A 144179-nucleotide genomic window follows, 5' to 3' on the forward strand; every position below is an offset into this window, starting at 1 on the left:
ACCAGCTGTGTTTTGTCACTATTGAGTAAGAAACAACACAGACTCACCAGAAAGCTGATTTGCACAGCAGCAGCTTTAATACGAAAATTCTCTCTTTTTATAGACTGTTCCGATACATATAGACCAGATTGGTCAATCAATCAATACATTTCACCTGATTGGCTAATTAACAAAAACACCTTTCTTATAAACAATCTTTGAGAAAAATTGGAAAACAGAGTAGGAAAAACACCACCTGCAGGTTGTTTACAATAACAGGCTATCATACTTTCTCTACAACTCCCTAGAGTCTCACAAGTTGACTGTGAGAAAGCTTATCTGGTTTTCTCGGTCTCTGACCAGGCTGTCACATCCACAGTGTTTGATGCACCCCAGAATATGGTTTGGCCCTTTGGCTGCCAGGGCTCACTGCTGACTCATACTGAGCCTCCTGCCAACCAGCAGCCCCAGATCACTTTCTGCAGGGCTGCTCTCCAGCCTTTCCCAATCTATACTTGTGCCCAGCATTACTCTGTCCTAGATGCAGAACCTGCATTTTGACTTGTTACATTTCATCCCATTAATCATTGCCCAATGCTCCAATCTATCTAGATCGCTCTGCAAGGCCTCTTGTCTTCCTCAAGAGAGTCAACAGCAGGTCCCAGTCTGATATCCTCAGGAAATGTACTAAGTGCGAGGATTGACATTATATTTAGAAATTGGCTCTGCACATGCAAATCTTCAAAGCAATATCGTTCTGCTAGGGATCAAATTTGGTTTGATATGATTTGCTTTCAAAAATTTTAGTGTAAATATTAGTGCAAATGCTCTTGAGGAGCCATACTCCCCCTTCTATTGCTTTTTAACATGTGCCTCTCATTATGAACATAAAGGCAACATAAAAGCAAAATAACACATATATCAAAACAATAAATTCACACCAAGCTGAAATAAATCAGATAATATATGCAATTAATAGTACATGAAAGATAAGATGGTGATATAAAACAATACATTATGAATTCCCTAAATACTGTACCATCATCCAGGGTCTGCAATAGCTGGCAAGCCTCATTTTAGAGTGAGGGCTTAGAAAATCATTCCTGGTTAAGATTTCCAAGTTCACTTCAAAAGGGGATCCAGCTATTATAAGTCCAAATACGGCAAGCCAAAATGACCTGAGTACAGTTTTGATGCAGAAAACACCTGGGTTTATTGGCATACTTCCTGACCAGGTAAAGCCAGGGCATGGCCAGGGCCCATGCCTTAACTGGAAGGGTCTCTCTAATATATTCTAAAAACAAGCTTCTCAGTAATAGCAGTTAAGAAAGTTTCTTAAAATTATACACGTCTTGGAGGTAAACTACATAAAGACATGTTAAAGTTTGTACAATTCTCAACCAACTTCCTCCTCTTTCACCCCATGGGGAATCTCCCATATCACTGGCATCCCCCACTCCCCCACAATAAAACACTCTTCTACGTCCAAAAAGAAGAAAAACAACCCAACATCATTAGACACAAGGAAAAAAGCACAAGTCCCTGCAGAAGACCCAGAAATTGGAAAAACCACAGGCCCACCTCATCACTCAGCAGAGGATCCACACTGGGGAACAGCCCTATGAGTGTGGGGAATGTGGGAAGAACTTCAACCACAGCTCTGGTCTGATTGAGCACCAGGTGATTCACACTGCCCCCCCACCCCACCATATGAGGAGGGGGTCATACCTGCATCTCCACAGACACGAGTCCCTGTTATGTTCCAGCCAAAAACACCAGACCCCCCCACTGAAAAGCCAGCCAATCAAAATACAGAAAAGGACCAAAAGATAAATCTTTCGTCCTCGGAGAACCAGGTGATCATACATCCAGAGGTGGTTGCAGGTCTGTTACCTTCTTTTCCCTAATTGGCCTGTCACACAGGGGGTCATCAAGCATGGACTCTATGTGAGTGTCAAAGTTGTGGGTGCCTTTGATATTGTGCATCTCACATAAGAAGAGCTGATTGTCAGCCTTTTGATCCATCAAGGAACAGTCAGAATAACATACAAATTAAACAGCTGGTGTGTGGGCATCGATATGGTTTGCCTGAACATCAAGAATTATCAAACAAGCAGTGGCTTACCATTACCTCAAAGTAATATTTGGCTTATGCTAGCAAAGGCTTTTTTGGTATTAGTGCTTCCTCCTGTTACTTTTACTTGGCCTGTTAATCAGCCAAAAACACATATATGGATAATGTTATAGATACATATTATAATATTGGCTTTTCGCAAATATTAAAATGGATTCTATATGTGTGATGTTAAAGTAACTTTGTTATAAAGATATAGTTTTTATTTCTGTTGTTAATTAAGCTTGGACAGTAGTGAAATAGCTGATGTAAGTATGCTTGTGTTAAAATGCCTGCTTGGATGGGATAACATTATGCCAATAATAATAATACCAGTATTATTATTATTATGCCAACACTGAGAGAACCACGGCCACTCAAATCACTTTAGAACCCATGGTTCCCATAATTACCAAAATTGGACCATATGCTGTTAAGAAGACCTGAATTCAAAAATTTCTAATTAAGCCAAAGTGGTCATTAAAACGGGTAGAGATGGCAATGCAAGTAAATGCCTCTGCCATTTGACCTGAGTGTGCTCCATTTTTAAGGACCTCTTTTATGGATTGGACCACCTGGCTGCAGAAGCGTATGCCTTATATGTCCAGACAGAAGAAAGACCTTACTGGATTATTGAGAATGGGACTAGGGGTTCTGAATACAATGGATTCAGAAGTATTAATGAATAAATGGACAGCACTTGGCAGTGATATGGTTAAATTACAACAACCCTTATAATCCTCCTTGTTGGCATTGGGTACCAGCCAGTGGAAATTCTCCAAAATATTACCAGAATGGAAAAATATAGAAGAGTGAGATCATCAGTTGATAATTGATACTTTAGGCACAGCTAGTGGGAACATTTCTTTGGCTTTTGGGCATACACAGGCACAATTATGGATGCAATCAGTAGTGGCCTTAATCATTAGGGACAAGGAAGAAGGCATATTCCCTGCCAAAATTTGTAAAGTTGTTTGGGATAATGCCTCAGATTTAGAAAAAGAACTTCAGTCCTGGTGGGTTTTAGTTAATTTTACTTATGATCCCATTATGAGTATGGTAACAGCTTTTGTTTTAACCATATACGATGCATCAGCGAGCTTAATACATCCAATTGTTCCTTTAGGGCTAAATCACGAGGGGACCACACTATATCCTTTTGAATACAGAATGTGGGCATGAAAGGTTGAAGGAAGGTGGCAAACTATTAACTTAGAACCTTGCTCAATGAGGGGACATCTGGGGTGTATATGTGAAGGCAATGTAAGTGATGATAAAGATATTTGTTTGGATACAGAGCAAAGCATTTGTCACTTTGAAATGCATCCCATAAACCAAACAACCTTGCTTGTCTATACAGGACAAGGCTGTGTCTGCCTCAGAACAGCATGCCCCACTATAATGGTAGATGTGATCACTGTGAATGAAACTCAATTTAACTTGTGCATTTGTAACTTTGTCAAAATCGAAGGATGTGATTTTTCCTATCAGGCACCTGTCATATCATACCAACATATAAAGGTGAATTTGATTACTGTCCAAGAAATATTGCCTGTGCCTATAGGGATGAACTTAGCTTTGGTTATCCAATTCTTGAAACATAATGAAATAAAGAGAATTCTTAAAGAAATTAAAGATGAAGGAAAGAAAACTTTGATTACAATATACCATGACACAGAGACTATACGGAGAGTATTTAAAAGACTGGAAGAAGGCCCATCTCATCATTGGTGGGATGTGCTTTTTGGGTAGTCTCCAACGGCAACCGGCTTGCTCAATACCTTAGTTCATCCAATTATTGTTTTGCTTATCTTAGTTGGTATAAGTTGGATTTTGTCTATTATAGTATTTGTTTGGAATTGGAGACTGTTGCAGCGAGTAGCAGCTTTAACTTCAATATTGAGAGCATATGGTACAGTTTTAAGAGACACCTACCAAGCAGCTTTACTAGATGAAGAAGAATCTATATATTAGTAAAAGAATTTACTAACCTTGAGGAAGGAGTGAGGAATGAATCATGATTTTAAAGGGTTAAGATTTTAGCTGAGGGTTAGAACCAATTCATATTGAAGTTAGATACACAAATGATAGGTTCAAGATTATTAGATACTTAAGCTAAAGCTAATTGTTATATTATGAGCTCATTTGTAGAAAGGAGTGGAGGAAGTGAACCATTATAGGGACATATTGAAACCAGTAGAACAATGTCCAGCACCTGGACTGTCTGTTAATCCATCACAAAGCAGGGGGCCTTGGATCACGCCAGAGGGTCACAGACACCTCATTTTAACAAAAAGCGGGGATGGGAGGTGCTGGGGTTATGCATATGTATTATTTTGGGAAATAAATAGAAGGCAAAGAACCTTGTGCGGTGTGGTCACGCATTTCGGGGACGGCCCCCCTGTGCCGCCCGCCAGCGTAATAAACATACTACTTTCCAACTTTAACTAGTTAGACAGTCTTTGTCCATGATTTTCAGTTTTAACGGTTCAATACAAGCACAGTTTTCTGATTAGTGACTGGATGAATCTCGAAGTGGCAAATACTTTGTTTAGTGTCAAGACACACATCTTGAGCACCAATAATGTTGCTTTCACAGATGAATCCTAGTTGTTCCCGGGTAACACAAGATTCTAAGTTTACTGTTTGCCATTTCTCATTCATCTTTCATGCCCACACTCTGTGTTCTGAGGGATAAAGCACCGTTTTCTCATGGTTTAATCCTAGTGCAATGATGGGGTGAATAACATAAACAGTGGCATTACATATAGTAAGCATAAAGGCAGTGGCTACATTAGAAGCAGGATCATAGCTAAAATTTGCCATAGTCTACCAAGACTGAAACTTTCTTTCAAAATTATTCACATTATCCCAAACAATCTTTTGGATCTCAACTGGAAAGTCACCTTCACCCCCTTTCCGTATGATCAAGGCTGTTGTTGCTTGCATCCATAACTGTGCTTGTATACAACTGAAAGCTAAGGACATATTATTTTGAACTATACAAAGTGCCTCTACTATCAACTTGTGGTCTTGGTCCCCGGCCTTTTCCCATTTTGGCAGCACTTTTGAAATTTGCCACTGACTAGTTCCTAATGCCAATAAAGATGACTGCAGGGGCTGTTTTAGTTTTGTTAGATCACTTGTTGCAGTGGCCAACTTGTTCATTAATATTTCTAAGTCAATTTCATTTAAAACTCCCAATCCTGTCCCTAATATCCCAGTTAAATCCATTCTTATTCTGCTCCTGAGTTGTATTTGTCTTTGTAACCATGTTGTCCAGCCCTTGAAGGATGTCTGTGGTGGTGGCTCTCTGGTCACAGAGAGAAATAGATAACTTTTCCAGGCATCATCCGGGGGAAGTGTGAGAAAGTTCAGAGAAAGAATCCAAACAATCCTTAATCTCTGCAGCTGTGATCATGTTAACGTGTGCTACGTGATGATTACAGTAAGGTTGTTTACAAAAGGGTGGTTTCTTAATTAGCCAATCATATGAAATATATTGATTAAATAACCAAACAGGTCCATCTGTGTCAGATGAGGATCTAAAAGAAAACATCTCAGTAAACGCAAGGCTTTTTGCTGTTTTGCCTTCTGATACGATTCCGTGTCATCTCTGACTCAACAGTGGCAGATGTCCTCAGAAAAGAGGAGCAGACTGGTTGGATTTCTGATATGTTGATTTGCATCAGCAATTTGACACATTTGAGAGACCACTCTTGATTAAACAACAGTTGCTGTTGACCCATATTCCTTACTATGTATGGGCCTATTTAATAGACCTTAGGTTCAAGTTTGGTTGGGGTTTGAGTTGCTTGAGTACTGGTGTGAGTTGTATGAGGTTCTCTTGTTGTAAGAGATATAGCATCTATTTTAAATTTGAATGAGAGTCTGATAGCATCATGAGCCCAAAGACAGGTCACCTCTATGGGCTGTATTAATGTGAAATTATACCAACAGATGGATTTACTTAGGCCATCATAAACCTCCTGGTGCCTGTATGTAGGAAAAGCTGAAACACTAATTTGATTTGGTCTCTTATGGGGGGTCACATTAACCATCCGGCATCCTACCCTGATTTCTTCTCCTTTGATACCTTGAAGTGTTCACAGTCTCTGTTCTTGCCACTCCTGCTTCCCATATACCTGACTGCCATGCATTACCACAGTTGATAGGTTTAAATCTTTTACATCAGAATGTTTTCCCATGGATCCAGTGTACTGAATAAAAGCTTGGGACCAAGGCCACTCAGCATCGTTTTAGATAGAGGAACCTTCTAATTCTAAGACTTCAATTATAATTACACACAGAACAATTCTGCAAATTAAATTACTAACTACTCCCGGCCGCAATATGCTCATTTTGCCCGAGTAAATTTTAGTTTCAGTTCATTGTCTCCCGGCGTCACTTTCCAAGGGGCTTCTGGGACCTTCTTCACTTGAGAGTGGTGGATCCAGGCACTCTGCTCCTTGATCTTAATCATGGTGAAGGTGGTGAGAAGCACCTGGAATGGCCCTTCCTGCTGTGGTTCCAAAGTCTTTTCTGTAAGAGACTTAACATATACATAATCTCCAGGCTATATGTTATGTACTGGTCCATCTAACTTGCTGCTCCGAGTTCCAGCCACATGTTTTTCAGTTTCTCTGAGCTGTTTACTTAAAGTCACCATGTTTGTGGTCAATGTCACCTCTCTGATGTGGGCGGACATTCCCTTTTGTATTCCATATGGTCTTCTATAAAGCATTTCAAAGGGACTCAACCTTTCTTTGGCTCTAGGTTTAGTTAGAATTTGCAATAATGCCAGTGGAAGAGCTTGGGGCCAATTTGTTGCTTAACCAAATGGTTCATTTTCTCCACCTGGCCACTCGATTGGGAGTGGTAGGGAGTATGAAGTTCCCAATCCATGCCTAGGAGGCTGCTAATTTGTTGCGCTATCCTGGAAATTAAATGTGATCCTCTATGTGAGGACATCGTGGCTGGAACTCCAAAGCGTGGTATTATTTCTTGTAATAATACCCTGGTCACCTCCCTAGCCTTAACGGTTCTGGTGGGGAATGCTTCTGGTCACCCTGAAAATGTATCTGTCAATACTAATAAATACCGATACCCCCCTTTTCTTGGGAGTTCTGAAAAGTCAATTTGCTACTGCTGTCTAGGTCCATGGTCCCTCCCAGTCTGACCAAGTTTTGGTCTGGGGGGTATTCTTGGGGTTAGTCTGGAGGCAAAAATCACAATGTCGGGTCACTTGAGTAATAGTAGCATATAAATTCCTGGCAACGATTCTTTCAATCAGATAGGTGTTCAGGGCATCAACTCCCCAGTGTGTTTTCTGGTGTTCCTCCCTCACTAGTGACCACAACAAATGGGAAGGGATTACTAGCTTCTTGTTAATAGTAGCCCACCCCTCTTTGTCATGCATCCCTTCCTGATCTTGGATTAATTTTCTGTTTTTATTCTGGCTTACCTTCAAGGGTCATCTGGAATTAGGGCTCCCTCAGTGGGAATCTCACCTTTTGCTGCTTCTTTTGCCTCTCTGTCCACCAGACCTTTTCCTTCCTCCAATTCTGAGCTCACTTTCTGGTATGCCTTGATAGGCATTCTCAGGTAGCTGGACAGCTTCTAACAGTTTCATTCTTTCTTGTGCATCCAAATCGCTCTGTGGCCTTGCACAACCCCAAATGCATACCTTGAGTTTGCCAATTCTCAGTCTTTTGTGCAGAGGTGTTTGTTGGTAGCGGTCCAGACTCTATTACCTCTCTGGAAGTGGTGACAGCATACCCCATGTCTCTTTCCACTGATGACATAACTGCTCCCATCAGTGAACCAGGTCTCTGCATTATCGAGGGGGGTATCCTTCAAATCTGGACAGCTGCAGTAGGTGGCCTCATTAGGTTCCAGGCAATCATGGATCACTGGTTCTCCTGTATCCCACTGAGAAAAGAAGCTGGGTTCACAAGGTTAGTGACTACAGTCTCGACATTGTCTTGTTCTACCATTATGGCTTGGTACTTCAGGAACCTTTGCAGGGAAAGCCAGTGTCCGCCTTTTACTTCCAGGACTGCAGACACTGTATGGGACCCTAGCAGAGTCATCTTCTGGCCTAGGGTGAACTTGCTTGCTTCTTTTCAGCCTTGCCTTAGAGTCCTTTTCCCAACATTGATCTCGTAACCCAGGTAGGTGACTGTTGGCTTCACTATCTGAGCCTTTTTCTGAGATACTCTATACCCTTGTAAACCCAGAAGAAAGTTCAGGAGGCTTACCATCTAATCCACACATGCCTCTTGGGTTCAGGTAGTTATCAGGAGGCTGTCTACATATTGCAGCAGCTGTCCTTCCTCTGATGGAGCTTCCCAGGACTCTAGATCTCTTGCAGGCTGTTGTTCTCCGAATATCCTGGGGCTGTTGTTAAACTTTGGGGCAATGCCATATATGTGAGCTGAGTCTTACACCCACTCTTGGGATTCTCCCATTCAAAGGCAAAAATTTTCTGTCTGGCTTCATGGAGAGGGAGGCAAAAGAAGGCATCGTTCAAATCTAAAATGGTAAACCAGGTTAGTTCTGGTGTCAAACATTAGCAAGGTGTATGGGTTTGACATCACTGGGTGCAGATCAGGCTTTTACTGCCTGACCCTAACTGGTTGTTTTCCTTAACTTGCACAGGAGGTGCATTCTTTGCCCTCCCTGGTGTGTTAGAGGCCCATACCCCAGGAAACACCTGATCCTTTAATTTCATCCTTATTTTCAATTTTGGTCTCACTAATTGTCAAAATTAAGGTTAGTATGTCTACATATTGTTGATCCTTTACCTCCAAAATAATCTCCCCATCTTTAAATGTGATCTTTTCTTCCAGCTACTCCAACAAATCCCTACCCCACAGTGCCTTTGGAGAGCTGGGCATATACAAAAACCTATGAATATTTGGATGGTTTGCAAAGTATGCTTTTTCAGATTGGCCAGTTGCCCACTTACCATAACATAATCATCTGTTATAGGCATCAAGGCTTTATTTAACACTGAGTATGTTGCCCCTGTGTCTACTAAAAATTCCATTTTCTTAGTCCTCATTTTTCTACTCCATCCCAACTCTTTGTCTTAATTCAAAAGTCTTGGGGTATAAAAAATAGGCTGAGTACACTCAGCTTTAATTATTTCTGCTGGGTTTCTTAAATTACTTGAAACTCTCTTTTGTAATAATTCAAACACCCTATTACTTCTTTGCTTCTCATGACCAGTTGCTACTAAAATCCTTATAGCTCTCTGAGTAGCCTTTGTTTCCTAAGAATAACACAAATGACAAAGTGCCTGTCTTGGTGTCCTCCACCTAAACTCTGCTTTACAAAATCTCCACAAACACAACCATACAGTCCCAAGAATCAAACAACCACAATGCGGGGGAAGAAGCACACAAATCCCCCTGTTGTGGTTTGACATGGAGGTGATTTTTTCAGGAAGTTGGGTCAAACCAATCAGTGGTCAGGTTTGGATACTGGCACCTGGAGTGACCACTGAAGGTATGGATACGCCTCTGAGAACACAGGGGGTTAAAAGCAGGAACTCCCAAGAGCTCGCACTCTTTGGTTCCGGTCAGAGCGCAGTGCAGATCTCCCCTGCCCAGCCATGGGCTGGGTGGGGGAGGGGGATCCATGAGGCCTGGTTGAGGTGAGTCGAGGGGTAGAAGGACTGGAACCGAGCCAGCTCCTTTGGACGGAAGGGTGGAGAGAAGCAGAGATGCCTTTGTTGTCCCCCCCCTTCCAGAGGGAAGAGACAGAGAGTCCCGACAGCACCTGTAACTTTGCCGGCATGGAGGAGAAGGAGAAGGGGGGGGAAGGTGCCCAGCCTTGGCCTTGGGAATTGGCTGCTGGGCAGAGATTTCAGCCGTCCAGGGAGTCTGAACTTTTAACCCTTTCCTGAGAAATGAAGGCTTTGTAAAATACTACTCCTTGATTTGAAGTAGAAGAGAGACAGTCTGGGATCCGAGATGATGGAAGAGGAAATTTTTGAGTTGGGAGGAGACGATGGAGTGGCTTGTAGCTGGACTTTTCTTGTCAGCCATAGACTGAACCAAATTCTCCAGACAGAAGCTGCACTTAGGGGGATACGTTGGTAGGCCAAGAGACCTGTTTCAGAGATTACCAACAGAAGAATGGAGAGAACAGAAGAAAGCTGAAGAGGGTGTGGAGAGGCCCTCCATCCTCAGAGAAGAAGAAGAGAAGAAGACGTCTGTTCTTGAACCCTCAGCCCCAGGGGGAAATGGGGGGGACTGTAGTCCCAAGATGAGATGTTGAACTGTTGTTTCTTTTGGTCCTTGGCAAAGCATCCTTAAAGGAGCCCTATGAGCACTCTGTCCATGCACGGTGGTGAGAGCACTGTAACATGGAAAGGAGAGTGTCACCATGGCAGATTTTCTCTGGGCGGTTGCCATGTGTGACATGGAGACATAAGGGTGGCAGTTGTGTTTCCTGGGGGGTCTGTGGCACAGGAGAGACTCCTGTCTCCCTTGATGGACTGAGTATTGATTATCTGAAGAGTGGCAACTTGATCAGGATCCTGGGTGGTGTCTCACTGTTAAGTTTGTTTGGAAATTAGGTGGGAGGAGGAGGAGGAGTGTTTTGGAAGGTCTTCATCCTGGATTTAATGTTTGTAGTTTTTTATAGTAGTAGTAGTTTAATAAAGTTTTTTCTTTGTTATTAAGCTTGGGCCTGCTCTGCTCTGTTCCTGATCACATCTCACGGCAATTATTTAAGAAGGTGCATTTTCATGGGGTCGCTGGCATGGTGCCAGTGTCAAACCATGACACCCCCGTACCTCAAATTCATGAGAGTCAACTATAGCAAGCTGTCTCTATTACAGCTGTAACAGAGCAACTTTGAGAACTCCACAAGGAGAAGGATCACAAAGGCACTGTGTTACAGCGTCTGTCCCTTGCCTATCAAGTCTCACAGACAAAGGATCGGTTAATATCCAAACACAAAGCGTTGAGGAGAGACTGATTCTACTCAAACACCAGGTGTCACAGGGAATACAGTTCCCTGCAACTAGAAAGTTCACACACCTGAACTCACCGGGAAAGGGGTATCTCCTAAGTGCCCACTTTTCTCAACACAACACAACATACAAGACTTCAGCATCCACCCACATCAGCTTTCTGTGGTCTTCACACTGTGAAAAATGCATATTATATGATTGGCTCTTTGCAAATATTAAAATGAATACTATATGTGTTATGTTAGAAAGTTATGCTGTATTAATCTCTTTTAAGTTCTGTGGTAAATATAGTTTTTAGGCTATAGCATAATATTAAAATAGAAACTATGTGATGCAAGATACTTTTAGTAACTAGCGCAAGGAATGGAAAAGATAATCAAGAAATTCTTCACATTGCCCTATTTGGATAGAGATTTTTGGGGAAGATGAAATGGGAAAGCCTTATAAATATGATTGCCTGGCAAAGGATTTGGAAAATACAGACTGTAGGCGAGATTGAGATGAGAACGAGCTTGGAGATGTTAGACCTTGGTTGCTAAGCAACTGGAGAACAGCGGTGTAGCCAGTGGAAGGCAACTCCCCTTTTTGACCTACAGACAGATCCAAGGGTCAGATAGAATGTTCTGTCTCATCCCTCAAAAATGTATAGTTTATCCCACATCTGTAACCCTCCCCTGAAGTATCATGTATTGGTAATCCCATTGGCCCAAAGTCTTATTCTGCACCCACTCTGAAACCCCCTTGATAAGGTGTACCCAGGGGACCGGAGGTTCTCTTGGACCCCTTCTCTTGGACCCTCTCTTGGAACCCTCTCTTGGCATCCTCTCCCCCCCTCACTACCTCTCTCTCACTATCTCTCCCTGCCCCCACTCCTTGGCGCCTGCTCCAAGCTGCGGCTGGCAGCTCCAAGCAGGACCCCCAAACCCACGCCCTTTGCAATAAACCGTATATCCTAAGACCTGACTTCAGAGATCTCTCGTCTCCATCCGTCCCGACCATCCAGGACATCAGCACTCTCCAACAGAGGTAACAGCAACAAGACACCAAAATTTCAAGAAAATAATTATTGCCTCCTTATCGGGAAAGCCCAAACTTCGAGGAACCAAAGAAGATTGATTTACAAGATGAGGGGAGGAAGCTGAAATTAAGCAGAAGCACCCTAATTTGAAAGGAATGTTTGAATCATGTATGAGATATATGAATATGCAATAGGCTCTTGCTTTTAAGGGGTAATCCTTTGTTAGCAAGGTGTACTTTGTGGCAGAGTGCAAGGCACCCGGATGTCTGTACTTCTTTGCTTTTTATTGACTCTTATTGTCCTAATTTTTATTACTATTTTCATTACTATTAAATTTCTAAAATTTTAACACAAGTGAATGACGTTTTTCACAATTGGTGCCGTGACTCGGATCTAACACCTCAGAGGATTACGAGTGAGTGAGGTGGGCCCTGTCATATTTGGCAGCCTGGCTCTGATTATTCTGGAGTGATCAGCAGATGCAGGTTCCTACCCGGTGGACAAAAAGACACAATAAAACAAAGAAAAGGGAAAAGGCTCCCTAAAATAGCGGTAATTGGCCCCTTAAGATTAAGTGTAAGTACTTTTCGAGGGGGCAGGTACAGGAGGATGAATGTGGGTGTGAATGAGAGGCTGGCTGGTTATCCCAGACCTGCTAAGTGAGAGAGGAGTCTCTCACGCTGCAGTTCCATCTTTTCAGGAGAAAAACAGCCAGTAAAGCGATGAAGTGAGAGATAAAAGGAGTGAGAGAATCCCCCCGGGTAACTGGGACTGGGTCTCAGGGAAGGAGTGAGACCCCTTTGGAGAGAGGGAGTTGAGGGCTTTCCTGGCACAATCCACTGGGAAAGTGGGATAAAAAGTGGGAGGGGGCCCTAAAAATTCTGCTGGGTTGAGGAATAAATATGCCCAAGAGCATCCAGGATTGAACCTGCTGGGTTGAGGGATAAATATGCCCAAGAGCATCCAGGGTTGAACAAAATTCTGCTGGATTGAGGATATGCCCAAGAGCATCCGGAGTTGAACAACACAGCTGCATTGAGGGATAGAAATGCCCAAGAACATCCAGGGTTGAACAACACAGCTGGAGTGAGGGACACCCAAGAGCATCTGGGGTTGGCCAATAACATTTTGAGTTTTTATAATACCCATGGGTAGATTTTAACAAGTGATTTGAAAGTAAAAGGTACCTTATTGTTGTCTTGTGTGTGAGAGTGAGTCACACACAGACAGCCTCACAGGGGAACTGGCACCAGAGGCGACCAGAATCAGGGCCCTTCCCAGAGGCCTGGAGGTACTGAAGCCCAAGGCAAGGGGGGCTACACTAGTGTAGGACTTCTTAGCACCGCGGCTGCAAGGGGTAGTCATGTGGCCCATTCCTCAGGGTACAGGGGGTGGGAAGTCCAGCTTGGGCAAGGTGCGGAGGTCTGAACCCCTCACTCTGAGGCTATCTCAAGGGAAGAAGGATAGCCAAACCTCGGGGGAGGTGGGGGACTACACCGACCAGTGATTCTCTGGCAACAGGGGTCCACTTTCACTTTGTGTAAGTCTAAGAGGTTTGCCAACATTTCCTTCCTCTGTCCAACAAAAGAAAAGGGAAATTTACGGGGTGCTGAACCTAAGTCAGTGTGGAAACGTAGGGGTGTCAGTACTTAAGGTTCTGGGGTGTCGAAAAAAGGTACCTTATATAGTCCGGGTGGGCGAGGCACCAAGAACCAAAAATCGGCTAAGCAGAAGTCGAGAAGTATGAATGAACAGACCTGATGTGTGAATGCCTTGTTGTGTGTGAGAGTGAGTGAGAAATAAAAGAGAGTAAATGTAGATGAATGAAAGTATATGTAATGTAGATTGTTTATTTTAAGCTTCACTTTATCTCCTTGGAGGAAGGTGTATTGTATTGAATTGTATTGCGAGAGAAAGGGGTTTTTGTGTTGTGGGAAGAAGGTGGTATTTAAGCTGTTAGAGAAAGTGGGAAACAGAGGCAGGGGACAAATAGATAAAATCTTGAAAAATGGGACAGAAAACCAGTAAGTTGGGTGCAGGGGAAAAAAAAGGGAATAGAAAGTACCAGCAGAGATACCCCAAGACAGCCCTTTGGGAGTTAAGTTAGGTAACTGGGATACAAATCCTTGTACAAGGAGAAAGGACAAGGTAAAGATGATCCAATTTTGTATGATAGAATGGCCAAAGAAGGAAATAAGACCTGACCACTTTTATTGGCCTAGATACAGCTCTTTTGAAGTTAGTATTTGTCAGGTTCTGAATTTATTAGTAAATTCAAAAGAACCATTTAATCCAGAAGAAAGAAAATATGCTGCATGCTGGATGGGAGATCGTAGGAGAATGAATATCTTTAAAATATCAGAAACCCCCGAGACAAAGCAAGAAAAGAAAAAGGGGGGAAAAAAAGGGCTGGGAACAAGAGGAAAAAAGAAAGAAAAAGTTTGGGATCCCTTACAAGTATTGCCTCCTCTGTTCCCGCTTGTTTCCCCACCGTTCGCGGCTGCACCACTCGATCCAGCCCCTCTGCCGGCTCCGGCCCCGCCGGTGAATTTGTCTGCCCCAGTCCCAGCCACCTGGCCTGTGGCCGCTCCATCGGCCGTGTGGGGGGTCCCGCCTGCCACGTGATCTGTAGTCGCCGTGCCGGCCGCGCCGTGGGTGCCGTTTGTTCCGGCCGCTCCATCCTCAACTGCTCCTCCCATGGCCGTTTCCACTGCCCCACCCCCGGCTGCTCTGCCCGTGCTGACTGCACTGGACGCCACCACTGCTGCCATCCCCGCCTGCTTTGTCTACGCCGGTTGTTCACGGAGCTGCCGACCCAGGGGCCATGAACTATGTGTGGGCCATCCACGCTCCGGTTTGGTTTCCACCGGAAGACCCCCTCCTTTGGCGGTTCCTGCATCAGACCCCACCTACGCCCTCCCCTTGGAGGACCAAGCCTCGGCGTGGATCCCTCCCCTCACCCCCCTTCCTTCGACACTTCCACCCGTCCCTGCCCTGGGCCCCGTTCCCTTGGTAACGGCAGCTCCTGCTGTTCAAGAAAACTTTCTCCCGGAAGAAGAAGCACCTTATCGAAACACAATGTTATAAACGCCAATCACTTGTTTTAAAAATTTATAAAAGTTTACTAAAAATAAAATGGAAAAAAATAATACAAGTATAGTAATAAAGATTAAACAATTAGAGTTAGGACAATTAAAGAGACAATAACAGCAAAAAGTTACAGCCCGGGCTGGGTACCTCTCTCTGGACAAAAGTGAGCCAGGAGAAGGACCCCGATAAAAGAGAATTCCCTCCTTAAGAGGGGTAACCTGTTGCATACACAAATCACTTCATGAATATGCATATTTTTTATTTAAAACAAGAAGTTCGTCTGGTACTTGTTGAGGAATTCCTGTTAATCCCAGGCGCCTTGAAGTCTAAGTTGAGTTTGGAGAAGTTCGGTTTTTTGTTGATAAGGAAAGCCATAAATTCCTCTCCTCTGGAAGATTTAGGGGTTTTTGTAATTGTTATCTCTGTGTGAAGAATTTCTTGATTATCTTCTCCTTCTCTTGAGCAAAAAGAATACCACACACACATATTTTCTATTTTAACTACTAAAGCTTCATTTCAATTACAAAACTACATTTACTATATTATTAAAATGTTACTACAGCATAACTTTCCAACCTAGCATAATACATATTGTAAATATCTGCGTAGAGCCATACATTCTGCATTTTTCACAACAAGAAGCTCAGCCAAAAGACAGCCTTCCTCTGATCTTTCCTCAAAACAAGGGAGAAAAATTATAAAGGATAAAAAACAAAAAGAGTGGGATGAAGACATTAGTTTATACCCACTACGAGAAGTTGCAATGAGAGGGAGTGGAACGGGGTTTGTAAAAGCCCCTTTGACTTCTTCTGAAGTCAGAATTTTTAAAAAGGAAATTAAAGGATTACTAGAAGATCCCATAGGCAAGGCTGAGCTATTAGACCAATTCTTAGGTCCGAACATTTTTACTTGAGAAGAGATGCAATCTATAATGAAAATAGTTTTTTCTCAGGAAGAAAGGCAATTGATCAGGGCTGCTGGAATAAAAATTTGGGAAAGGGAAAACCAGCAGGCCCCCCCAGGAGATCAGAAAATGCCAATAGCAACTCCTAATGGGGTCAAAATGATGAGGAGGGGAGGAAACACATTAATTATTATTGTAATTTGATAATCAAGGGAATAAAAGAGGCGGCACCCCGAGGACAAAATGCTAAAAAGGCTTTTGAGGAACGGCAGGGGAAAGAAGAAACTCCAACTGAATGGTTAGACAGACTTAAGACAAATATGAAACAATATTCCGGAATAGACCCTAAGACTGTAGTGGGACAAGCTCTGTTAAGAATTAATTTTGTCACTGTGAAAAATGCATGTTTTATGATTGGCTTTTCGCAAATATTAAATTGAATACTATATGTATTATGTTATATTGATTAGAAGTGCTGTATTAACATTTTAATAGTATGGTATATGTAGTTTTGTAGTTAAAATAGAGCCTATGTATGTGAGGTTTTTTTTTACTAGCTCAAGCAAGAGATGAGATAATGAAGAAACTCTTCACACAGAGATGACAATGATGGGGGCCCATAAAGAATTACTGCCTCCTTATCGGAAAAGACAAACATTCTTCCACCTTCTCTCCGTCTTTATGGAACCACCAGGATTAAGGGGAAGAAGTTGACAAAAACCAGAAAAGTTCTTAATTTGCAAGGAATTTATGCATCATGTATGAGATGTATGAATATGCAACAGGCTACTGCTTTTAAAGGTTATTCCTTTGTTCACAAGGCATGCTTATTGGGCTTAAGTGCCCAAGAGCATCCGGACGTCCGTAATTCTTTGCTTTTTATTGTCTTGTAATTGTCCTAACTCTAAATTTTCATTACTCTAATTGTACTGCTATTTTTATAACCATTTTATTATTATTAAACTTTTAAAATTTTAAAAACCAAGTGATTGGCGTTTATAACATGCCACTGGCTAGTTCCTAATGCCAATAAAGATGACTGTAAAGGCTGTTTCAATTATGCTAAACCACTTGTTGCAGTGGCCAGCTTGTTCATCAGTATTTCTGAATTAATTCAATTTAAAATTCTTAATCTTGTCTCAAATATCCTAGCTAGATCTCTTTTTATTTTGCTCTTGAGGTGTACTTGTCTTTGTAACTACATTGTCTGTACCCCAAGTTCCGGCCACATATTTTTCAGTTGCTCTAAGTTGTTTATTTAGAGTGATCATATAGGAGGTTAGTGATACGTCCTGGGCAGACATTCCCTTCTGCACCCATTGTTGTCTCCCATAAAGCAATTCAAAGGGACTCAGCTTTTCTTAAGTCCTGGGTATGGTTCGAATCCACAGTAGTGCTAATGGGAGGGATTGAGGCCATGGCAAATTAGCCTCTTGTCCCAATCGTGCAATTTTTTGTTTGATCAAATGATTCATTTTCTGTACCTGACCACTTGATTGTGGGTTATATGGGGTGTGAAGTTCCCAGTCTATGCCTAAGTATTGGCTAACCTGTTGCACCAATTTTGTGATAAAATGTGGTCCTCTATCTGAGGAGATTGTGGCCGGGACTCCAAAGCATGGTATGATTTCTTGTACCAATATCTTAGTTACCTCCCGAGATTTAGAAGTCCTGGTGGGGATTGCTTCTGACCATTGTGAAAAGGTATCTGTTAGCACCAGTAAAAACTTATACCCCCCTTTTCTTGGCAATTCCGTGAAATCGATCTGCCATTGCTGCCCTGGCCCATGACCCTTCCCAATCTGGCCAAGTTTTGGTTTGGGGATATTCTTGGGGTTGCTCTGGAGGCAAAGGTCACATTGTCGAGTCACTTGGGTGATAGTGGCTCGTAAATGTCTAGCTATGATCCTTTCATTTAGATATTTATATAGAGCATCAATTCCCCAATGTGTTTTCTGGTGTTCCTCCTTTATTAGGGACCATAATAAATAGGAGGGTATAACTAATTTCCCTTCTGTGGTGGCCATCCCTCTTGGTTATAGTCTCCTTCTTGCTCATGGATCAATTTTTTTGTCTAATTTGTTGTATTTTGGCTTACCTTCGAGGGAAATTTGCCTGTCTGGAATCAGGGCCGCCTCAGTTATTACCTCAATTTTTGCCGCTTCTTTTGCTTCCCTATCCTCCAGCTCGTTGCCTTCTTCCAATTCTGAGTTTATCTTCTGATGTGCCTTAATGTGTATGATTGCTACTTTCTCTGGCAACTGGACTGCTTCCAGAAGTCACAGTATTTCTGATGCATGATTAATGTTTTTCCCTTGAGAGTTCAGCAGTCGTCTCTCTTTCCAAATGGCTCCATGAGCATGCATTACTCCAAATGCATACTTTGAGTCTGTGTATATGTTTATTTCTTTCCCTCTTGCCAATTCTAAGGCCCGAGTTAGAGCAACTCTCTTGGCCTTTTGCACAGAGGTATTTGTTGGCAGGGGCCCAGATTCTATTACCTCCTTGCAGGTAGTAATTGTGTACCCGGCATGTCGTTTTCCACTGATGATATAACTGCTTCCATCAGTAAACCAGACGTCTGCATTCTCGAGAGGGGTGTCCTTCAAGTCAGGGCGGCTGGAATAGGTGGCCTTGATGGTCTCCAGGCAGTCATGTTCCACTGGTTCCCCTTGGTTTCTACTGAGGAAGGAGGCTGGATTGACAATGTTAGTCACCACTATCTCTACATCATCTTGCTCTACCATAATAGCTTGGTATCTCAGGAACCGTTGTGGGGAAAGTCAATGCCCACCTTTCACCTCTAGCACTGCAGACACCCTGTGAGACACTAGCACAGTCATTTTCTGGCCCAGGGTGAATTTACGTGTGTCTTGGATGTTCGGTACGACTGCTGCAACAGCTCTGAGGCATCCAGGCCACCCTTTAGCTGCTGCATCCAATTGCTTAGAGAAGTAAGCAACTGCTCTCCGGTACGGGCCGAGGTCCTGTGCTAATATTCCCAAGGTGATTCCTTGCTTCTCATAGGAGAACAAAAGGAAAGGCTTACTCACATCTGGCAATCCTAGAGCTGGAGCTGACATGAGGGCTTTTTTCAGTTGGTTGAAAGCCTGCGTAGCTTCCTTTGTCCATTGAATGTCCCTGCTTTCAGTTCCAATCAGTTCATATAAGGGTTTAACAAACAGTCCATAGTTATAGATCCATAACCTGCACCACCCTGTCATCCCTAGGAAAGTTCGTAGTTCCTTTACAGTCTGAGGTTTTGGGGTCTGGCATATTGCCTCCTTCCGGCTTCGGCCCAGGGTACGTTGTCCAGCACTGACTTCGTAACCCAGATAAGTTACTTTCTGTTTTACTACTTAGGCATTTTTCTTTGATACCCCATACCCTTGGAGCCCCAAAAAGTTCAAGAGGCTTACCGTCCAGGCCACGCATGCTTCCCTTGTCCGTGTGGCTATCAGGATGTCATCTAGGTACTGTAGCAGCTTCCCTTCCTCTGGAGGGGCTTCCCAGGTCTCTAATTCCTTTACAAGTTATTCTCCAAACAAAGTGGGTGAGTTTTTAAATCCTTGTGGGAATCTGGTTCATGTAAGTTGAGTTCTTCGCCCACTTTTAGGACTTTCCCATTCAAATGCAAAAATTTTCTGGCTGGCTTCGTGGATAGGAAGGCAAAAGAAGGCATCTTTTAAATCTACAATGGTAAACCAAGTTAGTTCGGGCGTTAAGCAAGTTAATAACATGTAGGGATTGGCCACCACAGGATACAGATCCTCAGTTACATTGTTCATGGCTCACAGATCTTGTACTAACCGGTATGACCCATCAGGTTTGCAAACTGGTAGGATAGGGGTATTAAAATCAGATTGACATTCTTTTAATAATCCTAGACGCAAAAGGTTCTCAATTACTGGGCTAATTCCTTCCTTATCCTCCCTCCTCAAGGGATAGTGTTTAATCCTGACAGGTTGCTTTACCTCTTTTAGCCTGATCTGTATAGGGGGAGCGTTTTTCCCTCTCCCTGGTACATCAGAAGCCCATACCCCAGGGAATACCTGATTCATTATCTGTTCATCAATTTCAGTTTCCTTCATGACTTCACTAGTGGTTAATATCAAACTCAGTATTTCTACATATTTTTGATCATTTACCTCTAGAGTTATTTCTCCATTTTTAAATGTAATAGTTGCCTGTAACTGTCCCAGCAAATCTCTGCCCAAAAGTGCTCCTTTTTCATTCACTTTGCTTCCTCGCTGGCTGCATTTCTTACGAAATAATAGAACCGCCGTACTCAGAAACTTCACAATCAATTTGCAGGTCCGGAGCAGCCGTCTGACATCTCATTCACATACCTCAAACCCTCCCCCCCCCCCCCCCCCCCCCATCTGCCCTCCCAAAAAGTACTAAAAGTACTTACAATCCTTTTTCCTTTCTGGGTCTTTGTGTACACTAGTCTTAGGGGCTAATTACCGTGGTTTTAGGGAGCCTTTTCCCTTTCCTTTCCTTCATTGTCTCATTTTGTCCACTTGGTAGGAACCTGCATCTGCCACTCATGCCAGAAAAAACAGACCGAAGCTGCCAAACGTGACAGGGCACGCCTCCCTCACTTGGAATCCTCTGAGGTTTTGGAAGCGTGATGTTAGATCCCCGTATGGGCCACCAATTGTGAAAAACACCGTTCACGTTTGTTAAAATTTTAGAAGTTTAATAGTAATGAAAATAGTAATAAAAATTAGGATAATAAGAGACCATAAAAAGCAATGAATTATGGACATCCAGCTGCCTGCCACTCTGCCAAAAAGCACACCTTGGTAACAAAGGATTTCCCCTTAAAAGCAAAAGCCTATTGCATATTCATATATCTCATACATGATTCAAGCATTCCTTTAAAACTAGGGTGTTTCTGCTGAATTTTAGCTTCTCCCCCCACCCATCTTATAAATCAACCTGTCGCTGTAGAGCAGGATGGTAAGGAGATGACTCCAAATCAAAGGCAAAGTGAATGAACTCTGATTTATTTCAAATGCACCACTCTATATATAGAGAACATCATGCGGACTAATTTCATTGGTCCTAGAGTAAAAAGATCTCACACCATTGGTCTGCAGTGAATGACGCACGGTGGCAGAACATATCTGTAAACAATGTGAACAACAAGACAGATTAGAGAATTATTTACATTCTTTCCCAACTGTCTCCCAGGCTCTCGCCTGGTTAGAAAACCTTCTCTTTTTCTCTCTGACTGAACTGAGAATATCCACATCAACCTTATTGGTTCCTTGAAGTCTGAGCTTTCCCGATAAGGAGACAATAATTCTTCTCTTGCAATTTTGGTGTCTGTTGCTGTTATCTCTATCCAAATAGGATAATGCAAAGAATTTCTTGATTATCTTTTCCATTCCTTGAGCTAGTTACAAAAAGTATCTAAAGTATCTTTGTCCTTGGATGACATTATGGTGCTTGTATCCCCAGTCATCTGTCCTGTTTATGCTGGATATTATGTTCTGTGCCTTCAAGACTGGCTCTGAAAAGTGAAGTGTTGTTTTGTTATCAGCCTGCTCACTCCCCCATGGTCTGCTGGACACAGACAGCGGTGCATAGTGCTGCTTTTGCTTTTTGCTTTTGCTTTTGCTTTTGCCTTTGCTCTTGCTCTTTGCTCCTGCTCCTGCTTCTGCTTGCTTTTGCTTTTTGCTTGTTAGTTTAGCTGGGCAGTCCGAATTTTCCCTGGACTGTCTTTCTTTCCCTTTTCTTGGAACCATTCAAACCTGCTCTGGACTGGTCCTGGGAAACACTGAGAGTTTGCACTTTGTGGCTTGCAGCAGCCATTCCCAGTGCCGGAGGGACCGATAACAGAGCGACCACTCCCAGGAGAGACTTTCTGAATTTGTCATCTCTTCAGTACGGTGAAAGAGATTTGTCATCTGGTGTTGTTAATTTTTTTGTGCTGGGGAGTGCTTTGCCTGTTAAATAAACAGGTTTTTTCCACTTCTTTCCAAGGAAATTCTTCCCGAACCAGGTGGGGAGAGGGGCTGTGGGGGGTTTTCTTTCTGGGGGCTCCTTCTGGAGGTTTTCTCCCAAATTTGCCTGAAACCAGGACAATCTTACATCACATAGTTTCTATTTTAGTATTATGCTATAGCCTAATAACTATATTTACCACACTACTTAAAAGAGAAGCGTGATCAATAAATAACCTTGCCCTCTGGCTTGGGAGTGCTTGAAGGCTGTTGGACTGGAATATTACCTAGGAGGTGGGCGAATTCAATAGACTAGGAGAATGCAAAGGTGTACAGGGACATTCATCGTTCACTAGGTTGGTAAGTGTGTATAACAGAGAAGTTACTAGTCTTATGGGTAACGCTTGCGACGTGGGGGTAGGTAGGATCATTTGGGCTGTATGGTACCTGAAACAAGAATGTGCCTGGAGGGTAAACTGTCCAAAAATCATCAGTTTTGGAGATAATGTTTGGGCTTTTAGTGGAGTGCCATAGCGTATGATGTGGGGTGTCCTACATTTCAGTATATGCCTGATGGGGTAAAGAGTGTGATGCATTTTGTACATACCCTAAGAAGCATGAGAAAAACATGCGGGGGGGGGGGAAGGGGGGGTAGGGGGGGGAGGTGAATCTAGGTGTTTCTGTAGTTAATAGTTTATAACAGCAGTTTTTCAGGCTGCGGTTCTCAGATAGAGGCCGAGTAGGAACATATGATAGAATTCGTTTTATTTTTAGGATTGTGTTTCGTTTTAGGGGGGTTAGCAGTAGCATCCAACCCTTCCCCTTATTATGGGGTGATAGGATTGGTTGTGGCTGCTGTTGCTGGGTGTGGTTGGCTGGTAAGTTTGGGGGTGTCCTTTGTGTCTCTGGTATTGGTGATGGTTTATCTAGGTGGGATGTTGGTAGTGTTTGTTTATTCGGTGTTGTTGGCGGCGGATCCATATCCTGAAGCCTGGGTAGATTGGGGGGTTGTTGGTTATGGGTTTGGGATGGGTCTGGTTGTTATGGTAGGGCTTGTCGCTAGTGGTGTGTTTGGGTTATTGGTGAATGAGGGTACGGTGAGTGGTGTGGGGTTGTTATCGGTTCGGTTGGATCTTAGTGGGGTGGCTGTTCTTTATTCGGAAGGGGCTGGGTTACTTATGGTTGGGGGATGGGGGTTATTGTTGACTTTGTGGTGTTGGAACTTCTGCGGGGGTTATCTCGGGGGGCGATTCGGGCTGTTTAGGGGGGTCAGAAGGTAGTTTAATTGAAAGCGCCAGCTTTGGGAGTTGGTGACGGAGGTTTGAATCCTTCCTTTCTGATTTGATGGGGGAACTCTAAGAAGGGGTGTAGTCTTCAATCTTTTGTTTACAAGACCAATGTTTTTATAAACTATTAGAGTTGGTTATAGTTTTAACATTTTGTTTTCTAATGCGGCTGCGAGGGGGAATAGGACTAGAATGATCGTGAAGTAGGAAGCTGAGGCTAGTTGGCCGATGATGATGAATGGGTGTTCTACTGGTTGGCTGCCAACTCAGGTTAGGACTAGAACGTTGGCAACTAAGGTTCAAAATAGGATTTGTGAAATAGGGCGGAAGGTTATTGATCGTAATTTGGATGTGTGTAGTAGTGGTAGGAGAAATAGGACCAAGATTGAGGCGGCCAGGGCTAATACTCCTCCCAGTTTGTTTGGAATGGATCGTAAAATAGCGTAGGCAAATAGGAAGTATCATTCGGGCTTAATGTGGGGAGGTGTGGTTAGTGGGTTGGTGGGCGTGAAGTTTTCTGGATCTCTTAGTGTGTTGGGGGAAAATAGGGCTAGGGAGATTAGTAGGAGCAGTATTAGTGCAAATCCTAGGATGTCTTTTGTAGTATAATATGGGTGGAACGGGATTTTGTCGCAGTCTGGTGGGATGTCTAGTGGGTTGTTTGAGCCTGTTTCATGCAGGAATGTTAGGTGGACTAAGGTGAGGCCTGCGATGACAAAGGGTAGGAGGAAATGAAGGGCGAAGAATCGGGTAAGGGTTGGGTTGTCTACTGAGAATCCCCCTCAGACCCATTCTACTAGTGTTTGGCCGATGTAGGGAATTGCTGAAAAGAGGTTAGTGATGACTGTAGCCCCTCAGAATAATATTTGTCCTCATGGTAGGACGTATCCTACGAAGGCGGTTGCTATGAGGGTGAGTAGGAGGATGACTCCGGTGTTTCAGGTTTCTTTGTTGAGGTATGAGCCGTAGTAGATTCCTCGGCCGATGTAGAGGTAGATGCAGATGAAGAACAGCGAAGCTCCGTTCGCGTGGAGGTTGCAGATGAGTCAGCCAAATTGTACGCCTTGGCATATGTGGGCAACTGAAGCGAAAGCTAGAGAGGTGTCTGCCATGTAGTGTATGGCTAGTAGGAGGCCTGTGATGATTTGAGTAATTAAGCAGACGACTAGTAGTGACCCAAAGTTTCACCATGTTAAGATGTTTGATGGTGTGGGCAGGTCGATTAGGGCGTTGTTGATGATTTTGAGTAGTTCGTGGTTTTTTCGAAGATTTGGGGCCATTAGGTTGCGTCTGTATGTGGAGATGAGGATGATGATGATGGATAGGGCGAATGATCCTAGGTAGGCTTTGATTTGTCCAGAGTGTAGGGTTGTGCCGGATTTGGCTGTTGTTATTTGTAAGTTGGCCAGCCCTTCTGGTCCTAGTGCTTTGAATCAGGATAGGTCGATTAGGTGGGAGGCAATGTTTTGGCTCCATTTTAGGGAGGAGGCTATGCTAAAGCGGTGGATTAGAGGGTTGTAGTATCCTAGGGATGTGGAGAAGTTTGAGAAGGTTGTTTGTTTTGGCATGATATGGGCTTGGGTTATTTTTGAGATTTCTAGGGCTAGGGCGATTCCTAGGATTGTTACTACTAAAGCTGTGATTTTGATGGATAGCGGTATGGTTGTTGGAGGTGTTTTTGTTGGGGTAATGAATGAGGTGATTAGGAATCCTGCTGTGATGCTTCCTAATGCTAGGCGAGTGATAGGAGAAATAACTGCTGGGTTGTTTTCGTTTATTGGGGTGAGAGGGGGGATTCGGACGAAGCCGGCTTGGACTAGTATAGTTATGCGGATTGTGTATACTGCAGTGAATGATGTAGCTAGGAGGGTTAGAACAAGGGCTCAAGCATTTAGGTAGGATATGTTCAGGTTTTCGATGATTTGGTCTTTTGAGTAGAATCCTGCTAGGAATGGCATTCCTATTAAGGTTTCCGATAGTGAGGCAGGAGGTGGTTGTTGGTAGTATTTTTTGCAGACCTCCTATTTTTCGGATGTCCTGTTCACCACTTAGGTTGTGGATGATGGAGACAGAACATAGGAATAGTATGGCTTTGAAGAAGGCGTGGGTTGAGATGTGGAGGAAGGCTAGTTCTGGGAGGTTTAGCCCAATAGTGACTATTATTAGACCTAGTTGACTTGAGGTTGAGAAGGCGATGATTTTTTTAATATCGTTTTGGGTGAGGGCGCATGTGGCTGCGAATAGGGTTGATGTGGCTCCAAGGCATAGGCATAATGTGAGGGCGGTTTGGTTGCTGTGGAACAGGGGGTGGGTTCGGATTAGCAGGACAATTCCGGCTACTACTATTGTGCTGGAGTGGAGGTAGGGGTGATACCGGGGTGGGTCCTTCTATGGCGGCGGGTAGTCATGGGTGTAGGCCGAATTGTGCGGACTTACCGGCTGCAGCTAGAATGAGGCGTAGCAGGGGTAGTGTGGGGGTTTGGGAGGGTGAAGGGAGTTGGCTAATTTCTCATGTATTTATGGTAGAGGCTAGTCATGCTATGGATAGGATAAGTCCGATGTCTCCAACTCGGTTGTATATTACGGCTTAGAGGGCGGCAGTGTTGGCCTCTGCTCAGCCGTGTCATCAGCTGTTTAGTAGGAAGGATATGATTCCCACTCCCTCCCAGTCAATGAACAGGACAAATAGGTAGTTGGCGATGATTAGGATGAGTTTGGCTATTAGGAAGAATAGGAGGTAGGTGAAGAATTTTGTGATGTATGGGTCTGAGGCTATGTATCATGTTGCGAATTGTAGGATAGACCATGATACGAATAGGGCAACTGGGAAGAAGGTGAGGGAGTAGAAGTCTATTTTTAGGCTGATTGGGATTTTGAAGTTTATGATGAATTTTCATTCTCAGAGGGAGGTTAGGCTTTTTGTACCTGAGTGGATGTGAATTATTATAGGGATGGTGCTGATTAGGAAGGAAGCTTTTACTGTGTTTATGATGGTGGTTGGGGTGTTTTTGAGGTTATCTGACAGGAGTGGGAAGAGGATTGGAGTGGATAGCTTGACTAGGGTTAGAAGTGTGAGTGTGTTTAGGACTAGTGGGAGGTCCATTACTTTCACTTGGATTTGCACCAAGGTGGATGGTTCCTAAGACCATTGGATTACTGCTATCCTTTGAAAGTAAGGGGGCTGAGGTTTTATGCTCAGATGCGGGAATTAGCAGTTCCCGTTGGTTGAACCTTCCCTCGGCAGGTAAGAAGAGTTTAACTTCTATTTTAGAATCACAGTCTAATGTTTTGGTTGAAACTATACTTGCATATGGGTATACCTGAGATGAGTTCGGGTTTTAAGATTAGTAGAAGTATGGGGATTGCGTGCAGGGCTATGAGGAGGTGTTCTCGTGTGGAGGAGTTTTGCATTGATGTAATGTGGGATGGCAGCGTTCCTCGTTGGGTTGTTGTGAGTATGTAGAGGGTGTATGAGGCGGTAAGTAGTATTGTGGCTCCTGTTAGGACGATTGTGAAGGAGGATCAGTTGAATAGTGCAATTACAATTGTTAATTCTGCTATAAGGTTGGTTGCTGGTGGGAGGGCTATATTTGTTAGATTGGCTAGTAGTCATCAGATGGATATTAATGGTAGAAGCGGTTGTAGTCCTCGTGTGAGTAGAAGAATTTGGCTGTGAGTTCGCTCATAGTTGGTGTTGGCTAGGCAGAATAGTATTGAGGAGGTTAGGCTGTGTGAGATCATTAGTATTATTGCCCCTGAGAATGCTCATTGAGTTTGGACTATGGTTGCGGCTACAACTAGTCCTATGTGGCTGACTGATGAGTAGGCGATTAGTGCTTTTAGATCAGTTTGTCGTAGGCAGATGGCGCTGGTTATTAGTGCTCCTCATAGTGCCAGGGTAATGAATGGATAGTGGAGGTTGTTTGATGAGGGGTTTACCAGCATGGTAATTCGTATAATTCCGTATCCTCCAAGCTTTAGTAGTAGGGCTGCTAGTAGCATGGAGCCGGCAATTGGGGCTTCTACGTGGGCTTTAGGCAGTCAGAGGTGAAGGCCGTATAGGGGGGCTTTAACTATGAAGGCTAGCATTAGGGCGAGACTTGCTACTAGGCCTGATCAAGAGGTGTTTAGTGTTGGGTGTGAGAGTTTGAGTATTGGGAGGTATAGTGTGCCGATTAGGTTTTGTAGGTGTAGGATGTCGATTAGTAGGGGGAGGGAGCTAGCAAGTGTGTAAAATAGGAGGTAAATACCGGCGTTTAGGCGTTCTGGTTGGTTACCTCATCGTGTGATGAGGATTAGGGTAGGGATTAGGGTTGCTTCAAATGCGATGTAGAACAGTATCAGCTCTGAGGCTGAGAAGGCTGTTAGGATGAAGAGTTGAGCTAGGATGATTGTTGTGGCGAAGATTCGTTTACGAGTGATGGGTTCTCGCTCTAGGAGGTTTTGGCTTGCTATGACTATTAGTGGCAGTAATCAGCATGATAGGACTAGCAGGGGGGAGGAGATTTGGTCTACGGCGGTTCAGGGAGTTAGTCCTTTGTTTGGGTAGTATGTTGGAACTAGTAATTGGAGGCTGATGGTGGCGATTAGTAGGCTGTGTGCGGTGATGTTAGTCCACAGATGTTTGTGTGTGGTTAGGAGGGCTAGTGGTAGGAGTATTGCGGTTGGGATAATGATTTTTAGCATTGTAGGAGGTTGAAGTTGTGTAAGTGGTCAGAACCGTGGGTTTGGGTGGAGGCTACTAGTAGGGCCAGACCAGTGCCTGCTTTGCAGGCGGAAAAAGTTAGCATGATGATAGGCAGGATGGTGGATGATGGTGCTTGCATTTGGATGGGTCATATGGCTAGGGCGATGTATATGGACAGTATTATGCTTTCTAGACATAGTAGGGCAGAGATTAGGTGGGTTCGGTGGAAGGCTAGGCCTAGGCAGCTTAGGGTGAAGGCTGAGTAGAAGCTTAAGTGGAGGTGGGACATGAAGAAAGTTATAGGGTTATAACTATAATTTGTTGAGTCAAAATCAACTGTCTTGGTTAGACTAACTTTCTGCTATTCTGCTCATTCTAGTCCCCCCTGGATTCATTCGTATACTAGCCCTAGCGTTAAGAGTAGGATGAGCGAGGTGGCTCATGTTAGGGTAGTGGCGGGGTGTTGAAGCTGGATTGCTCATGGTAGGGGGAGAAGTAGGGCAATTTCTAGGTCGAATAGGAGGAATATAATGGCCACTAGGAAGAAGCGGATCGAGAATGGTAATCGGGCAGATCCCAGGGGGTCAAATCTGCATTCATATGGGGATAGTTTTTCTGAGTTTGGGTTTGTTTGGGTGATTCAAAAGTTTAATGTGGTTAGGAGGATACTTAGGGCTAGGGATATGATGAATATGAACAGGATTATGTTTATTACTCTTCTCTGGGTTTAAACCAGATTTTAAGGATTGGAAGTCGATTGTAATTAATATACTAGAAGAGTAGGATCCTCATCAGTAAATAGAAATGTAGAGGAGTAGTCATACGACGTCTATGAAGTGTCAGTATCATGCTGCTGCTTCAAAGCCGAAATGGTGGCCTGGTGTAAAGTGGAATTTGATTAAATGTAGAAGGCACACCAGTAGGAAGGTGGTGCCAATAATTACATGGAGGCCGTGGAATCCAAGTAGCAACGAAGAAGGTGGAGCCATAAACTCCGTAGGCAATAGAGAAGGGGGCCTCGTAATATTCTATGGCTTGGAGGGCTGTGAAGTAAAGTCCTAGAAGGACTGTTAGGAGTAGGGCGTGGATTGCTTGCTTTCGGTTGGCTTCTATAATGCTGTGATGACCCCATGTGACAGTGACTCCTGAGGCCAGGAGGATTGCGGTATTTAGGAGTCGAACATCTATGGGGTTTAGGTGTTTAATTCCAACTGGTGGTCACTGTCCTCCTAGTTCTGGGGTGGGAGCTAGGCTTGAGTGGAAGAAAGCTCAGAAGAATCCTAGGAAGAAGAAAGCTTCTGATGTGATGAACAGGGTCATGCCATATCGGAGGCTTTTTTGGACGGTTGGGGTGTGGTGCCCTTGGAATGTGCTTTCTCGTACAATGTCTTGTCATCATTGGAACATGACTAGGGCAGTGGAAAGTAGGCCTAGAATTAGGAGTCAAGGGGAATTGTAGTGAAATCATATTGTTAGTCCTGAAGCAGTTAGGAGGGCGGCGGCTGCTCCTAAAATGGGTCATGGGCTAGGGTCTACTATGTGATAAGAATGTGCTTGGTGGGCCATTAGGATTAGATGTTTTCTTCTAGGTAGAGGCTTAGTAGCAGAACAAAAACATAAGCTTGGATTATTGCCACTGCGATTTCTAGCATGGTTAGTAAGAAAAGGACTAGTAGAGCTAGGAGTGAGGCTGCTGGCATTGTTGAGGCTAGGGTTATTGTGGCTGTGGAGATAAGTTGGATTAGGAGGTGGCCTGCTGTGAGGTTTGCTGTTAGTCGCACGCCTAGGGCTAGGAGTCGAATGAGTAGGCTGGTTGTTTCGATTATGATTAGAGCCGGGATTAATGGTGTCAGAGTTCCTTCTGGTAGGAGGTGGCCTAGGGATGTGGAAGGTTGGTTTCGCAGTCCTGTTAGCAGGATATCGAGTCATAGAGGGAAAGCTAGTGCTAGGCTTATTGATAGTTGAGTGGTTGGGGTGAATGTGTAGGGTAATAGTCCTAGTAGGTTAATTAGTAGGAGGAAGATTATTAGGGAGGTTAGGATTAGGGCTCATTTGTGCCCTTTCTTGTTTAATGGAGTTATTAGTTGTTTTGTTACTATGTTGGTGAATCACAGTTGTAGGGTTGAGAGTCGGCTAGTGACTCATCGGTTATTTATAGAAGGTAGTAGTAGGGCAGGGAATGTTATGAAGATAAGAATTAGGGGGATTCCTAGGAGGGATGGGCTTGAGAATTGGTCGAAAAAGTTTAGGTTCATGGTCAGGTTCAAGGGGTAGTGCTTGGGGGGGTTGGTGCTTTGTTGGAGGGGCGATTTGGTGAGACAAAGGTTAGAATTTTAGGTTGAATAATTATGGAAAATGTAAACCATGAGATGAGCATAATAAAAAGTCAGGGACCTGGGTTTAGTTGGGGCATACCATTAAGGAGGGGGTGGATCCTCTTTCTTTAGCTTAAAAGGCTAATGCTGGTTCATAGCTTCTTAATGGTTGAAGGTGTTTAGGATGAGGCTGAGGAGGATCAGTTCTCGAAATTGGCGAGTGGGGTTGACTCTACTACGATTGGTATGAAGCTGTGGTTAGCCCCGCAGATTTCTGAGCACTGTCCGTAGAACACTCCAGGTCGGGAGGCAAATAGGGAGGTTTGGTTGAGGCGGCCTGGAATTGCATCGGTTTTTACACCCAGACTGGGGACGGCTCATGAATGGAGTACTTTGTCAGCGGTGACGATAACTCGAATGGTAGAGCTTATGGGGATCACAACATGATGGTCAACTTCTAGTAGGCGGAAGTGGCCTCGGGGAAGGTCTATTGTGGGAATTATGTAGGAGTCGAATGTGATATTTTTGAGGTCAGTGTACTCGTATGATCAGTATCATTGGTGACCAATGGCTTTTAGTGTCAGGTCTGGTTCGTTAATTTCATCTATTATGTATAGGATTCGTAGGGATGGTAGTCCTAATGCTACTAGGACTATGGCTGGAAGAATTGTTCAGACAAGCTTGATTGCTTGTGCATTGACTGTGTTGGATGATAGTTTTTCTGTAAGTGTGAAAGCTATTAGGTAGAGAACTAGGCTGCAGATTGCTAGGGCGACCATTAAGGCGTGGTCGTGGAATCCTATTAGTTCTTCTATGATAGGGGAGGAGGCGTCTTGGAAGTTAAGTTGTGAGTGGTTGGCCATGTTTGAGTGTAGAGATGCACTGGGTTTTCACCAGTAATTTAGCCTTGACAAGGCTATGTAATGGTTTTACTAGCATTTCTTTATGAGAAAGAAGCATAAGTCGTTTATGCGGTTGGCTTGAAACCAACATATGGGGGTTCAACTCCTTCCTTTCTTGTACCTGAACAAAGGCTGGTTCTTCAAAGGTGTGGAATGGTGGTGGGCATCCGTGGATTCATTCAACGTTGATACTTGTTAGCTCTGGTTGTGTGGCTTTACGTTTTGATCCAAGGGCTTCTCAGATGATGAACAACAGTATGATTTCGGCTGTAAGTGAGATGAGTGATCCTACTGAGGAAATGGTATTTCATAGTGTGTAGGCATCTGGGTAGTCTGAGTATCGTCGTGGCATGCCGGCTAGGCCTAGGAAGTGTTGGGGGAAGAAGGTTAGGTTTACTCCTACGAACATTACCCCGAAGTGTGTTTTGGCTCATGTCGAATGGAGCGTGTATCTGGTGAATAGGGGGAATCAGTGTGTGAATCCGGCTATGATTGCGAATACTGCTCCCATTGATAGGACATAGTGGAAGTGGGCTACCACGTAGTAGGTATCGTGCAGAGCGATGTCTAGTGAGGAGTTGGCTAGAACAATTCCTGTTAGCCCTCTGACAGTGAATAGGAAGATGAAGCCCAGAGCTCATAACATAGGAGGATCTCATTTGATTGTTCCTCCGTGGAGTGTTGCTAGTCAGCTAAATACTTTGATTCCAGTTGGGTTAGCAATGATTATAGTGGCTGATGTGAAGTATGCTCGGGTGTCTACGTCCATTCCTACTGTGAATATGTGGTGGGCTCAGACGATAAAGCCTAGGAAGCCAATGGATAGCATGGCTCATACTATTCCTATATATCCGAATGGTTCTTTTTTTCCTGAGTAGTAAGTTACGACATGGGAGATAATGCCAAAGCCTGGCAGGATGAGGATATAAACTTCTGGGTGGCCGAAGAATCAGAAGAGGTGTTGGTACAGTACTGGGTCTCCGCCTCTGGCTGTATCGAAGAATGTGGTATTGAAGTTACAGTCTGTGAGAAGTATTGTGATGCCGGCAGCTAGTATGGGGAGAGATAGAAGTAGGAGTACTGCAGTGATTAGGACTGATCAGACGAATAGGGGGGTTTGGTATTGTGAGAGGGCAGGAGGTTTTATGTTGATTGCTGTTGTAATAAAGTTGATTGCTCCTAGGATTGAGGAGATGCCTGTGAGGTGTAGTGAGAAGATAGCTAGGTCGACTGAGGCTCCAGCATGGGATGGATTGCCCGCTAGTGGTGGGTAAACAGTTCAGCCCGTTCCTACTCCGGCTTCGACGGTTGATGATGCTAGGAGCAGGAGGAAGGACCAAGGAAGTAGTCAAAAGCTTATGTTATTCATTTGAGGGAATGCTATGTCTGGGGCTCCGATTATTAATGGGACTAGTTGTCGCCCTGATTTCTTAGGATTTTCTAAAGCCTTCTGAATTTACATTCTTGTAGAGAACTTTCTCACGCAACTTTCTGTAAACAACCTATTGTTTTGCATTCTTTCATAGAGGCGGAGAAATTTGATAGACTGGGAGTTTGTCCAGTGTCGTTGGAGAGGTGGCACGTTCACCTTCCAATCCACTGGCACCTTTTGAGAACTATAAATGATTGGAGTCAGAAAAAATAAATTAGTTTCTTCATGGTGACCAAAGCTGTGGTGCGTTGTTTTTCCTTGTGTCCTCTGGTGACAACTAGTCAGTTTCTAAATCCTCCAATCATAATTGGCATAACTATGAAGAAGATTATTACGAAAGCATGGGCTGTGACTACAACATTGTAGACTTGGTCGTCTCCTAAGAGGGCTCCAGGTTGGCCTAGTTCTGCTCGAATGAGGAGGCTTAGGGCGGTGCCTACTATTCCAGCTCAGGCGCCGAAAATTAGGTAGAGGGTTCCGATATCTTTGTGGTTGGTCGAGAATAATCATCAGTTGATAGATGTCATAGGTAAGATGGCTGAGTGTATAAGCGTTAGGCTGTAGTCCTTTTTACAGAGGTTCAGTTCCTCTTCTTATCAGCTCTGTAGTAAAGTTCATAGTGAGTTGCAAGCTCATTGATGTGCACTAGTTGTGCGTTGGAGTTTTAGGTAGAAGCCTGTTGGTTAGGGCATATAACTGTTAACTATAGTATTGTGGGATCGAGGCCCATCTGCCTAGGTAGTAGGTAAAGTCCTAGCTTAATTAAAGCATCTGAGTTGCATTTAGAAAATGCAGGGTAGTATCCTGCGGACTTTAGGCAGAAACTAAGAGAGTTTCACTCTTGTTTAAGGCTTTGAAGGCCTTTGGTTTAGGTAATCCTAAGTTTCTTAGACGATGGAAAGGATTAGTGGGGAGATTGGTAGAAGGATGATGGATGTGGCAGTTAAAATAGCAATTAGGGGGTTAATTGGCTTGTTAGTGCATCATTGTTTTATGTGGTTAGTGGTGTGAGGTGGGAGTGTGATGGTGGCACAGTATGCAAGTCCTAGGTAGAAGAATAGACTTAGTAATGAAAGTAGGGAGATGATTGTAGCTGTTGGAGTCATGTCTTGTTTGGTTAGTTCTTGGATGATGAATCACTTTGGTAGGAATCCAATTAGGGGTGGGAGACCTGCGAGGGAGAGTAGGGTTAGTAGTAATATTTTATTTAGTGAGGGGGCCTTTGTTCATGCAGTGATTAGGGCAGATAGATTAAATACTTTGGTTGAGTTCAGGGTTAGGAATACTGTTGTAGTTATTAGTGCATACAGATAAAAGTTTAGAAGGGTGAGTTTAGGGTTGTAGGCGATAATGATGATTATTCATCCTAGATGGGAGATGGAGGAGAAGGCTAGGATTTTTCAGATTTGCGTTTGGTTGAGTCCTATCCATCCTCCCAGGGCTACTGAAAGGATAACCATGGAAGTCAGGATTGTAGGGTTTAATGAGGGGGAGGTTATAAAAAGTAGTGCAATTGGTGGTAATTTTATGAACGTTGATAGGAGTAAGCCAGTAGTAAGGGGTGAGCCTTGCAGGACTTCTGGGAATCAGAAGTGAAAAGGCACTAGTCCCAGTTTTATTGCAATTGCTAAGGTTAGGATTAAGCAAGATGTTGGGTGGGTTAGTTGGGTGATGTCTCATTGTCCGGTGAACCATGTGTTGGTTATGCTGGAGAATAGTACCAGGGCTGAGGCAGTTGCTTGGACTAGGAAGTACTTAGTTGCAGCTTCAATGGCTCATGTGTGGTGGGACTTTGAGATTAGGGGCAGGATGGCAAGTGTGTTGATTTCAAGGCCGGTTCAAGCTGTGACTCAATGGTTGCTTGAAATTGTGATGGTGGTGGTTCCTAGTATTAGGCTCAGGGTAAAAACTAGTTTTGCTTGGGGGTTCATTAGCAGGGGAAGGGGTTGGACCATCATTTTCGGGGTATGGGCCCGATAGCTTGTTTAGCTGACCCTACTAGGAAATAATATAAAGGAAGTATAGAGGGTTTTGATCTCTCTAGTGTCGGTTCAATTCCTGCTTTTCTAGCTGTTAGGAAATGAGAGGGTTGGTGCACCTCCATATTCACTTTATCATAGTGACCCTTAACATTCAGGCACATTTCCTGGGATTATAGGTGGGGGGGTAGGCCTGCATAGCAAACTAATATGCTGGTGTGTCATAGGCATAGGGCTAGCGTGAGTGGGAGGAAGTTTTTTCATAGCAGGTATATCAGCTGATCATATCGGAATCGAGGGTATGAAGCATGAATTCATAGAAATCCTGCTGATAGCAGTAGCACTTTTGTGGCCAGTACTACTGGGTATAATTCTTGTGGTAGGTTAAGTAGGCTTGGGTTGAAGAATAGGATGGCAGTCAGTGTGTTTATTAGTATAATGTTGGCGTACTCGGCCAGAAAGAATAGGGCGAATGGTCCTGCTGAGTACTCTACGTTGAACCCAGAGACCAGCTCTGATTCCCCTTCTGTCAGGTCGAAGGGGGCTCGATTTGTCTCGGCTAATGTGGAGATGTATCATATTATAGCTAGTGGCCAACAAGGAAAGATGAGGTAGATGGGTTCTTGGGTGACTGCTAGGGTGCTTAGAGAGAAGTTCCCACTAATAAGGACAATAGATAGTAGGATGATCGCGAGGGTTACCTCATAGGAAATTGTTTGGGCAGCCGCTCGTAGTGCTCCAATTAAGGCGTATTTTGAGTTGGAGGCCCATCCCGATCATAGGATGGAGTATACTGCCAAGCTTGATATGGCTAGCAGGAATAGCACGCCTAGGTTTAGGTCTGCTAGAGAGAATGGTAGGGGAAGTGGTGTTCAGATGGAGATTGCAAGAAGAAGGGCTAAAATAGGGGTCATAACAAATAGAATTGGGGAGGAGGTTGAGGGTCGAATGGGTTCTTTAATAAATAGTTTAATTCCATCTGCTAGAGGTTGTAGGAGCCCAAATGGTCCGACAACATTCAGACCTTTTCGACCTTGTATGTAGCTTAAGATTTTGCGTTCTACTAGTGTTAGGAAGGCTACTGCAATTAGGATGGGTAGGGCGTAGGATAGGGCTATAATTAGGTTAATTAATATTGGGTGGCTGATCATTGGGTGGTTTGTTTAGCTAGGGAGAGGATTTGAACCTCTGAATTAAAGGACTTAAGCCTTTTGCATTTTCCGAGCTCTGCCACACTAGCTGGTCCTTTTCTTGGATGTGGTTGGTTGTGATAGCTTTTCGTAATTAAGTTGGTTTCATTACTTAAGGCGAAGGCTTGCTTGTAGTATTGACCTCACTTTTCCTATCCTTTCGTACTGGGAAGAGTTCGTCATAGATGGAAACCGACCTGGATTACTCCGGTCTGAACTCAGATCACGTAGGACTGTTAATCGTTGAACAAACGAACCCTTAGCAGCTGCTGCACCACTAGGATGTCCTGATCCAACATCGAGGTCGTAAACCTCCCTGTCGATATGGACTCTCGGAGGAGATTGCGCTGTTATCCCTGGGGTAGCTTGGTCCATTGATCAATTGTATTGGGTCTAGTTGCTGTTAGCACATTGAGGGGTCGCTCTTAGTCTAGAGTTGTGGTCTAGTTTTTGGAGGTTTTGTTTTGCTCCAAGGTCGCCCCAACCGAAAAACGCGAACCAATCTCTTATGTGTCAGTGAACCTGGTGGGTGGATATGTGTAATAAGGTGGTTGCTGGTTTTAAAGTTCCACAGGGTCTTCTCGTCTTATGGGTTTATCCCTGCTTTTGTACAGGGAGATCAATTTCACCGATTGCCTGTAAGAGACAGTTAAGACCTCGTTTAGCCATTCATACAAGTCTCGATTTACAGGACAATTGATTGCGCTACCTTTGCACAGGATACCGTGGCCGTTGAACGTGAGTCACCGGGCAGGCATCACCTTCAATACTTGTCTGTTGGTTTGCTGAAGGCTATGCTTTTGGTAAACAGTCGGGCCTTGATGGGTTTGCCTAGTTCCTTTTACAGGTTTTAATCTTTCTTAATGGACGCTCCTCTGTCGGGATAACAAGATGTTTAATACTCTGCTTGTTTGATTAGTCCTATATTGGTGGTTTGTTAATAATGTACAGATGTAAGCTTGCGTCATAGAGGGAGGACCCTGGTTACTCATTCTAGCATTAATTCTCCAATTTATGTATAGGTTAGCCTGTTAATGATGAGGGAGTCATAATGTTCTTATATTTTTTGGGTACTGAGCTTTAACGCACTCTTTGTTGATGGCTGCTTGAGGGCCCACAGTAATAGTCGATTGATAGTACTTATCCGCTCGTTGAGGTTGTATTCTTTTTTAAAGGAGCTGTCCCTCCTTTAAATAGCCCTTAATTCGCTTCATTAGGGTTTGTGGGTTTCCTTGGAGAAGAATTAAGAGTGAACTTAGATTCGTTTCACAGGCAACCAGCTATCACCCAGCTCGATTGGCTTTTCACCACTACTAACAAGTCATCCCACTCTTTTGCCACAGAGACGGGTTCGCTCAATAATAGCTGCTTGTAAGTAGCTTGCTTGGGTTTCGGGATGGCAAACTTAAATTCATTTTGCTTGTTTTTTCTTGCTAGGCCATGATGCAAAAGTACAAGGGCTGATCTTTGCTGTTTTTAGCTTAGGTTTTTCACTAGTATTTCATCTTTCCCTTATGGTACCTGGTTTTTATCGCTCCAATGGTGTCTTTTCTATTGCCTATACTGGGACTAGTAAATGCTTTAGTTGGGTGTGGTAAGTAGCTTTGTTATTCCAGGTCATGTCGATTGGGCTAGAGTTTGGCATCAAGATGATCTGGTGTAACAGATATTTTTCAAGTGTAAGCTGAATGCTTTAGTTTAAGCTACGTCTTGTTAGTCTAAGTACACCTTCTGGTACACTTACCTTGTTACGACTTACCTCCTCTTTGGCTGGATAGCTTATTAATTTATAGGGAAGAGGGTGCCTATGAGGAGGGCGACGGGCGGTATGTACATGCCCCAGAGCCAGCTTAAAGAGGGCTCGATTGTCCCACTTTACTGCTAAATCCGCCTTCCAGGGACTGTTTCATGTCCCTTTGCCATATGTTCTATACTAGAAAATGTAGCCCATTACTACCATTCCATAGGCTATACCTTGACCTGTCTTATTAGCGTGGTGGGGCTATTGCGTCCACTGTTGTGCTGTCAGGGGAGGTGGGCTTGCGAAGGCGGTATGTAGGCTGTTTTGGCAAGGAATGGTTAGGTGTAGTGTGGATCATCGATTACAGAACAGGCTCCTCTAGGTGGGTTTGGAACACCGCCAAGTCCTTAGAGTTTTAAGCGTTGGTGCTCGTAGTTCTCGGGCGGATGCTTGGGTAGGTTTAAGCATCAAGATTTAGGGCCAGGCATAGTGGGGTATCTAATCCCAGTTTGGGCCCTGGCTTTCGTGGAGTTCAATTAATCGTTGTTCTAAGATTTTCTTTGAGAAAGCGGCCTTATCAGCATCATGGGCTTGTGACAGCTTAGTTGCTTTTGAATCTTAGCTACTTGGATAACATGTGACCACTCTTTAAACCGTTATAAAGTTAATTTGGGTCTCCTGTATGACCGCGGTGGCTGGCACAGGATTTACCGACCCTAAATTTGCTATGGCTAAGTCAAGTTTACACTCATTGCTTAATGTTGACTACTGCTGAATACCCATGGGGGCGTGGCAATTGCAAGGCGTCTTGGGCTACGGTGAGGTGAGCCTGATACCCGCTCCTATCTGCCTCTAATGGGGTGTCCAGGGCTTCTACACTGGGACACGGATACTTGCATGTATAAACCTAGCAAAAACTAACAGTAAGGTTAGGACTAAGTCTTTTGTCTTTGGGTGCTTGTGTGGCAACCATCTTGACATCTTCAGTGTCATGCTTTTTATAAGCTACAAAGACAGTGGGTTTTGTGTTGTTTAGTTGTTTGATTGCGTTGTATTTTTGTTTGATTTTTGTGAGTGGTGGAGGTAGGCATAGAGGGGGTAAATCCTTTGTGGCGCGGGCGCTTTTAGTAAGTGGTGGTTGGTTCAAGTGTGATTTTTGTAATTTTTTTGGGTTAGTTTTTTGATGATGATGATAAATTGTTTAGTTTGTAATATAATGAAATTATAGAGGATGATTAATTGAAAAAGAATGAATTGTAAATGGTTTGGACAATGTAGGAAAAGTGCGGGTTTTTTTTAACAAAAGTGATAGAAAAAATGTCAAGATAAAAAAAAAGATGCGTAAAATAGAGTTTGAACGTAAGTTCTTAGAAAGTGGTAAAATAATAAGCATGTCCGGGAAGCATTAAGCTATCGCGATACAGCACTACTTAAAAGAGATGAATACAGCATAACTTTCTGACAACACATATAGTATTCATTTTAATATTTGCGAAGAGCCAATCATATAATATGCATTTTTCACATATACTCATAAAGGTTTTTTTCGTGGGTTGTAGCTCAGCTTACTCAGTGTCTTATCAGTCCCTCCGGTGCTGGAAAAATGCTGTGGCCCAGGCCAGGCCCCAGTGGGCTACAGATGTGAGCTGCCGGTGTTCTTCTGGGTTTTCAGTCCAGAGCAGGTTTGAACAGTTCCAAAAAAAAGAAAAAACACACAGTCCAGGGAACTTCTCTGCCTCAGCTAGCTAAAAACTAATTAAAAAGCAAAGGAGAGCTCTGTCCCGCTGTCTGTCCATGCTGCAGACAACACAGTCCAGAAGGAATGTGGAGGAGTGAGTGCAGTTTCTGATAACAAACTCCGCACTTCTTCTCTCCCCCCTTCTCTCTCGGAACCAGTCATAAAGGTGCAAAACTTATTTCTGGGCTAAAGAGATGAATGGGGATTCAAGCATCATAAAGTCACCCCAAGACAAAATAGTTTAGGAAAACATACCTATTAAGGACTACAACCCTTAATGAGGAACTTTGCTAATGCAGACATGCTAAGGCTAGATTAAGTGGGAAAGTGTGCACCGTACAGGTTTAAAATCCCTATCAATAACTTCCAACCAGGTATCCATGAAAACCAATGAACTTTATCCTGTTAGGAACTTTATACATGCCACATATTGTTAGGGCAGCAGTTCTTAAAATGCAAACTCTAACCTAACAGAACGCAGTTAAATAACTTCAAATTTTCTCAGTACTAGGAATATATATATGTGGACTTGATGATCTAAGAGGCCTTTTTGAACCTTAATGATTCTATGATTTGCACATTTTTATAAATCTAAATGAGAAAATGGAACAAAATTGGACAACACAAATCAACAGGTATTAACAGAATTAAGACTGATTTTTTATTTGGATGTAAATCAAAACCATAGTGATTACACTGTTGATGACACTCCTTAATTTTTTTTTTCCTCCTCAAAAGACTAGGTGTCTGTTTCATTTTTAAAAGGCTGAGAAATGTCACAGTATAGGAAAAGAGAACTCTTGAGAATATTTATAAAAGTATCTCTCAGAAGAAATCTAATTTGCTAGCCTTTTTTGCCTAGGAAAGCTCTTTGGGTTACAGCTTTCAGAGGAAAAAAAAAAACACCCAGAAGGAAAACATATTCTGGTTGAATCTATCACTGTACTTTGTAAACCTATGATGTAAGTAGGAAAAAACAACAGATTGCAAATTATGCCTCCCAATTTCTTTGTTTCCCCCTCTCTATTACTAGTGGTATGCTGATAAAATCTGTTTGGGTAGTGCAAACAAGTCTTGCTTAATAAAGAAATGAATTTGGCATTGTGTGAATTCTTCACAGACCCATCATCACCAGATATTCATCAAGCAACAAGAATGTTAAATACACATGAAAATAGCTGTAGGAATATTTAAAGTTGATTTCAACTCTCAGAAAGTTGCTAGGTACAATTTTAAGTAAATTTTAAATCACTTCTGAGTAGTAAAATAGGTCTAAAAATAGAAGCAGCAAATGAATCCATCACAAGCAATAGCTCCATAAGGTTAACAATTCATACAGAATTCTATAATAGGGTGAGATGTTGATGGAATGTATCCAACAACTTGCATTTCTACCAATGCCTCTACAGGAACCCATGTGAAACTACAATGCTCACAGACAGCACATACTTAAAAACTAGGCAAACAACTCAAAGCTTGAAAATACTTCAAAACAGAACAGCTCTCATTTTACTAAATTGTTCCTCTAAAGTGAGCACTGAGGGGAAAATTCTTGCTGTGTACATTTCTTTTTTGTGTATTATGACTATAGTGTCTGGCACTTTGAGATTTAACACACAGCATTGCTGAATAAGAAAGGCAAACACTGTTTATTAGCAAACCAATAGCATTATCCAAACATAGGGTATTAAAATGGTTACTTGTTTGTAAATTGATTACTTGGTCTTAACTTTATCTTCCTAAGCACACAATGTAATATTTAAAAACAAAGCTCACGCTTTAATTTTTAAAACCTGGTTTTTCCATTATTCTTAGCTTAACAAGAGTCAGGAGTTACATAGTTAAAATAGCCCATTAAAATGGGCAGGTAAAACAGAAATAATCTGCAAATTCACTCTTCACCACACAGCTCAAAAATCCTAGTCTGTCATGGTTTGATGCTGGCACAATGCCAGCGACCCCATGAAAACACACCTTCCCAAATAATTGCTGTGAGATGTGATCAGGAACAGAGCAGAGCAGGCCCAAACTTAATAACAAAAGAAAAAACTTTATTAAACTACTACTACTATAAGGGACACACACACTAAATCCAGGATGAAGACTTTCCAAAACACTCCTCCTCCCCCCACCCAATTTCCAACAAAACCACAGTGAGACACCACCCAGGATTCCTGATCAAGTTGCCACCCTTAAGATAATCAATACTCTATCCCTCAAAGGAGAGAGAAGTCTCTCTTGCACCACAGACTCCCCCAGGAAACACAATTGCCACCCTTGTGTTTCCATGTCACACATGGCAACCGCCCAGAGAAAATCTGCCAGTGTGACACTCTCCTTTCCATGTCACAGTGCTCTCACCACCGTGCATGGACAGACTGCTCATAGGGCTCCTTTAAGGATGCTTTGCCAAGGACCAAAAGAGACAACAGTTCAGCTTCTCATCTTGGGACTACAGTCCCTCCCCATTTTTCCCCTGGGGCCGAGGATCCAAAAACAGAGTTCATCTTCTTCTGGAAGACAGAGGGCATCACCATTCTCTCCTCAGCTTTTCTCTGTTCTTGCCATTCCTGTGCTGGTGGTTGCTGAAGCAGGTCTCTTTGGTTCACCATTGCATCCCCCTAAAATGCAGTCTCTATTGCAGGAGAATTTGGTTCAGTCTATGGCTAGCAAGAAAAGTCCAGCCAAAAGCTACTCCATCATCTCCTCCCACCTAAAAAAAATTCTTCTTCTAACATCTCAGGTCCCAGACTGTCTCTCTTCCACTGTAAATCAAGGAGGAGTAATATTTTACAAAGCTTTCATTTTCCAGGAAAGGGTTAAAAGTTCAGACTCCCCGGCTGAAATCTCTGCCCAGAACTCCAACTCCCCCACTGGGCATCTTCCCCCCCCTTCTCCTTCTTCTCTGCCATAAAATTTCCAGGTGCCATCAGGCTGTCCATCTCCTTCCCTTTGGGGGGGGGGGGAACAAAGGCATCTCTCCACCCTTCCGTCCACAGGAGCTGGCTCAGTTCCAGTCCTTCAGCCCCCTCGGCCTGTAGGCCGCATGGCTTACCCTCCCCCACCCAGCCTGTGGCTGGGCAAGGGAGAGTCTGCACTCATCCAACGACCGGAACCAAAGAGAGAGTTCTCCTGGGAGTTCTTGCTTTTAACCCCCTGTGTTCTCAGTGGCATGACCATGTCTTCAGTGGTCACTCCAGGTGCCAATATCCAAACCTGACCACTGATTGGTTTGACTACCAACTTCCTGAGAAAATTCACTTCCGTGTCAAACCATGACATAGTCACAGCTTCATATTTAATGTGGAATCACTTTAAGTATACAAAAGTTCAAAAGACCCGGAAACTGGTTAAGAGTTAAAAGCCAGTAGAACAAAAACACAGGAAATCCAAGATACATCTCTGACCTTTTTAATCCGAAATGTTAGGGTCAATCACATGCCCAAATAAACATATTTGTTTTATGGAGAAAGAAACTTTGGTATGGGGTTGAACTAGCCACATGAATAGCACCTCTAGCTTTCAAAATGAACAGTAATGGCTTATCAGACACCATGGCAGCAAGATATCCCTTTTAAAAAACCAACCAATCAACCAACCAAAAAAACCCAAACAACCAATACCCACCAACTAAGCCACACATCAAGGCCAGACAAAAGAAACTAGCATAATACTTTTTAAAAGTAATTTTAAAGCATGCATTAATTATTGTATTTCTGATGCTGAAATTGCTAAGAAATCTTTCCTACAATGAGAAAGGCTTCCTTTTATTTGATAACCACTAATAACCACTCCTTTTAAAACTGCACTGTAATGCTTGAAGAATGCTATTAATATATTTCCTTAAGATTCCCTCTATTTTTCTAAAATACAGTATATGTCTATTTTACAGGGCCATGCTGTTAGTAGTAAGCATTGCAAACAAAAACACCCCCCTCATTCTACTCCAAGAGGTATTTATTAAAAAGGTCAAAGATAAATTTGACCTCAAAATGGAACAAGAAGTTTTTGTAATTGTACCAGAAATAACAAATGATCTTTGTAATGTGTGATGCACTCCTACAGCCATCAATAGTTACCAGAATGTTAGTCTATGTTTATCTGCAAGTTTTATGGGTTTGCAACAAAGCATAATACACACTGAATAGAATGAGGGAAATTTCAGTTTCAAGTGCATAATGAATTTTAGTAATTTAATAAATTTTAGCTTTTAGCGTATTCCACAGTAGTGCTGTGACAACAAATCACACCTGTGTACCAGAGCATGCATCAACAGTATGGTGTAATATTACCACACCACTGCTATACTTAGCTTTTTGAAAGACACATAAGCATACATCAAACAATTTTCAGGGTTACTTTTTTCCTTTATTAATGTTCACTTTTTCAGTTATACTTCCCGTTTAAAAATTTGAATTATTGAAAAAAAATCACTGAGAGTTTATACAGAAGTAGCTATAAGGAATACCCTTACAGGCACTGATATGACAAACATTTATTTTAAGGGCTGAGAGGCATTAATATCAACAAAGTGGACTGAAAAGAATTACTAACTTTGTCTAAATGGGAAATGCCTGCTTCTGTTTGTATGTTGAAAAAGGAAATTCAGAAAGTTATATTTTGACCTTGCTACGTTACAGTCAATCATAGAAAGACCTATGCATTTAACCTAAAATGATAGTTTTAAAAGCCCTTATATTAAAAAATCCCAAAACATCATGCAAAACTTTGATCAATTATGCAGCTGCTTTAAAACTGTTGCAAGACCATACTGTATATATTAGCTTTTATACTGCTAATATACAACTAACAGCAAAGTTGATTAGATTAAAAAAAGTTTGTATTAATATCACACAATATCACATTTTATATCACACTAACGAGACAAATGCCAAAAGATTGGCAAAAACATTTAGTTCTGAGCACTCAAATGGCAGGATAATTATGTGTTGCAACCCCTTCACATTTAGGAAAACAAAAGCAAAAACATAATCCTGCAGTCTCACTTTACAAAATGAAGTTCTGTAAAATATTTATTGGGAGGGCAACAGTTTATGCTAACACAATGTAACTTATGCAACTAGTGTCAAAGGCAAAGAAAAAACCTTCCAAATAAAAAAAATAATCAAAATACACATAGGAACAGAAGCATAAACGCTGCATTAAATACATTCAAGATACAACAATGCACAAGAGAGAAACGGAGACTAAAGTTAGCAACACATTTAAAGAAAATGTAATGAGGAAAAAACACAATTTTTTTCCAATGACAGTTTCCATTTGCAGTCATTCCATTCATAATTTGTCTGATACAGTATATCATTAAAATATTCACAATCTCACAGAAGAGCTATATTTTTCTCTTCCAAATCTAATTACTAAGTTGTTTTTGGATATTTTAAACATACATTATGTTCATTTGAAAGCAAGGCAACAAATGGACTTTTTATCACCTTCAATCTTAGCACTAATGACAAACATTTTTAAAAGTTATCATAATCTTTTTTGTCTTTTTTTCCCTCTGCTTCAAATCCATCAACCCCATCACTGTCCCTTCTTCTTTTACGATTATTATGGATGTTGAAGCGTTGATTCATCTGTGGTAATGGATCCACGCCTAAAACTTTGTGTATTTGACGGAATGCAAGGAGTCTCAGCGCAAACTAGAAAAAGGATAGAAAGAAGATATTTCTGTTAGAAACAAATGTCAATTTAAAATACTTTATCAAACAACTAATGAAGAACATTAGTGGTATATGATATTATCCTTAGCTCTTATTATCCTCTCTTTCTTCCCCCAACAAAGTCAACACAATGAAATTTGCTGCTTCAATACAAAATACAACAAATTAACTTAAAAATAATATATATGTGTTTTAGCTGCTGGACTTGCATTGAAGCAGCCAAGGCTTGTCATGTGTCCCAATATGCATTAGCAATCTTCGGAAAAATGATTGAATTAAGAGGTAGGGGCAGTAAACTCTTAAGCTGCAAGCATGAATAGCCAATACTGTAAGTAGATAGAATAAATATAAAAATTTAGGCTTTCACAGATTTCTTGGGGTGACTTTATGATGCTGGTATCCCCATCATCTGTCTTTTTGCTCAGAAATGGGTCCTGTAGTTTTAAGCTAGGCCCAGAGAGACAGAGAGGGTGAAGGGGAAGCGGGGAGAAGCAGCATGCAGTTTATCTGCAGAAGCTTCACTTTACTCCCCTGGAATTCCTCTCTCTCACAGACTGTGCTGCCTAGCTCAGACAGCAGGAGACAGATAAGAGTTCTCAGCTTTTGAAGAGAGAGAGAGAGACAAGGTGGTTTCCTGTGGCAAGCACATTTCTCTCTCTCTCAGGATTTTTATAAAGGTGCACAGAGAGAAGTGAAAGAGAAAACAATTTCTATTTCTGCTCCTTGTTTTTCTCTTGTGGAATGTGTTTGGAGAATTGTTTACCTAGAGCGAATGCCTGGTTGGAACACGGTGGATTGTTTGGGCCTGATGGCCAATCAGATCCACCTGTGTCTGGACTCTGGAGAACAGGGTCACAAGTTGTGAGGGAGTTAGATATGATAGTTAGAGAGAGTAGCATGTAGTTTTTAGTATCCTCTTTTATATAGTATATTAATGTATCATATCATAATTATAATAAAGAAATCATTCAGCCTTCTGAAATAAGTCAGACATCAGCATTCTTCCCATTGGGTTCGCCAACATCTACAACAGTTTCCTTTGCTTTTTTCACTGGTTTCCCTTGTTAGCTAAGGCAAGAAAGGTTTTCCCTGGACTGTGCCTTCTTTCTGGGACTGTTCAGCTTCTCTCCGGTCCAGGACATCAGGAGAATCGCCTAGGAGCCCCCCAAGCTGAACGTCAGGCCTGGCACGCTGGGCCCAAGCCCTGAAGAAACTGAGACATATCCACAGAAGGACTCTGTGAATTTGCCATCTCTTCAGAACACTGAGAGGTTCCATTGTTTAATATTACTTATTTTTCATGTTTGTGAGTACTTTTCTTGTTAAATAAACAGGTTTTTTTCACTTCTCTCCAAGGAGATTTTTTTGTCCTGAACCAGTTAGGGGAGGGGCTGCTGAAATTTGCTTTCTAGAGGAGACCCCTTTGGAAGTTTCCTCCCAAAATTTGCCCTAAACCAGGACAATTTATAAAATAATTAATGCCAGTGCAATTTAAATTTAATAACATACTACTGTAGAGTAAGCATCTTTATGGAGATTATATATGTAGATGGGAGTGCTTCAAAATTTTCAGGAAAATATGTTAATTTTAGTACAAAAATTAACACTGTTATACATTCTCTGTTGTGACATTTTTATTGCCTAGCTTAAGACTAATCATTTGAATGACTGGACTACATTCTAAGAAAAGAAAATTCATGTCCATCATATAGTTCCATTAATAAAAACAACCAATCACTCACACAAAAAACTATCCATCAAATTTAGTTACTTAACACATACTTTTCTGTTACATGGGGTCATGGGTTGGAGACAGACACATGACACAACACACTGATCGTCATCAGCAAACAGCCCTGATTTTAATACGTCTGCCCTTTTTATAGGGGCTTTGAATTTCCCGGGTCCAGATAGCTGATTGGATGGGCCTGCTCTCTGCCCGGCTCTCTGGCCACTGGTTTGCTTGCATTAAAGCTTGAACAGGGTTGGCTGAGGGTCCCTGTATAGGTCTGAATCCAACCTATCATACTGTGACACTTTTCCTTACCTGTGCACTTGAAGTAATATCCTCTCGTTGCTGATCTGTCATTACAGCAAGTGTATCAAAAGGATCTTTCTCACAAGGGTCCAGAAGGCCAGGACCACCTAAAACAGTTAGGCTAATTAGTAGCACATCTCCATATTATTTCAATCAAGATTACAGATTTTACATTACTTAAGTATACAGACACTGATCAACTGCAACTTGCCTTTAAGGATGATTCCTGAAGATATACACTCAAAAACTCTTCTTAGTGCATCCCCAGGACTCTGTGGTCCAGTAGCACTGCTAATTGCTTTTTCCACAAGCAACTCCATAGCCTAGAAGAACAATAAGAAAATCCAGAAAATTTAGAAGACTGATTAAAAAAAAAAGCTACTACTGTTGTTCAGTACAGAACTTTTGATACTGAAATTTTGAAGGATATTACACATTACAGAACATTTTCAGTTAAAATTTTAAAAATCAGATGTTTGTTAACAATTAATAAAAAGAAAGCTACTGTAAGATTAAGACTGAGTGTTGAGTACTGATATGCTGCTTCTCATGACAAGTTGTCCAAAGATTTTCTTAGAAATTTATACAGTAGTAGCCTACTTGGAGAACTTGTCCAGTCATTTTTTGAGAGCATGAAACATGGTAGGTCACTGGAATCTGTTAGCCATGTGAATAAACAGCACACAGTATGAAATGATGAATTTGATTCATCTAATGAAATTAACAGGATGCTACAGAGAAAAGATTTTTTTTCCTACAAGAATACAGAAACTTAAAGTATCCAAAATTTAATGACCTTTTAAGTGGCTAATAGTTCTTCAGTTTTGCAAAACTGAAGTTCACCGCAATTTTTGTTTTCTGGGTATACGCTAACACTAACTTAGATGTTAAACAAGTGTAAAAAAAACCTTGATGATAAACAAGTTTGTCTAAAATTTACACTTTTTTTCTGTGAATATTCCCATTGTTTGCCTTTATGAGACACTATTTAAAAAAAACTATAAAAGATTTTTGCAAAAGTAAGCATTAAATGGATGTTTCAATACAACCTCCTTGTCAAGTTTTATTTTTAAACAATATGTCTCTCTTGTTTTTTGGTGGGATTTCTGGGAGTTTGTTTTTTTTTTGGTTCCTCTCCCAAGTTTACAGTTGCTCTAATGTTGCCTTCTCTTTCTATTTTCCAAGAATAAATGTCCATTCTAATGCATGCAAGTAACTACAGGCAGTGCTGATTACAATCACTCCCTAAGGGTGCCTATTCCTTTCTATTTTAGCTCAATTTAACTGAAAAATTTCAATTCTTAAGCATGGTATTTTAGTACTTACACTGTATCACTCAGGGTCAAGCTTTTGAGTTTTAGCAACAATTTAGTTGTTTTCAAGTATGAAGCAAAATAGAGCAGGAAAGAAAAAAAGCAGATCATATTATTTAGTCAAATCTAGTTCTTTTGAATCCTTATACAATACACTAAAGTCTTCAATTTCATAATAGGAAAATGTGAATTATGATGCCCCAGTGTTTATGTGCACAAATGGATAGATTTCAAGTTTGAAAAATAAATAAAAATAAATCAACCTTGAATATTGGTTCCTTCTAAATTGTAGGAACTTGACACAATTCTTCTAATGTAGTTTTTTATTTCTAGGTATATAAAGAGAGTGATACTAATGTGTATGTTTAGATTTCCTAATATTTTCTATTATTAAAACTACTTAGGCTCTTTCTGAAAAGCTCTGGCATCTCTGGCTTGTAACAGGCTTCTTAGCATACAAGTCAGGAAAAGTTCTGTGTCTAGAAAAATATATTTCTTCAATCTACAAAATTTTATCTGTAACTGTCAGAAATCATATATATTTTAAATGTCTTTTTGTTTTTTGTCAGTAGGACTTGGCCAACAAGCCAAAAGAACAACTGAATACACAAACTTCAATGGTGATTCGTGGCACTGGCAATGCATCGGGTACCAAGAGTGTTACTGAACAAGTTAAATTTCTTTAATAAGTCTATGCAGCACTGGAGGCAAATGTTGGAACATTCTTTTAACTTTAGCACAAGAGTGTATGATCCTTGTATTTGTGGTTAATGTTTACTTTTGTACCATACAGTGCGTATGCAAATACCAGAGATGATTGTGGCCTTGTGTTAACTCCCTATAGCTGTGACTAATAAGTCTTCTGCCAGCTAATGCTTCCTTGTTTACTTCGATCAGTGATTAATATGTATTAGCTGATACCTTACTTTTGAGAACAAGGATTGTGTGTGTCCTAGGGCGATGTTATGGTGCTTGTATCCCCAATCGTGTGTGCTGTTTATGCCTGATATTATGGTCTGTGCCTTCAGGACTGACTCTGAAAAGTAAAAGTTTGTTTTATCTTGTTATCAGCCGGCTCACCACTCCCCATAGTCTGTGTCTAAGAAAGGCTAAGTTTGCTTGCTTGCTTGCTTACTTGCTTGCTTGCTTGCTTGCTGGCTTACTTGCTTTCACTTTGCCCTTGCTTTTGCTTTTGCTTATTAGTTAGTTTAGCTAAGCAGTCCAATTTTTACCCTAAACTGTTTTTTTTTTCCCCTTTCCTGAATATCATCTGAACCTGCTCCGGACCGGGACCTGGGAAACACCAAGAAACACCGAGAGCCTGCATTTTGTGATCTGCAGCAGCCATCCCCAGTGCTGGAGACCAAGAACTGGGCAACCACTCCCAAGAGAGACTTTCTAAATTTGTCATCTCTTCAGAGCAGTAAAAGAGTTTTGTCATCTGGTGTTGTTTTTTTGTATTGGGGAGTGTTTTACTTGTTAAATAAACAGGGTTTTTTTCACTTCTCTCCAAAGAAATTCTTCCTGAACCAGGTGGGGGAGGAGCCATGTAGGGGTTTGCTTTCTGGAGGCTCCTCCTGGAAGTTTTCTCCCAAATTTGCCTGAAACTAAAACAAATATTTTGGCGCCCAACTCGTGGCACGAGAGAGTGGAAAAAACCCTGTTCTAATCATATTTTGTTTGCAATTACTCTGGGCTGGTATAGTGCAGTTACTGGCTACGTTGTTTGAATTCATAATGTCTCTTAGGGTGGAGGCCTGCATGTGTTTCTGGTCCCTAGGGTTTTTTGAAGTCTTAATACCTCTATGGTCCCTAGGTTTATTTTCTTATCCAGAAATAGCTCCGCTATTGTCCCTAATATGTCGTTTTTGCAGTAGAGGGGCACTGACCAGAATATCCATTGGGCTAGGCTTAGTTATTATGGCTTGCAGGAGGTTTATAAAGGTGCTGGAGTCTGTTCCAGGAATGTATAGGTCCTGGTTATGGTTGTGCACCCAGTTTGTTAGAGGAGAAGCAGGGGATGAGGCTTTTCAGCCTTTGCTTCCTTTCTTCTCCTCTGAATCTGCTATATATCTATTGGAGAATGTTCCGTTTCCCCTGAATGTTAAGGAGACCATCTTTCTGGTATTTAATCTGGTAAGCTTTCTCTATACAGTCTGCAGTTTCTCTGGAATGAGGGCTGAGATTTCTAGAGGGGCTGATGAGATCCCTGACCCAGGAGTAGACCCAGGAGTGGAAAATCCTGAGTGGTGTGGGAAATGGGAGGATATGGGCCAAATCCTGAAGGAATTTTCTGACCCTATAGTCTGGGACTTTCCATGTAAACAAATTCAGAACCCAGATGAGGTGGAAAAGTACCTGAAAGAGTAGTGCTCTTTTTAAAGAGAAAAAGATCATTACAGTGAGCTGGGCCCTGGCATATGCTTATTGCACCCTGTTAAATACTGTAGGGCAGCAGACAGAGGAAGGGGGGCAGGGAGATAAATCAGCAGCTATCCCAGTCACTCAGGCTGCAGCCAACACCCCAGGCTCGAAGCCAGCAGCTAAACCAGACTGTAAGCCTCAACCAATGGCTGTTGCTACTAGCACGAGAAGTAGAAAGTGCACAGACAAGACCAATTGACCAGTGGATGACAATGATGATTATGATGCAGGAGAAAGACCCTCAACGCCTCCTGACATAAAATCAAGAGTCAAAGCAACTAGTACTAGATCAGAGGCCAATATTGAGTCCTTTTCCCTAAAAGTCCTCCGTGTCCTAAGAAAGGATTATATTCGACGACCTGATGAGTCTATAATTAGTTAGTTAGTCCGTCTTTGGGATGCTGCAAGCGAGGCTACAATTCTAGACGGCACTGAAGCGAGGCATTTGGGATCCCTGTCACATGATCCTGTCATCGACCAAGGAATGATGAGGGGGGCTAACACTCACAGCCTCTGGGCACGGGTCCTGGCAAGCATAGCACAAAGATACCTGTGTGCAGATGATCTCTATATGCAGCAGACCCAGTAGAAAACTATAAAACAAGGGATCCAACGCCTGAAAGAAATGGCAGTGGCAAAGATTATCTTCTCAGATGACATAACAACTAAGAATCTGGACTTCGTACCATGTACATCTGTGATATAGCGAAAACTTGTACAGATTAGGCCACATGAATAAGCTTCTGCTTTAGCAATAATGAAGCAAGATGAGAGAGATGAGACCGTGCTCGATATGGCAAAGAAGCTCTGAGCATATGCAGATGCTGTATTTGGCCCAACTCATGACAGAATCGCAGCAGTGGAAACACGTCTGCAGAAATTAGAAGACAAGATAGAGGAGAATCACAAGAAACTCAGGGAGAAGATTAAAGAGGGTTTTCTCCAAATCTCGGCAGTACAAATTAGAAGCCCTAGTATCCAACGTAGATGTTCTCCAGATGGGGAGAGAAGGTACATCCCACGAGCTGAGCTGTGGTTCTTCCTGGGTGATTGCGGAGAAAACATGAGGAGATGGGATGGAAAATCTACTGCTGCTCTGGCACAATGAGTGCGTGAATTCAAAGAAGGCAAGACTCAGAGAGGAAGTTCCACCAAAAGGAAAGCAGCCCCAGTTGTCCGTAGCCAAGCTGCCAGGTATGATGATGATAATGACATGTTTAATCCCCTTAAAGGAACCTCTAAGACATATGCCCAAGGAAAGAAGGATAAACAGGCTTAGAGGGGCCCTGCCTCTAACCAGGTAGAGGCAAGGGAAAACCGTGTTTTCTAGACTGTGTAGATTCGTTGGCCTGGCACATCAGAACCACAAAAATATAAGGCTTTGGTCAATACTGGTGCTCAATACACATTAGTCCTATCAAAATATGTAAGAGCAGAATCTGTCTCCATCGCTGGCATGACAGGAAGATCACAAGACTTTACCTTAATAGAAGCTGAAGTGAGCCTGACTGAAAATGAGTGGAAAAAACACCCTATTGTGACTGGCCCAGAGGCCCCATGCATTTTGAGCATAGATTACCTCCGAAGGGGGTATTTTAAAGACACAAAAAGACTCAGATAAGCATTTAATATAGCAGCTGCAGTAACAGAGGGCATTCAGCAATTGAACACCTTGCCTAAACTGTCCACGAATCCAACTACAGTAGGACTTCTAAAGAGAAAAGAGCAAAAAGTACCAATTGGCACTTCAACAGTACATCGCCGACAGTACAAAACAACTCAAAATACTGTCGTTCCCATCCATAAGATGATTCAAGAGGTAGAGAGCCAGGGGGTGGTCAGCAAAACCCACTCACCCTTCAACAGCCCCATTTAGCCTGTGTGTAAATCTAAAAAAGAATAGAGATTGACAGTAGACTACCGTGCATTAAATGAAATGACTCCACCACTAAGCGCTGCTGTGCCAGACATGCTGGAACTCCAGTACGATCTGGAGTCCAAGGCAGCAAAGTGGTATGCCACTGTTGACATTGCTAACGCATTTTTCTCCATTCCTCTAGCAGCAGAATGCAGGCCTCAGTTTGCCTTTACATAGAGGGGAGTGCAGTATACCTGAAACCAACTGCCCTAGGAGTGGAAGCACAGTCCTACCATCTGCCATAAACTGATCCAGACTGCACTAAAAAAAGGCGAAGCTCCAGAACATCTACAGTATATTGATAATATTATTATGTAGAAGAACACAGCAGCAGAAGTGATTAAGAAAAATCATCCGAATCCTCCTAAAAGCTGGTTTCACCGTCAAAAAAAATAAAGTTAAAAGACCCGCTCAAGAGATCCGATTCTTAAGAGTGAAGTAGCAAGAGAGCATCAAATTCCTACAGATATCATCAACAAGATCACAGCTATGTTCCCACCAACCAATAGGAAAGAAACACAAGCTTTCTTAAGCGCCATAGGCTTTTAAAAAATGCACATTCCTGAGTACAGTCAGATCGTGAGTCCTCTTTACCTAGTCACTCGCAAGAAAAACAGATTCCATTAAAGCCCTGAGCAGCAACAAGCTTTCACACAAATAAGCAAAAAATTGATCATGCAGTAACTCTTAGCCCAGTCAGGACGGGACCAGATGTGAAGAATGTACTCTACTCTACAGCAGGGAACCATGGTCTGTCCTAGAGCCTTTAGCAGAAAGTACCTGATGAAACTCAAGGCCAACCATTAAGATTTTAGAGTCAGAGCTACAGAAAGTCTGAAGCCAACTACACCCCAACAGAAAAAGTAATCTTAGCCACCTACGAAGAAGTCCAAGCCACCTCAGAAGTGATTAGTACAGAAACACAACTCTTCCTAGCACCCCGACTACCAGTGCTGGGGTAGATGTTCAGAAGAAAAGTTCCCTTCACCCACCATACCACCAGTGCTACATAAAACAAGTAGATTACTCTCATCACGCAGCGTGCCTGTATTGGTAAACTGAATCGCACTGAAATTTTAGAAGTAATTACAAATTAGCCTGAAAGTGAAAGTTTTAATATCACAAATAAAAAATCAAGAACCAGTGACACGGGCTGAAAAAACTCCACCATACAACCAACTGCAGCAGAGAAACACACTACGTTATTTTCACTAATAGTTCCTGTCACATCGTAAAGATGAATCAAAAGTAGAAAGCAGCCATATAGAGCCCCACACAACAAGTCACAAAAGCCACTAAAAGAGAGGGTAGATCAAGTCAACTTACTAAACTCAAAGCCGTTCAACTGGCCCTAAACATTACAAAAAAAAAGAAGTAGCCAAAGCTCTACCTCTACACTAAATCATAAATAGTAACCAATGGTCTGTAAGAATGGCTGAAAAAAAAGAAACTAACAGCGTAAAAAAAAATCTATTTAAGCTGCTAAAAAATAAGAAAAATATTACTACCCAGGTAGAGAAACTACCTGTAAAAGTTTGCCATGTAGATGCCCATGTCCCCAAAAGTAGAGCTAATAAAGAGCAGCAAAACAATCAACAAGTAAATCAAGGTACAAAAATAAGAGTGTCAAAAATAGACTTAAATTAGCAACACAAGGAAGAGTTATTCCTAACACAATAAGCCCATGATGCCTCTAACCATCAGGGTAAAGATGCCACCTATAAGTAGGCACGAGACCGAAAAGTAGATTTAACCATAAACAATATTTCTCAAATTATCCATGACTGTAAAACATGTGCTGCCATCAAGCAAGCCAAGCAAGTAAAGCCCCTATAGTATAGTAAACAGTAGTCCAAATACAAGTATAAGGAGGCCTAGCAGATTGACTACATCATGCTGCCCCAAACATGCCAAGGCAAGCGCTATGTGCTCACAATAGTAGAAGCCACCACAAAATAGTTAGAAACCTACCCTGTGTCTCATGCTACAGCCTGTAACACCATCCTGAGCTTTAAAAAGCAAGTCCTTTAAAGGCATAGTACCCCTGAAAAGATTAAATCAAACAATAAAACTCATTTTAAAAATAGCCTTATCAACACCTAAAGAACGTAGCATTAAATAAGTATACCATATCCCCTACCATGCACCAGCTACAAGCAAAATAAAAAAGTACAATAAACTGTTAAAAACCACCTTAAAAACATTAAGTAAAAAATCTTTCAAAAACTAAAAACATTTAGCAAAAACCACCTAGTTAGTTAACACCCAAAGTTCCACCAATCAAGCAAGTCCTACCCCGTCTAAATCCCTAAATATAGTAAAGAAAAATAAAGTCCCAGTAACACATATCAAAAGTTTGTTAAAAAACCAGTATAAATCAATTCTACCTCAAGTACAAACAAACCCATTCGTGAGATTATCTATACTCAAGAACCAAGTTGTACATAGTAAAGAACACAAAAAATAAAACAACACAATATATACCTCAAAAAGACCTAATTATAAAGTAACACTCATATACAAATATCACTATTTACTAAATGTTACTGCCATTGTTTATACATAAAACCACACAAACATAAAACAAAAGAAAATGTGTAAGTATCAAAAATTTATGCAAGTAAAATAAAAAAATGTGTAATTGTCGAACATTTAAACAAGTAAGATAAAAAAATGTGTCTGAGTAAGCAAAAAATAGAAGTTTTTACTTAATAAAGTATTTACATTATGTTTAGTAGTTATGTTGACGATTTAGAAATAAGGAGTGGAATGTCCTAAGGTAACGCTATAGTGCTTGTATCCCCAATCGTGTGTTCTGTTTATGCCTGATATTATGTTCTGTGCCTTCGGGACTGACTCTGAAAAGTAAGTTTGTTTTATCTTGTTATCAGCCGGCTCACCTCCCCCCATAGTCTTTGTCTAAGAAAAGCTAAGTTTGTTTGCTTGCTTGCTTACTTGCTTGCTTGCTGGCTGGCTTACTTTCTCTTTACCCTTGCTTTTACTTTTGCTTTTGCTTATTAGTTAGTTTAGCTAAGCAGTCCAATTTTTACCCTAAACTGTTTTTTTTTTCCCTTCCCCTTTCCTGAATATCATCTAAACCTGCTCCAGACCGGGACCTGAAAAACACCAAGAAACACCAACAGCCTGCATTTTGTGATCTGCAGCAGCCATCCCAAGCGCCAGAAACTGAGAACTGGGCAACCACTCCCAAGAGAGACTTTCTAAATTTGTCATCTCTTCAGAGCAGTAAAAGAGTTTTATCATCTAGTGTTGTTTTTTATATTAGAAAGTGTTTTACTTATTAAATAAACAATTTTTTTCCACTTCTCTCCAAAAAAATTCTTCCCAAACCAAGTAAAAGAAAAACCATAAAAAGTTTACTTTCTAAAAGCTTCTCCTAAAAATGTTCTCCCAAATTTATCCTAAACTAAAACAGTGTGTCCGAGCAAAGAATGATAAGTGAAGTACATTACGACCTGATGACATATTTGAGATACTCTGAAAGAGAAAAGATTCATCAGAAGATGTAGAACCATATCCAAACAAATTCATGGAAATAATTAGCATATATGCATGTATTCAGGAAATGTGATGAATATGCATTAGTTTCAGGAATATAACCTGGTCTGTTAGGTTGCTGCTCATGCATGCTTTGAGAAGAATCCCCCATGTATCCAGCACTGCTAATAAAGTAATGTTGGCTTTCTAACCTAGCAAATTGGTTGGAGAGTTTATTTCCCATTATTCGGAGACAAGAGCAAGACAAGAAGCACTTCTAGAGAGAACTGAGACACACCTAGGCCTGAAATCTCTTATGAAATCCTCATAGGCAAACTTGGGAAGTATGGACTGAATGAGTGGACAGTGAGGTGTATTGAGAACTGGCTGAACGGCAGATCCCAGAGGGTTGTGATCAGTGGCACAGGGTCTAGTTGGAGGACTGTCACTAGTGGTGCTTCCCAAGGTTCTATACTGTGTCCAGTATTGTTTAATGTGTTCATCAGTGACTTGGACAAAGGGGCAGATGCCTCGTCAGCAAGTTTGCTGATGGCACAAAGCTGGGAGGAGTGGCCAACACCCCAGGGTGTTGCGCTGCTCTTTAGAAGGACCTCAACGGGTTGGAGAGATGAACAGAGAGGAACTGCCTGAAATTCAACAAAGGCAAGTGCAGGGTCCTGCATCTGCAGAGGAATAACCTCAGGCACCAGTACAGGCTGGGGGTGACCTGCTGGAAAGCAGCTCTGCAGAGAAGGACCTGGCAGTCCTGGTGGACAAGTTGTCCATGAGTCAGTAGTGCCGTTGTGGCCAAGAAGGCCAATGGCATCCTGGGGTGCATTGGGAAGAGTGTTGCCAGAAGGTTGAGGGAGGTGATCCTGCCCTTCTACTCAGCCCTGGTGTGCTGGAGTGCTGTGTCCAGTTCTGGGCTCCTCAGTACAAGAGAGACATGGAGCTCCTGAAGCAGGTCCAGCAGAAGGCTATGAAGCTGATCAAGGGTCTAGAGTATCTCTCTTAGGAGGAAAAGCTGAGGGAACTGGGCCTGTTCAGCCTTGAGAAGAGGCAACTGAGAGGGGACCTCATCAATGTCTATAAGCACCTAAAGGGTGAGTGCCAGAGGATAGAGCCAGGCTCTTCTCGGTGATGCCAACCAATAGAACAAGAAGCAATGTGCAGAAACTGATGCACAGGAAGTTCCACCTGAATATAAGGAAGAACTTCTTTATTCAGTGAGTGACCATGCACTGGAACAGGTTACCCAGAGAGGTTGTGTAGTCTCCCTCACTGGAGATATTCCAGATCCATCTGGATGCAGTCCTGTGCCATGTGCTCTGAGATGACCCTGCTTGAGCAGGGAGGCTGAACCAGATGACCCACTGTGGTCCCTTCCAACTTTACCCATTCCGTGATTCTGTGACACATTGCTTCCTTTCTGGCTGCACTTTAGAACAGATATTACGAGAAATAAGAAACAACATTCCTTGTTCTTCATCAATGTGCCTGCTGTGTGTTGCAATATTTTAAACGATGCTTTTCTAAAAGTATGCCTGGGTTTATTTTTTGGCTACTTAGTCAGCAATATAGAGGGTACCTACATACTTCTGAGCTTCTGTTTAACTATATTTGTACAGTATATCTTTCATGAAGTATAGCACAGAAACTGGATTTTTTTTTTAAATCTTTTAAAAAGCAGAAATAATTGCTCCACATTTTTTCTGGTCAGAAAGCTTATTACAATTGTAAAACATTTCTCATTGCAATAATGCCAACTATTATAACTTTCTTGACAATGTTAGCACTCTTCCAGCCAAAACTAAAAAGTCTACATTAGGAAGCAGCACAGTGCAACAGGATTTGGTCTATGAAAAAAAAGTTGAAGTTGAATTTACCTCCACATATATACGCTTCAGAGATTTTGGTTCAGACTAACTTTGTGTAGTCCACAGATTGAACATTTATTAATATTTGGAACACAAGTTGCACTCCTGGAGAGCATCATTTAAGATAGTTAATGTAAAAGAATGCTCCAAAACCACTCAGCTGCAAGAATTGAGATAGGTAACCAGTTACAACCTAGAGAGCTGTGTCTAAGTGACACTGATTAAAATGCCAATGGCTATGCATCCACAGACTAGTACTGTGGTATTTCATCTTGCAGAAACAATATGTTAATGATTGCAGGAATTGCTGTGAATTATTTTTTCAAGCCGCTTTTCTGTTATCACAGAGCTATCTGGGCACAGCTGACATTATTTCCTACCAGTTTCAGTAAAGTCTAAACAATTCAGAGTAGGCTGTAAGAAAAAAAATAGATTCTTTGATAGAGAGTAAAGGAAAAAATGTTAAAATATAGAATAAGAACGCTACTCTCAAAGAATTCCAAACAACAAGAAAATTCCTTTTGAAAAAACATTTTCAGCTCCACATGGCAAAACCACAGAAAATTAAAATTGTAGAGGTAATCTGGATCATTTGTTGGGGAAAACCAAAAAATCAACCAACCAACCAACCAACCAACCAGCCAACAAACCCCCCAAGCAAAACCCGACATTCCTTTTAAAAACCTAAATTTTAAAACTGTAGTAACACACTCCCATGCTTTATTTGCAGTGGATTAAAAAAATCCCAATGTGCATTAAAAAGACTCATTCAGAAGAACATTACTCACCCAGCTTGGAAAATCAGACCAAGTTGGAACCCGCTGACAGAGGTCACGAAGAATACGTATGATAACCACACAGGACTGCAGACCATTAGCTCTAGCCTTGAGAACAATACAAAATCAAATTAATCCCAGCATATACAGCAAATAGGACTTGTTGAAAGACTAAAACACCACTGCTCAATGGATGCTCAGATACAAGACCGAAACAAATCATTCTACAACTTTATTCTAAGAGCTGCATTTACAGCAGTATTTTATACAGGGTTAGTAATTTAAGGTGATAGAAGTCAAAGTGCACAGGTTACACATGAATAACATTTCTTGATCCCCTATACACTTTGACCTATGTTCACCTGCAACAATAAATACAGTATTTTTCTATATTAGAAATAAAAATAAAGGTCTAAGAAATAGGTATAGAGGCGGAAAGGTGAAGGGAATCTGTTTGGTTTCTTTATTGTGCCTTTACCAGAATGCAAAGTCACTAAACCAAACAGTTGCTTCTTGCCTTTCATTCCCTACACTTAAAGAAATAGGAAAAAAAGTCTTAAATCTAGACACAAAGCTTTAAACACATATTCCATTATTTAAAGCAAAGTTACTCTGCAGCCTTATGGAACACATAACAAATATACAACATATGATCACCCCAAGTGAGTCAAACTTTCAACATTGCTTTCTCGATGACCAGAAAAAGAAAAAAAAAGGTCAAATTAACAATAACTGCATAGAGCAGTTCCTCCCTACTCAACCTTCTACACTTAAATTCAGGGACCAGAAAAATATTAAGTATTATTAGCATGAACAACACTGAGTGTTTTCCCACAGTTAAACATTTATATCGCAACTGAACTAATCTCTCATAAGGCTACAAGAAGAAAATAAAATGATGTTCCGAACCTGGAACCACTTAGCGTGGCGTAGAGCAGCCAGAGCATCAAGGCATTTTTGCCTGTCCAAGACGTCCGGTGGGTCTTTCACCATACCCGAGGTTACATCTAAAATGGATTGAATTGGCAAAATGCAGTGAGGAATGGGTGTTTGACCATTTAAAGTAGCTTCAATGTCACACATGCCATTTAAAGCTTGAACCCATGAACAACAAATGTAATTGTTCAATAAAAGTAATTCAAGTAGTATTAGAGCATTAACCCAGTATGAAGATTGTAGAATCATATTAAACTTTAGCTGTCACGTGATTTTTAAATCCATTGCAGATTATGCAATACACAGTACTTCTTTCTTTAAGCTAACACTGTAAAAACATATATCCCCTAAAATTAAATAGCAAAGGAAGAATGGTTGGACACAGTGCACCAGCACAGAGACCACAAGACAGAAGGAACACTAAAAATCCACTTTAACAAAGCAGAAATATTCATACTTAGTTTCATGAAAATTTTAATGGTCACATGCTATTTGGGACCTACTCTTTTTAAGAAAAGCTAAGTATATTTTTAAAAATCCACTTAAAAACACTAGATAATTTGTAATGTTATTTTTATCATACCTTAAACTTGAAATGGAAATTATTATGCATTTTAAAAAACTGACTAAAGGAATGTGAAATCTCTTCAGTTTTAAGAGTTCCATTACTTTTTAATACCCTCTCTTACTCATATAAATTCCTCAGTCCATGATATATGTGCTTCAATAACATTCAGGATGCAAGGAAGGATCTGAATAGGGACTGCTTTACTTATGATTCAGCAAGAAAAAGAAAAGCCAAAAAAGAAAAAAACAAAGCAGACTATCTGAAAGAAGGGCCAGAAGGAGAATCTGGGGAACTACAGGCCTGTCAGCCTGACCTTGGTACCAGAGAATATAATGGAGCAAATAATCTTGAGTGTCATCATGCGGCACATACAGGACAACCAGGGGATCAGGCCAAGCCAGCATGGGTTTAGGAAAGGCAGGTCCTACTTAGATGACCTTATCTCCTTCTATGACAGGGTGAGCCACTTAGTGGATGAGGGAAAGGCTGGGGATCTTGTCTACCTAAAATGCCTTTGACAGCATTTCCCACAGCATTCTCCTGGAGAAACTGGCTGCTCATAGCTCAGACAGGTGCATATATTCTGGAGTAAAAACCTGTCTGGACAACCAGGCCCAGAGTGGTGGGGAATGGAGTTACATTCAGCTGGCGGTCAGACACTAGTGGGGTCCCCAAGGCTCAGTACTGGGGCCAGTCCTGTTTAATATCTTTATCAGTGATGTGGATGAGGGGATTGAGTGCACCCTCAGTAAGTTTGCCGATGACACCAAGTTGTGTGGAAGTGTTGATCTGCTCGAGGGTAGGAAGGCTCTGCAGAGGAATCTGGACAGGCTGGATTGATGGGCTGAGGCCAATGATATGAGGTTCAACAAGGCCAAGTGCCAGGTCCTGCACTTGGGTCACAACAACCCCATGCAGCACTACAGGCTTGGGGGAAAATTGGCTGGAAAGTTGCTTGGCAGTAAAGGACCTGGGGGCAATGGTTGACAGTGGATGAACATGAGCCGACGTGTGCCCAGGTGGCCGAGAAGGCCAATGACATCCTGGATTTCATTGGCAATAGTGTGTCCAGCAGGACTAGGGAAGTGACTGTCCTGCTCAACTTGGCACTGGTGAGGCCACACCTCAAATCCTGTGTTCAGTTTTGGGCCCCTCAAAACAAGACAGACTCTGAGTGTGTCTAGAGAAGGACAATGGAGATGGTGAAAGGTCTAGAGCACAAGTCTTATGAGGAGTGGCTGAGGGAGCTGGAGGTGTTTATCCTAGAGAAAAGGAGGCTCAGGAGGGACCTTATCACTCTCTATAACTACCTGAAAGGAAGTTGTAGCAAGGTGGTTGTTGGTCTCTTTTCCCAAGTAACAAACAATAGGACAGGAGGAAATGGCTTCAAGTTGTGCCAGGGGAGGTTTAGATTGGATATTAGGAAAAATTTCTTCAAGGAAAGGGTCACCAAGCATTGGAAGAGGCTACCCAGGGAAGTGGCTGAGTCACCATCCCTGAAGGGATTTAAAAGAAGTACAGATGTGGCACTGTAGATGCAGTGGACTTGGCAGCGTTAGTTTAACAGTTGGAGTTGATGAACTTGAAGGGCTTTTCCAACCTAAATGATTCTTTGATTCTATTATTCTAAAATATGGTAGATCTTTTATATTTAAATGTTCAGAAAATGATTAATTACAAAGCAGATTGCTTTGTTACCAAAATGGAAAAGACCACAAGGCCCTTTTGGAAATGGTTTAAATCAATGAAACTGGAACCACTGAACAATATTAAATGGTACGTTCAAGTTACTTTAAAAATTGTAGGGATATAATGTAATGGTCACTTTTTAAAGTATTTTGTTTTACTAATTACAAAAATGGCTATTGTGACTAGTGACAAAGTATACTGGTAGCATAACTGGTGATACACCAGACAAGATGAAAAAAAAAGCCGTCACTCAATGGCACTCATTTCACAGGAGCTGGCTGAATGGAATATAATTTACTCCTATAATTTACTCCAGCAAGATATAAAGTTAGGTAACTCCAAGAATAGAAGCTATATATACAGTCGCATGAAACATGCCAGCAAGTAGGGATGCTGCAGAGAGACAGCCCAGAAACCACCTATTTATACACAAATGCAAAATAAATAGTAGGATACTTTAAATAGTATGATACTTTAGAGAGAACTAAAAAGAAATGAATGAACATGGTTCTATAACTTTGCAAAACTTAAATCTGTAGTACTCTGTTCAGATTTGGGCATTTTTTTATAGGATAGTCCCATTGCTCTGCACGGGGCTAAAAGGGGGAAGATTTCAAAATAAGAACAAAGCTAAGAACATAGGTATCTTCTCAAACAGATGTTTAAACCTATGGACTATATGTTAAAGTGGAAAGAAGAATAACTGAACCAACAAGGTATTTACACAGCAAATGAAGACATTTAAAGCGTCATTTCATTTAAAACAAAACAAAAATCAAACTGACACCTATACAAGAGGCATGCCAGGTAAGATAATTGATGAAACAAGTAAAACTTGGACATAAAAAAACAAGGAGTATATTTAAAGAAAATACACAGCAGGAAAATAAGAGTCAAAATAAGGTTGAGGAATTAAATATGTGTCTCTTCTGTCCAGTAGCCTAATCAGTCAGTTTTTTACAGTATTTTAAAGCTACTATGCAAATAGATTATACTGTGCAAACTCTAATCACAATAACTCACTACATAATTTGAAATTCCAATTACTTCTAGCTCCAAAAAAATTCAATTTGGAAAACAATTTTACTAAAAAGAATTACAGTTCAAATGCACAGAAGAAAATCATACACAGTGCTGGAAATGACAATCTAAAATGTGCTACTACTAGGTATCGTATGAATATCCCTGAAACTTAAAAAGACTAAGAAGTTGTAAGACACCTCATTGCACTGAGAAAATATTGACTGGAAAAAATGTATCAAGGAAACTCTTGTAATACTTAATCTGTGAATTTTTTGCATCTGTTTTGCATTTTAGGATTAACCCCTAAATAGTCTTTAACTAAATTCAGATACCTAACCTACCACCCTGTTGAGCTAAGACAAAAAAAGTTGAATTAATTTACAAAACACAAGCAGAAATTCTTACCCTCTTTAACTTAATTTATTACTACCCTAAATATAAGGGGTTAATCTGCAGTTACACGAGCTGTGTCCACACTGCTTCGTCATTAAAAGTTAACAGGCGTATCAATTTTACTAAGTTTTATTACACAGAATACATTTTACCTAGTCAACTATTTGAAAACTAGTGTGAACACTGCTTAATTCTAGGATAGAGACAAAGACAAAAAGAAAAAAACCCAGAGTAACAGTAGGTCCTAGGACTATGCGTCCAAACCCCTCCTTTGTAAAGTATGGCAGGTGTGACACTGAGTTTTAGAAAACCTTGGTCAAAAATCCTTCCGATGTCTTGGTAGCAACCCCTGACAGGAATCAAGATGCTTTGCTAGAAAGCTTGGGAATGGGGCTGTTAGCTAAGGATAAAAAAATAAAGACAACATGCGCATATATAGATATGCTTTTATAAATATGCACACTTGGCTGAAGGAAAGACTCCACAACTGGGTTAGAGCCCTTTGAATATATCCGATTTGGTAAACTGTCAAATGCACAATACTGTAAGGAACAGTAGCTATGTGGTTAACAATTTTATTTCACACTGGTTTTGGTTTGGTTTTTTTTAGCCTTTTATCATGTAATGGGATTATTACACATCAAACATGTTTCTATTCCTCATGCAAGTCTCAGTCTCATCTTTACTTAAACTGCAGGCTAAAAATAAAAAAAAAGAAAACTTTAAATCATTGTAAGACACAGAGAATGAGGAGCTGCAGTAAGAAAAAAGCCAAACACATACTATTATTCTGCAATAAAAAAGCAGAAGTCTTCATAATAAGGCCTCCTTTGCTGCAATAATTTGCAATTCAGTCTTCTATTTGTTCTAGCTTCAAAAGTGAACTTTTTATAGTGCTTAGTGCCTCGAAAAGAAATCTAACTTGATTTTGCTTGCCTAGAGGCAGTACTCCAGCAGTGAATAAACTCATTTTAACTCAAGTGTGGGTCAGACAAAAGTACAGATTTGTTTCCTTTAGGTGGCATAAATTAAAGGTTTTATCATAATAATTTGAAATTAGTTTTCTTTTTACTCTACATCATAGAATTTTAGGCCAGAAAATGGAAATTTAGTATTGTGGCAGGATCAGTATTGCACTTTTTCACAGTATGTTAATAAACAAACATCGTGTTTAAGGTTAATTTAATTTAATGCTTAATGTAAGTTAATAATCAAATATTTTAAAGCATTCTTTATGAGCTTAAATAATACATGAAGTCAGCACAGACAAATTAAAAGTCATGTTACACTTAAGATTTTCAAAAAACAAGTAAACTGGTTGGGTGTGACAGTATATGTACAAAGACTTTATAACTAGGAATAATATGTAAAGCTCAAAAATCATGTACAAAGCACTCTTTAAGACTTCAGAAGTCATCCAAACTAGAGAATGTATCTTGACATTTTTCTTTCTGATTATGTAGGATGACTTTGTTAACATAGCTTGCTTACAATGCATTACTCATAGCTACAGAATACTTACTAATGCAATATAAAAATCTCAAGTAATTTAGAGGACATGTAATGATGAGATGAAATTTAAAAAGTCTCTGTGGCTTATATAAATACATATATACATGAGCACAAGTATACATACAATTTTTTTCAATCTGCATAGAAGTGTTAAGACAGCCTCAGATTTGCTATACGTAAGTTCACTGTCAAACACCAGAACCTTCACTGTCAAACACCAGAACCCTGTTTGCCATGATCTCTTCAACTATGAAAATACAGGATTAAAAGGAAACAAAAGTTAATTTTATCTGACCCGTAAACAAAAGGAACCAATGTACTGTAAACATTAATCATGCTTGTTGGCTTAAAAGCTTTTAGAGCTTGGAAAGCATTACAAAGCAGACCGTAAAGCAACATTGCTGGCACCAGAGAAACTGGTAACTTCAGAAATGTAATTTTATTTACAAACTTCACTTTCTGCTGCAGCTGAAATGACAAAGTCATTTCTTATTTTCCTAGTCTGAGTTTGCCAGTTGGATAGAAGACTGGTTGCAATATCAGAAGCCTAAATATATTCAAAAATAACTCCAGGCCAAAAAGCAACCTCAGAGTGCTGGAAAAAAAATTACATCATCTTTTAAAATTATAAGCAGTGTTATCATCAAAAATACTATAAAAGTAAATTTTAAGTGGTGCTGCTATTTGGAATATGTAAATGATGGTAATACTGATCTAGCTAAAACTTGAAAATGTGATCTTTCTTTTAGGGCAGGACTGCATTAGAAAGCCAGTTTATAGCCACTTGTTATAAAATACTTCGTTTCACCTATAATTTTATAAGAGGGGGGGAAAAAGAATCAAGTTTGTACCTTTTCCAGAAAGCTGAGGTTGGACTTCAAGTTAGAATTTTTAAAAATTAAATGCATCGTATAAGCATTTTTAATAGGAAATTGTTCTCTACTGAGACTGCTTGTTGAAAAAACAAGGTTTTGATCAAGTACATTAGTTATGCCAGCATGTTGCCTTCTAGGACCTCGATGTCATCTTAAGCAGAATAGATAGAAGTAACATCTTTAACAACTTCCCAACCTCCATCCCTCATGTTCTCCTCCCGAATGACTGGAGATGTCAGTGTGATAGTAACTTGCATTTTGGGTTCCACACATGAATTTAAAATTATTGCTGCTTCTGGGACTGCACACTTGATATCATATTTCTCGGGACTTATTACCTAAATATCAAGAAACAGAAACTTCTATTAGCATGTGGCCAAGCCAAGAAAAGTAAAGGGAAGAAAATGGATTTCAACATAGCCTTTTTAACAGAAAGGCAGAAACGCAATATAATTATATGAAGCAAATACCTGTGTATTCAAAGAAACAACAGTATACACAATTAATACATATATATATGGACTTACATACTGTTTCCAAATCATTAATGAAAACACACAGCAGTTGCCAAACGTGTAAATGAGAAAAAAACAAATACCTGTGTATTCAAAGAAACAACAGTATACACAATTAATACATATATATATGGACTTACATACTGTTTCCAAATCATTAATGAAAACACACAGCAGTTGCCAAACGTGCAAATGAGAAAAAAACAACCAAGTGAAATTCATATAAATAAGTAAATTACATAACAAGAATCTTGACAGCATTTGAGACAAATAAAAGCCTCAATGACACTTCAAATGCCAGTTGAATGTTTTTCTCATTGGAACATAGGAGCCTTTAAAAAGCACCAAGATGCAGAGGTGGTTCTTCAAGCTTGCAATCACAAGATGAGTACTGCAAGTCACATTCTATACTTGGCTATCACAACATCCTCTGATGAGAGCAAAGGACAAGATTAACACCAGGGGGAAAAAATAGTAAGAGCAACAAGGTGGTTACTCAGAATTGCTTCTTGTGACTAGATTTAATAACTCTAAATACCCCCAAAATAAAGCTGTAGGCACCTCTATCACCTTATTCCACAAACTAGAGGGACAAGTGAATTCTCCACAAAGCCAGACCAAGATGCACAGTTTTTAAATTTTCTTCTGTTATTTGAAACAAGAGCAAACCCAGGATTATTTTCTAATTAATCTGATCCTGCTAATGCTTCTACCATGCCACTGATTCTGTTGAGCATTTTACCAGACTGCATTGAAGTACTAATGCTGTGAAAAGCATCCTATAACAATAGTAGACAGGCTTTGTTCAGTAGAGAGTACTCAAGCTAAAAACTTTATTCTGTACTTTCATTTATTGTAGAAATACAGCAAATGGTTTATATGAATTTTTCTGAATGGTTTAAGACTACATGTACTTTTTTTTTTAGTGCCAAATTAAAAAAACACATACAAGACTTAGTTAACTACTTCTGGGACTACAAAGCACTGACACATGCAAACTGGAAACAAGACAAATACAAAGAGACTGGCATTAATGGAGAACTTTGACCTTCAGGCAGTAACACCACACAAATTACATCTATCACTGCTGGTAACTGGATAACTGTCTTTCTTCTGCTCATTTCTATTTCCCAGTTGAAGGAAATCTATTAAATGATGATTGAAACTACACTGCTAGCATAAGCACCAAGACACTTGTATGGATTTAATATACAGAAAGCAAAACACGCAGCATAGTCCCTGAATTCAGACACAGTCAGAAAATGAAAAGAAACTGTAACTGAGCTATGAAATGCAGCACAGTCAGCCCTACAGACATTTGACTTGAGGACAGACTTTTACAGTATTTTCACCAAAATTCAGATCCAAAAAATCTAAATATTACTTACTGCAAGTTGTTTGGGAAGACTTTCAGCAATAAAACCAAGTAACATCTTTGAAGGCTTCTCAGCACATAACAAAACAAGATTGACATTTCGGTCTCCACGGAGTAACAAACCTTTAGCCAAAACGCCCACCCGTAAAACTCCTTTCAAAGCTCTGTGAATTACAGTTAAAAGCTGCATTTAAAATACTATAAAAATCATAAAACTAAACATGAAGATAGAAAAATTAAATAAAATAGCAGTATTCCATATGCTCTTGAGGCCACAGTGACATATGCCATATTAAAATCCGAACAGAACAGAATTCCTGAAAGTACTGATAACAGTACAAGGAAAAACATAAAATGGCTTCAGAAAGAAGTAATAAAATTCTTAAAAAATAATAAGGAAAAAAATACCTGTCTTTACTACTGTCTTTTTTGTCATCTCCCTCTTTGCTCTTGCTTTTTTCATGGTCAGTCATATTGTCAGAAACAAGTTTCAAAGCACGCTCAGTAATAGAGACAATTTTTTGGACTGCTTGAAGTTCCTCCTCTGTTGGATATATAGCTGCATGTTTGGTCATCACATATCGGTCATCAGAGGAGTCAGGGCGGCGTAGAGGCTAAACAGATGAAAAAGCACATTTCTGAAATTTGAGTACACAACAGGTCAAGGCAGGTGATTGTCCTGCTCTCATGAGGCCCCACCTGGAGTACTGCATCCAGCTCTGGCAATCCCAACATAAGAAGGATGTGGACCTACTGGAGCAAGTCCAGAGGAGGCCACCAAGATGATCACAGGGCTGGAGCTCCTCTCCTAGGAAGACAGGCTAAGAAAACTGGGGCTGTTCAGCCTGGAGAAGAGAAGGCTCTAGGGACATCTTAGAGCACCTTCCAGTACCTAAAGGGGGCCTACAAGAGAGCTGGAGAGGAACTTTTTACAAGGGCATGTAGTGAAAGGACAAGGGCTTTAAACTGAAAGAGAATAGGTTTACATTAGATATTAGGAATAAATTCTTTACTGTGAGGGTGGTGAGGCCTGGGAACAGGTTGTCTAGAGAAGTTGTGAATGCATCATCTCTGGAAGTGTTCAAGCCCAGGTTGGATGTGGCTCTGAGCAACCTGGTCTAGTGGAAGGTGTCCCTGCCCATGGTAGGGGGTTGGAACTAGGTGATCTTTAAGGTCCATTCCAACCCAAACTATTCTATAATTCTATTATATACTTTCAAGTACACAGGTGATGTGTGACCAAAAACCAAACATGGCTAAACAACAGAATATTCAAACCTCAAATTATTGAGATGTAAGGAAACATGAACTGAAGTATCCTTAATAACTTACACTGATCACAATCCATCATATCTGTAAAAAACATGAGATGTTTAAAAAAAAAAAACAAATTGGGAAATCCCAGGATCAAAAGTACTTCCCCAACATAAATATCTATTGTCTTTCTGTTAACTGGGAAATACTTGCATACTGCTGCAAAATAAAGTATCCATGATTGCTTTCACAGAATCACAGAAGAATTCAAATAGAAAGGGTCCTCAGGAGGTCCTCTAGTCCAGCCTCCTGTGGAAACCATGGTCAGCTATAAGACTATATCATGTTGCTCAGAGCTTCATCCAGTCGGTTCTTGAAAACCGCCAAAGATGGAGCTTCACAACATCTGTGTGGATAAAAAAAATTAAAAAAAAATCCTGTATTCAGTTTGCACCTTTTTTATATCAGCTTAAGCTGGTATATCTCACCCTCTCACTGTAAAGAGCCTGGCTCCATTGCCTTTATAACACACAGGTATTAGAAGGCTATTACATCCCACTGAAGCTCTCTTCTCCAAGCTGAACAGGCCCAGATCCCTCAAGTCTCTCCTCACAGGGCACACTCCAGACCCCTGATCCCAGTAGCCACACCTGCTATAGTTTATCAGTATCTGTCTTGTACTGGAAAGTCCAAAACTGAATGGTGTTTGGGTCTCATGAAAGTGGATCACTTCCTTTTATCTACTGGTTATGCTCCTGTTAATATCACCAAGGATGCTATTAGCCTTGCTTGCTGCCAGGGCATATGGTTGGTTCACATTCAGCTTACCATCTGCCAAGAACCCCAGATGCCTTTCAGCAGGGTTGCTATGCAGCCCTTCAGTGCAAGTGGTTATGCCCTCCCAAGTGTAGCATTAGGCATTTGTCCTTGCAGAATTCTATAAAGTTCCTGTAGGTCCATTCTTCCAGTCTGCCTAGGTCATGCTGCATGGCAGCCCTGCCCTCAAAGGTATCAACTGTTCTTCCTACTCCAACCAATTCAGTTTCATGTCAGCTGCAAACCTGATGAGCAGTGCACTCACTCCATCACCTTTCAGATCATTGATGAGGTGCTAATGAGACAAATTCCAGGATAAACACATGCAGCACTGCACTTGTTTACTGACCTCTAAGTAGAGTAGACCCACCACTAAACCATTATCCTCTGGGACTGATGATCCAACCACTTTTTATCCATACATTTGTCCACAATTAGATAAATAAAAGAATAATGCAATTAAATAAGAAGTAGTACACAAATCCAGAGTGACTTGTATTTCAGAAGAAACAATATTTGTCTTCAAGGCATCCTTTTGTCATATAAGTGGGCTTATTTTGAAAGACAGGTCCAACTACAGAGTTTCATTAGTATATAATTTTTTCTTCACTTTCCCATATCCTTTATTAAGAAATGCTGGAGACAACTGAAGTAGCACTGAATAATTTATAGTTCTTAACTGTGCCTCTTGGTAAGTATTTTTTCTTTCTTTTTTTCCCCTCAAGCTAAGAAACTCACGGCTGGTCCTTGAGGCTGAGGAGGCATTCCTGGTCTAACTCCCAGCAGGCCTAGAGATCCTGGAGGACCATGAAGATATCCTCCATCTGGTATTCTGCGACGGTCATCCCAGTGATGCTGCTCTTCCTCCATTCTCCTCCAGTACATGTCCTCTTCATATCGCCTGAAGTGCATCAAAATGCCCTCTTAATATAGCAGTTAATACTTTCAACCATTCTAAATAAATTATTGGATGTTCTCACTAACTCATTTCTAGTAATCAAGAACAAATACCAATGAACTCCAGAGGGTACCTAAAATGAATGGTTATTTTGAAAGCAGGTCTGAATTCATAGCAAATAATTCTAGTGAGTCTGTGTTCCTCAGAAAGATTGAACAAAAACCCCAAAACAAAACAGAAAAAAAACCTTGAGAGATAATGACAACATAATTTAAAACAAGACAGTATAGAGCTCCCAAAACAAGTATTCAAAATAAGTAATTACAGAAGAGGAGTTAGTTTTAGATAATCTGACTGCAACTTTGTCTCATTTGCTGATAAAACAGAATGCATTACCTCATTTCCATCCTCCAGCGCTCTTCCTCTTCTCGCCTTCTCCAGTATTCTTCTTTCTGCATCTGTTTCCTCATCTTCTCTTCTTGAATTTTTCTTGCTCGAATACTGGGCTTTACTTCTACTTGTAAATCTGGATTTACTTTTTTCTAGTGAAACGCAGACGAAAAATTAAAACTCTACAATTCTTATAAAGATTTGTAGGGACGGTGTGTTTATTACAGCGCTGGACACGTGGGGATTGCTTCTCTTTAAAGGACATGTGTGCTTCTGAGAACTCTTGATTTTTTTTATTCTTCTTTACTAGTTCACATATGCATAGTGTTTTACAATAGGTTAATGTATATTTATTTTACTGATTTCACATTACACTTACAGTTAGTTACACTTGTAGCTAGTTTTTTATTAGAAAGTACAGAAAGAACTCTTGGGTCACCCTGCCCTGTCTGTTTTAAGGTTCGAGAAGCTTCTCTTATCTCTTTAGTTTGGAAATTTGCATTCTTTTTCTTTAGTTGGGGCAGTTTTACTAGTGTTGTAGAGTTACTAGGCTAAACAGCATATTTTACCTATGCTAGTAAGCTACTAATAATTCAAAGTGGTACATTTCACTTAAATCTAAATGGATTTCTACCTTGTTAAATTTTCACTCTGTTTCACTAGTTCAGAAAAATAACAAATGAAATGTTGTTTTGCCTCTTATCATCTCAAGGTTATGGAGTTCTTCTGACATATTTAGCACACACTACTGGTCTATGATAAAATCAAGGGGAGTAAAATGCAGTTTTAGAACTGCACTGAATGAACAGCTGAAGAAAAATCTGTGCCCGGTATTTTAAAGGAAAGGAACAGCAATGTACTACATACAGCATGAATTCCTTTTTCAGCTATGTGAGAACAAAACTATCTAAAATTAAAATGCTACATGAAATACTAAGTAATTTGCTGTTCATTCTGTAGCAGGATGATTACAATACAGCCTGAAAAAACCCCATTTCATCTTAACTACAGTGTGCTTCCTGATGCCCTGTTCCTGAAGGGTCCCTCATGTTGGAGCATAATCATAAGCCACTAAAAACATTTTTCTGCCAAATTTTCCTCTTCTTTCATCCCTTTCATGATTATGCAGGCCCATTGTATCTCCTGTGACCACAGGTAATTCTTCTTATATAATCTTATAATAATGAAAATGCACACCATGTGTCACTATAGATGTCTCTCCATTCATGACTAAAATGTCTGCAAATACTTGTTTCTCAAATGTCTCCATAAGGGGTTTATGTGGTTTATCCTGCCAAAAACATTGGCCATTTGAAACTTACAGTAAACAACAAAGCACCTACTATTGCTTGCACACATTTTACAATATTTTAATGTTGAAAAAAATGCCTGAAAGCAATGGTCAGAATGTTTAAAGCAACACCCAAACCAAAATGCAGTTTCAGTCTGCATTACAACTTTAAAGGCTATACTCCCTCAGAAATATATTTCTCTAGCTTTTTTTTATAAGCTGTTTACTCAGAGTACCTACTTCTGACTAGTCTTTAAATATAAGAACATGTAATCAGTCAGCTGACATCTGGTAGACTTCCAGATAAAAGTATTAGCATTTTTACCAACCTTATACTGAAGTCTGTGCCGCCTCCCTTTTAAGTGCATCTCTTTGGCATTAGGATCATTAAAACTGCATTCACAAAGTTTACAGTGAAAGCGGATCACCTTTCCTTCATCATTTCTTACCTGGAAAATAAAAGTTATAAAACACATTTGCTTTTTTTTTTTTTTTTAAACAAAAGCTGATTTAAAAATTAATCTAATTCAGTGACACTGGATAATGTCTACTTATCTCAAAACATGCTTAAATCTTCACACAGGAACTGAAAAAAGGCAAAATAGAACTTTCAATTCTGACAGACACGCCATTGTGTTTGGTAAGGAACAAAGTTTAGCTAGCAGTGTATCCCAGGGCTCAGTGTTGGGTCCAATTCTGTTTAACATATTCATTATTGATCTGGTGATTGGGCAGAGTGCACCCTCAACAAGTTTGCTGACGACACAAAACTGAACACAGTGGCTGATATGCCAGAGGGTTGAGCTGCCATCCAGAGAGATCTCAACAGGCTGGAGAAATGGGCTGACAGGAACCTTGTGAAGTTCAACAGGGAGAAGTACAAAGTCCTGCATCTGGGGAGGAACAGCCTCATGCGACAATATATGCTGGGGGCCACCCAGCTGGAAAGCAGCTGGACAGAAAAGACCCTGGGGGTCCTGGTGAACACTAAGTTAAACTTGAGTCAACAATGTGCCCTTGCTGCAAAGGCGGCAAATGGCATCCCAGGCCGCATTCAACAAAGTATTGCTAGCAGGTTGAGAGAGCTGATCCTTCCTTTCTAACTCAGCACTGGTGAGGTCACACCTGGAGTCTTGTATCCAGTTCTGGGCTCCCCAGTGTAAGAGAGACATGGACATACTAGAGAGAGTCCAATGAAAGGCCACAAAGATGATGAAGGGACTAGAACCTCTCTCCATATAATAGTTTAAAAATAATCCATGTTTTCATATCAATACCTCCTCCACATAGTCATGGCCCACTGGCTGGACATCACTTTGCAAGGCAGCAATAGTCGTAGCTGTCACTGGTTCAGCTGCTGTGTCTGGTTTTACTTCCTGTGTTTGTATTGTAGCAGCAGTTGTTGCTTTAACACTTTCAGCTGATTTCATTTCTTCCAGTTTACTTCCTGTTGTCTGAAGTTTATTACCACCTACAAATCAAAAAAGTTAAATCTCTAACTTTCATAAAATGAGAATTATACATTATGTGCAAACTGAAGAGTTTATTTGCAAGTATCAATGTTCTGGTCAAAGCATTATCAGTCTGAAAATTAGTTAAACCAAACATTTTTAAATACTATTAAAGTTTTTTCTAAAAAACTAAACAAAAACTTATTTAAACACCTAGTTTTTTATTTTAGTAAGAAATCTTTTGCTTTATATAGTTGTAATTGTGATCATTCATTTTCATGCTTTTTCAAGAGATAGGACTGAATGGGAACAACTCAGCAAATATATTTTAAATTTTTTTGTCATCAGATTTGTTTTCCTTTTGCAAATGGATCCAAGAAAGTACAAACATTAAAAGGTTTTGAGGTACTAACAAAGACAGCATACTTTCAGTGTTGCAACTGCATAGGTCTTTCCTTTGAGAGCAAGTTAGCTTACTGTTGAACAACTGCTTTCTGTCTCTAAATGTCTGTCATGCTTATTTCAAAAGTTTCCACTGTTAAATTTCCAGTGTTACAACAATGTTTCAGTTTCCCAGTTACCAACTGCCAACTTACTGCATGCTGTCTTAATAGGCCAGGCTGTGAACTGAAATTAGAAGCAACTGGACTATAATCTGCAATACTCCAGCAGCTACTACATAAGAAACCAAAGGTGGGAGGTTTTTTCTGAAGGTGGGAGAAGCCTCCAGGAGAGGTCAGGTGAAGACAAAAGGGCAGAAAACAGTATAAACTGTGAAGCAAAATTTTGATGCACATTCTTATTTTCCCCATTAGTAATAATTCCCGTAAACACAACAGAATTACTCATGCAGAAGTTAATTAAATATATTTGTACTTGTTGCACTAAAATATTTTTTAAAATATAGAATAGGTTAGGTTTAAAATAAAGACTGACTTCTGTACTTGCCAACAAAGTTTATTTTTGGTGGAGATATTTTCTTTACAGCTATATTAGCAGCAGTTGAAGATGTTTTGTTGTTGGACACAGTGTTAAGTAGTGCATTTGCCGTGGGAGTAAGAATTTTCACTGTAGAGGATGCAACAGAGGAGTTCACAGTACTGCTGCTAGTTGCTATATTTGAAGCAGAAGCAGTTGTTTTAGAAGCAGATGTGGATGTTGAAGTTGCAGCTTGGGTAACCACATTTGGTTCAGTTGAAGGAATAGGTTTGCCAAGTTTTGTGTGCAACTTTACTACCTATAAAAATAACAAGAAATTAATAATATTATCTCCCTGGGGTAGCTATAAAAATTGAACTTGTTATAGATTATTGAAACTTTAACAGAAACAGCAATATCACCAGTGATATTGATATTTTTATTTTAAAGTTATTGCCTCTTTACTAAAAGCAATCTCAGAAGGAAAAAAAAGGGACATGCAAAAGTTCTTATCATCTGTAAAGAGGAAATAGTTAATAGTTATCTTAGGTTGCTTATTTCCCCTAGAAATTCAGACATTTACTTCAAAAGCTGTGTAGATGAGAACAGAAAGTCAATAAACTCACAAGCCAGTAAAACTCAAATAACAGTTTGAGCAAAATGCTTCCACTATGACTGTTTTGTTGCCTGGTTGCTTTTTATTCTCCCTCCAAAAATTGTGGTACTATTTTAGTTCCAAATAATATTTGTAAATAAGTTATTTCATTCAGATTCAACACTGTTTCTTTTCATCAGTACATTTTAAGAATATTTATACTGACTTTCTAGGTTACCTAGTAAAACGGAAGATATTCCTTAGACAAAGGCTTTCTTTTCTTTTTGTTAAAGCACATCTGCAGAAAGAGTTAAGGAGGATGCAAAAGGCATATTTCAGAGCTCTTTATCTCCGTGAAAGTTAAGAGGTATGTGCTTATTCTTAGAAGTAATAAGCAGAGGCCTTTTTACAACACACTTGAGATAGAATAATACTTCTTTTTGGTGACAGCTAACCATCACCTGAAAAAGCAGTACATGTAGTCCATAAGAACAAAACATGCAGAATGAAAACTGGAGACTGGTTTTGAAAGTAGCAGTAAAAAAAATACAAATCTGCTAGATATGTCTTTAATGCAAATACATGTACACAATCAGGTCCTGCACTTGGGTCACAACAACCCCCTGCAGTGCTACAGGCTTGGGGAAGAGCAGGTGGAAAGATGCCTGGTAAAATAGGACCAAGGAGTGTTGGCCAACAGCCAGCTGAACACGAGCCAGCATGTGCCCAGGTGGTCAAGAAGGCCAATGACATCCTGGCCTGTATCAGAATTAGTGGAGTCAGCAGGACTAGGGAAGTGACTGTCCCTTTGTACTTGGCACTGGTGAGGCCACACCTTGAATCCTGTGTTCAGTTTTGGGCCCCTCAAAACCAGACAAATGTTGAGGTGGTAGAGTGCATCCAAATAAGGGCAACAAAGCTGGTAAAAGGTCTAGAGCACAAGCCCTATGAGGAGTGGCTGAGGGAGCTGGGGCTGTTTAGCCTGAAGAAAAGGAGGCTCAGATGAGACCTTATCACTCTCTACAACTACCTGAAAGGAGGCTGTAGCCAGGTGAGTGTTGGTCTCTTCTCCCATGTAGCAAGAGCTAGGACATGAAGAAATGGCCTCAAGTTGCACTGGGGGAGGTTTAGATTGGATATTAGGAAAAATTTCTTCACTGAAAGGGTTGTCAAGCATTGGAAGAGGCTACCCAGGGAAGTGGCTGAATCACCATCCCTGGAGGGATTTAAAAGTCATGAAAGACATATAGATGTGGTGCTTAGGTACATAGTTTATTGGTGGACTTGACAGTGTTAGTTTAACGGTTGAAGTCGATGATCTTAGAGGGCTTCTACACCCTAAATAATTCTATGATATGCACACAAGTGTATACATACACTCCTTAGCTTTTTATTCTTTTAAGCATGTTCCTCATCAGAATAACGACATATTAATGTCACGTAATATTACAAATTTAAGTTCAAGTAACTCTTCCAGATTACTTTTTTCCCACTAGAATGCAAAAGATTCTTCAGTGTACCAAAGAAAGAGTCCTTTATGATTTCATTTTTACACTGATGACAACCTAACTTAGCATTAGTTAGCAACTATCTATGAGGAAGAGAAAAGGACATCCAAATATACAAAGATAATATATTATCGTACTCCATATACCTATGGAGTTATTGGGCACAACCCAAAAATTTAATGACTCAACTTCATTAATGAAAGAACAAACATTAGGCAAATCTATGTAAATTATAATTTTTGTTCTTCTACTAACAAAAATAATATTTGGAAAATTATTTTAAATTTGCTACGAGATTTATTACTTAAATAGGAATTATATTACTGATGCCACTTTGTACAGTGTTCTGAGATACAAAGGTCTGTAAAAGCTGAATATTATTACTTTGTTACTTACATTAATAATTCCATAGCTTTGAGGAAAATCTGTAATATCGGCGATTAAGAGAGGGAAGACTTTGAGATGATCAAAGAATCCAATTTTATTGTGGGATACAAATGCTTATATAGTATTTTAGGAAGGCTAGTAATGTTTTACTACAATGATTGGGTTAAAAATCACATAAACAAATTTATGCATTTTACAACATCTCTTGCTTGCAGAGTTTGATGTAATTTTCTTTTTCCAGTAAATCCGTCTAATTTAATCTTCTTGCAATCTTGATTTAATTCTCAAAGTTCTGTTTGCTCTTGCCAGGGCATTTTATTTATAAAATCTCTTATGCTAATAAGGTCCGAAGTACTCTGTTTTGTGTACCCCAATAATGTAATATCTAAACATGCATTCTACACTGTGCCATTCCATTTATTGCCTGATGACCAAATTTAGAACACAGATCACAGGGGTTCACAGTGCAGCTCGCAGTCTTTATTCTAAAATGCTCACTTAACTGCACACAGACAATAGGGAAAGCATGCTTACCAAAACTCTTTAAACATACTCATAATATCTACTACAGGACATTGTTCCTTGTTTCCATATGCCTTTTATTTTGCAAGAAATACCAAAAAGTGACACATAATAATCCCATTCCTTGGCACTGATTCAGTTTACAGTGTTTCAAAGCACAGAGTGCTTCACAATGTCAAATAAGAATGTCAAGAGAAGTCTTGAAAAGTGTTAGGTGGCACAAGCATGCTACTGCATGTCCTCATTGACACTTTTCCCCATTTTACTCTATACTTTCTTCCTACAATTTACATACCTTTCCCAATACATCCTCTTCTTGATGCTGTGGCAATATGTTTTCCCCCTTTCTCCCAACAAGGCCCTTCTAATAGTGAGCTTAATTTTGAAACAAAAAGCAGAACTGTCTTTAAACAAAATTCTAATTATATTCTTTCTGCATATTTTCTCCTAAGATGAGAAAAATGATGGGAAGAAATATATGACTGACTTGTATAATGTAGACAAGAGAAAGTTCTTACTTTCTGATGTTTGGCTCCACGGATATGGGCAGCGTAAGCATCTGCTCCTGTACAAGACACATCACAAAGCTCACAGCGCAACTGATTCTGAGTTCCACGAGCAGAAGTACTGTTGTTATTGGTGTTCTGGGAAGCTTTTAATGCTGCTTCTTTCTTTTTGTGTTTCTGGCCTTCTAAGTGTTCTTTATAAGTCTATTTAAATAAAAAAATACACACAGCTGGTTTTGTACTGTTTGTTCATCATTCATGTGTATACATGTAATATAGAGCATAGCATAAAACACATGCTTTGTATGAAAAATACTTCCTACACCGAACATGGCTTCCCTATGATATGTTTTAAGGCATAAGCAGGCCACTTCCAAAACCAAGATATTTTCTTCACCACCAGGATTCCACTCTTAGGTAATACAATATGGTCTTCTCCTCTACCTTCTCACTTCCTCAGTCAAGTACTGGTCAACATATATTACCATTGAAAGCCTGATAAGATCAGAAAACTGTCTCAGTTGCATTTTCCTACATAGCATTGAATTATTCTTGATTTTGAATTTTCCTCAAACTGCAAGACCACGGTTATTAAATGTATCCAGATAACTAAAAAAGTAAATTCAAAAAAAGGTAGCGCATAAATAAAACTACACTGAAAATAAAATACAGAAGTTGCTATTTGTTCCTATACTAACACTGGCAATCTATGGAGCAGACAGGGTGGAAAATAATGACAGATTACCATTGTGTTCGTTTAACACAATATGGCTTTTAGTGAGGGCAGAGGAACCCAGAGAGGCCGCTTCTGAGAGAGAATCTCCTCAAAACTTCAATGTCCAACAAAGCAAATCCCTGAAGACTCTGACGATGGACATATTGGCTGGCCCAATTAGAGAAGCTAGTAACACCTCTGTAATGACATATTTAAGAACAAAAAAACATGTGCAAGCTCTCTTTCTTCCTCCCCTCAGAGGGGTGGTGAGGGGGCCTCCGGGCCCCTTTCCGGTGCAGCTGGGGCTCTTTTTGGCACGGCCACAGAGGCCATGCCGCTGGGGGACTATCCCGGCGCCGTGAGCAGCCATGGGGCCAAGACCATGTGGCCATGTGGCCAGCGCCCGGAGCGCTCATGCGGCCGAGGGTGGCCGCCACCACCCCGGCACCAGGAGCAGCCGCATGGCCAGGATCGGTGCAGCTGGGACAGCGCCACGCGGCCGCTGCCATCTCAGCATGGCTCGCAATGAACTTTACTTGCTTAGCCACTTTTAGCCAGCCATGCTGCGAACAGGAGGGCAGAAGCAGCGGCAGCAGTTTTTCCTTTTTGGCGCCCCGCATGAGGAGAGGCGCTGACTGGAACCACCAGCCAGAGCAGCTCATGCGATGCCAGCGGGGACCACGTGACCAACAGTGAGAGGCATGGCAAGCAATTCTCCAATGCGGAGCCTGGACAGGCTCAACCTTTCAGCGCTGCTGAACTCTATAAAAACTTTTCAATTGATAGAACTTGAGAACAAATGAACCTACGGACACCAATTTTCTCCCAAGTCAGAGAAAAGGAAAAGGTGAAGACATGAGGAGAACAACATGGCGACACTAAGGTTGGTGAAAAATGAGGGAGGAGGAGGAGGTGCTCTGGGCATTGGAGCTGAGATTCTTCTGCAAGCCATGATGAGGACTATAATACAACAAACTGGGTATTTTCCCTGTAATTCATGAAGTGCATGGGGGGAATGTAGAAGTCTATTCACAGCCTGTGAGAAAAGATACTCATGCTGGAGTGTGTAGATGCTGAAAAGCTGTAATTTAGTGACAAACTTGGACAGAGAGAGAAGACCCTTGCTTCCAGAAATAGAGGAAGAGGACTCTTGCTTCCAAACTAGAACATCTCATACTTAAAAGACTATACCCCATGAACTAAATGACCCATGCAAACAGTTGTGGGAAGACTGTTTGCCCATGGGAAGGACTCACGTTGCAGCAGGTTGGGCGGGACTGCTACTCGTGAAAATTAGAACCATGTTGGAGAAGTTCACGGAGAACTGTCTCCTGTGGGAAGGACCCCACGGCACAGCAGAAGAGACTCCTCTCCCTAAGCAAACTGAAGAAAGATTTTTGGAAGTGACAAACTGACTAAAGGCCCCATGTTTTGTCTCCCTGCACTGTCGGTGGGGAGGAAAAAGAGGGGGGGTGAAAGGTGCTCTAAAGGTTTATTTTAGTTCTCATTATCCTCTTTTACTTCTGTTAATAAATTTTTCTTTATACCTTTTAAGTTTTGAGCCTGTTTTGCCCTTAGAATATTTTCTCCTAATTCTTATCTCACCCCATGAGCTTTTTAGTTTTTCTTTCCCCCTCCTCTGCTCAACTATAGCAGAGGAGAATGAGTGAATGGTTTTCATGGGTGCTTGGCTTCTAGACAGTGTCAAACCCTGACAACCATTCACAAAGTTTTGAAAAATTATTTTCTAAGAAGTTTGCTATGTTAAAAAGAAAATAAAATTCAAAGTTTAGAATACTTCTGGAGTCCAAAGCACAGCTGAAACTTCTCTGTTCAAGCTAAGGGGATGCATCTTTTTGTCTTCTCATATGGCCTCTTTCTGTCATAGCATACATTTTCATTTAATTATTCCTTTAGTATAAGTATAGAATCATAGAATCATATCTTTAAAAATTAACAAATATTCTTAAAGGGGCCATTTTTTTAGCTGAAAAAATTATGACTAAAGCATATAGCAGGGTATTACATAATACAGGTACCTGTGGTCCAGCACAGCTGATCTTGCAAACATCACAGTAGTGGATCTGGGGTGGTTTGGGAGGTTGCTTTTGTTTCAGTTGCTTATTTTGGAATGGTACCTTTTTAGTAAAGGTGGTCCCTGTCCAAGCAGCTGTTGCAGCGGCAGCAGCTGCTGCCACTGCCTGTTTCTGCTGCTGCTGCTGCTGGTAATAGGATGATGCAGCTGAATATACTGCAGCTTCATAGCCAGAATAAGAAGTACCTCAAAGATTAAAATAAAATAAATGTTACATCACTGTACATCATGTATCAATTACATAATACACTAATTCCAAGCATATTGCATAATAGAGTAGGCTATAAAAGATTTACTGAGATATTGTCAGGCAGTCTGAATTTTTCTTGATGTTTCACAGTACACAAATACATAGCATACCATTTGTATCAGAAGTATATTTGATTTTAGACAAAACTTTGCAGACACGCTGTTCTGTTAAATATATCAAAGCATCCCTAAAGAATATGTGAAATTTCCTGGTACATGTGGTAAGACTGAGTATGATGCAACAAGAATTTTAATAAAAGATTTATCAAAGGTCACTTGAAATAAACAGTCTTCCAGAGCCAGATTTACTATTCAAGCTCCAAACAGAAAAGGACAGATATTATGTAGACTAAGGAAAAAAAAAAAAGAAGATAAAAGATAGAATGCAATAGCATTAGCCGTTCTATTTCAAATGGGTTGCAGCAGACCCTGTCTAGACACTCTTTGATTTCTAGTATCAAACTTTAGTAAATCAAGGAAATTAGGCTTTCATAACTTTTGAGCCAGTTTTCCCATAAACTTTATATATCTACTCGTTCAACTATTTTAAACCTCTAATCAAGCTCTGTTTCAATTAAGTTTTACAATCCCTTTTTAAACTGAAAACAAACCAAAACAAAGAGTTCAAGGTAGCTATAATATGCCAATTGATTACCGTCTGGCCATAAAATTAACATCTTCTCACCTTTAACTACTTTTTGGATTTCTAGTGTTTGAAGGAAAGTCTTTCTTTGTAGCACCCATTCTCCTCCCAGCTTGGGTCGAGACAACCCAAACTTAAGTTTTATATTTGACTGCTCCTCTTTGTCTCTGTAATTGCTGCTTGATGGCAGCATGCTCCAAATTTCCCTGGATTATATTTGTGTTTCCTTATTTTTTCTATCCCTCATCTTTTCTCTCCAAACTTTACAGTTAATCACAAAACACTTGTGCATGTAGTAATGCCAAACTTTGTATATTCTCACATGTAACAAAATAGGCACATACAAGCATCAAACCTCTTTTAAAGATACATAGAAATATTTTGCCATTATTATGATTTAACTGGTTGATATTTCTCAGTAGACTATGAAGTAATTGAACATAAACTGCTAAAATGCTGAGTATTTAAATCCTCTCCTGTAACAAATGCAAAGATCCCAGCAATATAATATGCAAAATTCTTACCAGAGTAAGTAACCACTGTTGTACTGTATGTTGCACTTTGAGTATAGGATGGAACAACAGTAGCTGCAGCTGCTACTGGCTGCACAGTAGAGGATACTGGATACATAGAAAATGTAGTTGTTGCTGGACTTGGGGTTGCAGGTTTTATTGCTGTCACTTGTCGTGTTTGCTGGGCTTGGGTATACTGAGTTGCCCCTTGGCTATATCCTGCTTTTGGAGCTAATTAGGATAGAAAATAGAAGTGTACAAACATTGATATGATTTAGTTGAATGAAATGCAAACCATATTAAGCGATACTTAATGATATGCTAGGGAATAAACACATTAACAAGTGGGTTTTGTTTTAGTTTGGTTGGTTTTTGCCTTTTTTTGATTGGGTTTTGTTTGGTTTATTTACAGTAATGTTTATGCTTCAGTTACCATATATCCCACAATGTTTTAATCACATCAAAGCTCACACTAGCAAGCCTCAGATTTATTTATGTATTTTTAACTGTGCTGTCATGTTTATAAACAACCTTCTCCTTCAATGGTTTTACTAGAGTACACACTAAACCAAAGTACATCTAAACTTTGCTATTATGTCTAATTATAGTAAAAAAAAGTAAATAGGATTTTGTAGCATTTATGATACCAATAATTAAAGAACTATATACATTAACTAAAGAATTTTTTTAAAAGTCTTTCTAACCAAGTTAGCATCTGAAACCAACACTGACTTTTTCAACCTACTTCAGCAAAAGTTTTTGCCTAGAAGTATGTTTTGAGTGTATTAATAACAATCCAAACCTCAAAGATAGTTACTTATGGCAATGTCACAATAATGTTCAAGTTCTGGGTGCATCAAGTTTTTTCTACACATTGACAGGGATTACATGTCAAAACAATAAATCTGATAATATGAAATATTCAAAGATATATTTTAAGCTATTAAAATAGCATACAGACTGTATATAATGACAGGAGTTTGAATCATGCCACCTACCTGTCTGGTAGTATGACTCAGCCACTGAAGGTTGAGGCTGTGCAGCAGCAGCCACAGCTGCAGCAGTTGCTGTTGGTTGTTGATAATATTGTTTGTTGTCATAAGCTACACCTGAGGCAGTAGATCGAACATAAGAATAGGAATCCTAAAAATTCAAAAAAGAAAACCCATCAAATTTCTCCTTAACTATATATCTAGAATAATAAAAATAATTAGCAGTGTCAAAGATTTTTCTTCTATTCTACTTAAGTAGATTTAAAAAATATTTACAGATACATTATATACCAATATATGCATTAAAGAAATTAAATTTATGTTTACAGATACTTCAAGCCTGAAGACAACCCTGAATGGTCTTTTTCAGAAATAATATAGGAATTAATCTCATGCTATTAAACTACTTTTCCCCTTCCAAATTATTTTTGTTACCAAAAAGCAACTCAATGCACACTAGTTTTTCATAATGACTATATCAGACTGCATTCCTGTAAAATACAAAGGAAAAAAAACCACCACAGATCTCCACAAACCACAATATATTCACAAGTTTAAAAACATGGAACCATGGCTTGGCCCTCCCTAAGACAGGAAGAGCCACCAGAAAAAAAAATCAATATCAAGGAGGTCCTATAGTTTTCCCTTCGGGCAGGTAGAAGGCAGTAGCTCAAAGAAAAGGGGTGAATGGAGGCAAGTCCTCGCTCAGGGCAGCAGGTGAATACCCTCCTTGCCCACCTCACCCTCCTAGGTGCCTCTGTACAATAGGTACAAAGATGTAGAAGGCCAGTCAAAGGATGATGAGGATGGAGGTCCATCTACGCCAGAGGTATTGCCAGAATCAGAAAGGCCTACCCTCTGTATAACAACCACCTCCACGAGGAAAAGACAGGTTGCAGCTGTAGGCAGTTGCCTTCTAAGGTGAACAGAGGGTACAATATGCTGGATGGATCCTCCTCTTAGGGAAGTGTGCTGCCTCCCTGGGGCCCGGGTCAAAGACATGACTGGGAAAGTTCTCTAGTCTGGTACAGCCCTCAGACTACTACCCATTATTGGTCTTCCACATCGGTGGTGATGAAATCACAATACGTAATCCAAGGGCGATCAAAAGAGACTTCAGGGCCTTGGGATAGCTGGTAAGGGAATATGGAGCACAGGTTATTTTCTCCTCTATCCTCCCAGTTGTGGGCAGAGACATTGGAAGAAACAGATGAGCCCAGTCTAATACATTGCTCCGTGGCTAGTGTCACTGCCACAATTTCACATGTTTGTATAATGGGATGGCCTACATGACACCAGGCATGCTGGAATCAGATGGGATTCCCATTTCTCAAAAGGGGAAGAGGGTCTTTGCTCAGGAGCTAGTAGTGCTCATTGATATAGAACTTTAAACCAGACATGATGGGGGAGGGGGATAATATCAGGCATGTCCTTGACAAGCTGTGGGACAACACATAAAGATTAGAGGGATGGAGTGGTAGCAAGGGCCTTCAGCCAGTGATTCTGAGATGTGCTAGCCACACTGAAGCACACTTGAAGACTTACAGAGATGAGCCAGGGGCTCCTGAGGTAATAGAAGTCACCAGGGAAACACCTCAGAGGAGGGGTGTTCCTATAAAAAAGGTGATATGCTGATAGGCCAGCTGAGATGCCTTTACACCAATGCAGGCAGCATAGGCAACAAACAGGAGTTGGAAGTCTCCATGCTGCTACAAAGCTACAACCTTGTTGCCATTACTGAAACTTGGTGGGACAAATGCCATGACTGGAGTGTGGTTATCGATGGCTACAGACTGTTCAGAAAGGTCAGAGAAAAAAAGAGGGGTGGAAAGGTTGCCCCCTTTGTCAAGAAATTGATAGCTTATGAAGAGCTGTCTCTGAAGAACAGCCATGAGAAGGTTGAAAGCTTATAAGTGAGAAATAGAGACAGAGCTGAAAAAGGGAACCCTGTGGTTGGTATTTACTACAGGCTGCTCAATCAGGAAAAGCCTATTGACAAAGCCTTCTTGCTCCAGCTAAAGGAGACATCGCAATTGCAGATTCTTTTCCTGCTGGGGGGTTTCAACCACCCCAACATCTGCTGGGAAAGTAGCACAGCGAGCTGTAGGCAATCCAGGAGACTCCTGAAATGCATGGAGGATAACTTCTTAAGCCAGGTAATAGACAGCACTACCAGATGGGATGTCACCAATGTAAGTGAGCTAATGAGGGTCATCAAGACTGGAGGCAGCCTGGGCTGCAGTGATCATGCACTCATAGAGTTTGCAGTCCTGAAGAATATGGGTCAGGCTGAGTCAAGACCCAGAATTTTAGGAAAATAAGCTTCCAGTTGTTCAAGGAGTTAGTCAATAGGATCCCCCTGAGAAACTGCCCTCAGGGCCAAGGAGCAGAACAGAGCTGGCAGATCTTTAAGGAAGTCTTCCATTGAGCAAAGAGAGCTTGCCATCCCCTGGCACAAGTCAGGCAAAGAAGGCAAGAGACCAGCATGGCAGAGTCAAACTAAAGGGCAAGAAGGAAATGCACAGGCAGTGGAATCAAGAACAGGTGTCCTGGAAAGCATATAGGGACACCGGTTGTGTCAGGATGATGTGTGGAAGACCAAGGTGCAGCAGGAGCTGAACTTGACAAAAGAGGAAAAGAATAACAGGAAGGACTTCTACAGGTATGTCAGCCAGAAAAGGAAGGTCAAAGATGATGCACCACTCCTGATAAGCAAGACTGGCAAACTCTCAATAATAATGAGGAAAAGGCTGAGGTACTCAACAGCTTTTTTGACTCAGTCTTCAATGGCAACCTCTCTTCCCACATTTCTCGAGTGGATAGACTGCAAGACAGACTGGGAGAGCAAAGTCCCTCCCACTGTAAGAGAAGATCAGGTTCATGACCGAGCCATTCTCCATCATATTTGAAAAGTCAGGGCAGTCATGTGAAGTCCCAGGTGACTGGAAAAAGGGAAACATTGAACCCATCTTAAAAAAAGTGTAGAAAGGAAGACCCTGGGAATTACCGCCCTGTCAGCATCACATCTACACCTGAGAAGATCCTGGAACAGATGCTCCTAGAAGATCTGCTAAGGCACATGGAAGACAGGGAGGTGATTCAGGACAATCAGCATGGCTTCACCAAGGGCAAGTCTGACCAACCTAGTGGCCATCTACAATGGAGTGACTCCATCAGTGGACAAGGGAAGGGCTACAGATGTCCTTTATTTAGACTTCCGTAAAGCCTTTGACACGGTCCCCCACAACATCCTTCTCTCTCAGCTGGAGAGAAGATTCTATGAGTGGGCTGTTCAGTAGATAAGCAATTGCTTGGATGGTTGCATCCAGAGTGTATCTGTCAACAGCTCAGTGTCCCAATGGACATTGGTGACAAGTGGTGTCACCCAGAGGTTCGTATTGGGACCAAGTGCTATTCAATGTCTTCATCAATGATATAGATGAAAGGATTGAGTGCACCCTCAGCAAGTTTGCAGATGACACCAAGCTGAGCAGTACAGTTGACACTCCTGAAGGATGGGATGCCATCCAGAGCAACCTGGACAAGCCCAAGATGTGGCCCATGGAAAACTCATGAAGTTCAACAAGACTAAGTGCAAGGTGCTGCACCTGGGTCTGGGCAATCTCTTGTATCAATACAGGGTAGGGAATTAAGAAATTGAGAGCAGCCCTGCCAAGGACTTGGGGGTGCTGGTGAATGAAATAATAGAATCATTACGGTTAGAAAAGACCTCTAAGATCACCAGGTCCAACAGTTAACCAAGCACTACCACCATGGTCACTACTAAACCATATCCACACATTTTTTGAACATTTCCAGGAATGGTGACTCCACCACTTCCCTGGGCAGCCTGTTCCAATGCTTTAGAACCCCTCCCATAAATAAATTTTTCCTAATATCCAAACCAAATTTCCCCTGGTGCAACTTGAGGCCATTTCTTTTTGTATTGTCCCTTGTTACTTGTGAAATGAGACTGAGACCCACCTCACTACAACCTCTTTTCAGAGCAGTAAGCTCTCCCCTCAGATTCTTCTTCTCCAGGCTACACAACCCTAGCTCCCTCAGCCACTCCTCAGAAGACTTATGTTCCAGATCCTTCACCATTTTCACTGACCTTCTTTGGACACACTCCAGTGCCTCAATGCCTTTTTGTAGTATTTTTCTTTAATTTAGGGGACTATTATCTATCTGAATGTATCTAATAACTGACTACTTTAACAACCTTGTAATTATGTGTAAACATGCTACTGGAAAAATTCCTACATTTTGATTCATTACCATATGTAACAAAGTACAAAGCCCTACAAATGAATTAATAACATACAGCAACAGTATAGTAGCTTTAAACAAATAAAAATGCAAATTAGAGTCTAGATAATGTAGCAAAAAAGTTGCTAAAAATACAAATAAAGCTCACATTTCTAATAGGAAACTACCTGGCCATGTAAAACTGCTCATCTTTCTGAATCTAAGCTGTCTGATTGAAACCAATGGGTTAGGGTTACTGATGTGTATATACCCTTACGTTGTGTCAATCTAGACAGACAGAAAAGACTGCAACTTCTCACTCTTTGGAGTAAACACTTAATCTTAAATAAGTCCCAAGATAACCACTACATACTGAAATCTTCCAACTGCAAAACTGATGCAGCACTGATTTGTACTTCTAAGTTTCTTTATTTCTGAAGAGTAATACCCGTCACTGACAGGATGTTATTTCATAAGACATTTAAGCCAGTGTAAGAATGGGAAGTTGTCTGAGGTACCATCACATCTCTCCTCACCCTACATGATCCCACATCCATCTCTTGCATTGGCACAACTGTGCAGAACCAAGGAAATTCTACAGAAGTCTGTCAATCCCATGGAAAGATGCTGTTCCTTTTTAAGTTGGTTAACCTTCTGTGGAATCCTTATCCTGAACTGATCCACCCAAATGTTGACAGCTGCAAAGAAGTGTCAGTAAAGGTCAAAGCGAGATGAAAACACAACAGTTTCCTTTTGTAAAAGCCTGTAGCCACACAAAGGTAGGCAGTAGTCCCACAAAGAGTACCCAAAATCTACTCAAAAGACAGTTCCTCTCCTAGAATAATCTTCTATCCTCTTACATTTGGTGCTAGAGCTCCTGTGGCAACCAGGAATTTGACAAGGGAACTACTTCTATCTCCCACTGAAAAATTTTATTGGAACAGTTGTTTCATCTAAATCAGTTCCATGACCCATTTAACTGTATGCCACTTGGACAGTTAGGCTAGCCAAGACAAGTATTTCAGCCTTAGTTCACAAAATAATCTGGAGATAAATGTCAATACATTGTTTATTGTGTGAATGTCTAAATCTTATCAGCATTACTGCTGATAATCCTCTATACACACCATACAGGACAGCAGTCACTTCACATTCTATCACAGTTTTAGCTGTGGGCCATGGAAGAAAAAATATAAATATCACCACATTCTCTTATCCAAACAGGCCTCCTTCTTTTAACATATAATTTAAAAATTATGCAATTTTTTTTTTAAAAACACACCTGGTAATTCTGCGTAGTGACAGGAGGTGGTGGTGGTGGAGCTTCTTGCTGCCTCTGTGTATAACCATAATCTGTAGCTGTGTGCGCTGTAGGATAGCCTCCATAAGCAGCAGCTGTTGCAGCAGCTGCAACAGCTACTGGAGCAGGCCTGGCTACTGCAACTGTAGCTGCTGCTGGAGCATAGGCTGCAGTGACAGTGTGCGCAGCAACTGGTGCCTGGTGGACAGTGTAGCTGGCAACTGTAGTTGGATGGGAATAAGCTACACCCGAAGCTGGCTGCTGGCTACATTGGAAAAAGACAGTAAGTAATTAGATTAATCCAACATACTCATCTAATGCCTACACATTTCAAACTTCCAGATTTGATTCATACTTGTCTGTTCTACAAACAGACCTGGAACAACTATCATACACTGTAATTACTTTTATTACCTCTTATCCACCCCATTAAAAAGGCTGTATTGTTTTGAAGTTTCTGTGAATGGAAATATATCATGCAGGCAATGACTTTCTTCTTAGCAACGAGTGGTGGTAGCTGTGTTCCACTGCTTGAAAATAACCCAAGCCTTTCATTCAAAATAATACAGAAGTCTTACACAGTTATCTTTTCATGACCAATAAGTTCTTAAGTGTTTTAGTGGTTCTTCAATAAAACTGATATACCTGTCAAATTAAGAAAAATACTGCTTTTCTGTGAGAGCTCATTACTGATATGCACTTGCATGATGTTGTTCAGTAAATCATATTAAAGTAATGAGATTTTAAAGACTTCTGTGAAAAATAGCTCAGAACTCTTAAATTTAAGGAAGAGACAGTTTAAACATTTCTGATGTGGGAGTTTTCCCACAAAAGTTGAAAATTATAAAAGCTGGCCCCACTCACTCATACAGAAGTCCACTGCCTCACAACATGAAGCATCAAAAGAACAGGCAGTCAAATCAAGCAAGACAACTGCTACCAGAGGTCTGTCAATCTTCCAGGCACATGCTGAGACTAATTTGCTTCTCTTTAATGTGCAGGTAAAACATTACTATGTAGCTATTTAATAAAAATAAATAAATATTAATAGTGGAAATAAAAAATTATGGCTTCTAAGACTTAATTATTTGAACTAAAACTAATATTGTCCTATAATGATTTATAACTTGCATTATTATTAAAATCCTATAATAGCTATTTTTAAACAAATAAAGTGAACTGGGCAAAATATCACTATCTGGAACAATTATATGAAATAGGGAATTGAGTGATTATTATGAAATTTTTAGCATACTTCCTGTACTGATTTCCAATATTTTAGAGTCTCTATAGAGTTTCACATCTCCATAGCATTATTAGAAGATTATTCAAAAACAATTCCATGCCTATCAAAGAGGTAGTATCCTCTAATTTTTAGAAAAAAATAGATAAATTAAATCTTGTTGGAAGCAAACACTCAAAGTGGAATTTCAGCATGATTATGCTCAAAACCAAAATGAATGAGTTACAGTATTTCTTTCCTAAAGACTGCAATATTCTCTCTGACATAGCTATCAGAAACAAAGCACCTTTTAACTATAGTTACTATTATTTTTGCAAAAGACATTTCCATAACTCCCTTTTGTTTAATACATTTTATTTTAATAAAAACTGATTTTGTAATTTTAATTACAGCAGAACCCATTAACTTCAATATATTTTTTAAAAATTCTTACAGCAGAAACACACAGAGAAAATATTATTATTGTACTTACACATCTGGACTCCACCTTCTTCCCATCTTAGGCCCCTGTTTGCTTTAAAAACCACTTGCATTTCATCCAAATTTAATTCAGTTGTGAGTTGTACTCACAATTATGTTTCATTTCATTTTCAACTTCTTAGCATAACAGTGGAAGGAAAAGACCTGACTCACTCTGGTGTAGCTCCCACCAGTGCTTGATGTATATAGACAGTTTATTTATTTTGTCAGTTTAAAGTGAGAAATCAAACTCCATCAGAAAATTCAGGAAGACTATTTTATGGTAAAAGTGAATGACAATTTATAAAATTAGGCTGTGTTATCTACATAACTAACAGTACAAAAGTGTAAAATATTCATACGTTCTGAGGTAATTTGCATTATCATATGTACCTACTAAAAATACATTACATTGGGAAAACGGGCAGTAAACTATCTCAGACTGCACTTGAACACATCAACAGTCTAATACTGCCAACAAGGAAAAGTCTTCCTCCCCATTCTTATTCCTCCTTCCTCCCATATACTAAACCTGGCTATGACATCCTATTTCATCCCTAGTGCTAGTTCTGCTACTTGTCAAGCTATTCATTGCACTGATTTAACTCATTAATCTAGCAGAAAACAACTAGATTTTTTTTAATTATTTTTTTCCTGAGTTCATTTTCTATCATAGTGGAAATGTTAGAAACACTGTAACTCACAAAACAGTCTGCTGAGTGCTAGAACCCACATAAGTTATACATATGGAAACAGAGGAAAATAAATAATGGGAGAGAAAGAACAGGGACCTGCCCAGGAAGCATTAATCTGTCTCAAGTTTCATGAAACCGTGCTTAAATTACTATTACAGAATATATTACAGCATTAACAACACACTATGAGGTAACAGTATCAGTCTATCAACGAAAATGCTTTTGTCCTCAGAATATATATATATATATATATGATTAAAGCTGCCTGACAGTTTTCAGTGTTTAATATTGTGAAGAGATTGTGATCATTATGAGGACTATTAACAAGATTCTGCTGACAGTTTAATTTCTTCTGTGCTATTTTTGTACCAAACTTCCTTATCATGGTATAGAATTAGCAGCTGAAATAATTTTATTTCTAAGGCTAATATAATTCTATGACCATGTTTATTTTAGCAAATGTATTCCCCTTGCTTCTGCAACACCATGCAGAGCTAGTGACCGAGTTTGCAAGACCACAAGAAAAATATTCTAGAATTGACTGCTACTTCATTTTTAAAAGTTATGTTATGCTGTTACAGAAATTCATATCAACATCTTTTCTAAATTTGTTTATTTTTCTCCCCATGGTCTTACTGAGAACCTTTTAACATAAAGATGACCAGATGCTTTCAGGTAATTAATTTATAATCAAATTATTTTTGTGTCACTGTCATTTAACTTACAAGAGTTTTTAATCCTTGTTTGGTGATTAGTACCTCATCATATTGGCCAAGATGAACTTACCTCCCTCTAGACTATTTTGCTAGCTCCCTCTTCCACCAATCTTGCTTGCAATTTTTCATTGCCCGTATCCTAGTATTATCTATTTTTTCATTACTACAGATGGCAAGAACTGTATGGATCATTTGAGATGAAGTTTCGGCTGTGCCACTCACTCTGCTCCAGACTTTTTTTCCAAAGAATCTAGCTTCCTCAGAGCAGCTTCTTTAAAGTTACCTGTGTATTGACAATATTTCCCTTGCATCAAATATCACAACACACCATAAATAATAAGACTCAAGATCAATCCCTAGAGTACTCCACTGCAACTATTCCTCTGATAATCACTCTTCTAATTCTACTATCCACCTCTACCAGCTCCTTCTCTACAATTCTTTTACTAATTTCTAGCTTAAGTAATAATTTTCCATATTGCACCACATCAAGTATTTCAACTTAGTCCTAATAAATAAGGCTCAAAAAACGTAATCATTTAATCAAGTTATTAGAGCAACAATGAAATACGGTATGTCAGTTGAGCTATGGTAACAAACTACATTTGTGCACTTTACTGCAACAAAGAAAGTAATTCAGTTTAGATTAATCCCCTAACACAGTGGGGGAAAAGTTGAACCAAATTAGAAGCAGACAGAGAAGCTGACCGATTTACCTGGTACCTTAGTGAGTTTTCTTTGTAGATCAAGTCTTCTCTTCCCCCAAATAAATTCTAATATCCTTAATAGCATCTTTGAGTTCAAAGAATTTGAGTGCTCTTCATATGAAAAGATATGTAGTCCAACTGGCTTTACTAACTAGATAGAACTTTAAAATGACAGAATAATTTAGGCTGAAACAAAGATTATGAGGTCATCTGTTCTAACCCTGTGCCCAAACACAGCTAATAACAAAGTTACACTAGTTTTCCCAGGGCTTTGCGTCCAGTCAGTTTCCAATCATCTCCAAGAATGGAGTATCCAAGACTGCTCTAGACAACCTGTTCCAATATCTAAGTACCCTCACTGTCAAATTTTTTTTCCTTAGTTTATGAAAGATTGCTTCAAAAGCAAATGACTTCTAAACCAACATTTACTTAAAGCAAACCCAGTTTGTGAACATCCAATTCAAGGTAACTTCATATTACAATTCTTACAGTATTTTAACTTACTATCAAAATAAACATCACTCTTTGACTTAAGAAGTTACAGGCAAAGGACTCGTGAGCTTCAAATCTTACTCTGCTACATTGCATTAATATCTTCTGCCAAAGATTTTCATTCAAAATGAATGTATTTTATTCATACCACACCCATTTCTTTAGATGATCATAAAAGTAACAGTGCTTCCCCACCAAGCTCACTTTAATTTCAATTTTCTAGAAACAACACACATTCTGCAACACTCATTTTCTATCTTGGATTTCTATATCACTGTGTTTTCACTATCACAGTCACAGCCAGTGTACGGGCTACATGTTGCACTCAATTGTTCTTCTCCGTGTTCTGTAGATGTATGTTTTAGTCAATGACAGGTTGTCTTAGGTTGAAAGATGTAGCTGGGGTGTGTATTCTATTTGCCAACTGTTAGAGGTGGGGCAGTTATCCTCTGTCAATTGGACAGTTTTCTTTATCTCTTCCACAAACCAATCCTCCCTCTGGGAAATATCTTCTGTTAATGGGCCATTGAGTCTCACTGCATGACTGATAAAATTACATCATCCCATTGTGAGATGTTCCACCCAGGGGGAGGAGCCAAGCATTCCTACCTGGATATAATCTGAGATTTTGGAACACCAGAGCAGCCTTTTCCCACTGGATTCCCAGAGGAGCAGCTGTCTTCTCCACTGGATTCCCAGAGGAAGACCAGGCCCATCTATACCACCACTGGATCTTCAGAGGAAGTCTACACCTTTCTACAGGATCACTGCTTCAACAGAACAACATCTGTCACTCCAGGAGGACTGCAGCCACCATTTAATCAGACTGCTACCAACACCCTGACCCACAGGGTGTCAGGTCATATTCTGACTCTGTCAGTGCTGGTTTGTTTTCTTTTTTTGTACTATTGCATTTGGATTTTTAATTTTCCTAGTAAAGAACTGTTATTCCTATTCTCATATCTTTGCTGAGAGCCCCTTAATTTAAAAACTGTAATAATTCGGAGGGAGGAGGTTTACATTTTCCATTTCAAGGAAGGCTCCTGCCTTCCTTAGCTGACACCTGTCTTTTCAAACCAAGACACAGGTCATTTCCAGCACCTTACCTAATGTTTTACATGACTCCCTACCTGCCCTAAACTACTACTTGCATATCCCTATTTCCCCATGTGTTGGAAATTATATAACTTTCCTATCTAATAATTTTATTTAACTTTTTTATTAATTGCTGTAAATAATCATAAGCAGTATATTACTCTTAAGCAGTGTAATTTTCCACTTAACCCAGCATGTAGCTGATTTGGTTTTTTAAAAGACTGTTATTGTTAAGAGTTTGATTATTAGATCATTGAAACTTTAAGTTTTGCTAAAATAACCTTGATAAGCTTCAATGAACAAAGCCTGAGGGAGTTAAAAGCCAGACACCTGGCATCCAGAATTTAGAACTTTCCAAGGACATGTTGAAATAACCAGAAGATAAAGAAGTGACTAACAAAGACGATCTAACATGTGCTGCACACTCCCTGTCTGGGAAAGATAATAAATATACTTAAATTGTGGACTAATGAGCATGAGAAGTGGGAAATCAATAACCCATAGAAGACAGAATACTAATTAATGAAGATAATTGTGTAATTTAGAACCAATGTGTTGCCATTGAGCAGGACGGGAACAAAATTACTCCAATATCAGAAGGCAAGAAAGAATTGATTTATTTCAAATGCACCACTCTATATATAGAGAACATTGTGCAGACTAATTTCATTGGTCTTAAAGTAAAAACATCTCACACCATCAGTGCGCTCTGAATGACGCATTGTGGCAAGACATATCTATAAACAACGTGAAAAACAAGAGAGAGAATTATTTACATTCTTTCCCAACTGTTTCCCAGGCTCTTGCCTGGTTAGAAAACCTTCTCTTCTTTCTCTCTGACTGAACTGAGAATACCCATATTTCCTCCGTTTCGTTTACAAAATAGAAAAAAGAAAAAGAAAAGGCAGTGTTTGTGCCCTCCTGCAGGACCCTTGCAGGAAAGAGAACAAACACAGCTTGAGAGTTTTATTAACTCAAATCAATCAAAACTTCAATATGGATATTGACTCAGAACGGTCGAAGAGATTCCAAACTCTTATAAATTTCAATAAATCAGTTACCAATTCTAGGATAGTAACAACTCATTGTCAGTCTGCCAAAGGACTGACAGTCCAACTTGTGAAAACCCATTTCCCAGTGTGAGCAGATGCCCACATGACAGAAAATAAGGTATTAACAAACACATGCACATACCCAAATCAGCCAAATTTGGAATTTGGCAAGATGAGTAACATCTGTTTGCCACAGCTGCAAAGCCTTTAGGCCTCTGGGATTTATCCCAGCCAGTAAGGTGCAGCAGGTCAAGCCTTGGTTGGCATTCATCAAATTGCTTTTGCAAGGTGTGTGCACTTGATAGAAGAATCATGCAAGGCTTTTGGCCCATGCAGTCATGTCCTCAATGAACAACTTGAGTGACAAATTTGAACTCAGGTCCAAATTGCATCCTCAAAGCTTTCAAAACAGTTGAGTAGAATTGACCCAGTTCAGAAATTGACCAAATTCAAAAACACTTGAGAAATCTCTGAAATGCCATGGCCACAGCCCTTAATTCAATCACTTGGGCCGAGGCTATCGTGGCTTTCCAGTACTTTGAGCTGTCAGTAAAAACACAGCTCTTTCCGCCTTTTTTTTTTCCCCAAAAGATCCAGCAGCACCTGCGGGCTCTAGGACCCTGCAGTGCTCGGCGAGGCGGAGGACCCGGTCCAGGGGGCCGGGCCAAGAGTCTGAAACGTGGCCGGGGGAGCGGAGAGCTTCCGGCTTTTTGCCCTCCCCCCACCCGACCTGGCCATGGATCAAACCACAGCTTCTCGGGACTCCCCTCCTCCCGCTCTGCGAACAGGAGCAGGACGCGTGGGGTGCGGGCAGGGGAGGTTTTCCTGGGAATATAACATTCCAACCTGGTTTTGGGGCTCTTGGCACCGCCCATGCCTGCCCAGTACAAGGGGCTGCTCCTCGTTCCCAGTGTGTTTGCGCTGCCGCGGGATACAATGGACTGGATCGCGGCCCCACCCCCATCCCCAGCCACGGTACCAGCAGCGGCGGCGCTGCTGCGGACCAAGCTGGTGCTCCCTCCCGCTGCCTCTGCCTCAGTGGGACAGAGCTCGGGGCAGTCTGGGGGAAGCGAAGGGAGTGGTGGGCTGGATGCAGGCTCTGAAACAAACAGGCTGTCCAGCACTGGGCTCTCGGCCGCTGGATCGCAGGGCGGAGCCGCTGCTGAGTCGGCTTCAGGCGGCGCGGCGACAGGAGCCGCTGCGCCCTGCGGGCGCTCCCCGCCCCCAGCGAGCGGCGCGGGGGTGCAGTTTTCCCCACGGCATGGCACGCTGCCAGCCCAAGCAGAGCGGGCGGCGCGGTTTTGGCGGCGTCCGTCGGTGCTGGCGGTCCCGGGGTCGGCGGCGGTAGTAGGCTCGGCGCCGGCGGCGCTGTCGGTCCCGGGGTGGGGGGGCCGTGGCGGCGGCAGTGGCGGCGGCGACGGGCTCGCTCCGAGCGGAACGGAGGGTGGAGCGAAAGGCAAGGCTGCTGCTGCCGCTGGAACGGTGGGCAGAGCGGCGGGCGGGGCGGCGAACCCCGCTGCCGGCAGGGGTGGCGCCATGGCAGGCGGAGTGTGGAAGGCAGCCACCACCCCTGGCGCGGGAGCCAGTCCCACAGAGGGCAGGGCGGAGAACAACATGGAGGTTCCACCCAAGACGTGTTGCTGCACCGCAGGCGCTGGCATCGCAAAGGATATTAAATCAGCCGGTCCGCACGGCGCGCAGAGGGGCGGACCGGGAGGTAAAGTCTGCCCCGCCGGCAGAGCAGAAGCCCCTGCGGGCAGCAGGAGGCGTGCCAGGGGACGAATCAAAGGCTCCATTGCCGGTCCCAGCAGTACAAGAGGGCGGGACTCGTACATCTGCGCAGGCTCCATTAGCGAAGGATTCGGGGGGGCTCCAGCCCCCACTGCGCCACGGACTGCGGTCGGCGCCGGCCCCCCGCGAATGGAGTCCGGAAAGGGGGGGGCTGCGGAGCCACGGGCGGTGGCGGCGGCCGCCGGTCCGGGGCCGCCCCGTGCAGTCCTTGCAACGTTGTCCGGGGCGCGGGCTGCTCGCCTGCGTCATGAGGCACCGACCCAAATCGACCCAAACCTCCTGTGTTTTGGTTTGTGCCCAATGCCTCTGGTCCTCTCACTGGGCATCACTGACAAGAGCCTGGCTCTGTCCTCTTTGCACTCTTCCTTTAGGTATTTATATACATTAACAAGATCCCCCTTGAGCCTTCTTATCTCTAGGCTAAACAGTCTGAGCTCTCTCTCTCAGCCTTTCTTCATAGAGCTCTCTCTCTCAGCCTTTCTTCATAGGTGAGAGGCTCCAGCCCCTTCATCATCTTTGTGGCCTTTCATTGGACTCTCTCCAATATGTCTATGTCTCTCTTGCACGAGGGAGCCCAGAACTGGACACAAGATTCCCGGTCTGATGGGGCGTAACTGGCTCAACTGTGCTGATGTGAGAGGCAGATACCATGTCTTAGAAGGTGTCATAAACCATCAAAGACCCCCAAAGTGCCCCCAGACTAATTTCTGAGGCTTTCCACCAGAAGACTGAAAGCTCCCCCCCAGGGGAGGTACCTGGATGTTCCCACACAGCCTGAGCATATTTTATCCCATTGGACTTTGTGTTTCAAGGGTTTTTTCCTCACCCCCAATGGATCAAGACAGTGATCACTACTGTGACCAACGGACATCGAAATTGCATCAATTCTCATTGCAGGTCCATGGGTAGTAATATGTTCCCTTACTCTTATCCTTTCTTTCTTTTCCCTTATACATTTTCTTAAATGATATTTTCATGCTTTTATATAGCTATATTACGATAGATAATAACTCATATGGCTACATACCTGCTTTCCATTGTGAGACAGAGTGAAAATTTAAGAGTAGAAATCTATTTAGATTTAGATAAAATGTACCGCTTTGAGCTTGCTAGCATAAGTAAAATATGCTGTTTAGTCTAGTAGCTTTGCAACTAATAGAACTGCCCCAGCTAAAGAAAAAAAATGCAAATTTCTAAGCTAAAGAGATAAGAAATAAGAGAAACTCCTTAAACCAAACAAAGCAAAGTAACCCAAAAGTTCTTTCTATACTTTCTAACAAAAAACTAAGTACTAGTGTAACTAGCTGTAAGTGTAATGCAAAAACAACAAAATGAATATACATAAACCTATTCTAAAATTCTATAAATATGTAAATTAGTAAAGAATAATAAAAAAATATGGAAAATCCTCAAGGGCACACATGTCCTTTAAAGAGGAACAATCCCCCACATGCGTCCAACACTGTAATAAACATGCCGTCCCTACAAATCTTTATAAGAATTGTAGGGTTTTAATTTTTTGTCCGTGTTTCATTATGGCGAGCCAGGCAGGAGATTTTCTGTCCTCACAAGGGCAAAAGAGAAAACAGACCTCCTTAGTGTGCCCCAAGGAATTTCCCTGGAGGGGGCTCCGCTCTATCTCAGCTTACCACCTACAGAGACAGACAACGACCTGCTAGTGTACAGATAAACAGTTTGTATATCAAAAGACCCCAGAAGAGAGAGAGACAAGACTGCTAGTAAGTCACTCAAGAGACGTCCAAGTGCACAGCCTCGTTCCTGCGCCTGCAAGCAGCCCAGCCAATAAGGCAGCTAGACTAGAGACAAGTTCATTGTTCGATAGAGCAGCCGTTAGCAATCCTAAGGGTAGATCAAATGAACCCGAAGTTTGTATGCTTATAGTGTCCAGACATTGTATAGTTAATGTATTTGTAATCGTGTAAGTGCGTAGTGTATAAAGAGAGCAAACAAGTAAGTGTACCCGCGGCATGAGGGGGGAAGTTCTACTCGCATCTGAAGTGGCCGAGTAAAGCACAAGGCGCTGGCTGGGATAAACTGTAGGGGTAAAGAGTGCCCCACGGAGAAGTAGAACAAGTAGAAAAACGTAAGTAAAAACATTTATTGTGTTTAAAAGTAGTAATTTGTGTAGACTGTGCACATTTTAACCGTGGCTAGATGAACTTAAGAAGTTCCTCTGCCCCAGTAGTTCAAACTTAATTCCTAAAATTTTACTGTGTGCTGTTATTCTGATTGTGTCCAGAGTGTGTAAAGACCAAAAAAAGCTGATGTAAGTAAATGCTGAAGTGTTGTATGCTGTGTTGTGTTAAAAAAGTAGGCACTTTAAGTAATATCACCTTTCCCAGTGAGTTTGTGTAATTTTTCCCCTGCATTGTAGTAATTTGATTCTCTAGATTATAAAGTTATATTTGTAGAAATTTTTAAATTTTGTTTACAAATGTAGCATTTTCTGCAGAAAAGCTACAGTATAGTGATTTATGTTTAACTGTAGGAAAACAAATTAAAGGAATTCCAATAATTCCTCTCCCACAACAACTTAAGCCCTGACTCTCGTAAATTTGAGATAAAAAGGGGAGTCTATGTTTATAGGCATATCAGAGTTCTTACTGTAACAGGCACAGCCTTTTGCAAGGCAACAAAGTGAGTGTCAGTAAAAACAATGCTTTAATTAAATTTTGTGAGAAGAGAACTGGAAAAGACTGAGATTTTGTAAAAGAGAGTTTAAATAAGAGACAAATGAGTTTATATAAAGAGGCTTTATCAGACATCAGCTAGTAATATAGTAAATCTAGACTAAAAACAACCCACCATAAAAGTGATAAATGCCAAAGTAATAAATGGAATAGCCTACAAGCAATTCCCAAAAGTTTTTAGTACATTGAAAAGCTAACACCTTGCGTGAGTACTATCACAATGCAGAGTTTGTGAGAAGCACTAGTATTACTATTCTATGTCCCAAGTGTAAATTAAAAGTTCCTAATCAAACCGATTCAAAACCTGAGATATTAACGCTTATGTATAAAAAATTGCATCTAATATCTACCACCCAGAAGTCTGTGTGTAAGAAAAACTGAAAAAAAATGTAAAACTTAAGTAAAAGCAAAAAAAATATAAAGAATAAGAACTAACCAGAGCAAAAAAGTTCCCAAACTAACCCCTTTGGGGGGGCTCGCTAAAAGAAAATCACCAGTAAAAGCAGCTCAAAAAATAAAAAAAATATAATACCTTATTACAATCAATACTGTTTTAAGATGAAAAAGCAAATAAAGTCTTGTATCCTAATATGTTCACCTTAAAGAATCACCCAAAATAACAAAGTAACTGTAGGTTCAGAGTTCCCTCTGACCCACTAGTGTTAGCTCTTAAAAAAAAAAAAAAACCAAAGCAAAAAGAAAGCAAATCAAACATCTTATTCAGCATGCCATATAGGCAGCAATGTATAAAATCAGACAAAGTTTATCATACTGAAACACAAAAACATACATAATTTGTTAAAGGCTCCTCCTAAAGTAACAAAAGATGAAGAAAACCTCGGCAAAAGGGAAGAGGACTCAAGCTCTGAAAATATATCCACTCAAACCCATCCCCCTCCTAACAGTCCAATTTCATCCAAAACTAAGAAGTAACAGACCCCTCTGCGAGAGGCAGTGGGACCAAGAAAAAGGAAAAAAGTAGAATTTTAGTTGATTCAAAGGCCATATATTCAGTTTTAAATAAAGCTTTAGTACCTGTAAAGAACAATTATGTTGTAGTGTGAAGAACAACTGACCAGTCTAAGAAGACATACTTTTGCAAACCTTTAAAGTAACAATAAAGTATTTACAAGTTTTCATATATGTCCAATTCACTAAACATTCTAAAATGGGGAGGTTACTCTAAAAGTAAATAATCAAAAATACATAGAGGTATTAAGTTTAACATTAACAGCCATTAAAAATAAAAAAAAGTGAAAAGATATTAAGTATTTTTCAGGATTATAAGCCTCTAATGTAACAAAAAAGGTGAAGAACGTCCCCCATAGTAATCAAACTTAAAAAAGAGACACAACCAGTAAGAATTAAACAGTACCCTCTGAAAAAGAAGATAAGGAAGAAATCAGCCCAATAATTAATAGTAGAAGATTAAGAACTGTCAATAATATAACAAGATTTATATCCTGTAGTAACAAATCCATATACCTTACTAACTTGTTTAACACCTGAACTAACCTAGTTTACTGTTTTAGATCTGAAAGATACTTTCTTTTACCTCCCTATCCACAAAACCAGCCAGAAAAGTTTTACATTTAAATAAAAAAAGCCCTAAAAGCAAGCACAAAACCCAACTCACATAGTCCATGTGCCTCAAAGCTTCAGGATTCCCCCACTCTGTTTAGAGAACAACTTACAAAAATCCAGTCCTAAGAAACTCCACAAGAAAAAGAAAAAAAAAAAACCCACAAGCATAGCAGAGTAGTACCAGCTGTAAGTTTATAATTACGGACTGTTCGTCAAATAGAACTCTCTAGTAGACAAAAGAAGTCACACAAACCTTTCACCAACTAGAGTGCCCTCATGTCAGCTCCAACTTTAAAACTTCCAAATGTAAGTAAACTATTTTTTCTATTCTCCCATGTAGCTCAAGACTTAAATTCATACCAGAGGGCAGTTATTTACTTTTCCAAGTAACTAAATACAATGCCAAAAGATAGCCAAGTTGCCTCAGAGCTGTAGCAGCAGTCATGCTAAATATACAAGAAGCACACAAGTTTACCCTAAGACAAAAATTAACTATACTAGTGTCCCACACAGTGTCCACAGTACTACAAGTAAAAAGCAACCACCAGCTCTCACCACAGAAATTCCTAAAGTACTAAACCATCATAGTAAAACAAAATAATATAGAGAAAGTAGTAACTAACATTGTTAACCCAACTTATTTTCTCTGTAGAAATCAAGAAGAAACAATACACCACAATTGCCTAGACTCAAACAACAGTAATAAATTAACTTTTCAAAACTCCCATGGAAAGGGGGGTGTCAGTATTTATAAGTATTAACAAATACATTTTCAAAGTAGCCAGAAGCGTTCCCCACCAAAACTATCAAGATAGCCAGAGTAAATAACACCACTTTCAAAGTTCCAGTCACAATATTCCCAGACAAAGAATCACATTTTATTTCCAAAATAGTGCAAAAAACCTATATCATGACTTTAGGCAGACAAGTCAAAGAAAATAAAGACATGTAGCTAGAACTCAAAGCAGAAAACTAAGTAAACCAGTACATAACATACAGCCTAAAAATTAGGTATATGTTAAGTCTCTTACAAAAAAGACTTTATAACCACAGTAAGAAGAACCATTCCAAATGCTTCCCACCACCTTCACCACAATCAAAATTAAAAAGCAAAATGCCCAAATCCACCACACTCAAATGAAACAAGCCCCAAAAGCCCCTTAAAAATTAACACCGAGAAACAATAAACTAAAACTAAAACTTATTTGAGCAAAATAAATGTATTGCAAAGAGAGTAGTTTATAATTTTATTTATAAAATTATTTTGTATATAATTGTAATTAAAATCCTAAAGTACCTCTATCCAAAACAATACTAAATAGCCTTAGTCCCAAGTTCTAATCAGTACTCTAAATCTATAAGAAAACTAGTCACTACAACAAGTAGACTCGTGAACTTAAATCAACCCCTGCAGTTATCCCTAAAAGACCAGAGTCCAAGATCTCAAATTAATAGTAGAAGCGCTTAATATAGTTCAAGATAACATATCTTTAACTTTCAGTTTTATACAAGCACAGTTTTAGATGCAAGCAACAACAACTTTAATCATACAGGAGGGGGTAAAAATAATTTTCCAGCTAAAATTCAAAAAATTATCTAAGATAATATGATTAATTCTAAAAGAAAGTCCTGGTAGACTATAACAAATTTTCTAATTATATAAAGAAATCTCAGAAACATCTGTAACCTATAATCCTGCTTCTAATATAACCACTACCTTTATACTTACTGTATGCGATACCACTATTTATATTATCCACCCCATTATCACACTAAGATTAAATCATAAAAAATAGTACTCTACCTCTCAGAACATAAAGTGCAAACACAAAAAGTAAACGAAAAGTGACAAACAGTAAACTTAAAATCTTGTGCTACTAAAGAACAACTAAGATACATTTGTAAAAACAATACTACTAATGCTCAAGATGTGTGTCTTGACAATAAACAAAGTATGTACCACTTCAAGATTCATCCAGTCACTGATCAGAAAACTGTGCTTGTATATACTAATAAAAATTGCGTATACTTAAGAACTCCTTGTGCTATTGTAATTGTGCCTAGTAAGTCAAATATACATAATAAAGCATTAAAAAACACTTATTAACATAAAATTTTACATTAAGTTAAAAAATTTAATTATCATCTTATGGAAAGGGGGGAATGAGAGTGAAAATTTAACAGAGTAGAAATCCATTTAGATTTAGATAAAATGTACCACTTTGAGCTTGCTAGCATAAGTAAAATATGCTATTTAGTCTAGTAGCTTTGCAACTAATAGAACTGCCCCAGCTAAAGAAAAAAAAATGCAAATTTCCAAGCTAAAGAGATGAGAAATAAGAGAAACTCCTTAAACCTTAAAACAAAGCAAAGTAACCCAAAAGTTCTTTCTATACTTTCTAACAAAAAACTAAGTAATAGTGTAACTAGCTGTAAGTGTAATGCAAAAACAACAAAATGAATATACATAAACCTATTCTAAAATTCTATAAATATGTAAATTAGTAAAGAATAATAAAAAAAAAGATCGAAAATCCTCAAGGGCACACATGTCCTTTAAAGAGGAACAATCCCCCACATGCATCCAACGCTGTAATAAACATACCATCCCTACAAATCTTTATAAGAATTGTAGGGTTTTAATTTTTCGTCTGTGTTTCAATTGCAACCAAATTGTTCTAAAATAAATCCTATATGTATATATTTACAAACATCAATCAGTGTCATTTCACTCTAATCCACCCCAAGGGATTAACAAGAACCTAGGTTACCCTTGCCTTCTAGGGTGGGTCATAATACTTCTGTACAAGTCTCGAATATCCGGTATCATACACTGCACTTGAATAGAAAACTAGCTATAATTGCAAGAGTTCACTTCCATATGGCTACCTAGAAGACTGCATCTTAATCTAAACTCACAGGCATTGTGATTGGCTCTGGACCCTATTTACTACAATTATTGCCTTTACCTGCAAAGACTCACCACACTTAGCAATTCGAAGTTAACAATTCACTCCTAACTACCCAAGAACATAATATCTGTGACCTATCTCATTAGAGTAGGTACATGGTATGAACATAAGTAAGATGAAACTCAGATGCTCAAAGGTTCTTTATCTTCTTAACAGGAACCAAAATCTTGAAACAAGATAGAGACCATCACATTTGCACACTTCTCTGTCCAAACAATTCTCAATGTCCCTATCTCTCCATCAGCATCCTCACATTTCAGTCAGCCAACTTCAAAATAAAAGCATAATTATGCCTCTTCTCCAGCAGTGAATCAAGAATGCTACTATTTTTTACACATGAAAAAACAAGCCAATATTAGGTTGTTCATGTCAAACTGAATAGACACACAGTGGTTAAGGTGACCTACAGAATGCACACACACATGCACACACAAACTAAAGAGGACCAGTATCACCAAATTTCACATTTATTTCAGGCTTGTAAATAAATGGATTAATAGTTACTTAAATAAGTAACAGAGTTTTGCATTGCATGCAGGTTTATAACCCTAGGCCTAATACCACTACTAGCACAAAGGTATTGCAATACTCAGAAAAATTTTCTGTATTGGTATTTGCATAATCTAATGCTTCTCTCATTAAATCATTATGTCATTACATTAAGATAAACTCCCTTTTAGACACTGACTCCTGTGTTTTCTGTTCAAAATATTAAATTCATTCTTATGAAAGGACTGCTTTAACACTGATTGCTTTGTCTCTTCACTTTCAGACATGGCAAATATACAAACCATTTATAGGATAGAGTATTTTACTGATATGTAAATGGAATAGTATCTTGTACTTTTGACAGCAAAAGAAAAAGCTTTCAATCAGTCTTTCCATTTTCTCAAGAATACATTTAGGATTAACTATGAAAACAGTTTTGAACTTGAACTGTATTCCAATTATATGGTTTTAAGGAAATATCAAATTAGTTGTTCAGGTTCTTAAGTCTACAGACCACCTCAGCTCCACAATAAAAGGAATAACAATTTTAAAAAATGAATCTCCACTTCAAAATTGCATTTATATATGGATCTCTGTTTATTATTTACTCAAATATTGTTTATTTATTTACCAAAAAAATCCTCTATGTTAAAAAATCCTTCATACCCATGACAACACACTTTCAAATTTCACAACTGTCAAGTAAAACATAAACATACTGTGAGTACCTAATAAAAAAAAAGAACAAATATATCAGCTAAGTTTAATCCTCTCCTTTAATTATTATACATTGGAATAAACGGAAATTAATTTATTTTATGCCCATTTCCAGAAAATAATCACTTGGGAGTCATTCCAAGACCCACATAAAACTATATATTCCTGAAACTATATCGGGTATGCAATTTTGATTAGCTAGATGACAGTAGCACACATCTGCATTCATTTGCCTATAATCCCTCATATTTCATATATTTGCTTTAGCCTACTATTTTCCCATTAACTAAGACTTAGGAGTCAAAGAAGGCCTTTGTTATACATTTATGAAATGAATAACAGAGATTCAAATATGAACTTCAAGGTGCTACTCCAACACAAGCCAAAAATGTGATGATGTTCATGATTGTATCTGGGTTTTGTCAAATTAAGTAATTTGAGTTCAGAAAATGTGAGATAATAGATGCTACCAATTACTTTTCAACAGTCTGACACACAATTTGGATGCACAAAGATGCAAAAATTTAAGGCAACATACCTATACAAAATATATGGTTCCAGGTCCCCAAGCTCCACTATAAGACCTGCTCCTGATCGTAGATACCCAAGTAGGAAATCTTTTTAAAAGAAGCATGCCTCCAAAAGTACTTTCTCTACTTTCTAATACATAATTTATAACATTACTTCAGTGGAATGGGACAGTCCCCTGTATTTTCTGGTGTTTCTATTCTTCCCTTATCTATCCCATAGGTTAGGTTGGTGTAATTTTAACACGTGTTAAAAAGGATTCCATCCTCCCACACTGACATAGGGGGAAGCAAAGACTTGGGGAGCAAGCCCCATCTTCACTGAAGGAGAAGTGTCCGGGGGGCAGCAGACAGTAACTTGCTGGCGTTGTTGACTCTAAGTGCCCATATTAATTTAAGGGCCTTGGGATTTGATGCTGCCTCCTCCGTGGTGTCCGGCTCCACCTCCCCACCCTCACACCACTGGGGATACAGGGAGGTCCTTACCAGGATAAGAAAACACACCTGCGGGAGAGGCAGATAAGCAGATGGGTCTCAAGCACAACTATCGCGGAGTAGCGGGTTGCAGAAGCAGGCCCTACACGGGGCGGAGGATGGGAGCAGTCCCGAGCACTCACCCCGAGGGGGCGGGGAGATCCCGATCAGGGACACGAAACCGGAGGCGAAGAGGGAAGTGACTCCGGGCAAGGATAGAGGGAGGGAGGGGTCGAGGTGGTTACCTATACTGGGCAGCAGCCCCGCTATGGGTGAATCCAAAGTAGTTGCCGGTGGCCATTTTGGCATCTTCTCCCAGGCGGCTGGGCACTGTGGCGAAGATAACCAAGAGGCGGCAGCGGTCGGGGCCATGACAGGAGGCCCGGCAGGAGGAGGCGGGGAGAGAAAGGGACAGACAGACAAGAGACAGAAGTGCGCGCGAGCGCCAGGTCAGACGCGGCGCCTCAGGACCACCGTTCCTCCGCCCCGCGCGCGGGCCGCATCTCCTCCCCCTCGCCGCCGCCCCCCTCCCCCCACGCTCACGGACACACAGAAACATCGAGCGTCATTACTTACCATAGGTGAAAGAAACTACCGGGCATATAGGAATCATGAGTGCAAGCTAGCAGGGACAACGGCGGTTGAACTCTGAACTTTCAGCCCCCTCCTCACCGCCGCGTTCGCTCACTCCCTTCCCCCCTCCACACACACCTACGGCGACAACAGCAGTGTGGCCGGACCAAGGCTGTGCGCACGCGCGAGATGTGTGAAGGGCTGCTAGAAGTTGTAGTTCAGCCAATGGCTACGCCCCCGCCCGCAGAAGAGCACCCTCGATGTCGCGTAGGCTCCCACCACACTCGAGGCGTGAATCCTCCTGTGCTTGATGTTGCAAAGGTTCTTGGAAGTTGTAGTTCCCCTCGCTGAGGCCCAGGCGCGAGGAAGAGCTGTTCTTAGAGTAACGCTGCACGTACCACTCCTCCTGCCTGTCCCCTTTCTCTCTCCTTCCATCTGTGAAAAACGCCAATAACTTGTGTTAAAATTTTTAAAGTTTAATAGTAATAAAATGGTTATAAAAATAGTAATAAAAATTAGAGCAATAAGAATTTGGACAATAAAGGACAATAAAAAAGCAAAGAATTACGGACGTCCGGATGCTCTTGGGCACTAAGCCACAAAAGCATACCTTGCAAACAAAGGATTACCCCTTAAAAGCAATAGCCTGTTGCATATTCATATATCTCATACATGATTCAAAAATTCTTTTTCAAACAAAGGATGTCTTCTGCTTAGTTTCTGCCCCCCCCCCTTCATCTTGTAAATCAATTTCTTGGCTCCTAGAAGTCTGGAAGAAGTCTGAACAGTCCCGATAAGGAGGCAATAATTCTTCTCTGGATTTTCGTGTCTTGTTGCTGTTATCAATATGCAAAGAATTTCTTGGTAATCTTATCCATTCCTTGAGCTAGTTACAAAAAGTGTCTTACATCACATAGTTTCTATTTTAATATTATGCTGTAGCCTAAAAACTATATTCACACTACTTAAAAGAGATTAATACAGCATAACTTTCCACCATGACACATATAGTATTCATTTTTATATTTGCATAAAGCCAATCATATAATATGCATCTATAAGACATCATCCCATGTCACACCTACACTCACACCGCACCTGTACCCGTGGACTCATATTGCAAAGATAGGGTCAGTTTCTCATTCTTTCCTGAAAACCTACAACACACCACAGTAGTGAGAGGGTGCTAATGTCTTTACAAACAATTCCATGGGTGAGGGTATAGGTGTTAACGTCTTTGAAATGGGTCTTAATGTCTCTACCAACTTCAAGCGCAGGTTTGTTACAGAACCCCGACAGTTTGACTCCTGAAACAGACAAATGGCTCCGCACAAGTCTGAGTTTCTGAACTTTGGGTGAAAATGACAGGATCAAGGGGAGGGTATGTGATAGGTAATTCGGAAAGGCTGTACCTTCCTGCTACCTCAGCTAATGGGGAAAGGAAGAGGGCAACATGTGGCCCTAAACTTTTAATTTGTTTTTCTATCACATGGACATCACCCAGCTCTTGCCCATAATCTGTTACCTATTTCACGGATTAATTCCCCTTTCAACAATTTCCCCCCACTGCTGCCTAGGCTCCTTTTTAAAGAACTATAACTCATTTGGTAACAGGTGGATGCACCCAAAGGACCTGTGACCTCATGGAGAGTCCATGCTGGAGGAGTTAATGAAGAATTGCAGCCTGTGGAAAGGACCCACGGTGGAGAAGTTTGTGGAGAACTGTCTCCTGTGGGTGGGACCCCACATTGAAGCAGGGAAAGAACATGAGGAGGAAGAAGCAGCGAAAGAACATGAGGAGGAAGAAGCAGCAGAGAGGTGTGATAGTAACTGACTGCAAATCCCATTCCCCATCTCCCCGCCCTCCTGGGGGAGGGGGCAGGGGAGAGGTATCAGGAGTGAAGATTAGCCTGGGAAGAAGGGAGGGGTGGGGGGCAAGTTGTTTGAAGATTTGTTTTTATTTCCATTATCCCACTCTGTTAATTGCTAATAGCCATTGGTAATAAATTAAATTAATTTCCTGAAGTTGAGTCTGTTGAGCCCGTGATGGTAATTACTGAGTGATCTCTCCTTGTCCGAAAATATAATGAAAGACTCATGAGTCTTTCATTATATTTTCTCTCCCCTGTCCAGCTGAGGAGGGAAGTGATACAGCAGCTTTGTTGAGCACGTGGTGTGAAAAACGACAATCACTTGTTTTAAAATTTTAAAAGTTTAACAGTGTGAAAAAGGCCAATCACTTGGTATTTAAATGTTTAAAAGTTTAATAATAATAAAATGTGTGAAAAACGCCAATCACTTGGTTTTTAAATTTTTACAAGTTTATTATAATAAAATAGTCATAAAAATAGTAATACAATTAGAGTAATAAAAATTTAGAGTTAGGACAATTACAAGACAATAAAATCAAATAATTAAGGACGTCCAGATGCTCTCGGGCACTTAAGCCCAATAAGCATGCCTTGTGAACAAAGGGATAACCTTTAAAAGCAATAGCCTGTTGCATATTCATATATCTCATACATGATGCATAAATTCCTTGCAAATTAATAACTTTTCTGGGTTTTGTCAACGTCTTCCCCTCAATCCTGGTGGTTCCATAAAGACGGAGAGAAGGTGGAAGAATGTTTGTCTTTTCCGATAAGGAGGCAGTAACTCTTTATGGGCCCCCATCACTGCCATCTCTGTGTGAAGAGTTTCTTGATTATCTCATCTCTTGCTTGAGCTAGTAAAAAAACCCCGACATACATAGTTTCTATTTTAACTACAAAACTACATTTACCATACTATTAAAATGTTAATACAGCACTTCTAATCAATATAACATGATACATATAGTATTCAATTTAATATTTGAGAAGAGCAAATCATTTCATATGCATTTTTCACAATCCCCCTCTTATTCTTTACAAATCATTTGGCTTGAGCAACATTTCTTGTCCACTTGCATTTTTTGGACTATGCTGGTAATCAAATAACATATGGGATTAAACAAGGAAGAAACATCAGAACAGTTGTAAAACATGGAAGGAAGAATCCTAATTTCTTCCACTATCCCATCCTCAATACATTACCCCAGTAGTTAGTTTTTAACATTGTTTTCCCACTTTTGGACTGGTATCTGGGTTATTTCTTTCTCATATTCTTTGTTTTTTTCCAGGATGACTTTCCCGTTGTCATCTATTTTCAACAATCTGATATATTAAATTTTCCACAAATGCCCCCTTTTTTAGCCAATACATAGTCTAAAGCCAACCTATTCTGATACACTAGAGTTTTTGTTTGGCTTTGCTGATTCGATATTAATTCTAATGCCTGAGCGGCTTTGTTTGTTATCTTCTCTATAACTGCTTGGAGTCTTATAATACGATTCAGTATATTATTTGGGTTTAATACAGAGGTAGATTGCTGTACTGGTTTCACCTTTTTGTTTACTAATTGCCTTTTTGCTGAATCTTGGACTGTATTTCTGAAATCAAATGTAAAACAAATCCATCTCTCTCCTTTTGGACATTCAATGCCCCATCTATTACCACTTTTTCCTAAGTTCCTTGTAATACAATATTTTTCCCCATTTTGCCGGCAGGTACTCAAATTGGATAGGTTATAACAATGGCTGTTGACATGGGTATGTGTAACAAAAAAGGAACTTTAGTTTCTTTCCATGTAATATTTTCTGTAGCATTTGTGACACAATCTTGTCGGTATCTTGAAAGGTAAAAGACAACAAATAAGTGACAGAAGCAGGAATAACAGAGGTCTGGTATGGCTTATACCCCCACCTCCCCTGCCTATGGAGTTGCTTCCCATAGCAGGTATGTGTGATCTTCTTGGTGGCGAGTGCAGTGGTCAATCCAGGCTTGCCCTCTTTTTCCCTTGTCACTCCTTTTTACTAATTTTTTTAGGCAAGTCCTTTTCGACACTCCTTAACTGAGGTTTCCCACCGTTCCTCAGGTATCTCTCAGTCAACAGGCACTGATAATTCCCATCCACGAAACAAAGTTACTACTTCAATTGTTTTGAGTTCTTTCTCTATAGGGGATAGATTCAGTGCTTGATGCTTCTTGCAACGAGAGCATAGATCTTGTGAGCTAAAATACCAATTATTTCCATAATTTCAACATTTACTTATAACCCAGCTAGCGTGTCCAGCACTGGGATGAATAAAATAAAGTATACAGTATAATACTAATGGTAATTTCCCTTCTTCCCTGTACAAGTCACAGGCTAAGGCCAGAATATAAGAACTCTTTGATTAAAATAGTCCTGGTCCTCTTGTCAGAAGTGGCAGTATTCCTCTCCCAAGGAGGTGTCGGAGGTGTCTCAGGGCTTATTTCGGCAGTGCTTAAAACCAGTGATATAAGCTTTGCCTTATTTCTCAATTAGGTGTTATTCTTTGTACCTTCCTTGATTCATTTGGGTCTTCCCAAACCGTTACCACCCAGTCCCAGTTGAAAGTCAATTTGGTATCACCCGGTTTAGATGTGGTAGTCCATTCTTCAAGGTTTTTCACAAGTTCTTTGATTTTGCTGTCATGAATTCACACTCTTTCTGTGGTTCGGATTGCTGCTTTAGTAGTACCTGGAAGGGACTTCTTAATAACACAGTGTTAAAAGAAAGACAATACTGCAATAAGTTTTACTATTAGTTTTCTTCAAAACTTTCTGGGTTTTACTAAAAGCTTTTTTTTTTTCTACAGCCGCTTCTTCTTCTTGTATCCAGCTGTGTTAATAGCTGCAGAGGCCAATTCTTCTTCCTGTGAGCTATAATTAGTTAAATAAAAAAGACCAGGCCAATTTTAACACGACATAACATGACATGTATCACATCTCTTGCTTTTTTTTTTTTTTTACAGTCTTGCGTTTAACTCTGTCCTTCACCTCTCTCTCTCTCTCTTTCTCTCTCCCTCTCTTTCTCTCTCTTCACATTTTAACATCCACATTCCAGCATCAGTCCACCTTCTAACATCAGTCCACATTCCAGTGTCTTGGAGAGGTAAGTCTGCCAATCACCCCTCCCCCTTTTTCAACTTCTTTACAAATTAAATTACTTTTGTTATGCAATTCATGGCACTCTCCACCAAGGCTACTAGCCACTCACAGCTGACACAGTGCCAAAACTAAAGACTTGTTTTTCTATCACAATTTTACATTCACAAGCTTGAAAAGGTTGCAGCAACAAGATAAACAACAACTTCCTTCCAAAGTGACCCTGCCTGCACCAAAAAATTTAAGGCAATGTTAGTTAGTGCAATGCAATTTGCAACGAAGCCAAGGTTTGGTTTGGGAAGGGCATCTGAGGACACAGAGCATGAGTTTTACAATTCTATAATTTGAAGAGAGAATGGACAAAACATGAATACAGTGGGGGGAGACAGAAAGTAAGGAATTTGTCTCTGCAATACCTTCTCTTTGACTGTTAGGAAACACTGTCCAAAGAGGCTCCTGTGGTACAAACATAATTGGATGGAAAGAGGCACTCTTGAATTCAAGCTTTAATGTCACAATAGGAAACAGCACCTGAGCACTGCAGTGGTGAAGCATCCTGCCTGCAAACTCACTAGAGGCAAGCTACTGCTGCCACGCTGCAGGGCTACCTGCAGCACAGAAGGAATCATGACCAAGCCCTCCCTGCAGGCTTGGGTAAACCACACAAGGAACCCACAACTTCTTCATAGCTGTCTAACTCATTCTAGAAATAAAACTACAGCAAGCAGAGATCCCCCCCCACCATCTTTTTTTTAATGTGTGTGTCACACACCCACAGTGATGCTGAAAGTAACAAATTAACAGCTTACATTAGAAGATACTGAAACCTTTTCTTCATCCAGCTTTGTGTGTTCCCATTTATATATGTAGCCATCTCCAATTCTAGGTCAAAAAAATGAGCCCTATTTTTCAGAAGTGCTATGCATGCACAACTCTGGCTGCTGTTCCAGGTGCACTGTAAGTAGTCAGCACTTCCAGAAACACTAACAAACAAACAAAACAAAAACCAAGAAAGCAAAACACATTTGGGTACATGAAAAAGGACTGGCTGGAAGGAAAAAAAAGTTTCTCATTGACCTGCCAAGCAGCTGATGTTACCTTTAGTTTAACTTTACACACTGAGAACCACTTGATTGAACAGCCTCACATCGACTCAAAATAAATTAAAAGTAGGTTTGGCTATGTAACAGTTGTAAACTAGTTTTTCAATCTTAGAGTACAGCAAGTTACAAATTTCAAGTTGAAAAATCACAATGCAAATTGGAAGATATAATTTAAACTACTTGTACACAGTAAAGGGAAAAGAATTAGCTGAATCAACAGCTCAATGAAGACATTTGTTCAGTATGAAGCATCCTCCCCTATTTCCTTCTCTAGCCCAAACTTCCTTGTTAATTTTTTTTTCTCTGCCCTCTTGGCTTAATTTTAAAACTCTAGCTGTCATCTTCCCATCTTCTAGGATAACCCTTATTCTTAATTTCACTTGTAATTCTCATCCCAATAAGTTGCTACCCACCCCTGGGACTGATAAAACACCTCGTATCCAAAATTTAGTTTCTCCCTCTATTACCACATTTTTAATGATAGGAACTGTGAAACTTTCTCTCTTTTTTTTTTCCTGTTACTTTTACAGTATCTTTGCTCACACTATAATCTTTTGGAATATTTAACTGACAGATTCTTTTTGCCCCTGTGTCTACCACAAATTCTAATTATTTTTCTTGGGGACCCACTTTTAAAGTTATCACAGACTCTAGATGGTATTTGTCCCCTAAAAAAAATAGAACCTCTAACATCCCTATTATTCTTCTGTGCTCATCTCTCAGAAGATTTTCAGATCTGTTGCCCTCTTAGGACAATCTCTCCTATAACGTCCTTTGCTCTTACAGTAAAAGCAGACATTCCTGGAGTGCTCCTGAGATTTGATTTGTATTGGGGTTTTATTCTTTCCTGTTCCCCTGTCTCTACTACTGTCATGTCTAGGAGTAGTGCTTGTGTGGTTTTGATTTTTTTCTTGTAATTGTTTTCTCGCATGGTGACTGCCACAATCCTTGCTTTTAGTTTGGCTTTGGCCACAGACTTTCTGATCCTCCTTTAATAAATCATCTAATGATTTGTCATGCTGATCTTCAATTTTTTCCATTATCTGGCCAAGCACAAAGTTAATCTTTAACAAAGCTTTTCTCACATCAGTCTCAGGATCCATTCTGGAATGTTGCCTTATATTTCTCCCAAGTCTGTCCAACCATTCAGTTGGAGCCTCCCCTTTCCCTTGTTGTGCCTCAAAATCCCTTCAGCATTTTGCCCTCGAGATGATGCCCCTTTTATTCCCTTGATTATTAAATTACGATACACATTCATATGTTTTCTCCCCTCTTCATTATTTTGACCCCACTCAGGAGGTGTAGTTGGCATTTTGTCCTCACGGGGGGGGGCCCTGTGGATTTTCTTTACTCCCGGCTTCTTTGCTTGCAATTTTGATAATTTCCCTTGCTTCTGGAGAAAATAGTTTTGCCTCAGCTCCCACCCGCGGGGACTTGTTGGTGAGGGACCCATCCTCGCGTACACAACAAGAAAACGTACCTTTTGTTTGCCTCTGGTGCCAATTCACCTTTGAGGCTGGCTGCAGTCACAACTTCCCTTTCACGACCAGGGGAACAAGGCTAGTTTTGCGGGTTTTGCCTCAGCTCCCACCCACGGGGACTTGTTGGTATGGGACCCACCCTCGCATACACAACAAGAAGGTGCCTTTTAATTCACCTAATCGGTGTTACTGGCCAATGCTGGTATTCTTGGATATCCCTCAATCTAGCTGTGTTGTCCAAAGCAGAATTTTTAGGGGCCCCTCCCACACATTTTACCTTTTAATTTTTTTTTTACTTTTCTTTTTTCTTTTTTTTTTTTTTTTTTGCCAATTGATTATGCCAGGAAAACCCCTCTTTTTACCTTTTATTTTTCCCCAATTAATTATGCCAAGAAAACCCTCTTATTACCTTTTATTTTGCCCCCCCAAGGGGGTCCCACTCTTTCCCTGAGACCCAGTCCTGGTTTTCCCCGGGGGGGATTCCTTCACTCTTTTTATCACTTGCTTTGTCTATTTACTGGCCGCTTCTCTCGCGAAAAAGACGGAAACACAGTATGGGAGACAACCGCTCTCGCTTAGCAGGTCTGGGGTAACCAGCCCGCCTCTCATTCACACACCTTCATCCCCCCCTTATCCACCCCTCCCAACAAATACTTACCTATCTTTTGTCCTTGGGTCTTTGTTCTTCGTGTACACTTTAGTCTTAGGGGCTAATTACCACGGTTTTAGGGAATCCTTTCCCTTTCCTTTGTTTTATTGTCTCCTTTTGTCCATCGGATTGTAACCTGCGTCTGTCAGTAACACCAGGGGAGCACAGTGAGGCTGCCTAATCAGGGCAGAAAGCGTCTCCCTCACTGACTCTCCCAAGGCACTGGCAGAGAGGTGTTAGAAACCATCCTCTGCTATCATAATTGTGAAAAACGCCAATCACTTGGTTTTTAAATTTTTACAAGTTTATTATAATAAAATAGTCATAAAAATAGTAATACAATTAGAGTAATAAAAATTTAGAGTTAGGACAATTACAAGACAATAAAAAGCAAAGAATTTTGGATGTCTGGATGCTCTTGGGCACCTAAGTCCGATAAGCATTCCTTGTGAACAAAGGGATAACCTTTAAAAGCAATAGCCTGTTGCATATTCATATATCTCATAGATGATGCATAAGTTCCTTGCAAATTAACAACTTTTCTGGTTTTTGTCAACTTCTTCCCCTTAATCCTGGTGGTTCCATAAAGATGGAGTGAAGGTGGAAGAATGATTGTCTTTTCCGATAAGGAGGCAGTAACTCTTTGTCCTGTCACTGTTATCTCTGTGCAAAGAGTTTCTTGATTATCTTATCCCTTGCTTGAGCTAGTAAAAAAATCGTACATCGCATAGTTTCTATTTTAACATTGCGTTGTAACATAAAACTATATTTAGCACACTACTTAAGAGAATTAATACAGCATCACTTTCTAACATTACACATATAATAGTCATTTTAATATTTGAGAAAAGCCAATCATAAAATATGTGTTTTTCACAAACAGTAATAAAATGGTTATAAAAATAGAGTTATAAAAATTTGGACAATCAGAGTTAGGACAATAAAGGACAATAAAAAAGAAAGAAATACGGACTGTCCAGGTGCCTTCCTAGAACAATTAAGCCCAGAAAGCACACATGCTCACAAAGGATTAACCCTTGAAAGCAGTAACCTGTTACATATTCATCTATCTCATACATGATGCATAAATTATTTTCAAACAAAGGGTGTTCTCTGGTTATCGTCAACTTCTTCCCCTTAATCCTGGTGGCTCCTTAAAGACGGAGAGGAGGTGGAAGGATGTTTGTCTTTTCTGATAAGGAGGCAGTAACTCTTTAGGTGTCTTGTTGCTGTTATCTCTGTGCGAAGAATTTATTGATTATCTCGTCCCTTTCTTGAGCTAGTTAAAAAATATCTTACATCGCATAGTTTCTATTTTAACATTATGTTATAACCTAAAAGTATATCTATCACACTACTTAAAAAGGATTAATACAGTACTACAAAATAACTTTCCAACATAACACATATAGTATTCAATTTAATATTTGCGAAGAGCAAATAATTTAATATGCATTTTTCACAATCCCCCTCTTATTCTTTACAAATCATTTGGCTTGAGCAACATTTCTTGTCTACTTGCATTCTTTGGACTATGCTGGTAATCAAATGAAATATGGGATTAAACAAGGAAGAAACATCAAAACATTTGTAACAGATAAAAGGAAGAATCCTTATTTCTTCCACCATCCTATCCTCAATACATAACCTCACAAGCTAGTTTCTTAACATTGCTTTCCAATTTTGGACCAGTACCTGGGAGTAGAGGTGCGTTTCGAGGGGGGGGACCCCCCGGGAGTGTCCCGGGGGGCCCCCCCTTGGCTGCGTGTTCACTGGTAGCAGCAGGCAGGCAAGGAGACTCCACACGGATTCTGAGGGTGCTAATTAGATGAGGGCTTATTGGGGGTCCTAACCCCGGGAGGCAGGATGGTTTCTGAGGGAGAGGGGGGGAAAGGGGAGTGAGGGGGGAAAGGGGAGGGGGAAGAGAGGGGCTGAGCGGGCACCAGCCAGGAGAGCCAGCGAAGAAACAGCGCGTCCCGTACCAATCACTTTTTTTAGAATTTTAAAAAGTTTAATAGTATAAAAACCGTAATAAAAATTAGAGCAATAAGAATTTTGGACAATCAGAGGACCATAAAGGACAATAAAACAAAGAATTATGGATGTCCGGATGCTCTCGGGCACTAAGCCACGAAAAGCATGCCTTAAAAAATCCTTAAAAGGATTAACCCTTAAAAGCAATAGTCTGTTGCATATTCATATATCTCATACATTATGTATAAAGTCTGTCGAAACAAAGAACTCTGATCAGTGTCAACATCTTCCTCTTAATCCTGTGGCATCTTCAGGGCTGAGCGCGGCAGGAAGAAGTTAGTTTCTTCTGATAAGGGAGCCATACATTCTTTTTCTCTGGAAGATTTAGGTTTCCTGTGGCTGCTATCTCGATGCAAGTACCTCATTCCTTTCTTCCCACATACATAGTTTCTATTTTAACTACAAAAGCTCCACTGTAACTACAAAACTACATTTACCATAATATTAAAATGTTAATTCAGCACTACTAATCAATATAACATAATACATATATAGTAAATATCTGCGTAGAGCCATATAAAAGCACTTTTCAGTTTGAATCTAATAAAGTATACAGTATGGCACTGATGAAAATGGTAATTCCCCCTCTTCCCTGTACAACTCATAAGCTAAGGCCAGAATATAAGAACTCTTTTTCTAAAACCAATCGTGATCCTCCTGTTTGAAGTGGAAGTATTCCTCCCCGAAGGATGTGTCAGAGGCATCTCAGGGTTTATTCAGGCAGTACTTGAAACCAGTGATGTAAGCTTGGCCTTATTTCTCAATTAGGTCTTATTCTTTGTACATTCCTTGGATTATTTGGGTCTTCCCAAACCATTACCACCCAGTCCCTGTTTAAAATTCAATTTGGTATGACCCAGTTTAGATGTGATAGTCCGTTCCTCAGATTTCTTCATAAGTCCTTTGATTTTGCTGGCATGAATTCACCCTCTTTTCCTGGTTCCTATTGATGGTTCAGAAGTACCTGAAAAGGACTTCTTAAATAGCACAGGGAAAGTGATAAAAGGGAGACAAAATCACATTAACTTTTTCCATCAGTTTTCCTCAAATCTTTCTGGGTTTAGCAAAAAGCGTTTTTCCACAGCTGCTTCTTCTTCTTCTTGTATCCAGCTGTGCTAACAGCTGCACTAACAGCTGCAGAGGCAGATTCCTCTTCTTTGTGAGACACAATTAGTTAAAAAAAGGCCAGGCGAATTTCAACATGAGATGAATCACACCTGTGAAAAATGCATATTATATGGCTCTATGCAGATAGTTACTATGGGAATTTTGTTATATTGATTAGTTGTACTGCATTAACATTTTAATATTATGGTAAATGTATTTTTGTAGTAGAATGAAGCTCTAGTAGTTGAAATAGAAACTATGTATGTCTTTTTTTTTTTTAAAGGAATGAGATACTCGCTTCGAAGTAGCCATCACAGAACATATAAATCTTCCAGAGAAGAGGAATTTATAGTTTTCTTATCAGAAGAAGCTAATTTCTTCAAGCCTTGCTCAGACCCTAAGACGCTATGGGGATTAAAGGAAACAGTTGACATACAACTGAGTTTCTTATTTTAAATAGAATGTATGCATAACCATGAAGTATGTATGAATATGCAATAGTGTATGGTTTTTAAGGGTTATCCCTTGGTTCACAAAACATGCTTATCAGGCTTAAGTGCCCGAGAGCATCCGGACATCCAAAATTCTTTGCTTTTTATTGTCTTGTAATTGTCCTAACTCTAAATTTTTATTACTCTAATTGTATTACTATTTTTATAACTATTTTATTATTATTAAACTTTTAAAATTTTAAAAACCAAGTGATTGGCGTTTTTCACAATTATGATAGCAGAGGATGGTTTCTAACACCTCTCTGCCAGTGCCTTGGGAGAGTCAGTGAGGGAGACGCTTTCTGCCCTGATTAGGCAGCCTCACTGTGCTCCCCTGGTGTTACTGACAGACGCAGGTTACAATCCGATGGACAAAAGGAGACAATAAAACAAAGGAAAGGGAAAGGATTCCCTAAAACCGTGGTAATTAGCCCCTAAGACTAAAGTGTACACGAAGAACAAAGACCCAAGGACAAAAGATAGGTAAGTATTTGTTGGGAGGGGTGGATAAGGGGGGGATGAAGGTGTGTGAATGAGAGGCGGGCTGGTTACCCCAGACCTGCTAAGCGAGAGCGGTTGTCTCCCATACTGTGTTTCCGTCTTTTTCGCGAGAGAAGCGGCCAGTAAATAGACAAAGCAAGTGATAAAAAGAGTGAAGGAATCCCCCCCGGGGAAAACCAGGACTGGGTCTCAGGGAAAGAGTGGGACCCCCTTGGGGGGGCAAAATAAAAGGTAATAAGAGGGTTTTCTTGGCATAATTAATTGGGGAAAAATAAAAGGTAAAAAGAGGGGTTTTCCTGGCATAATCAATTGGCAAAAAAAAAAAAAAAAAGAAAAAAGAAAAGTAAAAAAAAAATTAAAAGGTAAAATGTGTGGGAGGGGCCCCTAAAAATTCTGCTTTGGACAACACAGCTAGATTGAGGGATATCCAAGAATACCAGCATTGGCCAGTAACACCGATTAGGTGAATTAAAAGGCACCTTCTTGTTGTGTATGCGAGGGTGGGTCCCATACCAACAAGTCCCCGTGGGTGGGAGCTGAGGCAAAACCCGCAAAACTAGCCTTGTTCCCCTGGTCGTGAAAGGGAAGTTGTGACTGCAGCCAGCCTCAAAGGTGAATTGGCACCAGAGGCAAACAAAAGGTACGTTTTCTTGTTGTGTACGCGAGGATGGGTCCCTCACCAACAAGTCCCCGCGGGTGGGAGCTGAGGCAAAACCCTGCAAACCTAGCCTTGTTTCCTCGGGCGTGAGGGGGAAGCTGTGACTCGCACCAGGTGTGAGTCGCATGCAGCCAGCCTCAAAGGTGAATTGGCACCAGATGCAACCAAACTCAGGGCACTTCCCAGAGGCCTAGCGGTATTGAAGCCCAGAGAGGCTGCCCCCAAAGCAAACATGGCTCAGTATCGTAGGACCTTTTAGCACCGCGGCTGCGCAAAGTAGTTGTCTGACCCATTCCCCCTGGGTGGGGGGGGGTGGGGAGTCCAGATCAGGCAAGGTACGGAGGTCCGAACCCCTGACTCTGAGGCTATCTCTAGGGGAGAGGGATAGCCAAACCTCGGGGAGGTGGAAGGGATCAGGGTGGGGGCTTACACGATTCACGATTCTCTGGCAACAGAAATCCCTTTGTGTAAGTCTAAGAGGTTTGCTAACGTTTCCTTCCTCTGTGCAATAAAATAAAAGGAAATGTAGAAGTATGAATGAACAGGCCTCAGGGTGTGAATGTGTGTGCGAAAGTAAGTGGAAACTAAAGGTGAGTAAATGGAAATGAGTAGAAGATATGTAATGTAGATTATTTTGAGCTTTACTTTATCTCCTTGGAGGGAGGTGGATTGTATTGAACGGTATGGTGAAAGAAAGGACTTTTTGTGTAATTGAAAGAAGGTGATATTTAGGTTAAGTGGGAAACAGGGGCAGAGGACGATTAGATAAGATCTTAAAAAAAAAAGAGGAAGAAAAAGGAAGATGGGGCAGAAAGCCAGTAAGGAGAATAGGAAAAAAAAAAGGAGTAAAAAATTACCAACGGAAATAACCCAAGATAGCCCTCTAGGAGTTATGTTAGCCAACTGGGGAAAAAACCCTTGTACCAGAAAAAAGGACAAGGTAAAGATGATACAATTTTGTATGCTCGAATGGCCAACAAAGGAATTAAGATCTGACCATGTTTATTGGCCTAGATATGGCTCTTTTGAAAGTTGGATTTGTCAGGCTCTAAATGTATTTGTAAATTCGAAGGAACCATTTAATTTAGAAGAAAGAGAATATGCCACATGTTGGACAGGAGATTTTAGGAAAATAAAAATCTTTAATGTATCAGAAACCTCCGAGAAAAAAAACAGGAAAAGAAAACAGACATAGAGAAGGGAGGGGAACAAGAGAAAAAAAGAGGAAAAGAAAAGGAGTGGGATCCTTTACAGGTTTTGCCCGCTCTGTTCCCGTTTGCGCCCGCTTCTGCTCCACCTCTCCCAGTCCCAGCGCTTGTCCCAGGTCTCGGCGAGCCGCTTGCTTCGGCCCCGCCTGCCCCGGTGCCGGCGCCTGTCCCGGTGCCTGGTTCACTGCCCTCGTCTTCCCCGGTTCCCGTCCCAGCTGTAAGCCTGCTGCGTGCAGCGGCCGCTCTGCCGGTCCCCGCCCCGCCGCCCACTGCAGCCCTCCCGGTTCCTGTTTCGCCGCCCGCAGCCTCTGTACCAGTCCCCGTCTCGCTGCTCGTGGCTACCCAACCGGCCTCCACCCCCATCCCGCCCGGCTGGTCCGTGGCCGCTCCGCCGGCCGTGCCTGGAGGGCTCCCGTCGGTTCTGTCCGTCCCATCCTTGACCGCTTCTCCCGCGGTGGTTTTCTCTGCCCCATCCCCAGCGACTTTGCCCGTTCCAGCTGCGTTGGGTACCGCTGCTGCTGCATTGCCTCTGCCGGGAACAGCAGACCCAGCCGCCATTAACCACGTGCAGGCTGAACTCGCTCCCGTTTAGTACCCCCCGGAAATGCCCCCTCCTTTGGCGGTTCCGGCATGGAACCCTGCCCATGCTCCGCCTTTGGAGGACCGAGTCTTGACGGTGTGCCCTCCCCTCACCCCCCTTGCTGCCCCGAGCCCCGTTCCCCTGGTAACCGCAGCTCCAGCTCAAAGAAACTCTCTCTCTTTTGAGGACGCCCCTTATAGGAACACAAGAAGTTCAGTTAGAAGGCAACATTCTCCGGACTCTTCCTCACAGCACGGGAGAAAGACTACAGAAAAAGACTGGGATAAAGAAATTGGTCTATTTCCATTAAGAGCGGTCCCGATTGGAGGGGGTGGAAGTGGGTTTGTAAATGCTCCTTTGACTTCTTCTGAGGTCAGGAATTGTAAAAAGGAAATCAAAGGGATTTTGGAAGATCCCATGGCACTGCTGAACAACTGGACCAATTTTTAGGTCCAAACATTTATACTTGGGAAGAAATGCAGTCTATATTAATGATACCATTTTCTCAGGAAGAAAGGGAAATTATCAGAATTGCAGGCATAAAAGCCTGGAATAAGGAAAATCCACAAGGGCCTCCCGGAGAGGAGAAAATGCCAACTGCACCTCCTGAGTGGGGTCAAAATAATGAGGAGGGGAGAAAACATATGAATGTGTATCGTAACTTAATAATCAAGGGAATAAAAGGGGCAGCACCTCGAGGGCAAAACGCTAAAAGGGCTTTTGAAGCACAGCAGGGGAAAGAAGAAACTCCAACTGAATGGTTAGACAGACTTAGGAGAAATATAAAACAATATTCCGGAATAGATCCTGAGACTGATGTGGGAAAAGCTTTGTTAAGAATTAACTTTGTTACTAATGCCTGGCCAGATATTTGAAAAAAAATTAGAAAAAATTGAAGATTGGCATGATAAATCATTAGAGGATTTATTAAAGGAAGCCCAGAAAGTTTATGTCCGCAGAGATGAAGAAAAAGCTAAACTAAAAGCAAAAGTTATTGCAGTCACCATGCGAGAAAACAATTACAAGAAAAATCAAAAACACAGAGGCACTATTCCTAGATATGGCGGTTGTAGAGACAGGGGAACAGGAAGGAATAAAAACCCAATACAAACGAAGTCTCAGGAGCATTCCAGGAATGTATGCTTTTACTGTAGGGAAGGACATTATAGGAAAGATTGTCCTAAGAGGGTAAAAGATCTGAAAATTTTCAAAGAGATGAGCACAGAGGAAGAATAGGGATGTCAGAGGCTCTATTTTTTAGGGGACAAATACCATCTGGAGTCTGTGATAACTTCAAAAGTGGGTCTCCAAGAAGAAGAATTGGAATTTTTGGTAGACACAGGGGCAGAAAGAATCTGTCTGTTAAATATTCCAAAAGGTTATAGTATAAGCAAAGATACCGTAAAAGTAACAGGAGCAAAAGGAGAGAGTTTCACAGTTCCTGTCATTAAAAATGTGGAAATAGAGGGAGAAACTAGATTTTGGATGGGGGATGTTTTATTGGTCCCAGGGGCAGGTAGGAACTTATTGGGATGAGATTTACAAGTGAAATTAGGAATAGGGGTTATCTCAGAAGATGGGAAGATGACAGCTAGAGTTTTAAAATTAGGCCAAGAGGATGAAGAAAAAATTAACAAGAAAGTTTGGGCTAGAGAAGGAAATAGGGGGGGATTAAATATTGACCACATAAGGGTTACGATTGAGAGAGAAGATTGTCCAATATGTGTACGTCAGTATTCTATATCCTTAGAAGGATGGGAAGGTTTGAAGCCAATAATAGAAGGACTAATAAAGGATGGGACATTGGAACCTTGTATGTCTCCTCATAATACCCCTGTTGTCCCAGTAAAGAAGCCTGATGGGAGTTATAGACTTCAACAAGATTTAAGGGAAGTTAACAAAAGAACTCGGACTCGCTACCCAGTGGTACCAAATCCTTATACTCTTTTAAGTAAAGTCCCTCCCCAGCATCGGTGGTTTAGTATAGTGGATCTTAAAGATGCCTTTTGGGCTTGCCCATTAGCCCAAGAGAGCGGCGATATCTTTGCCTTTGAATGGGAGGATCCACAAACTGGGAGAAAACAGCAATTAAGATGGACAAAATTACCTCAGGGGTTTACTGAATCTCCAAACTTATTCGGACAAGCTTTAGAAACAATACTACAAACTTTCCCCACTCCTCCTGGAATACAAATTATCCAATATGCAGATGATCTTTTACTATCTGGGGAAGCTGAAGCTGAAGATAGAGAGGCTACTATAAAACTTTTGAATTTTCTTGGGGAAAAAGGATTAAGAGTATCAAAAGGGAAGCTGCAATTTGTAGAATCAGAGGTAAAATATCTTGGACACTTGATTAGTAAGGGTAGTCGGAAGCTCAACCCAGACTGAATCGCAGGAATTCTCTCCCTTCCCCCTCCCTCTTCAAAGAGGAAAATTAGAAAACTACTTGGATTATTAGGATATTGTAGATTATGGATTGAGGGATACACACAGGCAGTAAAATTTTTGTATGAAAAATTGACAGAGGGAGATGATATAAAATGGACCAAAGAAGATGACGATAAATTAGAAAAACTGAAGTTAAAACTAGCCTCAATACTGGCTTTAAGCTTACCTTCACTAGCAAAACCCTTTCATCTGTACGTGAATGTAGAAAAGGGGGTAGCTCATGGAGTTCTGGTTCAGGAGTGGGGAGGAGTAAAGAGACCAGTGGCTTATTTATCAAAAATGTTGGATCCAGTAAGTCACAGCTGGCCAATATGTATTCAAGCTATAGCAGCTACTGCAATCCTGGTAGAAGAAAGTCATAAACTGACCTTTGGAGGTAAACTAATTGTGTGCACACCTCATGCAGTACGAAATGTGTTAAATCAAAAAGCTGAAAAATGGTTGACAGACTCTAGAATGTTAAAATATGAAGCAATCTTGATAGACAGTGATGACCTGACACTAGAAGTAAATAGAAGTTTAAATCCAGCTCAATTCTTATATGGAGAACCAGCAGATAACCTAATACATGATTGTCTAGAAATTATTCAATACCAAACAAAAATTCGTGAAGATCTTGAGGAACAAGCCCTTTCAGAAGGGGAAATAATCTATGTGGATGGTTCCTCCAGATGTCAACAAGGAAATAGAATGTCAGGGTATGCAGTAGTTGATGGAAAAAACATGCAAACTATTGAAAAAGGAAAATTACCCTCAAACTGGTCAGCTCAAACCTGTGAATTATATGCTCTAAAAAGGGCACTGGAATATTTAGCACACAAGAAGGGAACTATATATACTGATTTGAGATATGCCTTTGGAATGGTACATACCTTTGGAAAAATTTGGGAAGAAAGAGGATTACTTAATTCAAGGGGAAAAGGATTAATACATGAGGGGCTCATCTTAGAGGTTTTAGAGGCACTTAAATTGCCTGAAGAGATAGCTATAATACATATTAAGGGCCACCAAAAGGGAGTGAGCCCAGAAATAAGAGGAAATAATTTGGCAGATCAGGAAGCTAAAGATGCAGCAGAAAATGGAACTGAAAGAGTTATGTTAATATTAACTCCAAGTTAGGAAAAACTGGAGATTCCAAAGTTTAGTGAAGCAGAGAAGAGAGAATTAAACAAGATAGGAGGAGAACAAGATGAATCAGGGAAATGGAAACTTCCTGATGGAAGACAATTACTTAATAAACTGCTTACCAGGAGAATATTAGAAGACATACATCAGAACACCCACTGGGGTACTCAGGCTTTATGAGATCATTTTTTAAGAAACTATGGGTGTATTGGGATTTTTGGAGTAGCAAAGCAAGTAACTGAAAGATGTATAACTTGCCAAAGAATAAACAAAAAGGTAATGAGGAAAACCACATTGGGAGGTCGGAAATTAGCTCTTAGACCATTTCAAAGTATCCAAGTAGATTTTACTGAACTTCCTCAAGTTCAAAGATGGAAATATTTATTAGTAATAACAGACCATCCAACTCATTGGGTGGAAGCAGTTCCCACTGCCAAGGCCACAGCCAACGTGGTAAATAAAACCCTTTTGGAACAGATTATTCCCAGATATGGAATGATTAATAGGATAGATTCGGACAGAGGAACACATTTTACATCAAGAGTGTTACAACAAATAGTTCAAGCCTTGGGGATAAAATGGGAGTTACACACTCTGTGGCATCCACAGAGTTCTGGTCGTGTAGAGAGGATGAACCAGACCTTAAAGAGAACTTTGACTAAATTAATAATTGAAACCCGAATGTCCTGGGTACAATGTCTACCTTTAGCCTTACTGAGGATCCGAACACAACCCAGGTCAGACCTGGGAGTGTCACCTTATGAAATGATGTTTGGGTTACCTTTTTTGACAACCCAACATGAAAATGCTACATATGAGGTCGGGGAATATTGCGGCCTGGGGTCCCAGGGGTCCTTCTGGCCCCCCGGGCAGCTGCCGCCGTAGGTGTCCCGGATAGGGCTGTGCTGATGAGGCACAACCTCTCTGGGTCCCTCGGGCTAGCTCCCAGCCGCAAACAACCTAAGTGAGCACTATTGAGTGATTTCAGCTCTGTGAGTTCAGCTCTTAGTGATTTCAGCTCTGTGCTCGCAAAGGTGCCTCGGCAGACGCAGGGATTGAGAGAGGAGAAGCCTGTGTAGAGTTCCGCAGCAGTGTCTTTATTATCAGGGTCCTGCGCAGGGTTCCAGTGACAGCTCTTCCCCCGAACTGGGCAGAGATGGGGGTTTAAGTAGGCTACTGGGGTGTTGGAAATTGTCCAATGGCCAGGGTTGAAAAAGAATACGACCTATAGCCTTACAGAGAGATAACAAGGGTCCGAAGACAGAAGAGGGGCTACTTTGGTCCACTCATCATGACTCTGCATTTCTTGTCTCAGGTGGGTAACCGCCAGGGAGGCCTTGCAGGGCCTCTGACTGCTACAACTCCGCTTTCTGTATTTTTGAAACAGTAGACAAGGCATGAGAACATAGTCAGCACAATGACAATTACAATGAAAATCTACAATATTCCCTTAACCAAAGATGCAACCCATCCCGTTAATCCCCATTGACTGAAAAGGTCATTGACCCAGTCTGGGTTGCTTTCTACTTTTAAGTCCTTCACAAGTTCCTTCAGTTTCTGGATGTTTGCGTGGATGGATTCCGAGCGTGAAGAGAGATTGAAGCAACACATCCCTTCAAAGTCTTCGCAGCCATGTCCGTGGGCTAGCAGTAGGAAGTTGATCGCTGCTCGATTTTGAATTGATGAATGTCTCGTGGTTTCTTCTTCCTTTAAAAGATCACTTAGGGCAGCAGAGGTAGTGTTGGCTTGCTTGCTGAGCCAGCACCCTAGGTGATTTATTTCAATTGCAAGACTGCAATCTTTTTTGGTTTGTTCCAATCGTATAATTTTGGATCGCAATTTTCATCAAATTCCGTGTAGGATCTTTTGTGGTGTTTTAATTCACTTTCTTTTTTCCAATTATGTAACAAGGTAATATTTGGAGTGAGGGTGGAAAGTTTTCCAAGGCTACAGGGACCTCCCTGGAGGCGGTAGGGAATCCCAGCCCATACTCTGTCACCACAGATGAGAAACGTTCCCTTAGGTAATACTTTGGGGTGGAGAGAGGATACAGAGATCGCCCGAGTGGTGTAATTGCACCAATCCGGATAGTTATAGGCTTTGTTAATGGGTGATATGTCTTTTCTGTATGTGTTTTTTGTCTGGTCAATTTCTGGCCAATTGTTCTTTGGACATCTAAAGTAAAACTTGATGCAGTATGTTGCCTTGGAGGATCCCAACAGGTCCAATTCTTGGGGTTCCTCTTGAGCATTGGGCAACATTTTTGTCCACTCGTCCCAAGTATCTACCATATTGGGTCTCTTACCTGTGGTGCGGAGAAGCTCCGAATTATAGACGGGCCATTCATCTGCTGCGAATGGAATCCCTACTAAACAGTTGGAAAGTGGGTTATCAAGGCTTCCCATGGATAAGCACGTTATCCTGTTTTAATGTTTTCGCTAAGGTTACCCAGACATTGTGGCTAGGCTGTGGGCTAATCCAGTCGAAGGCATACGGTACGGTGAAGAGCATCCAGGCAGCAGTGAGGACAGCACCAACGGAGATAATTTTCATCTTTTTGGACAAGGATGGGGCTTCTGATAGGGAATATAAGCAACATTTGTTATCTTTATGGTGGGAGCACAGGGTTTTCTCCCTTGTTCCTTTCTTCCTTTCCTTTGCCCCTTTTTTTTTCTTTTTTTTTTTTTTTATTGGCTAAGGATGGCTAAGGATGGGGACTGGGTATAAGGTTAGAGGTTTTTGGTAAGGGTTAAGAAAGGAAAGCGATAGGGTTTTTTAGGGTAAACAAGGGTAATAGAGGGTAATAACATATCATTCAGAGAACAATTTGTGTTTGGGCTGTGTCTGACTTATGGCTTAACTGCTACAGCAGAATGTTGTTCCACTTTCTGTTTTGTCTGCTGTCGTGTGATGGGATGGTCTTTTCTTCTGTATGTGGACATTCGGCGACGTCTTCGTCTCCAGGCAGAACTTGTCTGGTTTTGAGGAGGTCTTGTATTTGACTCCGGGGAGTTCTTGTCACTGTTTTTGGGAGTAGTGTTTGCATTGCCTAGGTATGGTTTTATGTTTTTTCTTGGGTACCATCTTGGACCAGATGGCAGTAGAACACACGCATACCCTCTACCCCAAGCAATCAACTGGAAAGGCCAAGAAATTTGATGTGTTTCCGGGTCCTTCACTAGCACTGGTGGTTTCTCTGTGAGCTTTGCTTGGGGGGTATTTGCAAAGTGCCAAAGTATTGGCAGGTCAGGCTCTGATGTTGTACCATTTAGGAAGCTGATGATGTAGAGAGCATTGCAAAGTCTCTCAACTAGAGATATGATTTTTGTTTCTCTTCGCTGCTGATTGAGGACTCTTTTGAGGGTTTGATGTGTCCTTTCCACGACTGATTGTCCTGTGGGATTTGCTGGTATGCCTTTCTTGTGTTCTATTCCCCATTCACTGAAGCACTCTTTTAACTTTCGAGAGGTATAGGCAGGTCCATTGTCTGTTTTGATTTGTTTTGGTACTCCCAGGGTAGCGAATGCAAGGAGGAAGTGCATTATGGTGTGCTGTGTAGTTTCTCGTGGATGAGCTGATGCAAATATTGCTCCTGAAAATGTGTCGACCGATACATGCACGTATTTTGACCTTCCAAAAGGTGGGAAGTGAGTTACATCTGTCTGCCACAGCTGGCAGCTGTTCAGTCCTCGGGGATTGACTCCTGTCCCCATAGAGGGTATCTGGTAATTTTGGCAGTTCGGGCATGTGGTGACAATAGCTTTTGCTTGATCTTTTGAAAGCTTGAACATTCTGATAAGAGCAGGTACATTTTGATGGTAAAATGCATGTGACAACTTTGCCTGGGCAAAGATGTCAGGGATGTTAGCAATTTCTATTGCCATGGCCAATGTGTCCGCTTTCCTGTTCCCTTCTGTGATGAAACCCGGGAGATCAGTGTGTGATCTCACATGCATTATATGGTAAGGTTTCTTTCTGTGAGAAATTGAGCGTGTTAATGCCGAAATCAATTGGTGTAACTTTGGATTGGAAACCTCTTTGAGAAGAGCGTGTTCTGCTCTCATAGCTATACCTGCAACATACGCAGAATCTGTGACCAGATTAAAGGGTTTGTCTTTGAATTTCTCAAAGGCTCTGACAACAGCTGCTAATTCTGCAATCTGTGGAGATCCCTCCACTATTTGGATGTCAGATTCCCAATTTTGAGTCCTAGGGTCCTTCCGTGTCATTACAGATTTGTGGGAAGACCCTGAGCCGTCTGTAAAAATTGTTAGAGCTTTGAGAGGTGTTTTACTATGGACTAATTTTGGGGTCAGATTAAAGACTGCATTAAAAAGTTTATGTTTTGGGATATGAATGGAAATTTGGCCTGTATAGCTGTCTAGGGCAAATTGAAGGTTTTCATTGGTCTGGTGCAAATGTTCCAGATCTCCAGTGGTCAGTGGCAAATATATGCATGTGAACTCACACCCAGCAAGGGAGCGGAGGCGAGTTCTGGCTTTTTTTATTAAATGTCCCATTATTTCCTGGAAGGTAGTAATTGTCTTTGAAGGTTGGTTGTTTGTAAAGATCCATTCCAGTATCAATAAAGGGTCTCGGAGTTGAAGATCCCATTGGAAAATCAGTCCATAGAACCAAGGTGCTTTTCCGAGGATGACGAACTGGAAAGGCAGCTTGGGCTTGAAGCGATGGGCTTGGCGTGAAGACAGGGCTTCCTGGACCTTGGTGATGTTGCCTCGGGCTTCTGTTGTGAGAGTGCGTGGAGAGTCTAGGTCTCCGTTGCCACGGAGAAGGTTGAACAGGGGAGTGACGTCTTCTGTTGTAATTCCTAGCAGGGGACGTACCCAGTTGATGGATCCGCACAGACTGTGTAAGTCTCTCAGGGTTTTTGGGTCGTCTCGGATGGCAAGTTGCTGGGGTACAATTGTCCTTTCTCGGATCAGGAATACAAGATAAGTCCATGGGTTGGTATATTGTATTTTGTCCTCATGGATCTTGAACCCTGCTTTTTCTATGGTTTTGATTGTCCCTTTGACTGCTTTTTCTAAGTAAGTTTTTTTCTGATGCACAGACCAGGATATCATCCATATAGTGGTAGATGATTGCCTCTGGAAATAGATTCTGAACAGGAGACAGGATGTGAGCGACGTACCACTGGCATATAGTAGGCAAGACTTTTAATCCTTGGGGGAGATGCAACCAATGGTATCTTTTGAGTGGAGCCTCTCTGTTAAGAGAGGGATTGGAGAAAGCAAACCGTGGAGTGTCCTGGGGGTGCAGCAGGATGCTGAAGAAACAGTCCTTGATATCTATGATGGCAAGTGTCCAGTCTTGAGGCAACATGGATGGTGAAGGCAATCCAGGCTGGAGGGGGCCCATATCCTCAACGACTGCATTAATTTTGCGAAGGTCGTGGAGGAGCCTCCACCTGTCCGTCCCAGGTTTTTGCAGTACGAAGACTGGAGAATTCCAAGGGCTGGTGGTTTCGACGATGTGACCTTTGGCGAGCTGTTCTTCCACAAGGGCTTGTAGTGCACGCAGTTTTACTTTAGAAAGGGGTCACTGATAGATCCAGATTGGGTCTTGGCGTTTCCAGGTGAGCCGAGGGGTATCTGGTAGTGCGCGGTCCTCAGTGGCCCCAGTCAGAAATCCTGACTGGGAATACGTAGGGAAGCTCCCCATTGGGATAGAGCGTCCCTGCCCCAAAGGGTGATGGGTGCTCTTACCACAAATGGGCGGATGGTTGCCAGCTTGCCTTCAGGCCCTTTGACAAGAATGTTGTGCTTGCTTTGCATGGACACTGTGGCTCCACCGATCCCTGAAATCATTCCTGCTACCGGTTGTAGTTCCCAGCATGCTGGCCATTCCGAGCGAGTGATGATGGTCACGTCCGCACCGGTGTCCAGCATCCCTGGTAGGTGGATCTTTTCTCCGCTGTAGGATAGACCGCACTCGATGGTAGGCTTACTTGGTCCCACAACTTGTGCCCACATTGCTGTTGGGTTGAGAGTGTAATGGGTAAGTCTTTGTTCATCAAACTAGGGAAGAGAAACACAAAGGGTACAGGAAGTCCTCAGGCAAACAGGAGACCGGAGGCATCCGGCCTAACAAGGCAAGTTGCAGAATTGCACAGATATTGCTTACTTAAGCAGACTGGTGTAACCATATATGTAAAGTTGACTCTCAGGGCACTGCAAAATCGTGAGGATGAGGAGAAGCCTTCCTCCCAATGACCACTGGAGGGCAGAACTACAACCCCCTAGCAACAGGCGGTGCAGACACAGAATACCCTAGAACCGACACGTCCGCAGGAAGCAGAGAAGCAATAAAGACCCAGGGACTGAGGGGGGGAGTTGCGAGCCGTGGGTCGAGCAGGGACTCCCTGGCCGCCCAGTGCTGTTTTGCTTGCTGTTGCTTGCTTTAATAAATCAGCCTGATTCAATTGGCATTTTAGTCGATTATTATCACTCCAAACTTAGAACAAAATTGGTGCCGTGACTCAGATCAAGGCAACCTGGTGGGAGCCCCTTTTGGGGAGGCGCCCCGCTGCTTAGGCAGTGGCCCCGCTTGGGTGCTATCCTCCGGGACCCTGACCGACGAACCCTAAATTGGCAGCAAGCAAAAGAAAGCCGTCAACCCCGTAATCTTTGTGCACGAAGCCCTGGACGTAGGCACAGGAGTGCGTAAGTATAGGTTGGGAATCCGTCCAGTTGGGGTTGGGTATCCCGGAGTGTGCTGTGTGAGACGCCCTAAGTCAGGGCGAGGCAAGTGCGGACCCCTAAGTAGTGCGTTTTCCATACCCCGCGAGGGGCTGGGCCACCAACAGGGGGCAGTGAGTGTGTGTGTGTGAGAAGGCACTCAGGAAGATGGGAAAGAGGAAAAGCAAGCCCTCTGATCCCATGGGTGGGGGGACCCAAGCAAAACTCCCCCATATACCGCCAGATAGCCCATTGGGATTGATGATTGCAAATTAGCATGCCTTTCTGTCTAGAAAGGGGAAGGATAAAGTAAAAATGATACATTATTGTATAGAAGTGTGGGGTAGAAAGCAGATCAGAGGAGATCACCTTTATTGGCCAGTCTTTAGATCTTTCGAGCATTTGATCTGTCAGGCCCTAAATATATATGGGAATTCTAAGGAGACCTGCAGAGATTATTTTGCCTTCGAATGGGAGGACCCGGATACCACAGGAAGCAGCAATTGAGGTAGACGGTGCTCCCACAAGGCTCTACAGAATCCCCCAACCTATTTGGGCAGGCCTTAGAACAAATTTTGTGAGATTATAATTTGGGGGAAAGGGCAACATTGATACGGTATGTAGATGATTTATTAATAGCTGGAAAGAGTGAGGAAGTAGTTAGACAGGAGAGTATAAAGTTGCTAAACTTTTAAAGTTTGAAAGGACTAAAGGTCTCCAAATCTAAATTGCAGTTTGTGGAAAAGGAGGTGAAGTGTTTAGGACATAGGTTGAGCCAGAGGACCAAGAAAATGGACCCTGGGAGAGTGAAGGGAATATTCTCAATCCCAGCCCCCAAAACTAAAAGACAGGTGAGACAATTATTAGGGTTGTTTGGATATTGCAGGCAGTGGATTGAAAACTTTAGTAGAAGGGTCAAATTTCTATATGATATATTACCCAAAGAGGGCTTGGTGAAATGGTCACTACAGAAACTGAGAACTGCTGAAAAGGGATAGACTCATGCCAGTCAAGTGAAGGGGCCCATCACGACAGAAGTTGAGAAATCCTGGAAGGTGACCAACCCACCTGGAGACTTAAGGGTTACACTTAAGAAAACTTAATGGACTCAGTGCAAGTGATCCAAGAAACTTGGCACAGTGAAATAGCAAGACACAATTACCAGAGACTACAGGGTTTATTGTGGGAATAAGGGTTGTAATTGTTACCCTTTTGTCTGTTTTATTTGTAAAGTCTGCCAGGAACCGTGGTGGGTCCATTGCCATAGGGGAAAACCTCCAAGAGAGATCTGTAGAGAGTGCTATCACATAGAGGGAATTGACTGAAACGGTCTTAAGAATAGGGGAGGAGACTGGAGAATTACCAAGGCACTCTCAAAAGTGGTGGGAACTATTCGCAAAAGGGGTCAGGCTAGAAAACTGCTGCTTCCATTCTAACAAACCAATCCCACTGATAGCTCAAATTGTAGAAGGGTGCTGCCGAAAGACTTTAAGTGGAATCCAGTGTAATTCACGACTGGTGAAAGATAAGAACTGGGAGTCGTATAAGAGAAGGGAAAAGGGGCGTGATGGCAGGCCTCCTGAAGAATACCGCTGCTGCCAAAAAGATGGAACACCTCACGGCTCGAAGCAACCGAGTCGGCGAGTGAGGCAGAGAAGTAAGAAACTGTGGAGGAGAGAGCCAAGCAACTGGGACAATGCAAAAATGTTCCAAGAAATGCCTCAAGGATATTGAGTCCGTTAAGAAGGCTGAATTAAACCAAACAAAGGTCCTGAAAGGCAGACACCAGATGTTATAAACGCCAATCACTTGGTTTTTAAAATTTTAAAAGTTTAATAATAATAAAATAGTTATAAAAATAGTAATACAATTAGAGTAATGAAAATTTAGAGTTAGGACAATTACAAGACAATAAAAAGCAAAGAATTACGGACGTCCGGATGCTCTCGGGCACTTAAGCCCAATAAGCATGCCTTGTGAACAAAGGAATAATCTTTAAAAGCAGTAGCCTGTTGCATATTCATACATTTCATACATGATGCATAAATTCCTTGCAAATTAAGAACTTTTCTGGTTTTTGTCAACTTCTTCCCCTTAATCCTGGTGGTTCCATAAAGACGGAGAGAAGGTGGAAGAATGTTTGTCTTTTCTGATAAGGAGGCAGTAATTCTTTATGGGCCCCCATCATTGTCATCTCTGTGTGAAGAGTTTCTTCATTATCTCATCTCTTGCTTGAGTTAGTAAAAAAAAAACCCCACATACATAGGTTCTATTTTAACTACAAAACTACATTTACCATACTATTAAAATGTTAATACAGGACTTCTAATCAATATAACATAATACATATAGTATTCAATTTAATATTTGCGAAAAGCCAATCATAAAATATGCATTTTTCACACCAGACAAATAGGGAACAACTTAGAATTAGAGGTATAATAAGCAGGCTGGGACTCCACCCTTACTGGCAGACTATCTTTATTTTGGGTATGTTCTGTAAGCTGTCACAAAAGAAAAAAAAAAAAAATTCACCAGCCATTTAACTGGACTCTGACCAGAATAGACAAAGGCAAGGTTGTTTAGTATAATGCTATAACCGGAGCTCCCACCTTTTTTGTCATTAATGAGGAGTTGGTAAACTGTTTGGAGGGATGGAGTAAGCCTGACCACTTCACCAACTACTGGTGTCCTAGTTCCAATCCTGGAAGGGGATATTGTAATTATCCTGGGGAGTATCTTTGTGAGTATTGAGGCTGTGAAACCATAGCACTAGCCTGGACTGTCACCCATCCAGAACAATCTTTAAGGGTCTCATGGAACCCCGAGGGGTGCAAGACTCCATGGTATGGCACTCAAGGAGAAATCCTATATAAGGGGGACTGTAAGTCCCTGAAAATACAAGGGCTTAACCCCCTGGACCCAGGATGGCTAACAGAAAAAACTCGGGGAGTAAGATGTTGGGAACCGGGCAGGGGTCGCAGGGGGTATCTCCAAATAAGAATGGATCAAAAATTAGATACAACAAAAACTGTGCAAAGGATTATGGTATTAAAGAAACAAAATAATATAGAAGACCCCTTTCAAGAAGCATGATTGATTTGTGAAGAAAACGAACGAAAAATAAAGGCTAGAAAACAAAGAAAATTGCTCGAGCCAAATTAATTATAAAAAGAAAGAGGGAGAATTGTGAAAAATGCATATTATATGGATCTACGCAGATAGTTACTATGTGTATTATGTTATATTGATTAGTTGTACTGTATTAACATTTTAATATTATGGTAAATGTAGTTTTGTAGTAGAATGAAGCTCTAGTAGTTGAAATAGAAACTTTGTATGTGGGTTGTTTTTTTTTTTTAAGGAATGAGATACTCGCTTCGAAGTAGCCATCACAGAACATATAAATCTTCCAGAGAAGAGGAATTTATAGTTTTCTTATCAGAAGAAGCTAATTTCTTCAAGCCTTGCTCAGACTCGAAGACGCTGTGGGGATTAAAGGAAACAGTTGACATACAACAGACAGAGTTTCTTATTTTAAATAGAATGTATGCATAACCATTAAGTATGTATGAATATGCAATAGTGTATGGTTTTTAAGGGTTATCCCTTTGTTCACAAAACATGCTTATCGGGCTTAAGTGCCCAAGAGCATCCGGACGTCCATAATTCTTTGCTTTTTATTGTCTTTAGCGAGACAGAGTGGCAAGAAATAGGGCAGCTGCTTTGGAATTTGGCTGTGGAGGGCGGAAGGGACAAAAAGACCGTGTTAGAGTTCGAAGCAGTTGCAAAGAAAGTTTTACTAACCTTGCAAAGTATGTTCGCCAAAAAAAGGGCAGCCGAGGCAGAAATTCAGGCATTTGAGGGACCCGTGGTTGAAAAAACAGAAATTCCAAAGCCATCTCGGGTCGAGAAATTTTTTGGTGTTCATAATATGCGGCCGATACGCGGACAAAGAGCCCCGGTCAGCGCGGAAGTAGTAGCTTGCATGGAAAACCGCGCGTAGGCAGCGGAAGTGACTCAGCCGGCTGCCAGGCAGAATGAGGGGCAACAGGAAGGGAGCCAGCCGCCCCACTCCTGGGGCGGGGTGAAACCCAAGGAAACAGGCGGAGTTGATGACGAAACGGGGCTGGCTCAGGCGACGGACCACTGGGGCGGAGACCAGGACGGAGACCAGGGCGGCGACGGGAGCGAGGCGGCGCCGCCCCTGCACCCCCCAGGAGGCCCGGCCGCTGCCGCGGCTGCTCGCGCGGGGGCCACCCTGCAGCCGGCGCTGCCGGCAGAGATCCACGCGCGGGGGGCCGGCTTTGAACCTGGCCGCGGCGGCGGGACAGCAGAAGCAACCACACAGACAATAGCGATACAGCCCGCAGCAGCCCGTTCACGTCACACAGAAGTTGCTCAACACTGCCCACTTCCATCGAACTCTGATGCAGACGAATCAGATTCAGATCCTCCCAATGTTAATAATCGTAACAGGAGGCGATCACAACATAAACCACCGAAAACAAGTACTTTACAGCAAAAAATAGCCCAGCTTGCCAATCTATCAGCTCAGCCGACTCAATTAGAGGACTCTTCCTCTGAGCAACAATTGACATTAGCCGCTGTTTTGCAAAATCCAATGTGGTCCTGGTGGGCTTCAGTGGTGAAAAATGCTATTTTAGATGGGGACTGGGACGCTGCCAAATCGTTGGCCTGTCCTGTCTTTGTAAGAGACCATCATGTTACTTGGGAGTCGCACGAATGGAAAATTCTTCAGTCAGCCAAACAGACAGTCACAAATTATTGTATCAGATCAGAGGCTGCAAGGAACATAATTCAGTATATATTCACAGCAGATATTCTTTGTCCTGCTGATTCATCTAGTATTGCATCCTTGTTGCTGACACCTTCCCAGTTTCTCATGTTTGAAAGGGAATGGAGAAAGCTGGCCACTGAGGAAGCCAACAAACATACAGTTGTGGGAGACCTTTTGTATGGAATCCAGCCAGATATGCTGACTGGGCATGGACCATATGCAACAAACAGAGTACAACTCACCCAATTGAAATGCATCAATTGTCACAGCAACTGGCACAACAGGCCTTGCTTTCAGTACCAGATAAGAAAAAGCCAGCACCTTATACAACCATAAAGCAAGGAGCCACAGAACCATATGGACAGTTCATTGACAGAATGTCAGCTGCTTTGAAGGATGCTCCTGATGTACCAGCAGATGTTCAAGAACATTTCTTTCGCTCACTTGCTTTTGAAAATGCTAACTCACACACGAGAACTCTTTTAGCCACCCTTCCTCAAGGCTGTCCAGTCGACGAGATGCTTGTCAGAGCCACGAGGGCAGAGCAAAGCAATCAAAATGCAGCATTCACAGCAGCCATTCAAGAAGCCATGCAAGAGCAAGGACACATCATTGCAGCTGCTTTGTCAAGGAATTACCGAGGATGATCTACAGCCATTTGTACCGTGGTTCCATGGCATTGATGCCAACAGCACTCGAGTTTGTATACCTCTGAACAACAGAGAGCTCTGATGTGAGTTTCAAAAAAAAAAAAAAAAAAAAAAAATTTACAACCTGGTTGAAGTTGTCACTGTTCCTCCCCAACAGTGACGCCTGTCCACTTGCCATTGTTTATCAATGGCAAAAGAAAAAGGGGGAGTCCCAACCTGATTCAGCAATGATTCTGCATGAATGGGTGTTTTTACCTGTTCAATGAGAGAGTCATCCACCGACAATTTCAGATCCCCCTGAATGATGCTCAAGGGATTGATCATGACTGCCCTCAATGTAGTCATTATGGGCCTGGCCTCGGACTGGGCATGAATCCAAGGGGTCTGAAAGTTTTAGAATTGTGGCAGATGGATGTCACTCATGTTCCAGAGTTTGGTAGGCTGAAATATGTCCATGTCACTGTAGATACCTACTCAAAATTCATTTGGGCAACAGCACAGACAGAGGAAAAAGCTCTCATTGTGAAACAGCATTTATTTGCCTGCTTTGCAGTTATGGGTGTACCTGTAGAATTTAAGACTGACAATGCCCCATCATATGTCAGTCAACAAATTGCCACATTTATGCAGAAGTGGGGGGTGAAACATACCACAGGGATCCCTCATTCCTCTACAGGTCAAGCTATTGTGGAGAGAGCAAATCAGACCCTGAAAGAATATCTAGCAAAACAAAAGCAGAATGAGGAGATCGATGTATCTAATCGATTGTTGAAAGTATTGTTTACCCTAAATTACTTGTATTTAGCAGAAGGTAGAGAAGAACCTGCGGTTGTAATACACCACCAAGCAGTGAAAGAGGGAAGACCACAAGCAATTCCAGGACTTTATGTTTATCACAAGGACATGCAAACAGGTGAATGGCAAGGGCCAAGTCCTGTGTTGTTTAATGGTAGAGGTTATATGTGTTTCTCAACAGGTACTGGTCCAGTTTGGGTACCGAGCAAATTCACCCATGCGTGTCCACAGGCAGAGATTCCAGCCAACCGTGATAACAACGCTGACGACAACGACTTACCTGGAACATCCCACGACAAGTCCAGTTCTGATGAAAACTAATTTTTTAGAGTATTAGAAATTGAGTTAGATAATTATCAGTATAATATTAAGTTTAGTATAAGTATAGTTTGTATTTAGAATTAAGTTTAGAAGTAAGTTTGTTTCTTTCATGTTAAACAGAGCAATCACAAACGGGAAATATATGTGGTGGGTCACAGTGTTTTGTTTTTAAGTAGTGTCTTTGTAACTAAAGTATCTGGAATCCTTGATGTCGACAAAAGACAAAACATGTGGGTCACGTGGGCCAATCAAATGGGGCAGGATTCATTCTGCTTGTCATTAAACACACCACCTAGTCCTTTTAGTACTTGTTTAATTGGAGTTCCACTGGGTTCCATGGCAGAATTCAAAAATTGGACCCAAGCCAAAATAGACCCAAAAAGTGTTCTAGAAGTGCAAGCTGCTGCAGTTGTGCAGAATCTTAAATTTATTAGTATCCAACCCCAAGAATTTGATCTTTTGGGCTCTGTCCCAGGAAATTACTGTTTGATATTTGGACCTCATGCTATGAAACCAACACAAAAAGGACATCAGCCACATGATGGCAACACTTGATTGTCTCCCAAATCCCAATTATATTAGAACTATTCAGAATATTGTAATAATCAGATACAATCCATAATGCCATTGAAAGAGGTGGCAAGAAAACTAGCACCAGGAACTTTCCTCATTTGTGGGGATCGAGCCTGGTCTGCAGTGCCTCACAAAGCTATGGGAGGCCCATGTTACCTTGGTAAATTAACTCTGTTTGCTCCCACTATCCATCAAGTTATAGGATTGCCCCAGAAGCCTCGACGAACCAAACGAAGTGCTCTCCAACTAGACCCCCATTGTAATGACCACATATCACTTTGGGGGCGCGCCTCTGTAGTAATATCCTCAATTTTTGCCCCCGGGGTTGCGTCAGCGCAAGCTCTCACACAATTGAGATCTCTGGCCTGTTGGACATCAGAGCAAATTAATACCACATCTAAAATGTTAAGTGAGCGTGCCGCTGATGTGGATGACATTTGTCATGCAGTTCTGCAAAACAGAGCTGCCACTGATTTTCTTCTTTTAGCACAAGGACATGGGTGTAAAGAATTTGAAGGCATGTGCTGCATGAATTTGTCTGACCACTCTCAATCAATCTATAAACAATTAACACAATTGAAGGACAATATGAGGAAACTTGTTGTTGTAAACTCTCCGTTTGCTGACTGGCTCAATTCTTTAGGTTTCACTGGATGGTTCAAAGAATTAGTTTGTTTTGGTATTATAATTTTTCTTACTATTATACTTATTCTAGACTTTATACCATGTATATTATAATGTGTACGGAAAGTAACTAGCCACGCCTTTGAATCAGTCTGGGTAGCTCAAAAGGAAAAAGGGGGAATTGTAGAGGAATTTCTGAGAGAAATTGGTCACGATCTGGATGTGCGTGATTTATATGTTTAGAGTGAAGGTTGAGCTACCCCAGCCTAGGCCTCAGATCTGGGCCTCAGCCAGGCCTTGAAGCCTATGGCGCAGTTAAGAATAAGTTTGTGGCGCAGTCAGAAATTATGTTAAGGTATAACACAGTGTACTGAGCTATCTAGCTGTGAATTCGTATAGGTCTTCAGTGTGAAACTTTAGCCACCTTAAGACAGGAACAAACAATGTTTGCTTGCCAATGAGAGTGTGCTCACGATTGTAAACTATCTAGAAGTGTATATAAACTACTGTCTGTAAACAATAAAGGGAGAATGCATGATGAACCATATTGGTTCGGATCTGCGTTTGTTCCTGTCCAGCTCACCTTTTTATTATTAGTCCCTGCTTTAGGGAAAGAAGGTACACCTCACGAGCTGAGCTGTGGTTTTTCCTGCGTGATTGCAGAGAAAACATGAGGAGATGGGATGGAAAATCTACTGCTGCTCTGGCACAACGGGTGCCTGAATTGAGGGAAGGCAAGACTCAGAGAGGAAGTTTCACCAAAAAAGAAGCAGCTCCAGTGACCCATAACCGAGCTGCCATATATGATGATTATGATGATATTTTCGATCCCCTTGAAGGAACCGCCAAGACATATGCCCCAGGAAAGAAGGATAACCAGGCTTAGAGGGGCCCTGCCTCTATCCAGGTGGAGGCTGGGGAAAACCGTGTTTTTTGGACTGTGTGGATTCGTTGGCCTGACACATCTGAACCACAAGAATATAAAGCTTTGGTTGACACTGGTGCGCAGTGCACATTAGTCCCATCAAGATATGGGGGGGCAGAATCAGTCCCCACTGCTGGCTTGACAGGGGGATCACAGGATTTTACCTTGGTGGAAGCTGAGGCGAGCCTGACTGGAAATGAGTGGAAGAAACACTCTATTGTGACTGGCCCAGAGGCCCCATGCATTTTAGGCATAGACTTCCTCCGAAGTGGGCATTTCAAAGACGCAAAGGGACTCAGGTGGGCATTTGGAAGAGGGGAGGGACTGCGCTAAGTTTTTAGTTTTTTGATGGCCCCCCTTCGGAGGCAACCTTTTGTTTTTGTTGGGCCTTCCTGAAGTTAAGAAATTGTTGCCTCAATGGGCAGTTGGGCATCCATTGCCCTGGATCCCTGCAAAGATGACACCGCGGGTCTGCTGGGGGAGGTCTCTTAAATGTCCATGGAGTGCGCAGCGGCTGGCTGCTGGATGGCAGGTCAGGGAAGTTGACAGCTGCTGCCCTCCTCAGTTCCCTCTGTTTGTGATGTTGATCCGCAGATGTGATTGTGACCTTCCTTGAGCACAGTTCTAGCATGGACAGCAGGGTCGGTGGTGGGTTGAGGGGCAGGCTCAGGATTGCGGCTTTACACTTTTTGTTGGCATTTTGCCGAGCGATCTCCATAAGGATTCCCTGCTGCACTCACAGATCCTGTACTTTAAGGTCCACTGCCCTGCAAAGTGGCTCAACGGACTTAAGGAAAGAATCAGAGGGAAACTGAGTTATAGACAGATAATTATCAATGGGGACATTCGGGCACATCCCAAAAAAAACCTTTTCTGCTGCCTTCACGCTCTCCCGGAGAGCCTCCCTCGGTGTTTTTGCAGCTTGTTCTTCCCCCTCCGCCCATTCCCCCTCCCCGCAAAGGTGATCAATGGACAACAACAACTCGTCATTATCCAGCGCTATGTCATGGTCAGGCCATAGTGTTGGTAAAGTGCACCGTGCTTCCTTTTTCCATGCTGCCTCCCATATTAAAAACTCTGTTGGATGCCCACCTGCCCATTGAGGCAACAGTTTCTTAACTTCTGGAAGGTCTAACAAAAAGAAATGGTTGCCTCCAAAGGAGGGCCATCAAAAAACTAAAAACTAAGCGCAGTCCCTCCTTGCGCGATGATAGAAATGGGGCGGGGCCAAGAACATTTGTGGGTGGGGGGGGGGAAACCAAACACTAACATTAATTCTTCACCGGACTTGACTCACACATACCAGCCAAGACCTGTGTTAACCACTGATTCTCATAATGTGCCTTTCAGGCTGACTCTAACAGAGTCCCTCCATCTTCGTAATACAAAGTGTCATTTTGTGTCTGTGAACCCCAAGGAACCTGGTACTTGGAGAGACAACCGTAGTAAGTATGTCGTCCTTGGGGACACCAAACACACACCTCTAGATATTCACATCCTTCCAGGTCTCGTGTCACCAGACCCAGGGAAACTCGTCCTTTGGCTGCATTGTACTCACCCACTAGTGTACTTGCCCAAAGGCCAAGTAATTGCCCAGGCCATCCCAGTGCCTGAGCCTTCGTGGAACCAGGAACAGAGGAAAAACACATATCATGCCATCACCTGGACTCAGGTACTGGGGGCTGATAAACCAAAGATCTCATGCGAGTTACGCCCGGGGGAAGAGTACAAAACTTTTTTTGGACTCCTAGACACGGGGGCAGATGTGACGATCATTCCCTCACGGGAATGGCCATCACATTGGGAATTGCAAGACGTGGTTGGACACGTACAAGGTGTTGGGGGCATTCAATTAGCGAAACAGTCAAAGAGTGTCATCCAAACTGAGGGGCCAAATGGGCAATTGGCTTCTATACGCCCATTCGTTTTAGATTATACAGAACCCTTGTGGGGGAGAGACTTAATGGCCCAGTGGGGGGTCAGAATTGACATCCCAGAGACTCCCCAGGTTTTTCGGGCAGCGGTCACTGAAAAGCACGCTACCCAGAAACTCAATTGGAAAACAGATTCTCCAGTCTGGATAGAACAATGGCCACTCAGTAAACAAAAACTGAAGGCGCTCGAAGAGATTGTAGACGAGCAGCTAAAAAAGGGGAATATCCCGGAAACAAAATCTCCCTGGAATTCCCCCGTCTTTGTAATTAAAAAAACAGGCAAACACGAATTGCAGCTCTTCCACGATCTCCATTAAATCAACAGCGTAATAGAAGACATGGGCTCTCTCCAGCCGGGGATGCCGTCCTCAAAGATACTCCCCCAAAATTGGAATCTGGCCGTGATTGACATTAAGAACTGCTTCTTCCAAATTCCCCTTCACCCTGACGATGCCCCACGCTTCGCATTCTCAGTTCCCACCATTAACCAAGAAGCCCCAAGGAAGAGATACCACTGGAAAGTTCTTCCTCAGGGAATGAAAAACAGGCCATGTATTTGCCAGTGGTACATCTCTTCCTTGCTGTCCCCAGTCCATGCAGCCATGAAGGATGCCATCAGCCTTCATTATATGGACGACATCCTAGTGTGTGCCCCAAAATGAAGACATACTTACCCACACGCTTGACCTGACAATCAATTCTTTGGTTGTTGCAGGGTTCAAGCTCCGTGAAGACAAGGTTCAGAGGATGCCACCTTGGAAGTACCTGGGCCTGGAGATCGGGAAGTGGACCATTGCTCCGCAAAAATTGGCCACCAAGAATAACATCAGGACTTTGGCTGATGTCCAGCAACTGTGTGGCTCTTTGAACTGGGTGAAGCCTTGGCTGGGTATTTCCACCGAAGTCCTAGCCCCCCTTTTCAATTTATTGAAAGGGGGAGAGGGGCCTAGTTCTCCTAGGACCCTTACCCAGGAAGCGAGGGCTGCACTGGAGAAAGTGCAGGACATGATGTCTGCCAGGCAGGCCCACCGTTACCAACTGTGCCTGCCCTTCAAATTCATCATTCTTGGTAAGCTACCACGCCTCCACGGGGTGATCTTCCAATGGGAGGTCACCCAAGTAGGGAAGAGGGACCAGGACCGGAGGCACCCACTCTTAATCATAGAG

At 41.2% G+C, this 144179-nt stretch overlaps 1 protein-coding gene, 2 long non-coding RNA genes and 1 other non-coding gene across 9 annotated transcripts; all 4 read right to left on the reverse strand.

Moving 5' to 3' along the window:
- Positions 1–5099: 5099 nt before the first annotated feature.
- Positions 5100–9432, reverse strand: LOC137464278 (uncharacterized). Of its 2 annotated transcripts, none has more exons than XR_010994146.1 (4): positions 8353–9432; positions 7779–8023; positions 5719–6644; positions 5100–5377 (listed from the first exon to the last, which is right to left on the reverse strand). It is a non-coding gene; the product is annotated as an uncharacterized lncRNA (long non-coding RNA). The 2 variants fall into 2 exon arrangements; XR_010994145.1 differs by having other exon boundaries at positions 7603–8023.
- A 31512-nt stretch (positions 9433–40944) lies between these two features.
- LOC137464255 (uncharacterized) lies at positions 40945–42943 on the reverse strand. The gene is made up of 2 exons (XR_010994133.1): positions 42595–42943; positions 40945–41233 (listed from the first exon to the last, which is right to left on the reverse strand). It is a non-coding gene; the product is annotated as an uncharacterized lncRNA (long non-coding RNA).
- Positions 42944–44209: 1266 nt separating this feature from the next.
- LOC137464248 (zinc finger RNA-binding protein-like) lies at positions 44210–107579 on the reverse strand. 5 transcript variants are annotated; one of them, XM_068175545.1, is made up of 20 exons: positions 107319–107579; positions 106988–107072; positions 89001–89283; positions 83477–83621; positions 82491–82709; positions 81019–81260; positions 78277–78468; positions 74765–75065; positions 73655–73848; positions 72707–72826; positions 71093–71238; positions 70537–70699; positions 68137–68342; positions 67742–67892; positions 66035–66176; positions 59752–59849; positions 58855–58950; positions 47248–47359; positions 47046–47143; positions 44210–44977 (listed from the first exon to the last, which is right to left on the reverse strand). In XM_068175545.1, exons 1-20 carry the CDS (start codon positions 107353–107355, stop codon positions 44798–44800), a joined length of 3210 nt encoding a protein of 1069 aa, XP_068031646.1. In that variant the 5' UTR covers positions 107356–107579; the 3' UTR covers positions 44210–44797. The 5 variants fall into 5 exon arrangements, 4 of the variants coding, with proteins under 4 accessions (XP_068031646.1, XP_068031647.1, XP_068031649.1 ...); XM_068175546.1 differs by having other exon boundaries at positions 74777–75065; positions 107319–107578; XR_010994096.1 differs by lacking the exons at positions 44210–44977; positions 47046–47143 and adding an exon at positions 58076–58480 and having other exon boundaries at positions 47247–47359; positions 107319–107578.
- On the reverse strand, positions 91792–91928 carry LOC137464326 (small nucleolar RNA SNORA66). The gene has a single exon (XR_010994189.1). It is a non-coding gene; the product is annotated as a small nucleolar RNA SNORA66 (small nucleolar RNA).
- Positions 107580–144179: the final 36600 nt, after the last annotated feature.

Source organism: Anomalospiza imberbis, chromosome W, assembly GCF_031753505.1.
Source record: "Anomalospiza imberbis isolate Cuckoo-Finch-1a 21T00152 chromosome W, ASM3175350v1, whole genome shotgun sequence".
Taxonomy (NCBI): Eukaryota; Metazoa; Chordata; class Aves; order Passeriformes; family Viduidae; genus Anomalospiza; species Anomalospiza imberbis.

Excerpts from the sequence above, each read along its gene's own strand:
- LOC137464248 (XM_068175545.1), bottom strand. The coding sequence starts at position 107,355 with ATGATTCCTATATGCCCGGTAGTTTCTTTCACCTATG. Across the intron at positions 107,073-107,318 it reads GGTAGTTTCTTTCACCTATG|TGCCCAGCCGCCTGGGAGAA; the intron begins GTAAGTAATGAC and ends TCTTCGCCACAG. Across the intron at positions 58,951-59,751 it reads GCCACGCTAAGTGGTTCCAG|GCTAGAGCTAATGGTCTGCA; the intron begins GTTCGGAACATC and ends ATTGTTCTCAAG.